Here is a 143222-nt window from a genome sequence, read left to right on the forward strand (position 1 = left end):
GGACTCTCCCAAGGGTTGTGAAGTGTGTGTTTGCTCACAAAGGGGTTTCAGTAGGAAGGATGTCTGCACCTTTCTGCTAGCAGCCATGGCTTCCTGCCTTTGTTAGGGGAAGCACGGCGGAGACAAGCAGCAAGTTTGCTGTCCGTCTGCCGCACAGATAACCTGCTCAGGGTGCACGGCGTCACTGCCCAGCCTGCAGCGCAGCTCGGGCTGCTGTGGCTTTGCCTGCGCTGTCTGTCACGGCAGCAATTGCCTGGCTACTTACAGCTGCAGTGTTTACAGAGGGCTGAATATAGCTCTCAAATACAGGGATTATCCAGAGAGAATATTAGGTGCTATAGTTTTTTTTCCTTTTCTCCTAGGCACAGAATGCGAGTGAGGAAATGTTGTGGGAAAAGCTGAGTTGCTAGGCAGTTGTTTTTGCTGGTAATGCAGGAACTAAGCCAATGCAGACCATGCCACATAGGCTATTCTTTTCAGGCCACAGAAGAGCCTCAACGTGTTCTCTGCACTCTAAGTTTTCCTCTGTGTATGAATGCTAGGAAGCCTCTGATGCCACATACCTCCACCCTTTGAGACTGATAAACCACCTGCAGGACTGTTCCCTCTGCTCACCCCAAAAGTATTAATTTCTTTAATGCATTTCTTATAACTTGCATTTAAGCAAAACTTTCGTTGTCACTTCCAGAAAAGTGTGAGCTAGAAAAGGCAGGGGAGCCTCTTTACTTTTGAAAAGTAACAAATGTAAGGAAAGGGGGGGAAAAAAAGGGGCAAAACAAAATTCTGGTTTAATGTGTAGAATGACTAATACAGAAAATAAATTATTTAGCTGTGTGCTCATCAGTGACACTTTGGCTGTCTTTGCATCATCACTTTAAAGATTCATTCTGCTTAAGGTCAAGCAAACTAGAATGTTCCTCTCTGCGCTTAAACTGACTTAAAGCTTTGCTAACTGGACCTGAGCTGACGTGTGAAGGCCCCATGAGTTCCCTGGAACTTTTAGAGCAGTAGGAATAATTGCAAGGTCCAGACTTATGATAGTAGCCTTAGTAATAGGGACTAATTTCTGGGATGAAGTAGGGGAAAAGGTACAGCAGATGAAGTAGAGAAAAATGTACAGCTCTTGGGCACTGCACTGCATTTCAGTGAACTGTGGAAGGCAGTCTTAGGTACTTCAGCTGCAGGCTTGGAAATTCAACACCAGACAGCAGGAAGCCAGAAAGCTGCTCTCTAGGAGCTGCTCTCACAGATACTGTACCAACACTGACTAGGATTTAAAGGAAAGAGAGGGTATTTTTCAGTGCAGCTATTCATCTTGCCTCTATTGTCTCCTGTGAGTCCACAAAAGGATTTGTGTCAGAGAGACTACCATTAGACATGATGCACCATTAGACATGGTGCCAGCAGGGTCTCGCGGCCAGAGAGCAGGATCTTGCCTTTCTGAGTCACCTTCCTGCTGTCTGATAGCAAATTTTCTTTTAAAGAACTACTGTGGCTGAGTGGTGGTGGGGCCAGCCCAAATCTCTGTCCGTGCCAAGCCTGCCAATGGTGTCAATGGTTGGTGTGAATGCCCAGGAGGTGGATGCAAAAGGGAGCTCTCGTTCCTGCTGCCTATAAGGCACAAGCCCTTTGGTGGCCTGAGAAACCAAAAGCTGGGTGTCACTTGTCACAGTTGCTATATGCTCCTTCTTTCATTGCTTTGGCATAGTTCAGTTCCACAAGTAGTGGCTAAGAACATGAAGGCATCTTTTTGGCTCATGCTTGTTAGTTTCAGTTCTAGCCAGCAGATTAGCTGAATAGAAAACCTTCCTTTCCCCACACACGAATTCAATTTCCTTCTTACAGCCCTTCATAAATAAGTCAATGTAGAGAATTGTATTACAGAAGCTCTGCTAAATAATAAATAATGCATTTGGTTTGCCATATGATTCTGTGCTTTTCTCTCTGTGCAATGCTTCTCTAATTCACAAAATGGTTTTATTATCATAGGGTATCGAAGTTTAGGTTTTCTGCTATACCTTTCATAAAACTCATGCCTGTTCTGAACTAAGGGCTTCTGCAAAGAGTTTGTACATAAAGGCTTTAGCTCTGTATAACATTGTTATGTATTTTATCATGCTTCTCAGAAGTTTTGAGTTAGGGAAAGTTGGAGTTGATAAGCAGAGAGTTCTCCTAAACCCCCATGAATGCCCTTCAGATTTTGGTTTTAAGACTTTCTGAATCATAGAACTGTCAGGGTTGGAAGGGACCTCAAGGATCATCCTTGCCATCCTTGCTATGGGCAGGGACACCTCACACTAGATCAGGTTGCTCAGACACATCCAGCCTGGCCTCAAAAACCTCCAGGGATGAGGCTTCTACCAGCTCCCTGGGCAACCTGTTCCACAGTCTCACCACCCTCATGGTAAAGAATTTCTGAAGGTGCTAGGGGAGCTCAGTGCTATCTCTTCTGTGTCTGTTGTGTAGCTCACGTGTCAAATCCATTCGTATTATCTGCATAAGTCCCATCAAATGGTTGTGTGTGATCAAGGCAGCTTGATTCCCCCAGGACAGCAGTTGTTTGAGGAAACTGTGAGGAATTGTGCAGCAGAGGTGGTCTTGGCTTAAGCAAGGTTTCTACAGAGGGAGAGAGAATAACTTTCAACCTGTGGTTTACAAGTCCCTGGAAATGTATGCACTATGTTCACGAAGCACCAAGCACTAAAGCAAGGTTTTCTGTCAGTGAACTTAGCATTTCTGAGTAGTGTTGAGAGGGGTGAGAGGAGGGTTAGTGAAAAGAACAGGAAGTGGCGTGTGTTACAATTTGCTTCCACCTACAAATGACTGAAACAGATCTGTTAAAGCCTGCAGCTTGCCCTGGCTCTGTAACTAAAGCTGCTCTGATAACACAGACCCAGATTTGCCTTGAATCCAAAATATTGCTACCAAATCTTTTCAAGAGAAGAGATTTTCCAGTGTGCATCATCAGTACCTAAATTGAAGCTGGACTACACAGTGCTTTCATCACCCTCTGAGTCACTTCAGGCATTGGTCATGTCTCCATCCCCTTCTCAACAGTCTGCCAGGAGGCTGAGGATCTTATCCCAGGAGTATTGCATCTCTTGCTGACTCTGGTGGAAATACAGTAGCTTTATCTTCAAAACACTGGTGAGTTCTGTGAGAGGATAACATTTGCCAACACATTCCTCTGCTATGGTTAATTAATTAGCATTGCTTAGTCTCTTCAGAGCTTTAATTTTTCCATCTGCTGCCTTAGATTTGTGGGCAACAGCATGGTGTCCCCTCTGAAAGAATGACTTGTGCAGCAATGTCTTGTGGGACACAAGGACTCACAGTGTTGAAATCTGATTAGCTCTCACATAAGCCAAAGCTCTTCCTGAGAGGTTCTTAAGAGCATGTCAATAAGATATCCATAAAGCAGACTGATAGGAGGAGCAAACACTGCAGTGAGATGCATGGGGGAGAAAAGGTTGGATGGCAAAGATCTCAGTACGAGTGCCAAGAAGTAGATGTAGTTACCTTTGGTTTAAGGTCTTTATTATCTCCTCTTGTGGTTTTGCCTACTTTGCTACTGTGTGCATGCAGAGCTGCTGGTTGGTTAATGGCACCATCCCATCCTTTTCCAAATGCTGATGACACACATGTGCAGAGCAGGAAATGAGAACAGAAAAGTAAGCCACACAGACACTGTGCACCCATGTTCTGTAGAATCCTCTGAGACAAAAATAATAGGAGCTACCCATGGGAAGAGATGAAGTCAATGACTCAGACTGGAGCCTAAAGGTTCTAACAACAGTAAGAATGAGGAAAGTGATGCTGTAGGGAAGTAAAGACATACTAGAAAATAAAGGACTGAGCCTTTACGTCTGACTGTGGCATTCAAAGCAAGAATGGTTTCCTTCCCTTACTCCTCCCACTCTATATGCACATCTTTCCCTCAAAATAGCAAATTATGATGACTCCAGTACTGAGGGAAAGCCAACAGATTTGCTAAGATGCATTCTACACAAGCCACTGCTGGCTATGTCATACAGAAAAAATGCATGGGACTTCCCCCCACATTTTTAACAATAACCAACAGAGTTCAGGGCATTTCCTGAAGTGTTGTTGACTGTCTGGAGTTCAAACAATTCACCTTACTCATGGACCATCATTTGCCCCCATCCAGCCATTAATCTGCAGAAAACACTCTGCACTATAGTTACCAGTTCCCACCTACCAGCAGTGCCAATCAGTGGAGATGGTGTTTGAGGAGTGGGGAGAAGTGCTACCCTGCACCTAAAATAGACACAATGTGCAACATAAGGGCATGAAACAGAAGCCCCTTGTGCACAGGACCAATCTGATTCCCATGGGACAGTGCTGTCCTTCTACTGGACACTCAGGGAGATAGGTTGACCTCTTCTGACCCTCTTTTACACAGTAGCATCATCACCCACAACCAAGTTCCAGCAGGAAATGTTACCTGGGACAGCAACGCCTCAAGATGTTATGGTGCAGGCACAGGGTCTTCTCTGTCACCCTTCTCTGGTACCACATGCTAAAGTAGCTAAATGTGTCTCCTTTAATGAGTGACATCTCTTCAAGCTTGCAGTTTGTTCAAGTCTGTGAATGAAATCACACTCCCTTCATCTCTGAGCATTTACAGGCTGAGAGTAAGTGCCGTGTACGGAGAATGGTCTTGGGGAAAGCACAGATGGAGCCTGACAGAGCAGAGCCATGGAAACTGCAGCAATAACAGCAGAATTGTTTATAAATATTTCCCCTTTTGGGTGTAGGTGTGAGCAACTGCATTATTTGAAGACACTTTTCTAACATGTTGGGTTTCTTTTTTGATTACCAGTGCTGCAGTGAGTTCCTGGGGAAATGCAAAGCAGGATGGCTGTGGGACCTGAGGGAGCATCCCTGGGGATCACAGCACAGTGAAGGAGTCCCCAAGCTGGCTCTGGAGCGGGAGCATGGGGCAGAGCTCTGCCTTGCTGTGAGCAGCAAAGCCAGGAGGCATGGGCAGTCCCTCCATTGATGTTACTTAGTTGCTTCCAGCAGCCAAAACAGTTCTCAAATTGCCTCCAGCTGACTTCGTAGCCAGTCCTGTCCTGTCACTCAAGTGGTTACAATTGGAGCTTTCAGCACATAATTCAAAGCTGATGTGATGAGGAGGGTATTATAGCTGCAGATAAGGAAATTTGGCTTCACTTTAATTTACAGAACATTATAAGCAATTAGGCACAAAACTTCCTTCCTCCCATGCTGAGGGGTGGCTTTACTCCTGCAGCACCTTTGATCCTGTGAAAATGCCTGTTTTCATCTTACATAGCTGCCTCACACCTCTCAAATTGACGCTGTCCATGCTCATTGATTCAGCTTCCCAAAGCTCCTGAGGTCAAAGATTAGGTGCAGCACCACGGAGAGGAGTAGAGGAGAGAGCAGAGGCTTCTGCTCTCAACAAACACCCAAGAAAAGCAGGTGGTGAGAAGGTGAAGGCATGACCCCAGAAGATGACATACAGGAAGGGTGAGGAGGAAGCTGTGAAGAAGCACAGGGGAATAACAGCCAGGCTCATGGGAGAACCCAGGCAGGAAACAAGTATCAGTAGAGAGTTACAAACAAACCAAACAACCCCCACAACCAAACAACAACAAAGGCAAACAAACAAAACCCAAACCATGGTCTAGTAGGCATGAGGTGTTGGGTGGCAGGTTGGACTTGATGATCTTTGAGGTCTTTTCTAACCTTGTTGATTCTATGATTTACAGAATCATAGGATGTTAGGGGTTGGAAAGCACCTTGAAAGATCCAACCCCTCTGCTGCTTTGGAAAAAGAAATTCAGGGCTTTTATTCTCCTTTTATTTCCTTGCTTTTAAGCCTGGGGAGCAGAGCAGATGTCATGAGGGCCATGCTTGCTGCATCAAGACACACAGACTGGCACAGGCGTTGAGGGGGCACGTGTCTGAGGCTGGAGGCCAAGCAGTGTGTAACACCCCCATGGGGCTCTGCAGCTCAGCCCAGGGCACCTGTCTCACCTGCCTCTCTCAGGGACAGGAACTGGTGGGATGCCATGGCTTGGGGAGGCAGAGAAAATTGCTTATCCTGAATTTCAGTCTGGGCAGGAATGGTGTTCTGAAAGCTCTGAGCTGTGTGTTCAAGCATGACAATGTTTTTCAGCACTCTCCTGGCTGGTGGCTCTGTCTGTGTCTCTGCCCAGGTCAAATGTCCACTCAGACTTTCCTCAGATTTAACTGATGATTTCCTGGAAATTCCCATTAGTTGCACCAGGAGGAAAAAAACATTTGACAAACCTTAATCAAAGATAATTAAGTTAATTAAACTGGAAATTCCTTGATTTGTTGTTTACGGGGCAGCTCAGGGGCAAGTCAGGAGGCTTGTAGGAAATGGGCTGCTCTGCTGGCTCATGGCTGGGGCTGTCCCTGAGCTGCAGTAAGCCTTGGAGAAGCATGAAAGTGAGTGACCAAACCAAGGAGCAGGGCAGGACACTGGGCAGAACAGAGGGGCTGGGCTGGAGAAGAGCTGAGTACTGGCCCTCACCATGAATTCCTGGGGTACAGGGCCCTCCTCTCCTGTTCCTACCTTAACTTATTACTGCTTCTGGTTTTAATTTTGCTGAAGCATAAAAGGAAACATGAGTTGCACCAGCTCCTATGGTCTCTAAGTTAGCTTGCATGTTGATGCATGGAAGAAATCAGTGCCAGGATGTGAGTAAATCATTTATTAGCTACTTTGTGCAATATTCTTTATGGTGTCCTTAGTATGCAATTAATATTACAGTAGCTTACTCTGCTTTCACAGTGCAAAAGTGCAAAAGCCTAATGCAGACTAGCTTGTGAGCTGTAAATTCACTCTGCCTACTGCACGTGGATTCACTGACTGTAGACAGACCTAAAGCAGCATCACTTCTCTCTCTAGATGAGGTTTATTTGTTTGTGCTTGGAGCTCCTATGTGATCAGGCATCAACTGCAGCTGGAGCCCCTAAGTGGTTTTGTAATAGAAGCAGAATAATAATAACTAATTGCAACGGAATAAATTGGCTGTGTCATTGCAAGCACGCTGTCAGATGAGGTAAGGAAAGCCCTTAGTTTGTAAGCAGTTCAATGGAGACACACAAAGGCCCAGTTCCAGTCTTCAAATTCCTAGCTGACATGCAAGTGAACAGGTGTGGCTATTTCTTTTACTTCCAAACTGTCACAGGTGAGGCACAGTTCTTTTGGCATCGTCCAAGCAGTAGGTTGTGGCTTGGCTGGAGGAATCTGCCATTTGTTTCCCAAGCCCTGCTTGCTTATCTGGGAGCTTTTGTCTCATGTTGCTGGGGCTTAAGGAAGTAACTGTGAAGCCAGGTGAGGAGAGGAGAGGAATCTTTCTTCGGTCTGTTCTCTTCAGCCCATACTCCTGTATTTGGAGGACTTGCAGAACTATTTGCAAGTCCAGGTGATGACAAGCCAGGAATGCTGCTGTGAAGACAGCCAATCCCTCTTTCCCCAAGCTATGAGAAAGCCATCATCACGTGGAGGCATTGTTCAGAAGGAGCAGGTTTAATGGGATAAACAAGCACCCCAGCCAGTTCCCTGTCTTGGACATAAAAGAGAGACAATGGCTAGCTTGTTGTAATTAATCAAAGCTATCAAAGATAATTAATTCCATGTTTAATTAGTAGACCATAGCTGTGAAAAGGGATGTTCCATGGGTTAATAGTTTCTGGCAGCATATAAACACCAAGACCACTTTAAATAGCTTGGTAAAGGCAAATGCTGAGGTGAGGGGGTAAAAACACACAGTAGGTAATGCATGTGGGCTTGATGTTATTTGATGGTAAAAGTCTGAAAGGCCTTGCATATCATCATCTGAGGTTGGTAAATGACACTTGATCACTCTCATCAATCAAGTGCCGTATTTTGAGTCCTTTTTCAAAAGGCCATTTATTTCTCTGAAGCCTTGCAATCACAAAAATCTCCTTTTTGATTTAAGAACCAGCTAGTTGTAAAAGAACTTCACTTGTAAATAATGCCAGCTCTGTAGCAGCCCAACAGACAGAACAACGCTGTTTAGTGTCACTGCAAAGTAACATCCAAGAAAGGGGTCCTTTCACAGGACAATGGTCACAGAATCAACCAGGTTGGAAAAGACCTCCAAAATCATCAAGTCCAACCGATCACCCAATCAACCAGACCATGGCACTAAGTGCCCCATCCAGGCTTTTCTTAAACACCTCTAGGGACACCGACCCCACCACCTCCCTGGGCAGCCCATTCCAATGGCCAATCTCTCGTTCTGTGAAGAACTTCTTTCTAAGATCAAGCTTAAACTTCTCTGTGCAGCTTGAGACTGTGTCCTCTTGTCAGAGCATTTCTGTGTCAGCAGAACATTTGTATGTTTATTCTGACACTTGTATGTGAAGGCAAAGGCAGCATGTTCCTGTTCACAGCAGATAACCAGATAATTTCTAGAGCAGTGTGTAACTGTGTGCAAGTCCTCATTTATACAAAGTCTTCTTCCTTCTTCTGAATGACCTCTGTGTAGATGAAGATGAGGCTTTTTGCACAGTAGCTGCTGGTGAACCTGTGGGTGGGTTCTTTTCTGTGCCATTACAAACCATCTGCATTCTGAATGATGCTCTTCTCCTTCCTTAGAACATTAATTTATCTGGAAAAAAGCAAGATGCTGTAGCACTCAAGAAGTGTTGCCTTACCTAATCCATCACTCTTTCCCTCTGACTTTCCTTGTCTGTATTGGCAACTGCTGAGGATAAGAGACTTGCAACTACCAGGTCTGCTTCTGTGGCAGCTGGGAGTGAAATGTTTGAACCTATGAAAGAAATCCTGCACTTCTGTGTAGTTGCTTATGAAGATCACTGCAAAAGGTGAGGCTTGAATAGAGATGAAATCAAACCCCAGCAGTGATACAATAGAAATCATATGTGGATTCACAAGGTTTATATGCAGGCTTAGGTCAAAACTTTCACACAAGTCTCTGGTTGTAGATCCTAAACTTGAGGTTGTTTCAGTACCCAGAGCAATGATGTAAAATAGAGAAGGAGGAAAAGACAATCGGAAAGCTAGTGGTGGAAGGTAGATGCAGCCCATGAAAATCAGTGTGGATTGCTCTATGTGGGACCTATAGAGACCTACCACTACTGAGCAGAGTGAACTACTGGCTGCTACAGGAGCCAGTGCACTTTCTGGAGCTGGGGCTCTCTTTCATTGATTTATGTACAAAAAGTGATCTGGAAGTAAAAGATAAAATGTCAGAAAAGCTCTGTTCAGTGTTTTCATTTGGGGGGGATGAGCAAAATTCAAAGGGGATGGGTTTTCCTGTTTCCTTTCTGCTCATGATTTTTACCTTGTGCAAATATGGGAGGTGCACATACCTGAAGTCATTTTTCCAGCAGAGGCATCATGGAGCAAAGAGATAAAGCAATGCAACTCATTAATGTAGGAGGGATATTTAAAGGTAAAGGGTTGAACAACACAAGTGGCTGTTGAATTCACTGCCAAATACCACAACCTCTGTGAGTGCCCTAGAAAAATAGTCACAAATAGGTTTGTGTAAAGCCTCTTCTGCTTGCCTGTCCTCCTGGGGGAATTTACTGTAATAATCACTTTTTGAGGCAGAAAGGTTCAGAAGACAAGGTGCAACTGTGTTGTCTCAAGAGGTAAGGACAGTGCTCCTGGGCATTCCCTGGCCCAGGAGTATGACCCCAATCAAAGATCCTGCTGCTCTGAGGGTAAATCTTGTGCTTCTCTTGATTGGACACCTTGCAGCTTCACAGTGGTTCTCTGCCAGGCTGCAGGAGCAGTGTTTGCATTCCTCCTTGCAGAAGATGGGTGGGTGTACTGGAATCGAGGGTTCTCACAGTAAAATGTCTGCTTAGCTGCAGCTTCAGCACAGAAGCAACTGGGGAGGCAGCCTGGCTCAGAGGTGACTGCACATGGGATGTGGCTTGCTGCCTGCCAGCTTCAGGCTGTCCCCAGAGAGATGAGCCTGGGGAGACAGCTGCAGAGAAGCTTTGGGACTGGGGACTTTGGCAGGCAAGCCCCTGTGGAGCCAGGCTTCCTGGGAGCCCGAGCAGGGAACAGGTTGTCTGGAGACCCAGGGGTCCATCTACGTCAGCTGAGAACAAGGCCACATGTAAACTGATCTTGATTTATTCCTCCTAGGGGAAAAAAACATTAAACTGTTATGCCACTGATGCTAGGCATCAATAAGGGGATTAATAATGCCAGTCTAGGAACTGGGGTGGGATGTTCATACCTCTCTTCTCTAAGCTTGGTCTAGTCCCATGCATGCAATGCTTTCAGTTACTTGATAACCCATCCTCCTGGACCACCCAGGGATTGGGTGATTTGGGAAGCATGCAGTGATTCCTCTGCTAAAGCAAGCCAAGAGAACTTGTATTTGACAGCGTGTTCCTGAGTAACTAGAGATGAAGTGTCAGCAGAGATGTGTTCAGATTGTGAAATGGGCAGATACATTTGGGGGAAAAAAAATCTGATTTTGCTGGGCTTAATACTGAACTGATGGATCCTGTGGAAATCAGTTTGCATTTCGTGTAGGTGTCTACGGGAGAGAACTGGTGATAGTGATTCTTTGTTTAATTACAAGAATGACAATCTCCAGAGTATGTGAAAGGTACTGAAAACAAAACAAAGTAGCAGAGCATCAGAGGCTTGAGTCTTGTCTGAGTGTTTTGATTGCAGTGTTGGGTACAGTGTGAAGAACATGACCAGAGCAGCTGGTTTCTGTCAAATGGCATCATGGTGGTACAAAAGAAGGTAAACTGGGCCCTGCTGGCTTTATCCTTTATGCTCTGCAGATCAGCTGATGTAATTTCCTCTGATGGCTCTGCCTCCATCTCTGTGGTGTCCTGGGGAGCTGCACTGCAGTTGCCTATTCATACTGCACTTGATGGATAGCTAAGTGAGTAGGAGTGCACCCCCCCCCAAAAAAAAGCAGCAGTGCCAGTTTCCTAACAATAATCATGTGTGTCCCTCTGGAGAGTTCTAGGAATAATAAACATCAGGTCTGGAATCTGTTACCTATTAAGCAGTTGTTACCTTACAGACATGGCAATGCTGACGTGGAACAATGGTTTTTGCAAACTGATGCCATCTGTCTGCTGGAAATCAGGCTAAGATTATGTGCATCTCTCTTAATAGACCAGTGACCATGTGTCAATGGCAACATCTTTTGCTCAGTGACCTGGAACCCGATTTGTAAATGCGTTTGTCTGGTTTTATGTTCCCGTGCATCCTTTGTGGTTTTTAATACACTAGGGCTGATCTGAATGTGCTCTGTGAAGGAAGCACCTTGATTAAATTGGGCTTGTGTGAACATTTTACTTTATCAACTCTGTTATTTCTTCCAGATAACTACATTTTCTTGCTTGTCCAGCGTTAAAACCTGCCAGGTGCCTCTCGCTGTGGTGCCCTGGTGCTAAATTACTCCAGCTCTAACTATCACAGAAGCATTTGTGTGCAGAAGGGGTTTTTTTGTGTGCATGTCTTAAAATTGCATTATGCAGTCAACACACTGTTCAGAGTCTACTAGAATCTGTGCAGTAAAAACATAATTAAAAGGGGGGGGGGGGGGGAAGGAAGGCAATATTAAACAATTATATTTCTTTTAAGAGCCACACCTCATCATGATTTACCAGAATAATTTTGCCTGGCAAAAAGCTTTTATGTAATGATAAACTGTCAGGGTGTCAGGAAAGAAAATGAGAAGTTTTCCTCTTTCCTAGAAGAAATACAGGGAGAATTTTTTGGGGAGTCAAATCCTTCATTGTCTTTGCTGAAGTTCAGTCTCCTTTAAGACTAAAAAGAACTCAAATGACTAAATCCCTCCCTCTCCTTCCCTAATTTCTTGCAAGCATGCAGGATATAGTACTTTTTTTTTAGATATGCTGTAGGATCATTTTTCTATAGCCCAATAATTGCATATTTTGTGGACTCTGCAAACAGCTGAAATGTGAATTCCTTTTTAATCTACACTGCCAGCAAGGATCAAGTTCGTTGCAAATGCTACAAGTAATATTGAAAATGGATAGTCCTGCAGAAAAAGAACAGAACTTTGGGTCTCACCCCAACTGGCTGGTTACATTCCCCCCCCCTTTTTTTTTTGGGGGGGGGGGGTGTGGTATGAAAAAGAGAAAATACAGGGCATAAATGCCCTACCACATCTTTCAGGCAGCAGCTTTCAATCTGCTCGCATGAAAAACAATGTACAAAAGATCATTACACAACACATCAGTCAGGAGAGTGTCATCCCCGCTGCATGGCTACAGGCAGGGAGATTACAACAACCTTCTTGTGCCTTGGCCAACCTCTTTCCTTTTATTTGCCCTCTGGCTTTCAAGAGGTATGAACTCTAGATTGGAAATCCAGCATGTTGAGTGCTTTTGTGAGCAATCCAGGTTAGATTTCAGTGCCTTGTGTTCTATGGCTGCTTCATATTCTGCATGATTGCCTCCAGGACCACTGCAAGCAAAAGAGCTGTGAGCCCCCTGCCTCTGCTTGTCAGATGGTTGAGGCAGCCTGCAGCAGGCAGAGTTTGGAGCGGAGTCCAGTCCCCACACGGTGCCAGGCTGCACACACAATGGCTGGGCACACACAGAGCATTTGGAAGTGGTCTCTGAAATCCTTTTTGGAAGGCTGCTGCAGCTGAGAAAGGCTGTGCAGCCTCTCTACAGAGGACACTGACCAAGATAGGCAGAAAAATATCTTCTGGTAAAATCTGTAACCGATACAAAACCTGATGAAATACTAAGTGAATGCAACACCTTATAGCTGTGCCTGCACAAAGGGCCTGTGTTGGCTCCTTGGGACCCAGTCAGTCATAGAGCATGGACACCATTCCCAAGGGAGGCTATGAAAACCTGGGGAACTTCTGCTGCAGGTGGCACTGTTTTCTGGCCTGTTGATTGTCTTCTTTCTGCAGGCTACACAGCTGCACCTAAATATAAATCCCTCAGAGCAATTAGCTTTCCCCACACAACCTCAAAACAAGCATCACTAGTTAGCTCCTACAGGGAAAACTGTATGTTTCCCAAATAAATCTCATCTGGTTTGCTGGGGCTTTGGTGTGCACTGAAAATCTGGAGCCTCTTGTACTCCATGTCCATACTCTGTTTTACAGCAGACCTCTAATTTCTTCAGCCAGAGCTGGGAACACTGACAGTCACCCAGCATGTTTCCTCTGTGCTGAATTCCTCTACGCTGAATGACTAACAAGAGCCCAAGGAACACTGTGAAGATATCTTTTCATTGCTAGTGCTCAGATTTTCCATTCACTGCCAAGAGCACAGCATCCATTTCCAGCAGTAAATGTCATGCACACAATAGCTCTGCTGTCGGTGTGGAAACCTAGCTTAACTAGAGGAGGAGGCACAAAAGATCAGAGCACATCTTCTGTGTGCAAAACTCTACAGTCCAAAATCCGTCTGTACTGGCAATTTGAAATGGATTGATGAGACAGGGCTGTCCCTAAGGCTTCACTGTCTGCCTGCATGCTACCTTTTTTAACTCAAACTATCTTTACATGTTTACAGTTCATTGTGGTCCTTCCTTGGCCAAAAAGGGGCATCTGAAGGAAGATTTGCAGCCTACAGACCTGACTACAAAAGGTCTTCACCTGAGTGAACAAGGTTTGGGTGCATGTTAGGAGATGCTGGGGCTGTTGGTCCTTATCCAGCTTGGAGCACGCAGCAGAGAGGTTGTGTTTAAGCCAGAATGAGCTGTGAGGGACAGCAACAGAAGATGGCACAGGACAAAGGAAAGCAGAGCCAGAAATGTCTCAGTGCTGGGCAGTGTTAAAAACAAATGCTAGGGAACGTGTTTGAGGTCACCCACTGAACCAGAGCAAGACTCGAATCAAAAACCTAAATCCTCTGCCTTGTAGTTTGACCTTCACTGCAGAGTCTGTAAATTGATTTAAAAGCAGTACAGTTCCTCAGTGCAGAAGTGCTTCATGTGTATGAGAGTGTTTCTGCAGCTTTATATAGTCAGGGACACACACAATCTGATTTGAAAAATAATATAGCCGGCAATGAATAAATGATATGCTCTGACATTTGGTGGTGTTTGTGAGATATAAGTCTATTTCTAGTGCAGTGTAGGCTTAAATAGCCAAGTGGTGTTTATAGGGGATGGGCTGCTGCATTCCTTTTCAATTTGCTAATATGCACTGGTCTACTGAAGTAAGCCAGCCCTGTACTGAATAAACACATGGGACTCTGTTCATCTATAGGACAATGTAAATAAACCATCACACCCTCACTGGAGGTCTGTGTACACATCATGTCTTAAATTGTGAAAGAAAGAGAGCTTAAACTAATTGACTACACCTTCTGGATACACTCTCAGCCTGCACGCCTTAGTTTACCTGGTTGAATCTTGCAAATCTTTGCTGGAAAAGTCTTTGTGATGGGCACAGTAAAATCCCAGCACGATGGTTGTGAAAGAGAGTTCATTCCTGTAAAAACCCTTTAGGATCTTTGTTTTAAATGTGCTTAAACCATAAATGCTGTCATTTGGGTTTACTGCTGTTGGGTACTTTCAGTGTTGCATCATCACATTAAGAAAGGAGGGCAAATTATTTTAACTGCATGTCTGTGGAAACTTTCTTCTCTACAGTTCTCCAGCTGGAGCACAAAATGTGAGTTCTCTTGTACTGGTGGACATACCAGAGAGATGGGGATACCAAGATGTGCGCTGCCACCACCAAGTCATAGAAACAGGGCCGGGAAAATATCCTCTTTTATGGCTGGACTGACAATCATATCACAGAATCACCAAGGTTGGAAGAGACCTCAAAGATCATCAAGTCCAACCTGGTGCCATGGTTTAGTCGTGAGGTCTATGGTGACAAGTGCCATGTCCAATCCCCTCTTGAACACCTTCAGGGTTGGTGACTCCACCACCACCCTGGGCAGCACATTCCAATGGCTAATGACTCTCTCTGTGAAGAACTTTCTCCTCACCTCGAACCAAAACTTCCCCTGGTGCAGCTTGAGATTGTGCCCTCTTGGTCTGGTGCTGGCTGCCTGGGAGAAGAAATCAACCCCTTCCTGGCTACAACCACCTTTCAGGTAGTTGTAGACAGCAATAAGTTCTCCCCTGAGCCTCCTTTTCTCCAGGCTAAGCAACCCCAGCTCCCTCAGCCTCTCCTCGTAGGGCTTGTGCTCGAGGCCTCTCCCCAACCTCGTTGCCCTTCTCTGGACATGTTCAAGTGTCTCAATGTCCTCCCTAAACTGATGGGGAAAAAAATAAAGCTAAGACAGTGGTTCAAATGTTAATGATTCTTCCTCTTCAGGGTAATTTTGGCTTGTTAAAAAGTGATTCTAAAGTACTTTGGGAGATCATGAGAAAGATTTGCATGTAGATTCTGCTCTCTGTTTTACAGTGGTTCCCTCTCTACACTGACCTGAACAACCCCCACAAAAACAATGTCTAACTTTTCAGGATGCAGGTGGTGCAGCTTTTATAGGAGGTATTAGGCTTATTCAGAATCCTGCTTTCAGTCTCCAAAAATTCAAGTCCTGTATAGTTTAGGAAGCTGCTGAGCCAAAGTCCCTGATCCTTTCTTCTTGGATCTTGCTTGGATAGTAATCTTCACCCAGTTCTCCCTCCCACCCTTTTGCAGAGAATCGTTTCAGCTGAGATTATTGCTGTGACCAGCTCAGTAAGCCAGAGGGAACATGCAGAGAGCTGAGGCATGCTCTGCTGTGTAGCAGCTAGGTCTAGAGCAGGACAATGTTAACCTGTGGAACTGTGCTGCCACTTGGAAATAAGTAATTGTGCTTCAACAGTTCCACTGCAGGGAGTGACTCTGAAAGTGGAATTGCAAACCTTCCTAATGGAAACAAGGACAGATCATGAGCAAACTAAAGTGGCTGCTTGACTGATTGTATTAATGCCCAGGAGGGAATATGTCCATTACTATTTTTTCAGTAGCTTTCTATTGTATCTTTCTCTCCTTTAACAATGATCCATATACAAGGAATGCTAAGGACAATGCAAGCTGGGGGAGGGAAATAGCTCTTTAAGCAATGTCCTTTTGCTTTTCAGACTAACTGGGATTGTTTTCACCCTCTCTTAGAAATCCCTATGTATAGCCAGTGAGCAGGGGCTGCTGCTTGGTTTGAATTTCTCTTTGTCTGTTTACAAGCTGAGGTCTTTTTAGTCACAGTAAGCAAACTGCAAAGCATTGCACAAGGATGTGTGTGAAGGACAGGAACAGCTGAGCCTTCTGGAGGCTCTACAGTATGCTGATCACTGTGGTCTCTAGGCTGATTTTGCTTACAATTGTATGCATGTGATTTATCTGCATACCCAACTGTACAAATTATTCCAAAGAGGAATCAGTATAATGCTACTCTCCACACTTCCCTCTCCAAGATGAAGAAATACTCTTCCAAACTGTGTTATCAGAGCTTTCCATTTTCTTTCCTTTCCTTCTTTCATTCTCTTTTCTTTCTTGCTTCCTGCCTTTCTCTTTTCTTCTGTCTTTCCTTCCCTGTCTCATTTTTTCCCTTCTTTTTTTTTTCCTCCTCTCTTCCTTCTCTTGTTCTGTCTCATCTTGTCTTTCTCTCTATCTTGTTCTTTCACTCATTCTGTGAATGCAATGGAGGGGATAGATGAACTTGTCTGGTGCTTTCTGAAATATTGTAGAAGACAGCTCATGATCTAAATGTCTATATTGCTAATGGTTCTTTTGACCCCATGTGAGTTTAGCAAATAACTCTTCAGTTTGTTCTGGCACAGGACTGGGCCCCCCGAGGTGGATTTCAGTTGTGACTGCTCAGTTTGCATGAAAGCAGGCAAGAAAAGAAAATCTCATCAATCTGCTTATTTGCTTGACTAAAGCTTTTACAACAAAGCAAGCTTGAAAGTTTCTGAACAGAAGAGTTTTTCAGGAGAACATACAAACTCTAGAAGCTGGCACTGACACATTTCTGAAGAGGTATTACTTCACAGTACAGAGAAATGTGTCTTTGTAGCATCCAGCAAATGGTATTTGACTGCTGCTCTTTAGTGAGAACTGACAGTGTGCCTCATGCTGTTCAAGAGGCAAATGAAAATTCAGGGCCTCCTACCAGGAGCCTGTTTCTTATTTCTGAAAAGCTAACTATGCTTTAATTGTGGTCTGGAAGTTAATGTTGGTTTGGAATTGTCTGCTTAATTCCCATCATTCCTCTTCTGCAGATGTGGAAAATCACCCTCTTTACTATATTGCCCATGACTCTTCATTACCATCTGCTAAAGGTCCAAAAGCTGTGATGAGCTCACTGCTAATTTCAGCTTCCTTTCCTTTTATTTTATATTTTTTTTACATTTTTTGGGAAAACCCCAAGCAAAACAACCCACAACAGAAACCAACCCATCTGTGTAGCTACTGAACAACTTACTCCGCTGTAATCAAGTACTCCTTTCGGAGACATAAGTCGGTCTTTCTGCTTAGGTCAGCCAAGAGGGATTGTCTTTTCTTGGGTACATCCTATACTCATCTCTTCTTTCCGAGGGAAAACAGCTTTCACCAGGCAAGCTGATACTCTGTCTGCCAGAAAAACCTGTGGGGTTTGAAAAATTAAAGCTGCCTTCAATGAGAACCTCTTTTCTAGTATAACTATTCTTTCTCTATTGACCAGCTAGGTACTATTATTATTATTATTTATTATTGGGTTTGGAGCACAGCCCTGTGAGGAGAGACTGAGGGAGCTGGGGTTGCTTAGCCTGGAGAAGAGGAGGCTCAGGGCAGACCTTATTGCTCTCTTCAACTACCTGAAGGGAGGTTGTAGCCAGGTGGGGGCAACCAGCACCAGGCAACCAGCACCAGAACAAGAGGACACAGTCTCAAGCTGCATCAGGGGAGGTTTAGGCTGGATGTTAGGAAGAAGTTCTTCATAGAAAGAGAGATTGGCCATTGGAATGTGCTGCCCAGGGAGGTGGTGGAATCACCATCACTGGAGGTGTTTAGGAAGAGACTGGATGGGGTGCTTGGTGCCATGCTTTAAACTGATGGGGAAAAAAATAAAGCTAAGACAGTGGTTCAGATGTTAATGATTCTTCCTCTTCATGTCCAATCCCCTCTTGAATACCTACATAAATGAAGTAACTGTGACTTTGGGATATGTGATTCCATTTAAAGATTTTAAAACTAGTTCTTGAGTTCTGTTCTTAATACAATGCAAAATAGATGATTTTCTTGTGGTTTTAATCCAGACTTCATGAGCTTATCCTGGCAGCAATTATCTTCAAACACAGAAGCAAAAGACAAGTAACATTTGCATTTAAAAATGCTTTATTATAGCTGTCTGCTTCCTTTTCACTTCTTTCTTGGTTGTCTGTTCTATCTTTTAACCACAGGGGCTGTTCTAAGTAAAGATCTTGTCATAGTGGCTTCTGGGGACAGGTTCCAGCTTCCAGAATGCTCACAGAATGTAAGCTCAGTGGTGTCTTCCAGCAAGGGCTTCCATGAATGAACTGACTTTCCTCGAGTAGTTTGGAGATGGGAGTCTTGTAAGGGTGCCATGGTTTAGTCATGAGGTCTGTGGTGACAGGTTGGACTTGATGATCTTTGAGGTCTCTTCCAACCTTGGTGATTCTGTAACTGCCTCTTGCACTTCTTAAGGTGTGTGTGTTTGCTGTTCATTTTAGCTTCCTGCACTGCTTGTCACATCCTGATTTAGTGCAGTTTTCTGCTCTTTGTAATTTTCACCCTGAGATCATGCACATAATGTTCTCTTGCGAGGATGCAGACAGTTCTGAAATTTAGGGAGGCTATTTATCTCTTCCCATTAATGCATTTCATTTGGGTGCTTCACACTACTCACCTTGTGAGTAGATGGCAATCAATCTTCCTTCTGAAGCTAAAGGGATGCTCCCCTGTACTGGAATGACCTTCTGATGCTTGGCTCAGAAGGCATCAATGCTGAGAAGTAAATGGTCCAAGGACAGAGCATGTTTGTACCTTACTGACCTACATTAAGCAGGAAGTCAGAATTATGATTCTTCAATTTAATTCTAATTGTCTTAACCAAATATTCTTATTTGAGGTATTAGAATAACACACAGGTGACCTACATGATGTGCAGTTCTGAAACCATGGGATTTGTAAATGAGTGGGACAGTCCACAGCAATTTAAGCAGCAGCACTTCAACTTCTATACTACTTTTATTTATGTAGACTTCAAGTCACACACTTGCTTAGGAGCTCAATTTCTTGTTTTCTCTGTGACCAAAGATCAGGTTGCATGTTTACCAAAACACCTCCCACATCAATCTGGTCACTCAAACAATGTGTTAAAAGCAGAATACTAGAGAAAGATCTTGCATCCAAGTCAGAGTTGCAAAGTTACTTTTAATAAACATTCTTGTCTGTGTTAATTTTATGTCAAAAGCAAAACACTCGAAAGATACTGGGGTGGATCATACGTGGGTCATGCACCAGCCCTGAGGTCCTGTGAAACAAATCTGCTGGGCACTGTGGTCAGTACAAACCAGTGCAGCCCACTTTCTGCATTTCAGACATCTTCTACCTTCTTGGGTGAACTGGGTTTGTCCACAAAATTGTGTGCTGATATGTATGTTTACTAATGTGAGAATGCCATTAAAGGGCCTCAAGTTGCACTGAGGGTGGTTTAGGCTGGATATTATGAAAACAATATTTACTGAAGGACTGATTAGGCATTGGAACAGGCTGCCCAGGAAGGTGGTAGAGTTACTGTCCTTGAAGTTCAAAGAATGTCTAGACATGTTCACTTCAGGACATGGATCAGCAGGCATGATGGTGTTGGGTATCAAAGACCTTTTTCCAACCTTAATGATTGTATGGTTCTATGAAAAAGACTGAGAGATGTGAAGCATGAGATACAATTTAATTGTACTCTGCAGCCTCAGTCATAACAAAACCAGAGTTTTGTAAGGCTGCCTGTCCTGCGCACCAGCAACTTCCCAGCAGTGCCAGAACTGATGGCTGCTGGCCCTTGTGCATTGTACTGGGCGAGGAGCTGGTTCTGAGGCATCTGCAGAGGGTCTGCTGATTGGCTCTAGAAGTGTCTTTTTAAACTGGATTTTATTCTACCAGCATAGAATACTCTGTGATTTTAGGCACCTCTCACTGCTGAGAGAAAACAATTCTAATACTGTTACATTATATAGAGCAGTGACTTATTGTAGAGTCAATGGTGGTGATGTTAGCAGAATAAGAGTGAATGGAGGAAAAACAAACCTGGGGTGGGGAGCTTCATAAAGTTAATTGTATTTATAGTTGCAGCATGAAATAATTTTTTCCATCTGACTTCTTCATATGGGCATATGACAGCAGTGAGCTGACTAAACTGAGCACTGGCATAACTCCATTGACTTTACTGAAATTTCATCCCTTTGCAGCAATACTGAGTTTGGCTCAAACACAAGTGACCAGATAATTTTCTGACTGGTAATGTTCATGAGCTGTATTTCTGACTTGGAGTAAACAAACTACATATTTCAGGCTATAAGCAGATAATGATGGGACTTTGAAAGAGATTTCCATTTTGAAGTATTCATATAGTGTTGTATCACTGGCTGGCTATGCTCTGCGTGTTGGGTCTGCCTGGATACAGTCACTTGTAGTTTTAAGCTCTGTGTTTCTCAGAAGTTGTGGAGTTCAGCAGGTTGTTTGTTGCAAAAGGAAAATGGGATTTATTCTTTTCTGTGCCAGGGTGTAGAACCTCAGCAGTTTCACTGATGATACCAAGCTGTGTGGTGTGGCTGACACAGTGGAGGGAAGGGATGCCATCCAGAGGGACCTTGACAGGCTGGAGAGGTGGGCCAATGCCAACCTCATGAAGTTCAAAAAACACCCAAGCACAAGGTCCTGTGCATGGGCCAGGATAATCCCAAGCACAAATACAGGCTGGGAGGAGACAGCAGTCCTGAGAAGGCCTTGGGAATGCTTCTTGAGGAGGGAAGCATTGTGTGCTTGCAGCCTAGAAAGCCAACTGTTTTCTAGGCTGCATCAATTGAAGAGTGGGCAGAAGGTTGAGGGAAGGGATTATCCCTCTCTAGACCCCACCTGAAGTAAGTACTGTGTCCAGTTCTGGAGCTGCCAGCACACAAACATGGAACTGTTGGAGTGTGTCCAGAGAAATGCCTGAAATTCTTCAGAAGCTGCTGGCTAGATGTCCCTGGATCCCACCCTCTGCATATGTGCTTTTTTCCTGCATGATCAGAGTTGATAACACAGAGGTGATTTAAAACCCCTTTGACTTATTTTAAATTCATGAGGCACACACAAAAAAAGTGTTTGACCTACCCAGTGATGAATCACGTGATCCCTGACTCCCAAGGGTCTTCTAGCAATGATGTAAATAACTTCTCAGGTGAAAATCTGCTTCTGAAACCTCCAACACTAAAAAGAATCTGAAATTTCAGGAGGCTGGTGATAAACCATAGCGATAGTAACAAGCAGCTGCACGGCTTTATTCTCCCATGGTGTAAGCTGTTAACTGAAGGGCAAAGCAGATCCAAATCTGTATCAATTTATGTTCCTTTGGTGGGGTGTGGGGTGTGTGTCTTTCACATTTACTTGCAGAAGAGGCAAAAATAAAAACATTATATACAGTGTGTTTCTTTCATGATGCCTGCTCTGCAGATATGGTTTGTTGTTTATGCTGTGCAGGGCATGTGATGTCCTTTTAGTGGAACGTTTCAGTCTTTTGTAAACCAACCAGCCCCTACCAGCAGGGGTGCAGATTAGGTAAGCCAATCTCTTCTTAATGATAGTGCCACTCAATACAGTTTAATGTCTTGCTTTGTAACATACATAGGTTTTTTGTTTGGTGGTTTTTATTTTGCAACACAGGAGGAATTGATCTAAGGCTTTTAAAGTGCTGCTTAGGCTCTGCTAGGATGCAGGATTCAGCCGGAAAAGTTGTGAGCGGGGGGAAAAAGGATTTCTGTGCTTAGTGAAGCAACTCAACTCAACTGAAAGTTTGGGATTTTAACATTAAGGTCATTTGCAATATAGGTGTGCTTGCAGAAATGCTGCTGGTGCTTTTTGACTGAATGCACACATGCCTCTTGTCTTAAGCAGATAGCACGAATAGTCTGCATTCCCTTGGAACAGTGTTTAGCTATTCAGCATTCAGGGTGTTTTTTTAATAAGCTTTAACATTTAATAGAATTAAAAGGAAGTGTGTACCATGAAGACTTGAACACACTTCTGGCTTTTAATCAAAGGGGGGAGGGGGGAAAAAGCTGCTTTGAGGGGCTATGCTTCAGCTTAATTCCATTTAGAGCATGATGTTTTAACTCAGGAAAGGGGAAAAACAAAAAAAAAGAAGGTAATTTCTGAACCTGGAAACAGATCACAAAGCCTTTGGTAAGACATGGCTGCAACTGACATTAATGAAACATCTGCCTAGTACCAATGTTTAAGCTGTTACTTTCTATTGCTCTTTTTCTTTGTTGATTCTGCCAAGAGGGTGGAGTTTGTGTCAGAAGAAAGAGGTGGCAAGAAGGCTTTTCAGACAATAAGAACTTGAGTCCGTTCATTGTCTGGAGCATCACATTTCACAATAATTATCTGGGGATACAGGCTGCTTCCTTTTACTATTGATTCCCGTGTACAGTTACATGACTTTCTTCTCCTATCACATCGACCTTTTCCATGAGTATTGAGACTTTGCATTCCAGTACTGCCAGTATGAGATTGGCAGGCTCTTAATTTTATCAACCCAAGAGAGGCAAGAGAGGATAAGCTAATGCAAATCATCCTACCGTAGGTAGGTTCCACCAAGTGCAGAGGGACAAACATAGGTAGAATGGACCAGAGCCAGTCCTACACACCACCTCCACATGGCTGAGCCTTGTAGGTGGGACAATAGACTTGTTAAAAAGAGGAGGGTCTGCTGCATCACCAAGCTGAGATCCCCAGGGAAGCAGGGGTTTGCTTTGGCAACATTGAACAGCACAAGCTCACCTCTGCTGGAGGTCCAAGCCCATTAGCACACTTTCTCAAGAGGACTTTGAAAATCTAAAACAAATAACCCCTCCTGGTCTAGCACTGTGTGCATAAGCCACCTGCAGATACAAAACGTTGCTGGATAATGAATAAAGTATTAACAAGCTAAATTTATTTATAAAGGAAAGCTACTGGCTTCAGTGTGGCCCAGTTTCCAAGAGATGCACTGTGGTTATTTGCAACAAAAAAAAAGAAAAAGCTTTACTGATTACATTCAGTTTCTATGAAAATAACTTAAAATCCAATCAAAAGGATGAAGGTGTCTCAGGTTGTGTTATCTGACTTGTTGAGTTCAAGCATGTGTGCTTTTTCCTCCTTACTCTGAGCAGTAGCACTGTCAAAGCACAGATGCCCCAGTGGGGGACACCTTGGGAGACATCAGAGGTGATGCAGCCAGACTACCTGGTTGTGTTCTGCCACCCTCATCATGACCTTTTTATCTGTTTGGGTTTGTTTGGTTTGTTTTGTTGTGTGTGGTGTTTGTTTTTTTTCCCCCCACTCCGTGGTGTTGTTCAGGAGATATATAGGAAACTGTAAAGCTTCCATGAACAGCAACACCAAAGTACATAAAAACACAGCAGTGACATTTACTAGGAGACAGAAGAGCTGTTCTCACACCTTTTCCAGGCTTCCAGCTTTCTGGGGTGCTGATATACCTCTGGATTCTTGTAGCTGCATTACATGACAGCATCACAAACTCCAGAGCTCAGCGATGAGGTAGATCTTCTCCTTGCCTGCTCCTGGGTACCTTCACCTTCTTGATATTGAGCTTCCTCACAGCTTACTGTGTCCCCTTGTAAATATGCTAAGTACACGTGCTCACCCAACAAATTATCATGCAACAAGTGTCAGGAGCAGACAAGTCCTTTAAAGAGGTCCTGAACTAAGCTGTTTACACATTTCTTGGTGTTGAGTGTTTTGCAAGATACTTTAGGTTTTATTCTTCCTTCTTATCTTTATGTTTACCTACCACACTGTTTTTCTGGACAATTTCATCTTGATGTTACTAAAAACAACTTCATTTCCTGCTTTGGACTTCTACTGACAGCTGGTATTCACGGCTCTTGAGAACATTTGTGACCTTTTTCATTCAGAGAACCTCAAGAAAGTTTCATGGCTTCGATGTGATCTCCTGGAGTTTTACTATTTGGGTTTTCTACACAGAATTTACTGTTTTTAAAGCTGGTGTTTCTCTCCCTTACTAAATACATTAGGAATACATAGCTAGGCATAAATAAAATATGCCTGGTGCTGCAATATAACAAATCATTTTCCAAAGAGATAAAAAGCTATTCTGTGATCATCAGCTACTAATTAAAAATGCATCAGGTCAGCAGGAAGTGTTTGAACACAATTTTATTTATTGATTGTATTTCCACATGAACACAGAACTGCTCCTCTTTCACCCCTCTTCCCTAAACTGTCATGCCCATCACACTCTGCAATGCTGTCCAAAGCATTGCACTTCTTGTCTGGATGGCTGTGGTAGTAATTTTGGGTTGGTTACACTGAAGCTGTCCAAGTATCTTCTCCTTATGTTTTTGTTTTACGATATGGATTGCTGATTGAGTCAGAAGGTAGTTTACAATGGGGACCACTTGTCTGCAGCTGCAGCCAATACCAACATAAAGACTGCTATTGCAGAATTATCTCTAAGTATTTGGAGCATCTTGAGGTGGGTGGAAAGCCTCTCACTGGGTTTCAATAACTGCTGCCATAAGCATTTCTTTTTCCAGTCTTGTGGCTTAAGCTTTATGATTACTGAGGATCTTTTAGTAGAAATGATTGTTCAAATGAATGTTCTGAATCTTGGAACCATAGAATTGTTTTGCTTGGAGAAGACCTTTAAGTCCCTCACAACTAACCATTACCCAACTGCCAGGGCTGGTGCTGAACCATGTCCCTTACCACCACATTGATGGGTATTTTAGACACCTCCAGGGATGGGGATTCAAATAATTCCCTGGGGTGTATGTTCCAGTGTTTGAGAACTTCTTCAGTGAAGAAGTTTCTTCCACTATCCAACCTCAATTTCCCCTGGTGCACTATGAGGCCACTTCCTCTCCTTCTATCACTTGCTGTTCATTCTTTTCACTTTGTTTCTTTATTGAAACAGAAAAGCAGAGGAAAAGGGTGACTTTTATTACAAACTCTACCACGAGTGCACATCCTGGCCTTGGGTCTTTCAAATACTGCTCTTCTGCAGTGAGGCATTATTTCACTTTTCTTTACCAATTATCTATATATCAAGCTAACTGCTCCCAGCTGAGCGATGTCCCTCGCTGACAGTTACACGCCGTTGGTAAGCGGCCCAGCCCCTCCCTGGAGCCCAGGTGAAACGGCGAGGAGCTGTAGGGCGCCGGTCCAGCCAAGCCTAGGAGCCTCAAGGGCAGGCGCATGAGTAAGAGAACTAACGGGAGCGCCTCAACCGCCTGCGCGGGGCCCGGCCTGGGCGTGGGGGCCGCGCAGTGCTGGGGCGGGGTGGCCACTGACCTGGGGGCCGGGCCGAGCTGGCCAGACTCACCCCTCGGGCTGTCTCCTCGCCTCCCCCCGGACCCCCGCCACCGCTCCCCCGGCGCCCCCTTGCCGTGGGCCGGGTTATGTAAGCGGCTCGGCCCCGAGCAGCAGTAGCATCCGCGGGGCTCCCGCCCCTGTCTCCGCCCCGCTCCCAGCGCCGGAGAGGCAGGCGGCGGCAGTAGGAGCAGCGCAATAAAGCAAGTTTTGTCTCCTGCGAGGGGGCGGCAAGGTCTCGCCGCCTTTAGCGGCCCCGGCACCATGGCTGCGGTGTTCCTGGGGCAGGCAGCAGCCCCTGCCGGGGCGACAACCCGCCGCTAACCTTCCTGGGGAGCCGGAGCGGCCGCCTCCGCCGGCCATCCGGGCCGCGGCCGACCGCCGAGGAGCGCGGAGTTCCGCGCCGCTGCCGGGGAGCGGCGGCGCCCCCGGGCCGGCACCATGTGGGGCGGGCTGCACCCCCAGCTCGGCTTGCGCGGCTACAAGGCGGGTAAGGAGCCCTGCGGCCCCGCCGCTGCCTGCGCGTTCCGGCGGGACGGGAAGGGATGAGGCTGGGCGGGGGAGGCACCGGGGCCCCATCGCGGTGGGGCAGCGGCGGTGGGGGGACTGGGCCGCGCCGTTTCCCGTCCTCCCGGCCCAGCTCCCTCCCGGGTCCCCACAGAAACGTCGGAGGAAGCAGCTTCCTCCCCACCCCGGGCGGAAAACGCTGCGGTTCCCCCTCCTCTCCTCCCCTTTCCCACTGCTTGAGGGGGGACGTGGCGGCGGGGCCTCCCGGAGGGTCGGCCTGCCGCCGGCTCGGCCCGTCCGTGCGGGGGGCTCGGTGATTACTTAGCTGGACCTTGCAGCGGATGGTAAAAGCTGAGCTTAACCTACATAATCCGCTTCCTTGTTTTGGGTCTAACCTCCCCCCCCTCCCCATTTTGTCAGTGTACCCTTAGGCGGAGGCTGGAAGCGTGCCTCCCTGTGTGCTTCTCGTGTTAAATGTAGGCTGCAACGAATTGGTCCAGCCTTTTTTATTTATTATGGGGTTGGGTTTTTTTTGCATCACTTTTCTGTCTTTGGTTAATTAGAGCCTAGTTTCTGCTGCAGGTTAGTGGGGATACGTTGAGATTTTATGCTTGGAGTTAGGCTGTTCTTGGGGGGATATCCGATCTGTAAGCCGGGGGCTAACTTTCCGCCAGCAAGGCTGGGAAATAGGTGAACTGACCGCAGAGCCGTGCGAGCATGACTTTTGGGCAGGTAAGACTAGGTACCGACTCACTTAAATGCCCTTTTCAGGATTTGAAAATGCTACCAGCTCTGTCACCTGCTTTTCTCTGGCAGAGTTCCTGCAAACATTTTGTGGTACTTTGATTTACTGAAGCAATCGGTCACCGTGAAGGTCTGTGGCTTGGCACTGCTGGTACAAGCGTTGGAATAATGTTGTAAGCTGTTAGAATAATAGAAACTCCCCCCCTCTACCATCCCCCCCCTTCGGATATTTTAATTCATGTTTTAATTTTAAGACTGCAAAATATGGCTGCATCATATGCATGCAGTTACTTGACACATTTAAATGGCAGGATTGTTTTGCGTTCGACTGGCAGGGCTTTTCTTGCAAATACAAGGGCTGCTAGGATGTTCTCAGCAGCAGCTGAATCTCTACAAGTAGGCTAATGTTCAGTCCCTATAATGAGAAAGAAGACCTTGTTGTTTTCTGTGTTATTATTATTAATTTCTATGTATAAAGTGTTTGCCTTGGTGAAGTGTTGTGTTTGTTTTGGTTTTGGTTGGGTTTTTTGTGTGTATGTTTTGTGGGAAGCATAAAAGAAAAGTGGGATTGCGTAATCTTTGTGTCATGGCTTGCAAAGGTATTGGGCATTCTCAGTTAATTTCAGTTAATTTGATGGAAATGGCAAGAGTTTAGGGTGTTTCAGTTCTTGATTATTTGTGTTTGGGGCAGGAATGGTAGAAGATTATATCATAAGTGCGCACTGACACTAACTTCAGACCATGTTAAGTTTTCAGTTCTTTCAGACTTTCAGTTGTGCCATTTGTTACAGTGTCTTCCTGAGGGGGTTTGTTTGAGTTTTCTTTGTAAAATAAAGTTTTTAGTCTTGACCTGATCGGCAATTCCGGTCAACCAATTGCTGCATGAGTATTTTGCTTGTCAGAATTAGTTTTAAGACTTGAGAACAGATTTTGTGTATGGCTTTTCTTTTCTCCCCTATCCTCTCTTCCCCTTAAGTACTCAGGGTTAATAAAAAGTTCAGTATGTACATTTGTCTATGAACAGGAGAAGTGTAAGGTAGCAGAACTTGTAGAAAAATCTCTAGTTTGACATCAAATGGACTAACAGAAGGTGGTGGTTAATTAGAAAGCAAGCAGAGAAAGGCTTAACCTTGAGATACGATCTGTGCATTATAATTTCCAACCTGGTTGTCCCTTCCTTCATCAGTCTTACTTTAAAAGAGTCGAGAAGCTGTTTCCAGAGGTTCCTAATCCCTCTCAAGAAGAGGAAGTTAATTAGCTCCATGCAGATATTGTAATGAGGAGTTGATGGCTTCTAAGGTCCTGTGCTATTATAGTCACGTTAGACTTCTTTTTGAGAAGGAAGCTGTCCGTGGGACAAGTGTTCTGTCACACAACAGTGGCCTCCTGCTAGGAAGCAGAAGTTTAAGCATTTATTTTTCAAGCTGAATGAATTTTTCCATTGCCCAAAAGGTGTTTAATTCTCTTATACAGCAATTCCTTGCTATGGATTCTGATTATCTTGTAAATACTAGCGTGGAAACATGACAGTTAATGGCTTGCTAGTTCTTGTTAGGCTGTGTTTCTTAGTGCAAAGCATTCTGTTCTTCTTGTATTTCAGTTAGGAATATGGGGTTTTAGAAGTCCTCTTTTTGTTGAAAGTCTTACAGTTCCCTTACAAAGCTAGGTGCCTACTGAGGCATTCTGTAACTCTTTACACGGGGGAATTAGCATTTTCAGTAATAGATGCAAATGAATTCTGATTTTTCCTAAAATGTAACAGGCAAGGACAGTTCTCGGGGAGCATTTAATGTGTGGCCTTCACTTGTGTTCCCTCTTGTCATTTCCAAGTTGTTCTTGCTGTTCAGTTCAATCAGAATGCATCCTCTGGAAAAAAAAATGTATGTTTGCTTGCTGCTGACATTTAGGGTGCTTTTTAGGTAGCTGCTTCTTGTTTAAGCAGCGAGTTTAATGACAGTGTTTGCTGCCTGTGCCAAATAAATTCATCTCCTTACAGTCTCAGTACCTGTCCTGAAAGATTAAATTACTGGGTTTGGAGTGTGTATTATTGATTTACAATCTTTCAGTCTTCTTGTACCCATTTAACTCTTTATGAAAGCCTTGCAGCGTAGTTTATGCCACTGGAAAGACAGCAGTTGCCTACTATGCTGCAGGGATTTCAATAACTGCAGTGAAGGGCATACTGCATTTCAAGCCCTTTGCTTATTCATCTGGACCATCTTTTTAAGTGCACAGTTGGTTAATAACTCTTTTAAGACCATGAAAGTGTTCATCTAGCTGTGTTGTTCCTCTGGGGCACACAGTCATTCATTTAGGCTGCGTGCACTGACAGATGCCTGTGTAAAGTGAAACACACCTCAGAGTGAAATAACAAGCATGCATTACTTTCAGTAAAGTGTACTACCTCTAGTCAAGCTCTAGTCTTCAATATTACCAATACTTGACCACTGCTGAAGTTTGGCTTTTTAGATAACAAAAGCAAGGAGTGGTGAAAATTAGAAGTAGGATGCTCAAAAGTATGTGTTTGACGTTCCCTAAACATAATAGCCTGTGCTCCTCTACTCTTAGAGGCCTGGCAATGTGATTTATTTGTGAGGCAAATCCCAAAGTAACCCACAATCTCATACTTAACCCCTGTTGGCAGCAAGTGTGACACACGTGGGCCCCAAAGATTATTCAATCATGTCACAATCAAAGCGTCAAGCAGCAGTAAGGTCACAACGCATTATAAGGCTCACGGGGCTCTGCCTCCTTCAGTTACCTGTGGACTTCACAGGCAGCTTTACAGACAGCCAAGGTAGGGAGGATGGGGCTGATGACAGTCTCTTTCATCCTTTGGGGTGGGGAGAGGGGCAGAAATCCGGTGGTTTCATTTCTGTAACAAGCTTTATTGGTGGGTTGGAGATAGGACAGCTCTGGGACATCTTGAGAAGGCAGATTTCATCATTGCAGGCTATGCAAGGCAATAAATGGTGAGTTAGTGATACCAAGAGTAGACTTCAAATTGTTTACTGGTTCTAGGGGTGTGTGTGTATATACACATGTGTATACAGTGCATTGTAAAGGTTGATTACCTGAGCTTAAAATGTAATGTAACTGCAGGGCTGGCTGCTAGGGCGGCCTTTGCTGCCTTTGACAGATTGCAGTGATGTGAAGTGACATTCTGTGTTTTGAGTGGTGATGAGCTGGAGTTACTTGCTTCTTTTCAAAAGCAGTGTGCTTTTTTTCCCCCCTCTCCCTCCAGGCAATTCACTTTTATGAACATAGTGTTCACTCCTCTAATGTCTACAAACCCATAAATATTTTAACTGCTTATCAAGAAAAGAGTGATAGCTGTAAGGGTGTATGATATTGTTGATCTTAGGGGTTGGCAATTGTTCTACACTCTTATATGTTAAACATTTACTGACTGAATATAGACTTGTGTTGTCAGTTAGTCTGTGCTTTTAAAACTTTAATTAAGGAAGTAATTAGTCAATTTTTGAGGAGATGCAATGACTTCAGAATGTACCAGGATAAGTATACAGTTAAAAGCAGCCTGAGCCATCATTCCTTCTAGGTGGGATAAGGAGCTGTAGTTGCACCAAAGAATGCCTAGTATTTGCATCCACCAACTGATGCTTGTTACAGCTGCAAATTACTTGTTAAGATTTTAGCCAGGCTATAGATACCTGTTGGCCCACGTATTTCAGAATGTGGAGAAGTTGCCAAATACAGTAACAGTGCACGGTAGTAAGAATAGCAGAAAGTTTCCTAAACCAAATACTTCTTGTGTGACTTGAGGTTGCAGCCAGAGGTGATCATCTGCCATTGTTGGAAGCAAAGCCTGTTTGTTGTAGATGTGTTAGCTAAGAAAAAAAGTCTTAGCACTACTTCAGTATCAATTGCTCTGTCTTCTGTACTCTTTGGATGCTTGTTTTTATCTCATAACTTGCCTGTGTTTGATAGTTGGAGGGTTAAACTAATTACCAGTTCCTGAGCTTGGTGTCCTTTGGCTGGAAAAGTGCTGACCTTTTGAGATCATCAAGTCCACCCTATCACTACTAAACCATGGCACTAAGTTCCTCATCCAGCCTTATTTTAAACACTTCCAGGGATGGTGACTCCACCACCTCCCTGGGCACCCCATTCCAATGGGCAATCACTCTTTGTGTGAAGAGACATTAGCACAAATAAAATAAGAGCAAGTGTTGCCTTTTTTATATTTTTTTTTTTTTTCTTTCAAGATCTGATCTGTCCCTGAAATGTGGGACAAGGTGACAGGTAGACTCCTTAAGCCTGAAGGGGAATGTGTGTGGGGATCGCAGGTTGTGGTTTCATTTTACATCTAAGATAATTTAGTGGGTAGTTGCTCCCACTCTTCTGGCCTCCTCCCCTCATGTCCCATGCACCTACTCTGGTACTTGTCCAACCCTATTGCAAACTAACCTGGGGAGATGGACCAGGAGACCACTGAAGTTAAATAAATACAGAAGCAGGGATTGATAGTTGCCTGATCCCCATGTGAGACATCACTGCAGGAAGCATCTGTGCTGGTGTCAGGTGGGTCAAGTGGGCTGGCTCTACAGTCAGCTGATGGATAGTGGGAAAATGTCTTAGCACAATCTTGTTCCAGCACTGCTGATGCCATCAGGAAGTGTATTAGTTAATCCTCAGACTTACTGCGTAGGCAAAGGAAGATTTAGAGAGAGGATCAGGAAAAAGTGACGTTAATTCCACAGGACAGTGTAGCTTCCACCAATTAGTGGACTTGCATACAGGTTGAAATGGGTCTGGAGTAAGGAATAATGACTAGAGAGGTAGTAGGAGACTGTCTCAGTCTTGCTGAGAGGCAGCATGAGTAGTGTCTAGGAAGATTCGCACTGCCTCCTCACTGGCTATAATATCTGAAGTAGACTTAGCAAATGCAAGCAGAAAAGCAAATGATGCCTTTCAAACTTTCAGCCTCCTAATATGTTAAGAGGCTGGTGGTGTAGATTTCAGGCAAGAAACATTCTTGAATCATCCTGGAGTCAGATCTGAGATTCCTTATAAGGTATGCTAGTGGTTTTTAATGTCTGCTTTGCTGCTTTTGTAGCACAGCTTCCAGATGGTGTGGAACACTGCAACTTTTTCAAATGTTTCAGAGTAAATAGGATAATTTTCTTTATCTCCCCCAGCTCTACATTTCTTTAAAAGATGGTAGCTTCTCTCCTGAGTGTCTACTCTACAGCAAAGCTCTTGATACCTTTTGGCAATTCTGAACCTTTGGAGGCATCCTTCTAAGTTAAGAATTAATGCTTCGTAGAAACGTTCAGCGACTAGCACTGATCAAACACCACATAGTTTGCTGTGTAGTAAGGAAATAAAGTGGGAATACAGTGACCCTGCTAGAAACACCAAAAGGCATTGAAAAGACCATTACTTAAAACTTAATCACTTTTGCTAGAGGCTGTATGGGAAACAAAGCTAACAGTTATGGTCTTACCCTCCTTCTGTTCGCTTAATCTGAAATACCAAAGTGATTTGATAAAGGCCTTTGTGCGATCAGTAGAATCACTGTAAAGTTTTGGTACTGTAAAGTTTTACATCAGAAGTGATTGTAGTTTTGAAGGTGGAAACAAAGAGTTTATGACTGGCAGTTTCCTGGGTGGGGTTGATGAAAATGGCCTCAAGTTGCACCAGGACAGGTTTAGGTTGGATGTTAGAAGAAATTTCTTCACTGAAAAGGTTCACCAACACTGGAGCAGGCTCCCCAGGGCATTGGATGAATCCCCATCCCTGGAGTTGTTTCAGTGATACAGAGATGTGGTGCTGCAGGACATGGCTTAGCACCAGACTTGGCAGAGTTAGTGCTTGGACTCAATGATCTTAAAGGTCTTTCTGATGGAAGTGATTCTATTCTATATAGGGCTTAAGTGAAGCCAGAATTTCATCCTTTTAATGCAGATGTACCAATGTAATCTTACATGACATGCATACTTCTGTTAGCACATACTAAAGCTATACAGTCTGAAGGCATGGTCTCTGGCGCATCCATCTTGCAGTAGTGTGGGTAGTGCACATTAGCCCTCTCTGGAAAATGATACCAGAAAATGCTGGCATTGTTACATCAGGATGAAATATTTCAGTGAAATTTGGGGGCTTTTTGTTTGTCTTCATTTTGTTTTAGTAGCAGGGATATTTTTAGATCTGATTACAATGAAGAGAGAAGTTCTGCTCTTTTTATGAGGGGAGGAGGAAAAAAAGACTGCTAGACTTACTTATTTGATCCTCTTTTGGTAAGTGTGGGAGCTGCTTAAAATCTGTAGTGCTTTTATTTTGGATTTGTTCTAGCAGCTGTGGTTACTTAACTTTTCCCCATCCATGGAGGAGATTTTGTGCTTAAGGAGTTAGTTCAGAGTGAGGACAAAGGTAATTCTGTAAGAAAAATGTTTGAGTGACTGTTTGGAGAAAAAGAAAAATTACCTGATGGTGGTTTTGAATACAAATAAAGCTAAGCTGCCAAAGAGGCTGAAATATAGTTAATAACCTGTGACTGTTAGCTAGCCTTTGACAGAAGGATTCAGCTGGTCGCCTAGGAGTGCGCAGCTCTTTAACACCCTCTAGGAGCTGACTGCCTGTCCTGAGGGTTTGCTGTTCAAAGTTTATATTAACTTGAAGTGTAACTTGATGTGTTTATTTTCCTGGATGTTCCTCTCTTCATACTGTAAGTGACAAACTTTCCAGGTTGGAAAGGTAGCCTTCTCTATAGTCACGGTACGGAAATGAATGGAAGCTAAGAATACGTGGGGTGAATAGTTCATTGAGTCCAAAGACAAAGAGGCAAGCCAGCATAGCAGGCATGAGGTAATACATGTGGTCTGAGTGCCAAATGTGAAATAAGAAACATCTGCAGTTTGTATTTTGAAGTTCTGTTTTAGGCATACTCTATCTGGAAGTAGAAAACTCACAGGAGTGCCATCAACAGTTGGACTGAATTCCTGCTCTTGCTCCTGTCAGTGATGAAAGCAAACCTCTTCCTTTCCTGACAGGGACTGATATTCAGTAACTACAGCGAAATGCTGTCTGTATAAAAAATTATCAAGTGTGTTAGGAATTAAAGTTCATGTTTTACATACTTTGAAAAGTAGATATCAGGGAGGTCTAGTCCATTATTACAGACTGTTCCAGTCTAAGGATTTTGCTACCTTTTAAGCTGGGTCGAACACAGCTTTCTGTTAGTTGGACAGATTTTGTTATCCACAGTGAAATCAACAGAGATTAATGCTTATCTTGCTCCAGTTTAGGATATGCCTTAATGTGCAGTTTGGCAGTAGGGCTGAGCCTAGTTACTAGCTGGTTGCTGCTAGGCACTAGAAGTGTGCCTGCACCTTCCCACTCCCTCCTTGGCACTGCTTTTAGTCTGACACTTTGCTGAATCAGCACAGGAAATCAAATTAGCAGATAACCTTTCTAGTAAGCAGGGACAGTTTGTTCCTGGACCACTTTCTGTGGTGTCTGGTGTGGCACAGCTGGTGCTGGGAAAGCACAAGCCAGGCTGTGGCTGGGAAAGGTGACCAGCTTTTGCATAGTAGCTGACCACTGGATCTGATTAGCTCTGGTGTCAAACAGCGTTCTCAGCTCAAACTCGGTTTAGCTGATGCCATAAGCTAGCCAGATGGACTCTTGGATGGAAGGACAGAGCTGGGCAACTTTTACTTTCTCCTCCACATGTGCTCTGATGTAGAGAGTTGAAAGAGTGAGCTGCTACCTGATTATGTCTTTGCCATGGCAAGAGTTTGTAAAGCTCGTCGTTCAGATTGACATGTTTATTCTTCTCAGTTCAGGGAGAAACTTTGTAACTTCTTGTTGTACAGCTATAAAGTCACACAGAAAGGTAACTCGTGGAAGTTGATGCTGAAATAATGCTTCGTGTAGAAGACAAAGATTTTAGAGTTGTAATTAGCTGTGACGAGGGATTGTCCACTCGGCCGTTCCAGGCTTAGCTTTTTATTAGGGAACTCCAGAGGCAAGAGTAGCTGGGGGTTTGGTGGCAAAATCTACTTAGAATCTGTCTCTCTTGAGAAATTGGAGCACAGGTTTGGATTTCTTAAAACATGACCCTAGTCAGGTTCTCCCTGTTGTTAATGCCAGTCACCTGTATGCTTAGAGGATTATATTCTGAAGATTATCTCTGGGTTTCTCTCATCTACTTTTCCTTTTTCCCTCCCCTCTGCTATTTTATGATGCTTATCTCTAGTAAGTGATTTATTTTTTTTGCACATGAATAGTCTGGAGCACAAACTTGGGCCTTTGTATGCCAGGCAGTGTGTTGTATCAGTCAGGGTGCACAAGTAAAAAGTATTCATCTCAATACTTTTCTGGGTAAACACTTCCCATTCCCATTTTTCTTTCATTGTTTCCCTCTATATCTGTACATTTTTATCTTTCTTCTTGCTTAGGGCTTACCTTATCAGTTCCCAACTGAAAAATGAGGAGAACTTAGTTAAATTGCTTGTAGGCCCTGTCAAGAAAGCACAGTAATAAAGGATGTGAGTCCTCAGGATGAATCACGCTGTAGCATTCTGACGTAATGTGCTTGTGAGAAACTGAAATGTAAAATTCAGTAGTTCAGGCTGTCGTTTCATCCCACTTTGCCTTGCTCCCTTTTTGCACTTAAACTGTCTCATCCACCTACTCTCAGATGCATTCATGTGAGAGGAGGGACTAGAGCCTTCTGGTAACTTCTGGTTCACGGCCAGCTGGTAGAGCTGCGAGTTTCTACCAGCTCCAGAGCATTTGTGAAACTCTCACCCTGCCACCTTCCCTGAAAGCACTAGAAACCCTCTCCCAGCAGCATGCTGCTCGTCTCAGAAGAGGTTTCTTTGGAGACCTGGCACTTGATTTGGACATTTTTATTGGAAGGATCACAGTGATGAAGTGCCCCTAGCAAATCCTTGTGTAAGTGTCAGGGCTGGGGTGCTAGTTTTTTAACATTATTTTCCAGAGTATTTATTTGTCCATGTCAGTTTTCTTATTTCCTGTGTCTGCAAGCAGCACTTAGGTGCCTGATTGTTTTTATTGTGCCAGATTGAATGACTCCATCATATCTTTTGCTTCCCTTTCGAATAAAGGAGGCTGCTCTTGCATCATGCTGTCAGCTGTCAGCATTTTGTTAAATAAAACCTATATAAATATGTTGAAGTATTGCATCTGCCCTTGTGTTTACTTTTTGGGAAGGGTTGATTTTGTTGGGTGGGGGTTTTTTTGTTTGGTTTGGTTCTTGTGTTTGGATTGGTTGGTTTTGTTTGGGGGGGTTTGTGTGTGTTGTTTGCCTTCTTTTTGGCTTTCCCTGTCTCCTCTTCTTACTCTGTGTCATCTTTCTAGCAGTTGGAGGAAAAAATGGTAAAAGTTATTGGCAAAGAATTGTTGTGAGCCAAAGTGAGTAATGGTCTTCCAGCTATGATGAATAAACATACCATTTTTCACATGAAGTGAGTTTATTCAGTGAGAAACCATTTGTGGGTTGGTTTGGAAGCTTTTCCTTTTGAAGGGATGTGTGTGGGACCAGGAGAAAGTGCAAAAGTGAGACTGTGAAACCTTGAAGGATTTCTTGAGCATGGAGAGAGAAGTTAGTTGCAGCTGGGATAAGTTGGTAAGTTTATAGATTTATAGAGTGGTTTGGGTTGGAAAGGAACTTAAAAATGATCTAGTTCCAAGCCCCCTGTCATGGGTAAGGACACCTTTCACTAGGCCAGGTTGCTCAAGGCCTCATCCAACCCCCGGGGGAAGGGACATGCACAGCCTCCCTGGACAACCTGTTTCAGTGTCTCAGGGGATTGTTGAGTAGGCAAGGTTGGGCTGAATTCAAGGTGGGTTGGCTTCTTTCAAAATACTATTTTTATGGTCTTCTAGCATAATTATCAAGGTTTTGGATGAAGTTGTTGCTAGGGAGGGTGAAATGAATACATTTGGGCTGAAATGGTGACTTGCATGCCTTGAGAGAGCTTCAGGCAGACTTCGGTGCCATCATGGTGTAAAATGTTGATTTACAACCTGGTCACATCCGTGATGACCAGGATGAGCTCTACATAGTTGTCAGCTTTGATAGTACTGTAGTGAGATGTCCCTCTCAGAATCTTTTGATTGTGTAAGTTTACACTGGCTGTCATGGGTGATTCATTTCTGGTCACAGTCTATGGCAGTGTCATGGAATAGAACAGGGAAATGGGTATCCTTAAGTTAGGATGTATCTGCTGTGAAACTCAGTGAAGTCTTTTGCTGTTGCTTTCCATTCAGTTTCTAAGTAAAATAATAGTATCATACCTGTCACTTAAAATAATTCAAGCATGTTAGAAGTGTTTTAGGAGCCAAATATAAAGCTGCTGGTGGTATTATTTTGTATATGTAGATCACATGGCACTTCTGCATGCCGCTGCAATTAGGAGTGGTAACCACCCAGAATTAACTAGGTGCCTTCTTGCCAGCAGTAGCTGACAGCATTCTGTTACAGACAGAAAAAGATAACATGTTTTAGTGGAGTGAAATTTCAACAACTGTTCCCTTTTAATAAATCTACTTCCTGCACTTCATATACGTCGTTGTTAGCTGATCTGTTTTAAATGCCCAGCCTGGAAATACAGCAGTGTGTTGGTATATTTAACTGGCCAAATCCAGGGATGGAGTCAACTGGTTATATGAACAAGGCTTCTTCTGAGATCTGTTTGGGGTCTTGAATATGTTTCATCATATGTGCCATCAGAAATTACAGCTAAGTAGAATGACATGGAGCAAGCTGAACTGAGAAGGTTTCTCCTTGTGTTTACAGTGAGAGTGCTGGAGCACAGGCTGCCAACAGGGTTTGTGGAGTCTCCTTCTCTGAAGACTTTAAAAACCCACCTGGATGTGTTCCTGTGTGATCCTGCTTCGGCAGGGGGGTTGGGCTCAATGATCTCTAGAAGCCCCTTCCAACCCCTAACATTCTGTGACACTACTTTTTGTTGTTGTTTTGTTCTTCCCTCTTCTATTTAGTCTTAGGAAAGGTAGATTTTGCAGACCCAGAAAGGAGTGTTCATAGTCAGGTGGTAATATGCAATTTAGCAGCGGAAATAACTACTGGAAATTTTCCCTTGCTTTTCTTGTCCCATTGTGTATTTTGGACAGATGGATGCTAACAGTAGATTGGCAGGTTCAAGACTACAGCAGCAGGGTAAAGCCCAGGTGTGCTGGGCAGCTTGGGGACTCCTGTGTATCTTTTCTCTCTCTTTTGAGTGTAGGCTGTTTGCTGCATGAAAGGTGATACAGAGAGCTGTGGAAAAGGAGATGGGGGGGGGGGGGGGGAACATAGATCAGGGTGTATAGCTGCAGATGATTCCTTAGGACATGGATTGGAAGGTCAGTTTCAAATAAAGAATAGAATAGAGTTAACCAGGTTGGAAAAGACCTTTCAGATCATCAAGCCCAACCTATTACCCAACACTATCTAATCAACTAGACCGTGGCACCAAGCGCTCCATCCAGTCTCTTCTTAAACATCTCAGGTGATGGTGACTCCACCACCTCCCTGGGCAGCACATTCCAATGGCCAATCTCTCTTTTTGGGAAGAATTTCTTCCTAACATCCAGCCTAAACCTCCCCAGGCACAGCTTGAGGCTGTGTCCTCTTGTTCTGGTGCTGGTTGCCTGGGAGAAGAGACCAACCCCTACTGGGCTACAACCTCCCTCCAGGCAGTTGTAGAGAGCAATAAGGCCTCCCCTGAGCCTCCTCTTCTCCAGGCTAAGCAACCCCAGCTCCCTCAGCCTCTCCTCACAGGGCTTGTGGATACTGTTGAGGCAATTGCCAAGTCCATTTCTACTGTCTTGCTGCTTTTATTTGGCTGTTTATGGGAGTGTGTTCAGTTAGCCTTGCAAAGCTCTTTTTCATGCAGGGGACTTACTTTTATAATGTTCTTCTGTTGTGCAGAGTCACCATTAGGTCAGCAAGGTAAAAGGCTGTGGCTGTGCCATGAAACCTTTAAGTGTAGACTCCTGGAATATCTTATTTAGTTATCTTTTTTTTCCAATGCAGCACATCTAATGTCAAGGCTTCTGTGGGAAGCAAAGAGAAAAGGTCTCTGGAAGTGATCACAAGCAGCCATTTCTGTTGCTGTGTCTAAAATAGGTTAAAAAGCACATCCTGCTTACCTATTCAAATTCTAACCCAGTTCCCTTTCTTGGGACACAGCTCTTTTAACATGCAGAGGCTGCTTCTGAGCAGCGGAAGGCCAGTGAGTGAGAAAATGAGACTGTTCCGCCCCATCCCTGCCCCCAACCCTGCCTCTCTGTACAGTACTGCTGAGCAGTCTTCAAAACAGTTCAAACTCTCCACCAGAACTCCAAGGTGACAGCTCTGCTGTCCTCACAGGTCCTTCTGGACCTTAGTTTCAGCACCACACATAGGGCTTGGTGTGTCCCCAAGCTGTGTTCATGTAGGTTATCATAGGGTGTTTTGTGATGCGTTTCATTTCCTCAGCATACAGTATCCATGGAGATCTTGATGGGAATGGGTGTCTGCCACCTCCGGTATGTTAACCTTTCAGTTTAGTTGCATCTTTTGGGATAAATTGCAACAATATGTTTGGAACATGAACAACTTTGATGAGATGTCAGGAAAGTCTTACTTGCATTGAGGGTGGTTAAATGCTGGACCAGGCTGCCCTGAGTGGACTCTGAGTTCTTGAACTTGTTCAAGGGCTGGACAGAGCCCTGAGCAGTCTGATCTAATTAGCCTTGCTTTGAGCTGTGTGTTACATGACCTCTGAATGTCCTTTCCTATCTAAGTTGCTCTGCTGTTCTGTGATATTTTTAGCTTTTATTCCTCAAAGGTCTACCAAAGTGAAAAGTATCTCTTCCCTTTTTAGGGGGGGGGGCTATGTATGGAAGGTTGTAGGTTCAACATGCTAACCTGTGTCTAACCAGGAGGTCTAAAGAGCTTAACACTTGATGCTGTGTTAATGTAATGTGCAGTAGTGGTAGCATTATCTGCTTCATTTCTTTTAACACTTGTTTAATGCCTTAAAAGGTGAAATACCACCACAGAATTGTATGGTGGAGAACAGCATAAGAGAGGGTAAATTAAACTCAATTTCTTATCTCTAAATGTACTTTGAATGTCTCCTAACCCAGAACAGTCTCTGATTTAATTAGTTGGGCTCCCATAAGTCAACTTTACTCTTACTGGAATAGCCAGATGTAGCTTCAGAAATATGAATTGGTACTTTTGTGGAAAGTAGATCTATTTAGAAAGAGAGACAGAGAAATCATCCCCAAAGCAGCCAGAGTGTTTAGTGAAAAATATGCAGGATGGCAGGAGAGGAAGAAACGTCCCAGGTGCCCACCAGCTGTGTGCCAAACTATTGCATTTCAGTACTTCAGATGATGACACAGAGGGGATGGTTTGAAGTGTGACACTTGGAGTGGTATTTGCTTAGGATCTTGGCTAGGACCTCCTTACAAGGTGTGACTGGTGAGCCACACAGTCATGTCTGACTCCTCAGTTCTACTGCCTCACCCTTGAGAGCTACTCAGTAATGAAGAGTTAAGAGACTTCTGTGGGGTGGGGGGGCAGAAAAGCAAAACCTTTAAGGAAGAGAAGGAAATACACTGAACAAGTATGACTAAAGTAGAATGAAGGGGAGAGAGAATTGTGGGTATTCTGAAGGCTGGCAAAAGACAGTACCCTCAAAGGAGAGTGAGTTTGAGACAAGTGAGATGGACAGGCATACCTAAGGTCCCCAGGAACCTACTTACAGAAAGTAGACTTGTCTCAGATGTTGTGCTAGAGTAGTAGTGCACACAGTAAGCAAGCATGTGCTGTATTCCTCAGTATACAAGAGGCTTGGTGGGCAGCTGGTACCACTCTGTCAAGTATTTGGCTCTGGCAAGGTGATTTGGCTCCTCTGTGGGGAGTGTGAATGTATTCATATGTATGGGGGGGGTTATATATATAAACACGTGCATTCATTTTTACAGCCTTTCTAAACTATTTAATTTCCTGGGAAACAAGTACAGCTGGAAATAGCCATGAGCTGCAGATGTCGTTGCAAAGGCAAATTGCTGTTACAACTTTGGATGGACCCTGCTGAAAATGTTTAAATGACCTAAAAATAGCCAGCTGTAGTAGAAGAGACACTGTACGTAAGCTGATATTTCTCCGTGAGTCATTTCCTGCTGAAAGTGTTATGCAAAGCTCACTGCTAGAGGGGGTGCATCTATGTATATGATTATATATGAAATCAAGAGCAGGCCAGGCATTTTTCCAGAGTTCTTTACATGGCTCTGCTGGTTTGGAGTGTGAAGGTGATGATCGGTGTGCTGCCTATAAACAGTGCTCGATACTGGCTGTTGGAAATGGGGATGGTCCTCTGGGATTGTGCTCTGTGGTGTGTTTTCCCTCAAGGCTGACTATAAAGTAGGCCATATATTCTCAGAAGTTCCTTGAACAGACTAAGTCTTTGCTGCTCTGAATTATGCTTTAAAATGTTAATATTTTGATGGTTGTTTAAATAATGAAACAACACAATGAAACAAAACGTTTGGCAGTTGTCCTCAGCAGGCGGGATGGACTCGAGTGTGTGACTTCATCCCTTGGTGCAAAAGGCAGCAGGGGGAGGGAGAGATGGGAGTTGCCATTCTGCTGCCTCAGGGGAGGCTTTGGGGAAAGGTGATGAGGGGACTGGAACATCTGTCTGATGAGGAAAGACCGAGAGAACTGGGTCTTCTGTAGTCTGGGAAAGAGCAGACTGAGAGGGGGATCTCATGAATGCCGGTCAATACATAAAGGGTGGGTGTCAGGAAGCTGAGTCCAGGCTTTTTGCAGTGGTACCCACTGACAGGTCAAGGCATAACAGGCACAAACTTGAGCATAAGAGGCTCAATCTAAAGATGAGCAGCAACTTCTTTAAGGGTGATGGAGCACTGAAACAGGCTACCCAGAGAGGTGCAGGAGTTTCCAGCGCTGCAGTCATTCAGAACCCACCTGGGTGTGTTCCTGTGTGCCCTTCTCTAGGTGAACCTACCTTAGCAGCGGGGCTGGACTGGATGATCTCCAGAGGTCCCTTCCAACCCATTCTGTGGTTTGATGGGCAGTGTGCAGCTGCTGTGTGCCTGCTTGGGTTGGTGATCTGTCCTTTGATAGTGAATTGCTTAATCAGTAGTTTTCACTTGTGTTTCACTCTTAGGTATCAGTGTTATCAGATTAATTTCTGGCTACATCACCTAGGACATGTCTATGTACAGTTGGAGATGTTGGTATTTCATTGGCCAAGTATTCACCTGATTTCTGTCCTAAAATTTGTTCATATCTGTATTTAAACTCATGTAATGCAAAGTTCTGCTGTGAGTGAGAATCAGGCCTGTGATTGATAGGAATCATATGATAAATGTCCTGTTAAAGTTAGTGCAAAACCAGTTTAAAATAGTAAAAATATATTTACTGGAACTTTTGGGGAAGATTCTACCTAGCAAAAGGATTTTAACAATAATAACCTCCAACCAAGCAGCCTCAAAACATTATCAGTCTCTGGCTCAAATCTGAGGTTTGAAACATAGGATACAGGTTTTTCATCTTGACTTTTTGTTGTTGACTTCAGTACTGTATTTGTAATGACAGACTTCTGTCTTCCTTCTTTACAGGCTCAGATTACTCTTCAGTGGGATGGTTACCTGGTGCTGAATCCCTGTGGCAGTCCACAACCATTTCATCAGGCAGTCAAAGCAATCCTGTCAGAAGGCACAGTATAGCTTCGGACAGTGGGGACACTGGGATTGGTACCTCCTGTTCTGATAGTGTGGAAGGTGAGTTGTCATTGTTGTGTTTTGGTTAGTTTCATGTTTCTGAGAGAGAAACAATCCCAAATGTTTTAAAGGTATGTTTCCCTAAATGATGGTACTACTCCAAAGCTGTGTAGTGCATGCAGTTCTTCATTTTCCTGGCTGGATCAAGTAATTGTTTTAGTGAGGTTTAATTAATTTACTTCTGCACGAGGTGTGTGCATTAGCTCACCTCTCTGCCACAAAGCCAGTACTTGTGTTAGACCTTTTGATGGCTGCAGTTACAAGAAGTGCCAGATTTATACAGACAAGTGATATCCTGTACTACAGCACTTGATAATCAAGTGGTAAAAGCAGGAGAGGTTCTGAGTGAGCTGATGAAAGGACAGTGCTTTGTAGTATTTATTGTGTGTGTCAGCAAAGAAACCTTACTCATTGAGGCTGGGATGACAATGGTGTGTGGTATCTTCTCAGTTCTTCTGGTGGGAAATGCATTTACATTTTATTGCTTGGCAGTTGACACAGTCAAACATCTTTAAGGAGAATTAACAGTATCTAAAGATTGTTAAAACTTAGTGTGGACTAAATCATGATTACTCAGAGCTGAGCTTATCAGGGAGGGGTTCAGCTTCTAAGGTAGCAGCATCTCTGGAATGTGCCACTGGAATTAAAGCTGAGAGAGGAAGATGGTAAGGACAGTAGGACTGTGATATGCTTTCCTCTAGCCCCTTCCTATGCCTGGTAAATTTTTCAGAAGGGGTAACTGAAATGAGGAAGAACAGGAAGAGCTGGGAGAAATGAAGTAAGGAATGCTGAAATCCCTATGGGGGGCTGAGCATTCCTGAGGAGCGGTCTGAATGCCTCTGAGTTAGGTCTGTCAGGCCTCTTTGCACATGGGGAAATCCTTTCCACCCTCTTCCTGCTGCATCTGTCAGTTGGAAAGGAACTCCACAGGAGAGTCCTTAACAGCTTGCTTTCTGCTTATTTTAATTCCTAACCCTTTATTTGCTTTGGCAAAATTAAGTTTTTACTCAAATTCTTTGGTGTAAAACTGAGGTAGTAAATGGTTATTAATACAAATCCCTTACTGTTGGTTGTTTTTCCCCCCTGTATTTTTTCAAGAGGTGTAAGGGGAATAAAGGTCTCTCATGGGGGGGTGTATATATGTATTTGTGTGCATGTGTGTATATATATGCATATATTTACAATCAGATTCACCCCTGTGTTGCACAATAGTATTTTAAGATGCAGCATTTGAATTCAACACATGCTCTTCCCTCCCCTCTTTCTGAGGGCTTCCCCATTTTGAGGGGTGGGAGGAAGGAGAGGAAATGAAACAGCACCTCCTCATCAGATGTTCTCCTGGCTAAAGAGGAGAACAGAACAACTGTTCTCGGGGGGTGGGGTGGAGGGATGGCACACTGATAGAATGACAACTTTAATAGGCATTTGTTGCCAGTTGACTAATAACAAATTTAACAGATCGTTGTTACAAGCTGCTGTAGGGGTTTCTCCAAGAGGGGAAAAGCTGCAGCAATAGACAGTTCATGAAGTTCATGCCTCTGGCAGTAGCTGACAGTGGTCAGTTCTGCTGTACCCTTAATGTAATCGATTTCCTGCCACCTTATTTGAAGAACTTTGAGGAGCAGAAAAGAAAATGTTAAAGAAAAAAGGAGGGAAACTGAAATGTAAAATGAGAGTTAATAGAAGGAGCCCATGCCAGGTTTGGAAATGGAATGTGTATGCACATTTTTAGTGGAAAGTACCTTTGCCTGTGCTCCCCAGTTGTCTGCATCTCAAGCTCTCCCTCCCCACATCCATGGGAAGAGTATCACTGTGAGCTGTGGGACTGCTGGGCCAGATTGGTAATAGCAGGCTTGATGCTGGCCATCTGCTCTCAATGTGGTGCTTGGGAAGAAGCCCATGGGGAATTTTCAGGGAGCAGTTTTTTTCACAGGTCAGCAGATCATTGCAATTTTAAACAATGCTCAGGGAACAAAATGTGGCCTTGCTATTTCCTTTCTATTACACCTAGTGAAAATCAAATTTATTTCAAAATTAACATCTGCTTTAATGCTGGAAGTTGCAGCTGAATTGATTAGTACAGATGTGCAGTTACTAGTAAGTACACTGGTGCAGGGAAGGGAGCTCAGATGCATTTAAAAATCTGTTTTTACTGGCTTTCCTTGCATCTTCACACAGTATCACACAGTATCACTAAGGCTGGAAGAGACCTCAAAGATCATCGAGTCCAACCTGTCACCACAGACCTCATGACTAGACCATGGCACCAAGTGCCACGTCCAATCCCCTCTTGAACACCTCCAGGGATGGGGACTCCACACCTCCCTGGGCAGCACATTCCAATGACAAATGACTCTCTTGGTGAAGAACTTTCTCCTCACCTCCAGCCTAAACTTCCCTTGGCGCAGCTTGAGACTGTGTCCCCTTGTTCTGGTGCTGGTTGCCTGGGAGAAGAGACCAACCCCTTCCTGGCTACAACCTCCTTTAAGGTAGTTGTAGACAGCAATGAGGTCTCCTCTGAGCTTCCTCTTCTCCAGGCTAAACAATCCCAGCTCCCTCAGCCTCTCCTCATAGGGCTTGTGCTCAAGGCCTCTCCCCAGCCTTGTTGCCTTTCTCTGGACACGTTCAAGTGTCTCGATTCCCTTCCTAAACTGAGGGGCCCAGAACTGGACACAGTACTCAAGGTGTGGCCTAACCAATGCAGAGTCCAGGGGCACAATGACTTCCCTGCTCCTGCTGGCCACACTATTCCTAATGCAGGCCAGGATGCTGTTGGCCTTCTTGGCCACCTGGGCACACTGCTGGCTCATGTTTAGGCAGCTGTCAATCAGCACCCCCAGGTCCCTCTCTGTTTGGGAGCTCTCCAGCCACTCTGACCCCAGCCTGTAGCTCTGCATGGGGTTGCTGTGGCCAAAGTGCAGCACCTGGCACTTGGACTTGAATGCTCCTTCAAATTCTTCTTACTCATACTTTGTATTGGGAACATTTACTCCTCCTGAAAGTGCAGGTTTTAAGGAGTGGTATGTACTAGCTCTAGTGCTTGGCTAAAATCCTCTGCTTTGTAGGGGACAAAGGCAAGAGGAAGAGAAATCTTTTCTGTTAAAATGTATTCAGCTGGTTTTCTGCTGTGTTGTGCAAAGGTAGAAAAATTAGGAACTGAAATTACTTGTGGAGATTCATTGTTGAAGTTGAGCTACGCTGATGTGCGGTGGGGGAAGCTGAGGGGAGAAATTTAGACTCTGTAAACGTGGGGATGCTAGTCTGGGTAGAATAGACCTAAAACTCTTGATTCAGAATGCTCTTAATTTAAGGATAAAAGTGCATTTTGTCTTTGTGTAAACTGCAGTTCATGTGGGTTGGGGTTTTTGTTTGTTTCCTGTTGGGAAGTGGTTCTGGATTTGGATCAGCTTTTGAGAGAGAGAGAAGCAGTTGCTATATTCTGTGTGGAGCAGGGAGAAGATTTTGTTAAGGTCTTCCCCAGAGTCTCTTCTTTTTAAACTTACCTCTGCTTGTAAATCAATTCTGTCATTACTGTTTTAAACTTAACCCTGTACAAATCTGACTGTAGTATACTCTTGCACTTTGATTGCAGCTGACTCTTCAGAAGTATCTCATATTCTCTGTTTAAAAATTACGGTGCAAGTGAGATGTGGAGCTCTATGGTAGAGTGAGGAGGTTGTATTCAGGGTAACTCATGAAAGAAAAGGTTTTAGTTGATGTCCAGCAGCTGATCAGCTGTCAGACTGCTTGAATGGACTTGATCTTCTCCTTCTCACTGGCAACTCCTAAATTGGCAGACGTAACATTTGTGGCTTATGCTTATAGGGGCATAAGAGCTCCTAACAGCAAACGGGTAACTGCTATGCTACGTGTAGGCCTTCAGACTTTGGCTGAAAAATTGTTGCTATTTCAGAAGTGAAGCTAAAAGAGGAAACAAGATTAAGGCAGGTGGGTGGCAGAGAAAAGCCTCCCTTGTAATGAAAAAGTGCAGGCATAAAGTTCTGAAAACTGTCAGTTGCAGGATCTTGTGTCTTACCGTTGTGCAACTCAGAAGCCTTTCAAATGGAAGCAGATGGTGATAAAGTTCTAACCTTTTATTTCTCTAATTATCTACTTTAAATGCATGATCTGGATTAAAGTGCTTCTCCTACAATTTGCCATGCCTATGAGGAAGAAGGTGTGGGTGGGATAGTATGTGGAAATGTAGATCACAGTGATGAAGCATGAGGTTTCCATCAGTGATAACAGCATTTGCAGGTTTTAATAACCATTGTGATGCCTATGCCAGCCAGCCTGCAGTCTCTGTAAACCCATTCTTTCACAAACATGAAGTCTCTATTGTAAGCCTTTTTGAGACTGTTTTTATTTGGGTTACCTAATTAGAGAATTGGGGTCTTATCAGAAATTAAATGAGCTGTAAACCCCAGCAGAGCTCTTTTCCTTTCTGCACATTCAGCATTTTGCCTTTTGAACAGGAGGGATCGGAGCTAGATGTTGGTGCGACAAGATACAGGGCCCATGGCTTTTATAGGCCAAAGTATTTTCCTCTGTCACAGGATGTTAGGGATGGACCCCCTGCCAGATCAGAAGGGCAGGTCACACAGGAACTCATCCAGGCAGGTTTTGACTGTCTCCAGAGAAGGAGATTCCACAGCCTCTTTAGGTGGAGCGTGCTCCAGTGTTTTGCCACCCTCACAGTGAAAAAGCTTTTCCCTTATGTTCATGTTGAACCTCCTCTGCTTTAGCTTGCACCCATTGCCCCTTGTCCTATCGCTGGACATCACTAAGCAGAGCCTGGCTGCATCCTCTCAACACTCACCCTTCACATCTTTATAAACACACATGAGGGCACTGCCCAGGCTCCTCTGCTCCAGGCTAGAGAGGCCTATCTCCTTCAGCCTTTCCTCATCAGGGAGATGTTCCACTCCTTTCATCATCTTTGTGACTCTCTGCTGGGCTTTCAAGCAGTTCCCTGAGGTCTTTCTTGAACTACGGGGCCCAGAACTGAACACAGTATTGCTGATGTGGCCTCACCAGGGCAGAGTAGGGGAAGAGGAGTCATTGTGTCTCTCTTCATGTAGGAATCTGAACAAGTGTGGTTTGTTACAATTGAAAATGCTGTTCCATGGCTATACATGGAGGTAGTCTTTGGGAGAGGAGTTTCACAAGTGGAGGTTGAGGGAGTATCATGGACTAGATGCAGTGTGCCTCATATATTGCCAATGCATTTTGTGTAGATCCTCTCTGGAACACTAAACTGATAGAATGGGAACTTCTTTTAATGTTAGGAGACCCAGAGGAGTCTCTTGTCTCTCATTTTGAACTGAATATGTTACCTTTTTAAAAGATGGGGGGGAAAAAAATCTAATTAGTTCAATTTAATTGTAGTGTTTCTTGATACACCAGGGAACATGCTACAGCCACCTCCAAAGGTACTGGGTTTTGCTATTTCCAGCACTCTTCTTCCATCAGGTTCTGAGCATGGTATTCTAACACTTTTTTTTCCCCCTTAGAAAAAAATTAAAATATAGATGTTAAATGTAGTGAAAAGCAGAACTGAAATTGGAGACAAAATCTAATTGTGAATATCTTGAGGGTGGTGTACTGGTCAGTACGCTGCTAAAGCTAATGGGATTGAGAATGTGCACAGGTCAGTTTTTGCACTATCAGTTTTGATGCCAGGAAGCTGCAATAGCACAAGGATCCTAAATCTTGAGAGCTGGCAGTGTACTTCATACTGACTGTCTGCTGTGGTCTGTAATTTTAGAAGATGATGGATTTTCAGAGAAGTCCCTGAACTTAATTGGGTTGAATTCAGTCTCCATGGCTTTGGATCCTGGCAAGTGCTGCCATAAATTTGGTGCAGTAGCTTAATGACTTCAAGGGTAGAAAATAATTGTTTGGGGCATTTTTCCTTGGTTTCCTTCCTCCCTGCTTGCCATATCTCATGTTGTGAAGCAGTGTCCTGCCCTCTGTGCGTCAGCCTTTCTGGGTTACTTGGATATTATCTATCCTGACATCAGAAATGTGTACTTCACTTGAGCTTGTGCTGGATGCTGTTCCTGGTAAAAGAGGGAAATACAAATATTAATGGACTTGAACAGATTTTAAAGGAGTTATTCAGAACCCTGGTAGTTCATTTCCAGGATTTAATGGGTAGGAAAAAAAGATGCTGATAAATTTCCACTAAAATAAGACATGGAAAAGTTGCTTCAGATGACAGTAGCATACTCCCTGTGTGAAGCTGTGTACTCTGAACTTGGAGTTGGCTTGAACTAAGCTGACGGCACTCGCTAGTTCCACAACTGAATGTTCTGCAGAGAGAAGTAGAAGCTGCTTGAAGTTCCTCCTTTCTTTTGTGTTGGTTTCTCCATAGAAACAAGCAGACAGTGTGCACATGCTCAGTTTGCCTCACATGAAAAAAACCATAGTGGCAGGATTTTTCTCCAGCTAGCGGGAGTGTTCTGCCCTGTGAACTTGGTGAGTTTTGCCATCAGCTAACGTCAGCCCTTGGTTTTTAGACAGATGACTCCTCTTTAACAAGAAGTGACTCAGTGAAAGTAAATTGTGCTTACTTAGGATTTGGCAGCACTCACTTTGATGCTCTGCAAAAAGTTACCTCTACCATATATTTTTTGGAGGCTGTATCACTGAGTTGCATCACAGTGAGTGTGTTTATGATGGTGCAGGGTTATCCCCTACTGGCATGTAAGCCCCCATGCAGCCTCACACTCGCTTGTGATACCCCAGTGGGATGGGAGGATCAGAAGGGCAAAAGCAAGGAATAAACAAGCCCCAATCTTGTGATTTGAGATGAAGATATTTTAATAAGGGAAAGGAAAAAAACAACCAAGCACTAATCAAGTGTTACAACAGCACAACCAGCAGACCCATGCCCAGCCAGTCTGTGGGCAACAAATACTTTGGATAAAACTGCCCCACCAGTTTCATTGCTGAGTGTGACATTATATAGCATGGAATTTCTTTTGGTATTTCAGGTCAGCTGTCCCAGCTGTGTCCTTTCCCAACCTCTTCTGCACCCCCTCAGTGGGGTGGCAGAGGCTTTGATGCTGTGAAAGTGCTGTTCAGCATTAGCCAAAGCATGAATATGTTACCAACACCAATTTTGGTCACCAGTGTAAAACAGAGCCCTGTAGGGGCTGCTATGAAGAAGTAACTGTTCCAGCCAAACCCAACGTGATCTCTGCCCCTTATTCCATATCATTTGCATTGTGCCCAGGTGAAATCTTGGGGAATTGTTTGCAATATGTCCTGTAATCTGTATCTTTTTGAGCCTGGTGGACATCTCATATTCTGATGGGAAAACTAAGGAGCATCATACTAACCTAAATATAGACAAGATCATTGTATCATGAGACCTGGGCATGCCAAGTATCATTCCTATTTGCTGAGAGATTTCTTGGAGGATTTTGCACTTTTCTTTGCTACTGTTGCATCAAATAAAACTTTGGCCTTTCTGTTTTTTTCCTTTCTTTCTTTCTTCCCCCTTTTTTTAAAGGGCTAACAGATAAGATTTTACTATGACAGAGTGTGCAGTAAACCATCTCATCTTGCTGTGGTGCAGAGGAAATTGCAGATGAAATCTGAGTCACTATGTACTACAGTATTAAATACTTTATTTGCTCCTTTTTTTTTTTTGTCCTTGGACACTTTTAAAGCTCCTGGAGATGCTGATCATGTTCTCACACCATCACTTTGCACTCTCACGTTGCTTGTGAAGGTTGCTCCTTGTTTATCTCCTCAGTACCTAGAATATGTGATCCTTTTTCACAGCCTCATACTGAGTGCTGCAGTGGACTTTTACTGACCTTAGAGATGTGGGGATTTCTGTCTAACTTTAGGTAGCCTTCCTTACCTGTGGTAGCTTGTTTACCTGGCTGTACAATTCCTTTTTATTTGCAGCTAAAAAATACAAATGTAGAAGTAGCAATTAATTAATTGTACATAAAAGTATTTGAGGACAACTGCTCAAGTAAATTCTTTGTTAACTTTCCTCTGTAGAGGTGTATAAGGGAATGTCATCTCTTTGACAGCTCATAATTTTGCTGTTCTTTGCCCTTACCAGTAGTGAGGTTTTAGGCATGTTGTGCAAGATGATTCTTAATTAAAAATCCACCTCTGCTTAAGAGAAATTGGACTGAAATGTATCAGGAGAATGGAGGTGAGATGCTTCTCCTTTTGAAATGTAGCTTTATAGCTGTGTACAAAAGAGAATATTGTAGATGCTATTTTGAAATAACCTGAAAGAAGTCTGTACATAGTCTGAGGAGTCTGGGTTATGCAAACCACAGAGACAAGGCATTCATGTCCATTTTTTTTGCCAGCACCATAGGAGTTATTTACTGCATTCATTTGGATGTGCCAGGTAGCACCAGGTGACCTCTTGCAAAGATTAGCAGTTGATAAATTGAGTTGAAAGCTGCACTGAATTCAGAACAGGGCTGAAATCAACTTGTTGCTTAAGTTTTGTTTGCTTGTGGCTCTGTTAAGATCTAGACAATATCAATAGCGTTGGCACTGCCAGGGGAAAAAAAAAAAGCCTAAAACTGGAGGCCCTGTGTTCCCTTCTGGCAGTGGGATGGTCATTGAAACAGAATAGTAAAGAGCTTTTTGATTGCAGGGTGAGTTTGGACCCTTGTTTGTTTCTGTTCCATTTGAGAGAAACTCTTTGCAGCTCTGTAGCTTAATAAAAAAAGTATCATGCTACAGATTGGACATCTGAAGATGTTGCAGTTTGAAGCCACTTGCTAAGAAAACCTTAGGATATATCTCAATTCAAAAAGGATTTAATTTTTTGGGGGCTTTGTTTTATGATGACTTTGCAGTGATGCTGAAAAAAGAATGTCTAAGTTTTGGAAGAGTGGGTTTTAAATGGAGGGGGTTTAAGTAGATTTTTGTTTGTATAGTAAGTCTTGCCTACTGCTCTTCAAATTTCTCTGTCTGTGATGCTCTCTTCATTTCACTTCAAATTTGGCTTCAAGGTAGATCTGATTTAGCTGCATATAGCTCCTGAACTTGCTTTTGTCCAGAATGGCATTTAGTTAAAAAGGCTGAATGGCAGAATATTGGCCCTTGTGACAGCAAACTTGTGTCTTGATTTGCTGTAGGGTTTTTTTGTTGTTTTGTTATGTTGGGGTTTTTTTTTTGTGTGCCTTGTTGGAGAGTTGTGGATTGGGTTATGGATGCTTCCTCCTTGGAGATGCTCAAGGCCAGGCTGGATGAGGCCTTGAGCAGCTGAGTCTAGTTGGTAGGCATCCCTGCCCATGGCAAGGGAGTTTTGAGTAGATGATCTCTGGGGTCCCTGCCAACCTAAGCCATTATAGGATTCTATGAAGTCCTTTAGCAGAGAAGCATAGAGATATTTTTTTTTCCTCTGAAACTTACTGATTTGTGAGGCTGGTTAAATCACTTAATTTATCTTTTATAAGTGCTTATATAGGTAGTTTCATGAATATGAATCAGACAGGAATTTGTACATGTGAATATATGTACAGCCCAGCTTCTTTATTCTAACATCATTAATCTTTTAGGCTTGTAATAAGTGAGAATACCAAATAAACTCTAAAAATAGTGTGGTGCAGAAAGACAGGAGGAAAACCATTTGGGATTTCTGTCAAGAAGCTGTTTTGCATTCAGTGTTTACTCCTACAGTTCTGTTTCCGCTGCTTCATCGTTGTATAGTTGTGCCTCAGCGGCCTCCAGATACTGGTCCAAGAGGCACAAGAGAATTCAGCAGTGCTTGATTGCTTAAACAAAAAGTGAAAATGTATGGACTGTGAAGCATGATGGTTTTGAGATACAAAAAAATCTTTGTGTCAACCTCTCTTCTGAAGCTGGAGTGCATTAATGGCCTTCTACCGCTTGAGTGATGATGTGAAGATCTCCGTGCAGCTCCTAAAGTCGCTCCCCTTTGCAGAGTCTCAGATTTCCTCCTGGTGGCTGGGCTGTGGGCTGAATGCCATTACAATTTGCTATGTTAGGGATTTACTGGCACTATTAAGTAACACTGGAGAACACATTAGGCACCGCATTGCGCAAAATCGCTCTCTGCTTTCTCTGGGGGTGAAGGAGGACTTCAATTATTAACATCATTAGACAGTGAAATGTATTTTTGAAGCATGCTTGTTGTAAGTAGACAATTCAGGCTCTCTGAGCTAGTGGCTTTGGAGCTGGCTTTATTTCGGAGCCAGAGAGCAGGTTCTGGTAAAGCTGTTTTCTCCCCTGTGACCTTTTATGATCTACTTTGTTTCCTGCTTGTTTTGAGCAAAGAAATTGCTCTCTGAAATTGAGTCCAGCTTTTCAAGAGTTCTATTTTTAATTTCTGGAACACATTGTGCTAGTAATGCCACAACTGAGGTGTTAGGGTAGAGGGCAGAGAAGAAACAATTTGATATTGTTCTGTGTGGGTCAAAGCACTGCTATGTGCTTGGATACCATAGTGATGAGTACTATAAATACCCAGAGAGGAGCCAACAACTGGATAAAAATTTAAAAACACTAAATTCTTTCTGTTATCAAAGGCAGCAATTGAAGCATTCTCTGCTCCCCCACCTCTGTGCTCACAACTGTGCACATCAGAAAACAAACTGGAGATACAAACCTCCTGTTTTCAGATCTTCGTGGGAAGCCAAGAGAAGTGATAACCAAACTCTTTGAAGAAAAGTGTTGTTCTGATCATGTTTCAGCTTTTTAGCTGTTTGTAAACAGTGAGGCCCTCTTCTGTTTTAGCCCTGTCTAGGAGGCAGTGCTTGGAAGACTGGCTGGCATTTTGGGTAGCAGCATGTAGAATAACTTTGCAATTCTTATGTCCTGTGATACACTTTGTTGAAATGTGAAGGCTGTGCTCAGTTCTGCTGGAGATGCAGATGTTACCAGGCACATTGGCCTTGTGCCATCATCCCATTTAGGTGCTAGGTGGTACTATTTGTCAGTTGAGAAGCCAAAGTGGTTTTTAGAACTATGGTGATCAAACCACTGAACTTTTACCAAGAAGGGATTTTGTGTGTGTTTGTGTGCTGCTGTCTTTCTTTTCTGAATGCTTTATCGTGTTCTAGCTCAAATGACTACAGAAATTATCTCAAATATGGGAGCTGCAGTTTGGTTGCAGTTCTGTACCCTGCAGCGGATCACATCTTTTAATCTGAGCCTCTGCCATTTGTAGCAAGTGTTGTTTTGTACCAGGGAGGATGGATTTGGTAACCAAATGACACCTGACATATTTACAAGTTGGCAAAAGAACTTTTTCATAGATTCATAGAATGGTTTGGGTTGGAAGGGAGTTTAAAGATCATCTAGTTCCAACCCCCTTGCTGTGGGAAGGGATGCCTCCCACTAGACCGTGTTGCTCAAGGCTTCATCCAACCTGCTCTTGAATACCTCCAGGGAGGGAGCATCAATGGCCTCCCTTGGCAACCTGGCTTTTCTGGCTGAGAAACATTCTTTTGAAGCACTTCTCATGATTAGTGACTTAACATTTTCTTGCTCTTATAGTTTAGCTGGATTTGTTACTTTGATCAGTGTGCTAATTCGTAATATTTTTCTACATCACAGTGTGATGTCAAGGTACTAAAGTCTTATCTTTTCTCTGTCAGTGGGGGGAGCAACAATAACTTTTTTTTTTTAGCAATGAATTGCCAGTGAAAGAATGGAGAAGTAATAAACTGTACTTATGTGCTTTTTTTTTTTTTTTTGGTGGTGGTTGTTAGAAATGATTTGCAAAGCTAAATATTTCCATCAGGGTAAGCTTGGATACTGGGCGTTACACATCTCTCTCCTAATTTGGAATCTGGGTAAACATGGGCTCCAGCTAAAATTAGCTCTTTCAGGCTAGCCTTTTCAAAGGCCACAAATGGCCTTCTATTTCCCAAAGATTTCTAAAGAAAAATGACTTGCAGGTTGAGCTGAATAGTGTATAACTGCCATTACAGACAGACTACTAACAGGTGAAATGGGGTTGGAACTAGATGATCCTTGTGGTCCCTTCCAACCCTGACTGATACTATGAAATGTGATAAGCATGAATATCTGCATATGCACTCCAGGAGATCTCCAGGGTAGTACTATTCAGATGGCAACATGCATGAGTTTTGTTTCTTTTTTTTCTCTCCAGCCTTTAAAGTTATACTTTGTGGCTTCTTTGATGGTGGAAATGTTGGTTTTTTTTACAATACAGAAATCCTTCTAAGTGTATGAGATTTAGTTCTAAATATAGCTTCTGAATGAACAGTGCTAATTTTACTAGAGTATTATTCACATTTGCTCAAACAATCAACTGTCCTCCAACATAAAAGCAAAATTAAGTCATGGAATGGCTTAGGTTGGAAGGGACCTTAGAGATCCTTTAGTCCAACCTCCCTGTCCTGAGGGGGTGTGTGTGGGAAGTGGGAGTCTTTGAAGGAGGCTTGTTTCTGAGCATTACAGGAATGTGAATCCCTCTCCTTTGTTTGGTGCTGTAGAGTTGTGTTAGAAATGCAGCAACGTCAGTTGCCAGTTGGCTATTATGGCTTCACAAGTGTGTCTGACAAAAAGAAAATGTTAGAAGCTAGAGTCAAAAAGTTGTAAGTTAGATGGTGCAGGAGAATGGAAGGGTTTCCACATCTGTTTACTATTTTCTAATCAGTTTGGCAGGATAGAATTCAGTAACTTTTCCATCCCTTGCTTTCAGAAAGGTCTCTGTTAGTACTCAGAATGTCAAATTCCTTTGGCAAGTAGCAAGCTTTTCCTTGCTACAGCACGATTCTGAGAGCTCCGGGTGGTTCTTACCCTCCTCTCCCCAGTCTTTATTCCTTTTTGTTGTTCTGCTTGAATTTGTGATGTTTAAAATATATACATTATGCATTCTATGTATTGCTCAGTGTAGAGAGCAGTGGAAGGAAGCAGGTGAACAACCAAAGGAACATCAGCGTAGTTGCAGGTAATACTTTGCCCTCTGTTCTTCATTCAGGAAATAAGGATAATGATGCATGAGTTTTGAAGTATAAGAAGTGACGACTTCTGTAGGATACAGAGCCATGCTCAAATCAAATTCAAGGTTAATCCCCTGAGCTGAGTTCCAGATGGTGACCTACATGTGGAGCAGGCTGCCCAGGAAACTTTAATGGAAGGAGAGAGTCCTGTGTAGTAAACGAAGGGCAGCTTCTTAACAAAGTTGAGAATTCAAAAGTTAGAAAAGAGTTAGTTTTACTTCTGCAATAAGGCATTTTGCTCTTTTGGGTGTTTGTTTCTGGTGGTTTTTTTTACAGTATGGTTTTGGTTTTATTAAAATACCTTTCTTTTTCCCAAGTCTCAGTAATTGCACAGACCGAGGCTGCTATCTCTTCAGCAGATGTATTCCAGTTGAGCATAAGCTACTGTTAACATACTACTCTTTAGCAGTTTGGGGATCAGGGTCTGAAGGGCAAAGACATCCCCAGTGAGCTGATTTATTCCTGAGGCAGCAGTTGAAGTTTTGGGATTCCTGGGGCTGATTCCTGGCCCTTGGAAGGGATTGCCATTGATGCAGGCGTTGCCAGAACGTAGGAAGCAAATCGCTTGTGGCGCATTAACCACTTCAAGCGGTTCACAGCAGTGGCAGTGCTGTGGCAAGCTGGCTCAGTTTAGAGACCTTGCCTGACCTTTGTCTGCAGCAGAAGGGAGGAGACTGACACAGTCTTGCTATGAAGCAGTGTGAAAGCTGTCAAGTAGTATCCTCCTGCCTCACTGGACCTATAGCAGCCTCACTGCTGGGGCTGCTCATTGCACCTGCTGCTGCCTGTGAAAGGATTTCTTCTCCTTGGGTAGCAGATCACACAGTAGTACAGAAGCCTATATGATACTTAGAAGGGTCACTCATTAAAGAGTCATCAAACACCAGAACAGGCTGCTTGGGGAAATGGTGGAGTCACCATCCCTGCAGGTATTTAAAAGACATGTTAGCTGTGGTGCTGAGGGACATGGTTTGGTGGTGGACCTGACAGTGCTGCATTAACTGTTGGGCTTCAGGGTCTTTTCCAGCCTAAGTGGTTTTAGTCTGTGATTTTAAATTTGAGCTGGGGTTCCCAAAATGAGAATGTAGAGGTAAAGCAGGAGCATGACTACTGTGTGTAAGGCCCTGCTGGGGGAGATCAGTAGAGGAAATAAGGTTGGAAGGGAAAATGAAGGTGTCTCTTTTCTGCCACACTTGCATAACCTGGAATAAAGCTGAAAACTGCTGCTCCTTTTAGAACTGTTCTTGGTGGCTTGTGAACCAAAGTAAGAGGTCCACTGCTTAGTGGAGATGGGAGCAGGTATCAGATGCATCTCAAAAAGATACTTCTAAACTGGAAGTGTCTTAAAATCCCTTATCAGGAGCAAGGATTAAACTTTCAATGCAGATAATGATCTCAAAAGTGTAGCCAGAAACTCTTGTCCTCTTAGAAGCTGAAAGTGGGATTTGACCTTGTAAACTTACTTGACATGAAACTGTAGGCTCAATTCCTGCCTGTACTTAGGAATAAAATGTAAGGGATTGTACATACCTTGCTCAGCAACAAAGTTTTAGCTGCATGGAATTAGTGCTCTGTGGGAAGCCTCAGATTTTTGTTCTGGCCCTTTAAGTTAGGGGAAGTCTCTCTTAAACTCTCCTTGTGTGAGTCTGTCCTCACATGCACCTCCTTTTCCCTTCATGTCTTAGATGAGGTGGCTTCACTGCTGAAAGACATCAGCCAATCTGGGAATGCTGGTTTAGGAGATGGGATAATACAGAGAAGTTTCTTTTAAAGCCTGAGAAAGTACTTCTGTTTTATCTTGGTGTAGGAAAGTGAAGGGGTAGGGGTGTTCCTGCTGCTGGATATCCTTAGCAGTTGATAAGAATAGATAGTTATTATTGATTTTATGAGTGCTTATAAATATCTAGAAGGTGGGGGCCAAGAGAATGGGGCCAGACTCATTTCAGTGGTGCCCAGCAACAGGACAAAGGGAAATGGACACAAACTGCAACCCACGAAGTTCCATCTGAGCATGATGAAAAGCTTCTGCACTTTGAGGGTGCTGGAGTTCTGGAGCAGGCTGCTCAGAGAGGCTGTCAAGTCTCCTTCTATGGAGACTTCCAAAACCCACCTGAATGCAATCCTGTGACAAACTTTATCAGAGTGGTTGGACTAGATCATCTGCAGGAGGTCCCTTCCAACACTTACCATTCTGTGATTCTCTTTACAGAGAACAAAAACACCTAGGATTTTCCCACTCTGGAGGGCATTTCTGATGGGTTTCTGTTGTGATGGTCCACGTTACTGTGCTTTTCTAAAGTCATTCCTAGCTGCTGAGTGAGATGGTACTTGTGATACGGGTATCTTGTAGCTTGAGAAAGAGAGGAGGACAGAGATACTAGAGACAGTGTGACGTCTGTAGCAGTCAAGTTTGTGGGTTTTTTTTTCCCTTTAGCCATTGCTTTTAATGAAGGTCCTAGGGGGATATTTGATTTCTGCACATCTTCACTCTTAAGTGCTTATTGTTGGAAAATGGAACTGGAAGCTGTAGATGGCTTGCATAAAGAGGCAAATACTCCTTTAGATGCAGACTTTAAAAGCAAAAAAGAAGAAGAAAAAGAAACCAACAACCAAACAAAAACCTCCAGCCACAATGGAAAAAGAACACCCCCTGTGGTGAGAGAAGTTTTCACTCCTACTTTTATTTCAGCAACATGAAGTTGCCTGGTTATGTGACTGCTGTCCTGGAATATTGCTGTATCGTCTTATCTAGGGGGGGGGTGGAAATAGAACCTGTTAATCCAGAAATCGTTCTACTTAGTTATGTAACTGTTCTTCAAACTAGCTCCAGGCTGCTGTTCAGTTTCTGTTCTCATGCACAGAGCATCCACTTCTTGCACATAACATTCTTTTCTCTGTGTGGTGCCCACTCGCATGTTACTCACACGTAACACGCAGCAGCTGATGAACACCTTGCAGCATGGTTTGCCATACACACACAGTATCTGATAGCAATAATAGCAGCAAAACTGAATGCTGGAGAGCTGGTAGGAAAAGAATAGAATAGAATTAACCAGGTTGGAAAAGACCTTTGAGATCATCGAGTCCAACCTATCACCCAACACTATCTAATCAACTAAACTATGGTACCAAGCATCCCATGTAGTCTCTGAGGCAGAGAAAGAAAGCTTTGAGGTTTGGGGTATCTCTTTGTGTGTGTGGCAGTTATTGCTGTGGAAGTTTAGCTTTGAAAATGCTCATTCAGAGCATCCCTTATTGTGTTGTGTTTCTGGAAATCACAATTCTGTTTCACTGTGGGGGTGTTATGTCCTTGGGAAAAGGAGACAGTGCAGAAATCAAAAGGTTTATTGTATTCTGGTAACACGAGTTCAGTCTTTTAAGATATGCTTCTATCTTAACATGCTCGATTTTCTCATTTAAAGAGATTTTATATGTTAGGTTAGCCTTTGTCTTTGCAGATTAATGTAGCAGATGGCCATTGCAAGCTTGGAATGATAGCAGTTATAAATAACTGGTTTCCAGTGACTGATACACAGTAAAAATGTGCTCTTATGCTTACCCGCTACTTACTTCAGAGTCTTTGATCAGGTACAGTCTGTGAAATCTTTTCTGCTTCAGTTCAGTACCCTGTAGTATTCTGTTAGCCTCATATGCTTTTAATGAATCTGCTTTCACATTTGTCTAACATTGGAATAATTGAGTACAGTAAGAGAAACAGAATCTTGCAGGGATTGACTGTGCTGTAATTTTTCTCAGCTGAATTGTCTTGCCCTGCAAAACATTTCACCTGCTGCCTTTTGTTAAAGCTGCCCTTGTTCCACAGGATTGATACCGGACTTCATTTGGGAGTGGCAGTGTCCTACCTCTATGCAGCACTGCTCTTCCTTAAAGCCCCTGTTAAATTATCTGAATATGGGCTTCCTGTTAGCAAGCTAATTTGACCCAGATTTAGCTCAGTAGTAGGAAGGTTTTGAATCTGTATGAAATGTTTCTCTTTTGGGTTGTGGAAATGGGTGAGATGTTGCAAATGCAAACCAGGAAAGGCATTAGCTGTAGAGGAGGGAGGAGGATAATGAGGATGATACCATTTGGCCAGTTCCTAGCGAGACCAATGGGATATGTTAGGCAACCTTCTGTTTTTTTGTGTTTTATATATGTGTAATATTCCTTTTGTCTATGAGGAAAAAGTTCTTCACAGAGAGAGTTGTTAGCCATTGGAATGTGTTGCCCAGGGAGGTGGTGGAGTCACCATCCCTGGAGGTGTTCAGGAGGGCATTGGACGTGGTACTTGGTGCCATGGTTTAGTAGTCATGAGGTGTTGGGCGACAGGTTGGACTTGATGATCTTTGAGGTCTTTTCCAACCTTATTGATTCTATGAAAAGCGGTTTACCATTTGCTGGAATTCAGTGTTGCCTCTGCATTTCTTTCTTTGGATGAGCGTGTGCTACCCAGGTGCTTCTGTGCACAGCTTTCACTCTTCCTAGCACTGCTTTCTTCTCTGATAGCTAAAAATCCTTCAGACTCCTCTTGTACTATTTGTGTAGGCTGTAGGAGACCATTTATTCCTCCTTCCATCTCTCTGAAATGAAATTGCCTAGGAGTAGTAGTAGCTTTCCAAGTATTTCATCACAAATCTTTCTCTGGTGATAATGTTTGGAAGGAAACAATAAAAGCAACAAAACTGCTTCCATTTTTGAAAATGGTTTCAGTTGGAACCTCTGAAGTTTGCATTTGTATCATTCAGAGTTGTACTGCTCATGCTCCTAGTGAATTATGGAGATTTTAAATTACTTTGACTTTTGAAACTAGCAAGTGTTTAGGTACAATTTGTGTTCATCCACTGTGCAATGCAGATTACAGAAATTTCTACAGGAATTAGTTTGAAGTAAAGTAGAACTGACTTGGAGTTTGTTAGCCACTTTTCATCATGTAAAAGAGCTCTGACCAGCACTGTCAGTACTGTAGCTGGTGGTGATGGGAGCCAGTGAATTTGTCTCTTTTTTCCAAATACCATTAATTCAACTTGCTTCTGGACACCACATGACTGGTTTTGCTTAGAAGGCATAGAATAGAACAGAATTAACCAGGTTGGAAAAGAACTTTGAGATCATTGAATCCAACCTATCATCCAACACTATCTAATCAACTAAACCATGGCACCAAGTGCCTCATCCAGTCTTTTCCTAAACACTTGCAGTGATGGGGACTCCACCACCTCCCTGGGCAGCACATTCCAATGGCCAATCTCTCTTTCTATGAAGAACTTCTTCCTAACATCCAGCTTAAACCTCCCCTGGTGCAGCTTGAGACTGTGTCCTCTTATTTGATGCTGCTTGCCTGGGAGAAGAGACCAACCCCCACCCTGCCTACAACCTCCCTTCAAGTAGTCGTAGAGAGCACTAAGGTCTCCCCTGAGCCTTCTCTACTCCAGGCTAAGCAACCCCTCAGCCTCTCCTCATAGGGCTTGTGTGGAGAGGCTGATGTGTAGATGCAGGACAGGAAACTGTTTATTGGCAGTAACTATTCTGGTATTTAATACAGTCTTGTTTTAAATTACTATTGATTAGTTAGCATTAAGTAAGATTTTGTTGTTGTTGGGGATTCTTCTGATTTATTTCCTTGCTGTTCAAACGCAGCACTTCATAAACCAGTAATATTTGGAACTGTATGAGGATTTTGGACCCACTTTCTCACACAGACCTTGTTGAACAAGAACAGTCTGCAGCATTTTCTGGCACAGCTTCATATGGTGTGTGCTTGAATTTATTTATTTCCATTCATTAACCTCATCTTTTGACGTACTAAACTTGAAGTAATAGGAACAGAGCTTGCAGAAATGTTGGAGGTTTATAGACAGTTAAAGCATTCAAACAAGCAAACACCCAACCAAAACAAACCAACCAACCCCTAACTCTTCCTGTGGCTGCTGCCCCACCCTGGTAAGGCATGCTTTTGCTTCTAGAGGTTGATGAGTCTGTTTCTTCAGGGCCTTTTTCCTAGGGCTGGACTTCTGCCTGTCCATGTGAGAAAGCTCAGTTGGCTCATCTGATTATCTCTGCTGCATTAAGGGTAGTCCAATTTGTAAGTAGGTAGGAAAGGGGAAACACAGGTAGCATAAATATTGCTGTCATGGCGCTTCATCCTGTGTCCAATTCCCTGGAGAGTTTGACACTTGTGTTGTTGAAAGCAGCTGTTTCGGAGAAGATTTCTGGGAGGCAGCCATGTGCTAGAGCTGAGACTCATGAACCCCTGTAGTAAATTGTGTGTTGGATGCTAAAATTCCTTGTGGCTTGTTGCTGGGGTCCATGCAGCAAAGTGTTACAGAAACTTCAGAGTATTCAGAAGAACCAACATTCTATGATGACTGTAAGAACTTTATGTACACTAAACTGCAGCCTGATTCAAGACCTTCAATTTGTATAATAGAGGCTTGACTTCCCCTGTTTATCTCTTGGTCAGTTATTAAGAGTAATTGTGTTTATTTTCCTGGATTGAGGTAATTTATGTCGGTATGTTGGAGGGGTGGGAGGGCAGAGCAGGAAGGGAAGGTCAGCAGTTTTCACTACTGGTGTTTTTCTTCGTGGTCAGGGCTTTTGAATTGTGCTCTGAATTACATATCAGATTTCAAAGGAAGGCTCTCATTTTTCAGTGCCATTAGATACACATGCATCCCATAAACATATACATCTTATGCATTTTGGTTTTGATTGGCATTGGGTAACTGCATTAGCTGATTGCTCTGCTGCTGTTTGGTAGCATCTTGGGAGCAGTGGAGAAATTGTCACACACAGAGGCATATCTTGTGGATGGAGGTTCTTACTGTGCTGGTTTCATTGTGCAGCTGAAGAGGCTTTTCAGGGTTTCAGTGAGCCTTCTCTTTTGTGTGCTGTGACTGACTGCTGGGCAACAGATAGGGGTTTTAAATAGCTGAATGATGGTGTTGGTGTACCTGGCCTGAGAAATGACTTCAGAGGTTTTCATCTAGTTATGACCTAGCATGGGAACATGTAAATGAGGAGGCAGTGTTCATTAACTTTATATTGGAGAGGTTTATTTTTCTCCTTCAGAAGGCATCTGCTGCGTTCTCCCTGTGATTAGATTTTTATTAAGACCAGAATTGATTCTGCTACATAATTTTCTGTGCCAGACATGCAGTAGTGAAAGAGTTCAGAAGAGTAACACAACTTAGTAGGAAAGCCATATGAAATGTTCTTCACTTTTTACTCCATCTGCTGCTACCACACAGTAGAAACCTTGCAGTGTGGTTTTTACTTCTCTTATTTCTGGGGATTAACTGATACTGGATCAGGTATTAGAATGCCATGCCTGTTAGAGAAGTACTCTAGGGAGCTTTGTGGTGGGACCCTGAAAAGACTTCATTAGGATAATTGAGAAGCAAAATTTGACATATAATTTGCTACTGTTCAAAGGCAAACCATCAGCAACTGGCTATCTTCTTTATTTTATCCCCCCCCCCCACCACCCCTGTTTTCTCCTCTCTCTTTAAATTTTCATTAACAAGAGCAATCTTAAGCATTAAAAGACTCTGGAGACACAAAAGCCATGATTAAGAGTGTTTGTAATCTTCAACTAAATGCTAGCTCAATGAAGTAAAAACTGAGTAATGCTGAGAAGAGAGCACTTTTAATTCTGAGCTAGGCTTTTGCTTATCCCTGACAGTATGGAAGGGCAAAATCTGCTGCTTGGAGAAAATAATCTTTGGCAGAATTTGGCCAGATGGAGCTTGTTCCTGTAACTACAGAAGCAGTATCTTTTGAGTTTGATGATGTTTTCTGGATTCTTTCCTACTTTCAATGAAATTTCTGAGTGTCTTGCTTTTTTGTCCTGTGAGGAGATGTTTCAGAGTACAGACTGGCTGCCTTTCCAGCTGAGCCTGCAGTCAGGGCAGACTGAAGCAATATGCTCCAAGAAGAAGTGTGAATTTTCTCTTATGTTTCAGTGAGTGCTAATGGCAAGATTAATTAGGACAACTTGAAGCCAAAATTGCTGTGTTTCACTTTGAAACAAATTATCAAAGACATTCATCAGCTGTAGGTGGATGTAAGTGACATTCCAAGTTTAAATCTGCTCCAAGAGTTTACAAAAACAAGAGAGAGAAAGTTTGAATCTAACTCATGGCTTTAAATTTAGAGTAGAACAAGAAAAAATGGAAACCTACCACACAAACAACTCTGTGTTCTAATAAAAACACATGAAGGAGATCATGTGCTTACTCTTTTTCATTCTAATTTGAACACCATGTGTAGGTGACATGAAGTCTGTCAGATTGAAAATGCTCTATTAAATACTACACATTCTTCTGGTATGGAGATGGTTTTAACTTTTGCAGCCATGTGCACACAGCATCTCTTCCCTTATATTTCTCTTGCAGGTAGGACATCTCTACTCACAGAAATTTGCATAGCCTAGAATGTAGGTCCCCACATTCAGTTCTTTCTGAATCCTAACATAATCTTACTTTGTTTGGATGTAAAAGCCTGTGGCCGCTTCCTTCACAGGCCTGACATTGTGCTGTGTCAGATTCAGCTTCTGGGTGAGGTACAGAACAAATGTGGGTTTGCTTGACTGTTACAAAGGCAGCAGCCTCTTGCAAAGGAGTACCTATACAAGAAGAGGTTCATTTCTTTTCTACTGTGTTTTTCCTTCTATGCTCTCCGTAGGAGAGTAGGAGGAGAGCAGGAATCTCTCCCTGCTCTTCTGCTGCTTGCTCCCAGAAAGCAGGGCTTGAGCCTTGTGTTTTTCATCTGATGTGTTTGAGACTCCAGCTCTCTCATGCCATGTATCTCTTGGACCTTCTTGTCACTGCTTTGATGTCTTCATTCAGTGATGACTGAGTACCTTCATTTCTGTTGCAGAGCAGGGCTACAAGTGCAAGGAGTGAGGAAGTCTAGCCCAAAATGGGGAGGAGTATTCAAGTTGTAAGTAAGGATATCTTTATTGGGATCCCCAGAAAAATCAGCGCTGCTGTCTTCAAAAGGTGTTGCACCCGTGGAAGATCTTTTTCCCTCTCTGTGGCATGGCAGACATCCTTTGAAAGTGTGCCAAATTAATGTGTTCTGCTTTCATCAAATCACATGAGCTCAGTGTAGCCATCAAACTGGGTATGCCAGTTGTACTAGAGTAATTTCTTTTTAGTTGTCCCACTATGAACTCTCACATTGGCTAACAAATCCAAACCCCCCAAAAAGTTCTTTCCAGGTGAGGGTGAAAGAAACAGTAAGTGTACCTACATTCATCTTGGCAAACAGGACCCAAAGAATGTTTTCATTAGAACAATGTCATTCTACCTGTCATAAACCTGAGAAGCAATGTGAGCTTGCTGTGGTGCAGCCATGTGACGTGGTGGGAGCTGATCCTCTAATGAGAGGATTAGGTGTTTATTTCTAGTTGTGCACAGCCTATGAATCTAAGCACATGTTGCTGGGCATGTGAGAGCTCTCAGCCAGTCCCCAGTAATCTCTCCTTTACCTCTCTCATCTTTCCTCTTCCATACCCTCCTGAATGTCATCTCACTGATTTCTCTGTTCTTGATATTTCAGCTTGGGTTAAGATTTCATAAACTAATGCTGCATGCAGTTTCTGTGTGGTGTGTTGTATTTGGGTCTATAAATAACACAAAGCTTAAATGGAACATGCAGTTTTAAAGAATCTTGGGTTTTAGCAGATCACCTTGGGAAATGTCGTGGTTTGACCCCAGCCAGCAGCTAAGCACCAAGCAGCTCCTCACTCACTCCTTTTCTGCCCATCCTCCCAGTGGGTTGGGGGAGAGAACTGGAAGTGTAAAAGTGAGAAAAATGCCGAGTTGAGATACAAAGTTTAATAATTGAAAGGGTTAAAAAAAAAAAAAAAGTAAGGAAAATAACAGAAATAAATCTCTAGGCCAGCAAGTGATGCAAATGAAAAACAAATTTGTCCCTGAGCAGTGGGCTCCCAGCCAGCCTTCCCTCTAGTATTGTTGCAGAGCATGACATCCCATTGGATGGAATATTCCTTTGGTCAGCTGGGACCTGCTGTCCCAACTGCATCCCCTCCCAGCTGCTCATGGATCCCCAACCTTCTTGCTGGCAGGGTGATGTGGAGAGCAGACAAGGCCCTAACTGTGTCAGCACTGCTCAGCAGTAACTGAAACATCCCAGATTTATCAGCACAAATCCAAAAGGTAGCCCCGTACCAGCTGCTGTGATGGAAATCAACTCTGTCCCAGCCAAAACCAGCGCAGGAAGCCATGTTTGAAATGAATGAGATGCAAAAAGGATTAATGGTTCTGTCCAAGAGGCCATCATTAAACTGGCTTGTCTCCAGCACTGCCATTTTACAGAGTGCATTTAGTGAATTGTTTTGCCTTGAAATGAGAGGAGGGATGATGAGAGAGGAGCTAGGCTTTGGGCTCCACCAGTTGTCACCATTTGTGACACAGAAGCTGCTTGGTATTATGTGGGGTGGGGGAGAAACCCAGCCTGCCAGCTTACAGCTGGGGCATGAGTGCTGGCTTCTGCTTGCACCCTGAGAATTGTACCTGGACTGCTGTTACCACTGCTCATTGCTGAGCACCATCCATTACAAAATCTCCCACTTCAGCAGGCTCTCATGAGCCTGACTGGTTGAAAAGACCCTGTTGTGTCAAGAAACCTGTTTCCTTCTGGTTTTGTATTTCACCTTGAATGTGCTGTTTTGCCCTCTGGGCACTGCTGTTGGTATGAGTTCTGTGTGGGCCTTACTTACCTGGCAAATCTCTCTCCCCAGATCATTCAACCTCAAGTGGTACGTCGTCGTTTAAGCCCAGCCGGTCCCTGGTTTCCATTCCCACCGCCCATGTGATGCCGTCTAATGCCAGCTCTTCGCTTCCCAAACACAGGGAAGCTTTCAAGTCTGACGGCTCCAAGTGGAGTACAAGCTTCATACGGTCAGGAGGAGGCCGAAATCAGGGTGGGCTGGACAGCTCTCTCGACATGAAAGATGTCAGGCCTGTCAGAAAATGGTCCTCCTTGTCGAAACTCAGCTCGCCCACTGCCTTCAGCCAGGATGGCAGTAGTCATTCGGTGGACTCCAGGGCTAGTGCAGACCAAGCCGTGTCACCACAACTGAGGACAAATGGGCCAGGTTGTTTGCATGATAGCATGGAATTGCTGAAAATTGAGGACAGAGAAGTGGGGAAAAAGAGATCTTCTCTACTGGACTGCAAATACAAATTTGAAACGTGCAGCAAAGACGATTTTGTTTCAGACTCCTCAAGTAGGAGACATGCCTTAGACATGACCTATAGTGCCTTACCTGAGAGCAAACCCATGGCAGCCAGTTGTGAGGCTTTTGGACAGAGATATGCAACTCTGGGCCAGCAGGCTGTGAGTGGAGCTCCCATCCAGCCAGCAGTGAGGACTCAGATGTGGCTGAAGGAGCAGCTACGGGCAAATCCCCTGGACTGCAGGACTGCCGAGGAGCCCTACGGCATGGCAGCGTGGCATGTGCAGCAGCTTGAAGATTTCAGAGGCGCCGGTGAACAGCCTGTGCAGGTAAGGCCAAAGCTTGGTGTTTGCTGCCACCGTGTGTTACACCTGAGGAATGTCAGCAGGCGGCTTTTGATGAAAGAGCAAGGGGAGCAGATCCCTTTAACCAAGTGCTGATGGTTTTAGGCTTTCACTGGGGATGCTCCTGCTGGTTTCTCAATATTACTGAAGTGCCACAGGGTGTTTTTTTCTGGTATGTGCTTGCAGTTTACTCTGATTCATTGTGCCTGTCTGCATGAGACTAGCATCTTTATCTGAAGCTAGGGGCAGGAAGGGGTTCATCAAGTAACATTTCCAGTAGCTTATAGTAGAGTTCTCAGTTGCAGTGTGGTGGGGAAATGTGAGTGGATTTTGATCTGAATGTGTTTATGCATTCAGCAAAATAAAAACGACTTCTGTGTACTGCAAGGATCAATATTCACCATCACTATGCACTTAAAACCTGAATTCAGTTTGATATTACTGCTTTTTACAACTAACTAGAATCAACTGATAGTAGGCAAATGAATCTGGTTTATTTCCACAAAATTGTGTAGGTTTTACATGTCAGACTTGAGGCATTTTCATACAGGGAAAAAAATAATGAGGTTTTAAACCCTTTCCTTTTCCTTTTGCTTCTAACATGGCAATTCACAATCTTTGTTTCCAGCCCTTCCCCTAATGTGAAAGCCTAGCTTGGGAAGGAAGGCAGTGATGATAATCTAAATGTTAAGATTTACCTGTGTAGGTAAATTTAGTTTGCCAAAAAAGAATTCCAAGCAGTTTAAAATATTGAAGTTTTCCTGAAAGGCATCTTGAGATGAGGCTAGGATAATATCAGAGCAGAGATCATCTGGCCCTATGTGCAGGTTACCTCTTTCCTTCAGCCTGGAGTTGTAGTAAGTAATTTACAAAGAGTTGTGTGTAATTGACAAAGTTTTATTCTTTCTTCCATTGTCTATTGAAGGAAAGACTGGCAATTCTAGATGTGCTCAAGATCCAGTTTTGCTCTTGGTGGTAATGTGGATCTTTTCTTATTAAAGTTAAAGCCAATTAACATGGCTAAATTAAAAGTAATCCCTAGGGGTCTCTCTAAAAACCTGTCATTGTCCTCTGTAAGTCACCCTTTATATTACCCCTGCTACTACAGAACCCCCCATCTTGCTCTGAGCTTTTTGATGTCTTAGATGTCAAGAAAGTACCCAGGTACAGAGGGGTCCTCTCAGGGCCAAAGTGGCAGGAGCTGGCTCACTACTGAGACTTGTCAGGGGCACTGCCATCCAGGCTGGCAGCTGTTGATGGGGTTGGGGAGCACATGAGGTGTTCAAGAAGTGACAGCAGGGTGCCGCAGAGGAATGTGCTCTATCCACTCCTTGAGGCCTTCCCAGACACCTGTTAGACGTTGCTGGCTGCAGCTGTCAGCAGCGCTGGCTGTGTGCAGAGAGCACTGTGTCTGCTCCTTATCCTTGTGGATGTAAATCTATATTTAGGGTAAGCTTATTTGGTTCTTCATTTAGGTGTACGCCTCTTCATCTTTCATGTACCTTTTACAGTGCTTAGTTTAGCATGGATGCTATAGAAACTCTTCTTTAGGTCAAAGCACCTCCCAGCTTTGGCTTTTTGTGGCTCACAAGTGTCTTCCACTCTGGTTGTGATTAAATAGTGTCTGCTTGTATGAAGATTTAAGTTTCATGTTTGGAACAGGTGAAACCCTGTATTTTTTGTTGTGGTGATTAAAAAACTTCTGTTGATGCTGAGCTGTGTTTTGAGGACAGAGCCAAGAGGGGGAGCACAAGCATTATCTTTGTGGCTGCATTCATGAAGCTGCACCTCTTCAGGTTTTGTGAGCCTTTGAGGTTATAGGATGATGATTTGTTTTGGTTTGTTTGTGGGTTGTGTTTTTCCTGTGTTTGGTGCTCTTTTTTTTGTTGTTGGGGGTTTGGGTTTGGTTGGGTTTCTTTCTTGCTCCTGTTATTTGTATCTCTGTATCAGTATCAATATGTATGTTACAGGATTCATCTAGCCCCTGGTTAAGGAAGCAACAATCAGCCCTGGAAGACAGGGGAAGTCATTGAAGCTGTGGCCTTTGCTCTGTTTACTTTGACTTGCAAGAGGGGCCACAAGGAGTCTGACAGTAATTAAGGGCATAAGGGGTGTGGAGGAGGTTCCTGGTGGCCTTAGCAAGGCTTTTATTGGTATGATTTGAGTTCTGTTGACGGGCCTTGCAATGTGAGCTGCTGCAATTCCTCAAGTGAGAAGCTGTGGTTGTGAAACAGGAGCCAGAGAAATAGAAAGTTATAGCACATGCAGGAATGATGAGCCTCTGGGCACTCAGAGGTGTCCTCTGCTGGCCCTCCTGCCTGCCCTCTCTTTCTGCCCAGAGGTTACAGCTGTAAGGATGGGAGATGCCAGAAGAGATGAAGAAAGGAGAATGATCCTTGTGGCTTGCCACCTGGTTTTTAAAGAAACCTCAGTATAGTTGTGGTGGTGGGGGGGCTGTTTTTGTTGCTGGTTTTGGTTTGTGGGTTCCCCTCCACCCCACCCCCAGAAATCACCATATGTGGATCTGGGAATAGATATGCTGTTAAATCTGAGAAACCAAGGAAATTGCAATCCTAAGAGGATTATATATGCTTTCTGCACTCTCTCCCTTTCCTGTGTTTCCAGGCTTCCTGGAGAGGCTGTGGTTCTCTGGAGACTTTCGAAGCCCGCCGAGACATGTTCCTGTGCAGCCTGCTTTAGAAAGGGGGAGCTAGACTAGCTGATCTCTAAAGGTCCCTTCCAACCCCCACCATGCCTACCTAAACATCTGTAAACAGTTGTACAACTCAGAGAGTGAGAACATTCTTCAGAGAATATTATTGCAAAGAAAACTTTATTTTTAAGTATCCAAGATAGTTTTCCTTATGCTCCTGACAGATCAGCAGACTACAAGTGATTAATACCAGCATTTTTCCTGTGTCACATTTTGATGAAAGCATATTTTTAGCAAGGTACAATTTTTCAACATGAGCAATTACCTCCTGTATTTGGCAGAATGAATCCCTTCACTGGCAGCCACAATTCAGCTTTTTTTGTCCTGTTCTTTTGCTGTGAAGTTGGTAGTCCAGCAACTGGGATTCCATTTGTGACAGTGCAATATGTGGGCTCAGTCTGAACTAAGTGCTAGCAGATGATGGGAAACCAAACTTGGATCATGCTTGATTTTAAAAAGAGACTTGGTATTGGTGACCTGACCAATTTTGTCTGTTTAGAATAGAATAGAATTAACCAGGTTGGAAAAGACCTTTGAGATCATCGACTCCCACCTAGCACCCAACACCATCTAATCAACTAAACCATGGCACCAAGTGCCTCATCCAGTCTCTTCTTAAACACTTCTAGCGATGGTGACTCCGCTACCTCCCTGGGCAGCACATTCCAATGGGCAATCACTTTCTGTGAAGAACTTCTTCCTAACATCCAGCCTAAACCTCCCCTGGCACAGCTTGACACTGTGTCCTCTTGTTCTGGTGCTGGTTGCCTGGGAGAAGAGACCAACCCCCACCTGGCTACAACCTCCCTTCAGGTAGTTGTAGACAGCACTAAGGTCTCCCCTGAGCCTCTTCTTCTCCAGGCATCCAGGCCTGCATCAAGAATAGTGTGGCCAGCAGGAGCAGGGAAGTCATTGTGTCCCTGTACTTAGTGCTGGTTAGGCCACACCTTGAGTCCTGTGTCCAGTTCTGGGCCCCTCAGTTTAAGAAGGACATTGAGACGCTTGAGTGTGTCCAGAGAAGGGCAACAAGGCTGGGGAGAGGCTTCGAGCACAAGCCCTGTGAGGAGCGGCTAAGGGAGCTGGGGTTGCTTAGCCTGGAGAAGAGGAGGCTCAGAGGAGACCTCATTGCTGTCTACAACTACCTGAAGGGAGGTTGTAGCCAGGAGCGTGTTGGTCACTTCTCCCAGGTAACCAGCACCAGAACAAGGGTACACAGTCTAAAGCTGTGCCAGGGGAATTTTAGGCTGAAGGTGAGGAGAAAGTTCTTCATGGAGGGAGTTGTTAGTCATTGGAATGTGCTGCCCAGGGAGGTGGTGGAGTCACCATCCCTGGAGGTATTCAAGAGGGGACTGGACATAGCACTTGGTGCCATGGTTTAGTCATAAGGTCTGTGGTGACAGGTTGGATTTGATGATCTTGATGATCTCTTCCAACCTTGGTGATTCTGTGATTCTGTGTGTTTCTGTAAATAATATATAACAACTGTTAAAAGTTATTCCTTGAATATAATCTTACAGATAGGTTTATTTATTTTTTCTGAAGCAGAGTATTTCGAGAGTATCAAAGTGATAAAGTGCTTACAGTGACATAGCTGTGCAGAGTTTCCTGCTTTAAATGCATAGACAGGAGTTGATATTACTGTATCCACATACAGATACTTAGTTTGCAGAAGCAAAATGTTTATGGCATGTATTTCAGAGCAGGTGAGAGGAAGAAAAGGTTTTATTTTAACTATCCATGGGGCTCTAGGTAGTGCAGCCTAAGCTTTGAAGCAGGTAGCAAAGTGTGGAACATGGATGGTTAAGGGTAGAAATCAATGCCTATTTCAGTAGGCATACTGCATTTTACTGGGAAAAGGCTTTTTGTAGGTCCAATTTAGATGGGTTTCTTCCAGAGAACTGAAGTACCCCACAACAACAGTAACTGTCTGGAAATTCTGCATGTAACATAGGCAGCATGGTGAGAAGTGCTGCATCAGTGTATGCTCAGTCAGGGATTTGCTGCTGGCAGTTTGGGCTTCTTCCACCCCATGAGCAACACCTGCCTTTTCTGCATGTGTGCAGAAGACTGTTAATATGCATATGCCTGGCATTGAGGTTAGTGTACAATGCATTTGTGGTGGTGTGTGTTGTTCCCATCTACTTTTGCAGAGAGACGCCAAGATCAAGCTGTTTGGCCCCAGTGTAGTGTAGGAAATCTGTTTCTGACCGCCTTTCTCAGTGTCTCTCATTTGTGTAAAGCTACCTTCTGGGCAAATAATTGCAGCAGAAGCCAGCTCCTTTTGGTCACTGTCCTTCCCAGAGACCTGTGAGGAAAGTGTATCATGGTGTAAGGGTCTGCAAGAAGTTTGTGTTGCCTGCTTGAAGTGAGGACAAGCTACGGACTGGATGATTGCAGTGGGAAGTAGCAAGTGGTGTGTCAAATACAGCTCGAGGGCTCCCACGCTGTACACTTGACCTGTGCATAAGTGGTAAATCTTTACTGAGGCTGCAGCATGCTGCTTGTCTTGGTGCAGAGGCACCTCCTGGTCCTGGATGTGTCGGTGGTAAGGTCTGCCTAGGCAGAGGTGCGATAGCTCTTGGCCGTAGTCGGCTGCTTTTCAGCTGTTTTGGCAGCTTCTTTTGATACTGATGGTTAACACTGATGGCTTCTGGCTTTTGAGATGTTTGTGTGAGCCATAGGTGGTCAAAAAAAGCGTAAGTGATAATTAGGTTTTCATATTTAAACTTATCTGCACCTTAGCTGCTGCAAGCTGCTTCTCATGGATATCCTTGTGTCTGCCTACAGCATCTGTGACTTTGCTTTCCACAGGTAATTTGATGCATGCTGTCCACCCACTGTAGGTGTTTTGTTCTGCCTTCCTGCTGTGGCTGTGTCATTCCCTGTGAAGTAGGTGTTCTGTGGCAATCCCATTTTGAAAATCTGTGTTCTGCTGTCCCCTTCAGCAGAAATCATGTTCCTTGAAGGCTGCAGGGCTTTGTGTGATCTTTCAATACATGTCAGCTGTATCAGTGAGACAACTGCACTACACACTGTCCCGTGCTTGCGTTTCTTCCCAGACTCAGCAAGGCTCTTTATTTAATGGCAGGTAACTAATTGTGCTCAGCTTTTGGGATTGAGTTCTGATTAAAATAGGTGTGACCACTAAATGTCAGGTATTTCAGCTCTGCAGTCTTTGCATATTTATACTGCCATTGTTTGAAGTGTCTCTTGCTGTGTCACAGCGGGGTTGAAGTAGATCTTCAGAGGTCCCTTGCAACCCCTACCATTCTGTGATTCCAAAACCCTCCAAGCAAGGTTTGAGAAGGAAGCAGAGACTTAGAGGTTCACATCAGCTTGACAAGGATAAATGCCAGCACCAGAACCAAGACAATAAGCAGGAAATTGAGTAGCAGGTTGAGACCTCTGTTGTTAGCAAGATCCATAATGTGGATCAGTCTGCCCTCCTGTGCTTGCAGTAGGCTCTTGATTGTAGGCTTTGGGCTGCTCCTTCAGTAGCGAGCACTGCAGTTACATCAATTTCATTGTGTCCTCTGCTTTTCACCTCGGTTTAGTTTCTGCCCCTTAAGAAAAGAAATGCTTGTTTACAACAAATTTTTAATCTTGTAGTTTTCAAAGAAATTAATCTGGATATTCCTAAAAGCCCCTTTCTTCCCCCCAAAAAATACCTTTAAAATAATTAAAAATCAATGATAGCTTTGATTTGGCTTCTGAGGAACTAATTAATGTTGAAAGGGCTTGAAGTTCATACAGTTTGGCTCTCTATTTACTTATGGTGCAGGGAACCATTCTCCAGATTTAATCTTCAGCCAAACTATTGAAAATTTACTTTCAAACACTCTCTGCAGGTGCCCAAACCAAAACAGACAGGAAGAAAACTTCTGGTCAAAATGGGTCTTTGCTAACAGGAGTATTTCCTACCCTTCTAGGGTTTGGCATGGTGCAGCGTGGTAGGGAGCTGTTTGCCAGCAGCATGCTGTGCAGGATTCATGGCAGCTTTGCAAATGCCTTATTAAGAATCTAGACTGGGCTGGCAGAGGATGTGTCCTTAGTGCTTATAATAGCACATATGCCAGAGCTTATTTTAAGATGGTCTTAATAACTTAGCAATTGTGGATTATATATAGAAATACATAAATGAAAGGAATAGAAACACTTAGCCCTAGCTCTGACATGTTGCCAAAACTTCCATTCAATAACCAGCTGGGTTCGTAGGGAGGCTCACAAGAGGGCAGTGTTTTCATAGTTTTGTACCAAAATGGAACTTCTGTCATTCTTTTGCCTTAAAAAAGAAAAAACAAAGCTGTAGTGAGTCCATAAAGCAATAAGCTTGACTGACCTGTCAGATACTGCAATAAATGTAGAGCCTGATTTGAATAATTCAACAAGGTTTTTACTGAGACGAGCATCAGTTTTTCAAGGAAGGCCACGAAAATATCAGGGGGCTGCAGTGCTTCTCTCTGAGGGCAGGGTGAGGGAGCTGAGGTGGTTCAGTCTGGAGAAGAGAAGGCTCCAGGGAGACCTTACAGCAACCTTTCAGTACCTGAAGGGGCCCTACGAGAAGGCTGCAGAGGGAGTGTTTACAAAGGCATGCAGTGATAGGATGAGGGGTGAGGGTTTGAAATTTGAGAAGAGTACATTTAGATCGGATGTTAGGAACAAATTCTTTACCATAAGGATGGTGCAACACTGGAACCCTTTGCCTAGGGAGGTAGTTACAGTATCAGAGTATCACTAAGGTTGGAAGAGACCTTGAGGATCATCGAGTCCAACCTGTCACCACAGACCTCATGACTAGACCATGGCACCAAGTGCCACGTCCTCGGTGACTCCACCACCTCCCCAGGCAGCCCATTCCAATGACAAATGACTCTCTCTGTGAAGAACTTTCTCCTCACCTTGAGCCTAAATTTCCCCTGGGGCAGCTTGAGACTGTGTCCCCTTGTTCTGGTGCTGGTTGCCTGGGAGAAGAGACCAGCCCCTTCCTGGCTACAACCACCTTTCAGGTAGTTGTAGAGGGCAATGGGTCAGCTTCAACAAGGCTCTGAGCAACCTGATCTAGTGGAGGATGTCCCTGCTCACTGCAGGGGTGTTGGACTAGATTACATTTGGAGGTCCCTTCCCACCCAAACCATTCCATGATTCTGTGAATCTTTCATAAATACACTGTTCTGGTTTTATTCCTTGCAGTGAACAAGAGGTGTTCACTCAAATCCTTTCATGGTGTTCACTCAAATCCTCTCATAACAAACCCAGATTTTTAGTTGGGGTGTTTCTTTTTCCCCCTAATTATTTCTCTCCCCCACAGATTAATGTGCTTATTACTCTGCTCCCATTTTGACCAGGTGAAGCACATCTCAGCTTGAATGTGTATGTCTGATGTGATTATAGTTCTGTGTGGAGTTGTGGCAAAACTTCCATGGTTTTGTGAAAATCTTTGTTTAAGCCTGCTTTGCACTTTGCACAGAGTGGTTCAGTGCTGCTAGGAAGGGCAGTTGCTGCAAAATTGATGCAGAAAAGTGAATAAAGAAATGCCAGTGCCTGCTGCCCTGTAGAGTGCCCTACTGACTAGTTTTAATGGCAGCTACATTTTGATTCTGAAATGGGTGAAGTCTTCCACCTGGAGAGAAATGGGGAGATACATTTTGCTGAAGAGCTGGCTGAAGGAGTCACAACTTTAAAACCAGCATATTATTTTAACTGATTCAGCTCTTTCTCTGTGTAAAAATTGCCATGGAAGTTTGTAATTTCTTTGGGGCTGGTGGGGTCTGGATCACTCTCAGGCTGGTGGGGTCTGGATCACTCTCAGGCTGGTGGATGTTTAGCTGTCTCTATTCACTATTAATGTGGAAGATGAACTTAGCAAGATGATGTAGCCTTGGGTGGAGTGAAACAGAGAACTGAAAACTTAATCCGAGCTACATGCTGTGCTTGGAGTTTTTATTACTGCTCATAAAAGTAGTGAACTTTTTGATTACACTGTCATAAAATTTGTTAGGGTTGCTTACATGGTGCAGTTCGTGCATATTAAGTAGTAAGTGTAAATTATCTGGACACTGCAAAACAGGCAAGAACATGGTTGAAAACCATACCAGAATAAATAGGAATCTACAGAACTAGAAAGCTGTGTGCTGACTAGTTTTGTTGTTGGGTTTTTCCCTTCACAGAACTTTAATAAGCAGCTGATAGAAGAGATGCTTTTTCCTCCACAGAATCACATTTAAGTGTCTTATTGTACACAACATATTTTTCAGGCAGTCAATAATAACAAAAAAAGAGAGCAGCTCTTCTTTTTAAAGCCCACAGATACAACAGTGATTATTTTTTTTGTTCTATCCAAAGTTTTGTCTTTTAATCTCTGGGTTCAGTTGACATTTCAGGAAGAGGGTAGCAGATTTTTCTCCTCAGCAGCATCCTAAGACACAAATGATCCCGACAGTACAAGCTGTAAAATGACAGTAGGACATCCAGTTTATTAATACTTCATTTTTGTGGCTGTTTGCTTTTTTTTTGTTTCAACTAAATGATGGCTTTTCAGGTCCATAAGGGGTAAGGGATGGGTTTGCTTTTATGAGGAGGGGAGGGAGGCTTTGGTGGTGTTTATTTGAACAATAATTCACTGTGACTTGTGTGCGTTTGTGAACCGTGTGAATGCAGCGTGTCCTCAGAGTGCATGTGCTGATAGTTTATTCTTGACATCTTTTTACTTCAGGAAGTTTTCAGTGCTGTAGAACTGCTGTCTGTTTCCAGTCCAAGTCAACCCTTCCAAAGCAAACTAAAACTGGCAACTCTATCCACCACAAAAATACAAATATGAAAGGAGAGGTCACCCACTTAAGATTTTACTGTTTCCTGCCCCATCCCATGCCTGATGTGCACTGTTTGTGGCTTTTCTTAAGAAGGAGATTCAGTAGGGGAAGGGCATTAGGTAGAATCTCATATGTTTGTGAGTGTGGTCAGAATGCATGCAGTGGAAATTGAGATTTACACCATCGGTTTGTTGCAAGTGGTGGTGGAGGTGTTGATGATCTCATCAATGCTTGCCTCACCCTAATCCTCATACAGCAACCAAATAATTTCCCTCGGTGATTAACCGTATTTCAGAGGCCTGCTCTCAGCATATCCGTTTGCCAGCTAGGTAGGGCATCACTTGCTTGTGTTCCATCAGCACAGAGTTTTTCCTCAAAGGTTTCTTTCCTTCCTGTGCAGCTGTTCACTGTCAGCTTCTTCCCATGGAATATTAAATCTTAAAGGTTGAACACAAGGTTAAGATAAACTTGTTTTGACTTTCCCTATACATCAGTAGGATTGCTTACATGGAGTGCTATAGGAAGATGCCTCTTTGAAAAATGGATGTTTTGCCTCTGGCCATTGATTCTTCAGTTTTCTTGAAATATGAAAAGTATAGAAAGTTCCTAGGAATTTAGCATAATACCAGCAACATGAAGGAGAGTTGGAAGTCTATTGCTCACTCTTGTTACTGGCAACTACTGGAGAGGCAACTTCAACTTTTGTCTGTTGAGACTGTGACTTGCATGTTAAAAAGGTGTTTCTGCAGTGCTTTCTCTCCTGTGCTTTATGGTTTGGAGGTTGTGGGTTTTTCTGTGTTGGGGGTGGGTTAGGGTGGTGTGTGTTTGTTAGAATAGGTTTGGGGGTTTTATGTTTTTAATTTTAGGAAAATACTTGCCTGTTCTCCAAAAGGCATTTGCAATTGAAGGTGGTGTTTGGTTTAGAATAGAATTAACCAGGTTGGAAAAGACTTCTGAGGTCATTGACTCCAACCTATCATCCAACGCCATCTAATCAACTAAACCATGGCACCAAGCACCCCATCCAGTTTCTTCCTAAACCCCTCCAGTGATGGTGACTCCACCACCTGCCTGGGCAGCACATTCCAATGGCAAATCACTTTTTCTATGAAGAACTTCTTCCTAACCTCCCTTGGCACAGCTTGAGACTGTGTCCTGTTTTACTTTTGTGTGATACCCTTCAATGCTAGCAGTAGGGGTGACCTAGACTTTTCTCTTTACATCAGATATAAGCCACCTTGTGTGACATTGCCACGTACCAACTCTTCTGTAGTTTTAAACCAAGGAAATTACTCCATAAAGCACAGCAGGCCATACTAAAGTAATCTGGAGCCAAATACTATTAACTGTGACTATTACTTCTGAGCTGTGCCAATTGTCAGTTAAATGAGTTTTGAAAACTAAAATGTTGATACAAGTGTGGTAATGACAGTTTTTGTCTGTGAAACAGAGTGAAAATGCTCTCTTGATGTCACTCAGTTCTGTAAGGGTGTACCTAGTGAAAAATACTGCAAGTTAATTTGCCTTTTTTGTGTGGGTGCACATACTTGTGAGTGTGTGTATGTGTATATAAAAGATCCCTTAAATAGGGAGAAAAGCATTAAATAGTTTTTATTTCAGGGTTGGAAGAGATTTTTAGTTTATTCTTGTTTTTCCCTTAAAAAACACTGAAACCATTTGAATGCCTTCAGCTGAGATGCAGCACCTTGAAGTAAGCAGAGCACAAACTTTCCTAGGACATGTTGAGGGCTGTGTGCCTGGTGGCTCTTCTTTGGGCAGACCCTGGCCAAATTTGGAAGCCCTCCAAGGGCTTAAGAATTGTCAGAGAAACCTAACAACGATCAGGCTCCTCGACAGTGAAGTTGCTCTTAGTGATGTAGCTAAAACATTTTGGATCTTACCAACTCCATGAAGAGCCAGTACTTTATACCCCATTCAGAAAAAAACCTTTCTTGATTCAGACAGACAAATAAGGTCATGCACAGCTTTGTAACAACAGGCTCTAAGCACTGTTGTGCACAGCCCAAGTGTTTATAATACGTGTAGCAGGTAGTAAGAGGGTAGTGCGATGGTTGGCATACAGCTCTAGTCCAAGGGCTAGCCTCTCTCACAAGAGGATCCTTGCATTGGGAGTTGCAGGTGTAGGTCTCTCTTCCCTCTGGGGTGACTTTCCTAGAGGATAGCGCAGAGAGGTGCTGGAACTTCAGAGGAGCATCACAATGATACAGATCAGCAAGAGGCAAATTAAAATAAGGCAGAAATTCACAAAGAGCTCTTGGAGCCTTTGGCGTGCTTGTGGGTTGACCTCAATAGTTGAGGCTCTCCTCAGAGCAGAGCGAGTTATGTGTTGGACCTTCTCCATGGCAGCAAGAAAGCAGAGGACACAAATCAGAGGTTTTAGGAGTACAGGAGAGAAGAGAAGTTGTCAGAAGCAGTGCAAGATGCCTATTATCTTCTCTTTTTGTCTTAGACAGCCTTTGTGGAGCTGGGAAAGCAGAAGAGTGAAGAATTAGAAATGCAGAAGTAAAGTGTTTTGAGTGCACACAGATTGTTTTAAAGGTCTAAAAAGCCTGAAGTGAGTAGATTGCCTTTACTGTGGTTTTACTTTGAAAGAAGGTTTTAAACATTCTGTTGTTCCAGGTTAGGTTTATGCTGTGTTGTGCTTCTCCTGAAGGCTTACAGAGCACCTGCTTCTGAGCTGTGTTGAGGAACTGCAAGATGGAACCTATGATATATTGGTTTGACCCAGATCATTGCTTTAAATTCTGATCTCTCTATCCTTTACAATCTGTGGAAAGGCCATGGCTGATTTCCCTCCCACCCCTTCCCCTCATGCTGTATTTGTTAAAGCACAAGTGGAAGCCTGATTATGTGATTGAAGTCACAGACCTTTCAGCCAGGAGATTTGGATGTTACTGCTGGCTGTTATTGACTAGGGCAGATAATCTGATTTACCAATTCTGGAAGGAAAGAAGGAAAAGAAATCCTGTTGAAGCATTCCCATTCCAAGTAAACATTCTTTGTGGGACTTCTGTGTTCTCAAAGAACAAAACAAAGTAAGGACTAATTTTTCTTCTTGATCTTTTTTTGGGTGTTTCGGGTTTGGTTTGGTTTGGTTTGTTTTCTGTTGTTGTGGGGGGTTGGTTGGTTTGTTTGTTTTCAATGTATGTTGGACAATGCCTTACAAAATGCAGGTGCAAAGGTAGAGGACTGCTCTGTGGAACAAAATAAAGCATGCATATAAGTTTGTCTCTTGAGTGTGTTTTATTTCAAGCCTATTTCCCCCCTTTTTAGTGGCAGATGGAAGCACAGTGTGTTGGTTGTCTTGAACTCCCAGTAAGTAGTTGCAGTGTAAAACCCTCCCATATGAGTCTTCAGTGACAGAGGCTGGCTTTGATATGTGCTTGCTTAGCTTATAATGATGTGGATTCTGTAGGTGCTATTGCAGTGTGAAAACTCATTTTTCAGGATGGTGATGATAATATATCCATCTTGCACATCTCTCAAACTTTGCTCCTAGAGCTGCATTTGCCCCTGAATGTTCTGTGAATGTATATTGTGATCATATCTTTCACAGCAGGCCTCTTCCTTGTCACATCTTTGAATACTTCTGGCAATAAATGAAATTCCTATCATATATGCCACATAAAGGGAAACCATTGCTTAGATAACTGCTGCCCAAATTACACAAGGATCCTGACTGAATCAGGGGCACTTTTATTTCCCCCCACAAATTTGACTTTAGATATGGCTAAAGTGGGGGGGGAAACCCCTAAAATGGAATGAGTGCCGTTCAGACTCTGTTTGCAGTCCCTCCGTGTTGGGATATAGAGTCCAACAGTACTATATGAGCAGAGTGTGTGCTGCCAGTGCCAGTGTTGGTATTTCAAAAGAGACTTTGAAAGAAGCCAGGTTACACATGGATATTGTAGTATCTTTAAAGGACTCTATGTGATGACATCTCTGAACTTCAGATTTTGTTATGATTTTTGGAGCTATAGTTGTTCTTCACTTTATTGCAAACAAAACACACACCAGGAACTTGCTTTCATAGTGACTCTCATTTTTCAGCTTTGTTTGACTTTATGGTGTACCTGCTTGTGTCTGTTTCAGCAGCTGAAGTGCTTGCCAAGTATATTTTGCTTGGCTCTTTGCTGGTCATTGTCTGCTCCAAGAGCAGTAAAAGCAAGACATGCACAGGAGTTCTCAAGGGACTCAGCTGAAAGAACATTTGTTCTCTCAGCCTTGGGATGCACTGGGCTGTTTATCCTTTTCTAGACAAGACAGAGTAGATGAACCACTAATGGATTTATGTTAGTACAGAGGAGGCTGTGTAACAAAGACTGCCCAGAGAACAGAATATCCTGGGGATGGCTACCTCTCAACTCCTGCTGCAGTTTCTTTAATGCAGGGTGTGTGCAGCCTATGGTATTGGGGCTGTGCGACACCTGCTACAGCAAGACATCTGTCTTCATCCTGGCTGCTGTTTTTCTTGGGGCCCTCAGAGGGACTGCAGAAGCTTGAGGTTTTCCCTGTGTTTGTGCACAAGGAGTCCATTTCTGTGTAAGATTTGACTACACGCATGCTGGCACCTGCACTGCTCTGCTGCTGCTTATGTTTCACTTGCATGACTCAAGGGGTAAGGACCTGAGGCTTTGAAGTGCTTCCATAAAAAACACTGTTATTAGCTGCTTGGGCATGACAGATGGAAGGCCAACATAGGTAAGGAGAGATGCCAAGATCTCTCCAGGAGGGAAAAAAATAAATACTATTCCTTTTGGAACGGGTGAGGGATGTTGCTGAGGGAGCAGAAAATAGATTGAAAGCCTCAGTCCAGCTGAGTCAGCATTAACTGCTTGAACATACATGACCAGACAGGATATTACAATAAACGTGGGGTAAGTTTTTGCAGCTAGAAAATGGTGTAGAGGAGGGGAGGGGAGAAGTCAAAATAGAATAATTAGATTTTCTCAATTTAAAATATCACATGGTTTTGGAAGGTTTTGAAATCCCTCCCTGTCCTTTTATCTGCTAGGCCTGCCCCTGGGAGAAGTTTTCTTGTAAGCAAAGGAAGCTAAGTCTGTATTTTAATGTTTGCCTTTACAAGTGCAGGGCTTTGACTAATAAACACATCACTTGCTTGTTAATCCTCTGTGGTGCTGTCACCCACCTAAAGTGTGTGTAAAGAGAAACAGATTCAGTAACACAGCTGCACACGGGTGGCTCTCAAGGTCAAAATGGACAGCCTGAAAAATAGTTCTGCTGAAATGAAGGCTGATCTGTGCCACAAATAGTAGCTGTTCTCTGCTGTTTAGTCTCCTGACTGTTTTATGTCAATATCAAGGAGGAATATTCATGCACACACAACACTTCTAGAAAGGAAGGTGCAGCAAAAGGGCAAACTGTATTTGACACTCTTTTTTTGAGTTGAAAAGTGCTGCTCAGGTGTGCTCTGAGCCCAAGCATTGCCCTAGACAAACTATTGGCTGCATTGCTCTGCAGCTCTGTATATGTATTATCCACTGTTGGTACTGGATGTGAAAGGCTTGGCTCATGCACAGCAGCAAGAGGTGTGTGCTTCATAGAGTGGTTTGGTTTGGAAGGAACCTTAAAGATTAGCTAGTTCAACCCCTCTGTCATGGGCAAGAACACCTTCCCCTAGACCTGGTTGCTCAAGGCCTCATCCAGCCTGGCCTTGAACATCTCCAGGGAGGGGGCATCCATAACCTCCTGGGGCAATGTGTTCTGGTGTCTCACCACCCTTACTGTAAAGAATTTCTTTCTAATACCCAGTCTAAATTTCCCCTCCTCAATCTTCATTCCCTCTGGTCCTATCACAGGGTTGACCCCTTATGTTCCTCTGTAGGGGATCCCATGTACCTGGTGCCTAGAATGAGTCACCAATCACAGTTCTTGCTTCCTTCTTCACTGACATGTGACTGTTGCCCTGATTTATCAGGTTATTTTTATCTTTGTTCCTGGGTGTCCTTCACAATGAGAGGAGGTATGTGACCAAAGTGAAAACTGTGGGCCATGCTCGTTCCTGGTGCAACTGCATGGACTCCATCGAAGTCACATGGGATAAATTTGGCTCCTTTGGAAATGCCGCAGCAATTTTAGACCCAGCATGTTTCCTGTCATATGTTTACTAAATGCAGCAGTGATATCAGTGGGATAGAAGAGGTTTGACATCTTTGATTTGTTGCTGTCCCACACGACCGAGTGAAGCCCTGAAAGGGCATTGTTAAAAAGTGGTGTTGTGTAACAGTCGATTGCAGAGATTGTTACAGTGAGGGGGTCCCCAAACCCCAGCCATTCAGTTTCATCCACTGAAATGAAATGTCCTAATAACCATAAACATTGTGATGCCAAAAGTACCACCAAGTTACGTGATCCTCGATCTACTACCTGTTTAGAACTGTTACCAAAAAGTACCTGACCTAAGAATTTCCTCTAGGTGTTTGTGTGAAGAGGCATCCTCAGAGGAGGTAAACTCAGATACATGTGCATAGTGCCAAAGCAAAGAACCCTGCTCACAGGACTGAGCCCTGAGAGTTGAGTTGAAGCTGGAGCCCCTTTGTCACCATTGTCAGTGGGTTGTTGGCCCCCAGAGGAGAAGACAGTGCAGCGCTGTGAAGCTCTGCGTGTGCAAGCAGCTGCGGCTGATGTGTAGCTGTAATTTCGCTGGCTGTCCTGTTAATGTGTGTGCCTTGTTCTGAGCTGCATTGCTTTGTTTTGAGCCCTGCTGTAAAATATCTCCTTGTTGGCAGTGTGGAGTCACTGCAGTTGAGAGTTCCAGATCTGAAATGTCTCCCTTTTTATGTGAGGAAGAGGTGAAGGGGGTGAATGTTGAAGCAGTCTGAATTTAACTCCAGGGGCTTCTAGAGGGCATCACTTCTGCTCAGTAAGTAAACATTTCCTATGACAAACCAGAAGCTGCTTACAGGTTGTCAAGTACAGAAGTGATTTATAAATGTATAGAATACATCAATTTTTAGTATTAAAAAAAAAAAAGGAGGTGATTTGCTAGAACTTGCCCCAGCAGCTGGAGTTTGTATTTGCCTGTGCTAGAAGTACAGAGTTTTGTTGCTTATTTTGATTGTAGGCTGAATTGCATTAGGCACTTGTATCATTGAAGAAGGCTGTTCAGGATATTAGCCAATTCAACAGCTTTACTACAAAGAAAGCACAGTTATTTTTTGCTTCCTAGTTTATTGTTGTGGGGGGTTTTGTTGTTTGGTTTGTTAAGAAAATGTAAAAGGGCAAAGAAAGGGCTAAAGGTCAAAATGAAAGATTGGGATAGATGAAGGCAAGAATATAGATTGCAGTGCAGGAGAGGACAGATTGAAGGAGGAAAGTAGAAGGAAAGGAGCGGTGGAAGAGTGGGAGCGTGGGAAAAAGCAAGGAACTGTGCAAGGGGAAAGAGAAAACTGCAGCTGGAGTACATTAAATCACTGGAGAGAGCTGGCCACTGACTTGTCACATAGAGTGTCATTTTGTTCAGTAACATGCAGAAAACAGTTCCTTGGGAGGAGGGGAAAAGCAACAATTCAGCTCATAGAGTTTGGGAAGTGCTGGTGACAGGAAAAGCAAACTCATTTTGTCCTTTTGTTTCACACCTTTTCAAACCTTTTGTTTCAAAGTCTGGTTTGTACTGCAGGGTCAGTGGTTTTCATTTGTTTGGGAAAGGAGAGAGCAAGGCTTGCACTTCAGATGATTGTTTTTTCTTTCCATCCCTCTCTTAATTCATTCCCCTTAAAATATTGCTTTTGTCTGGCTTTGTTCTCAGTGTTCTAGAAGCAAGATTCCCAGTAAGAGCCTTATCCTGTGTTACAAGTCCTTGAGAATCTGAAAGGTATTATCAAGAAATGACACTGGATAATAGCTGAATGCACCAGGCTTGGTATTTTGACTTTTGGAAGGTATCCATGTAGTTTGAGGATAACTGGAACTTTGATCTGTGTGCTGGTCCCTTAGGGTAGCCTGGGAGCTAATGCTTTGGGCTGGTTTGGAATTCTGGCTTAAATTCCTTGCAGCTCCTGCAGAACATTGCAGTGGGAGCTTGGGCAGGTGTTTCAGCCCCCATAATCAGTTCCCTTCATCATGTGGCATAAGATATGTCATAAGCATGTACTTTTTCCTGTCTGTTGGTATGATTTGCCTTTCATGTAGCAACTTTCAGGAAGCCAACTCCTTCCTCCACTTCACTTCTGCATGTTTTTCAGGCCAGGCTGGATGTGGCTCTGGGCCGCCTGATCTAGTAGAAGGTGTCCCTGCCCATGGCAGGGGGGCTGGAGCTAGATGATTTTTGAGATCCCTTCCAACCCTGGCAATTCTGTGATTCTGCACACACTGAGTACCTAACACTTTAAACTTTTAGGCTGGGTTTTAGGTTCTGGTGGTTCATGTGGTGCTGCTAATTAATAGGAAAAGAGGTGAGTGCAGTTTGAACGGCAGTAAAAATGGAAATACATCTAGCATGCAGAACAGAAGTGGAAGGGGGTGTTGCAAGTTGTTTAGCAACCTAGGGGACAATGGCATGGCATTGATTAGAAGAGGAATATAGTAGGTAAACTCAGATTCTGAGGAGTAACTTGAAGCCAGGAAAGTCCTCTTAAGCCATGTATCAGTCTCTAGAAAGCAAAAACAATTTTCCAGTGCTAAAGCATCCTGTAGTTTAGGGAACCTCACATTACTTTCCTGTGGGATTTTTTTCTTTCTCCAGCTGAGGTACTTTTCTGTTCTTAAGTCAAAATATTCTTAACACAAATGAGAAGTTACTCTTGTAGCTGTGTAGGTCTGTCCCTTACTCTTTTGTTTGCTAATGGTCTGGAAAAAAAGCATTGAAAATCACCTTTATGCTATCTGATTGCAAGCTGGTTGTAGTGAGTTGACTATTCTACAGTGATGATTTGTAACCTCCTCAGAGTCTGAGGACTAAGCTCAGCATTTTAAAATAGAAATGTGGTCCTCACATAAGTCTGAATCGCTCAAGACAACTCTGTTATTTATATTTAGACAAGTGGGTAGCAAAAAAGGCAGAAAATTATTTGCTGTAAATGAAACTCAGTGTTTCACATCTGATTTGTAACACTTCTGTCATCTGCTATGTAGCACGTGCTTCTGTCATGACTGTGGGCTGTTGTTACTCAGTTTGGATGTCTGACATGAGATATTATTGGTGTTAAATTTTGAGATTTAACTTAGCATGTGAGTCATGCTGTCATCTACTTTGAAGTACGGCTCTGTGACAGGATAGAATTCAGATGAAGGGGCATCTCACCTGCTGTAGCTATGGATGTGTTCCAGTAAAGAGTTGCCTACAGCAGTTAAGGCTCTGTGTGTGTTCAGTCTGGGTGTTTATGCACAAACTGTATTTTCAGAGGTACATGTATGCAGAGTTTGTGTTAGAAGGGTTCTCTGCATGGTAGAATAAACCCAGGCTTCCCTTTCACTTGACTCTTTACATAACTTCAGCACTGAGAAAAGAAGTCTGTCTCTCAGAATCATCTTGCTTATTGTAGGTATTGGTTTGAAGGCACTGGGAGGTCTGAAGTGCTGCTTCTGCCTACTGGAAACAGCTGCTAGAGAACTTCAGAACAGATTGTTTGCCTTAGGAGTAACAGGATGTCCAGGCACTTCCAGTACTTGTCTATTCAAAACTGGCACAAGGCAGTTGAGCACAAGCCCAAGCACCTGCATATATTTTTGCCTGATGCCTACCAGTTAGTAATGGGAAAAGAAATGGGGTGGCTGTTCAGTAACAGGGAAAACATGGCTCAGAAAACTAAGGTCTATATTAAGTCTGTCTTTTCAAAAACCGGAACCTTAGATAGATGAAGGTAGTAAGGTGTGAACTGATAGGAGGAGAGGAAAAATTCTTGAGAGACCTGCATACTCATGAATCTTATTCCTCTTAAAATAGATCTACACCTTTTCATGTCCTTTGTGATGTGTTTCTGCTGGAGATGCAGTCTGGTTTTGTTTGCAGTGGTTTCAGAGCTGGAGTTGCACTTTCTTGGCTTTACAGTCTGTATGCTCTTTCCTTAGTTGGAACAAAATTGATTATCTTCTGGGTTTGAAATTCAGTTCATGGCATCACAAATCCTAGCTAAATTATTTATCTGGAAATGGAAGCATTATAGGAACAAGCTTGGCAGTTACAGTGACCAGCAGCAGAAAACAAACCATTCAAGGAATTCACAAGAAAAATGCTATGTAAATTCTGGAGCTTGAACTGTACTTTGAGTACCATGATACAATTTCAGTTCTAGTCCTGCTATAAACAGCTGAAATGTTTAAGTTAAGGCTGCTACTTCATCATACAGCGAACAAAGATTTGCTTTCTCAAAATGCTTTTCTAAGTGTTTAAAAGAGTTTTCTGAGCTGACATTTTTAGTTAAGGCTACTTCTTCATCATACTGCAAAGAAAGATTTGCTGTCTCCAAATGCTTTTCTAAGTGCTTAAAGAGTTTTACCTTTTCTGAGCTGTGGGTAAGAAGGAGGAGTTTGAGTAGAAAGCTACAGCTTTTAATTCCTTGCTGTAGGAATTGGAAGCATAAAAGAAGAGAGAGGTTCCTTACCTGTGGTACAATGTCAGTGAAGCACAGAGGAGCCTCCTCAGGGCTGTGGGAAGCGTCTGTAGATCTCTGGGAACTTGTCTGAGTCTGTGACCAAGTTGTGGGAACAATTGAAGTAGGCTGAGGGGAAAAAAATAACAAAAGTTCAGAGGCAGGACTCCTGGTGTCATTCAGCAGCTCACAAGTTGTGATTGGCCCCATTTCTGCCTTCTGACACGGGCAGTTGCTTCTCTAAACTTGTTCACAGCAGTAACGGATTAAACATGGGCAACATCTTTCTTCTTGGGAAGGGAGCTGTGTGCCAGGGGACCACCTGCACAGCCACGGGCTGAAGGAAACTGGGAAGCAGCTAAGGGGGCTACCTGCTTCCCCTGTGCCTTTTCCTAACCAAGATCTTACAAGGAAATTTGTTCAGGCAGCTGTTTTGGATGTGTTACTTTTGTTGCAGCAGTGGTGGGTGGTTGTGGGGTTTGGGTTTGGTTTTTTTGCTGCTGTAGTTTGGTTGGGTTTTGTTGGGTTTGGTTTTTGGTTGTTTTCCACAATCTCTAGTGGGGCTGATCACATTCCATATGGATTTTTGAGTTTGAATGCTTTTCTTTTGTGAAAGGAATTTATTAAACTACACTTCCAGTATGTTTTGCTGATGCTGTTACACAGCCAGTATTCAGTTTACAGCATATGAAGTGTGTTGTTTTCCAATATCATCTTCTGACATTGCTTGAATTTTTCTGTATTTCAAGTCTCTTCAAACATTTAAGCTATTTTGTGGGTTAGAGGATATTTTTTTTCCCCCAATAACCCTCAGTATATCTGTCTACAGGCTTCTCTGAGATGTATCATTCCTATACAATTTAAATCCTATTAAAACACAGACACTCATTTTCTCCCCTGCTCTCATTTTGTGCCTGGAAACTATCCAAGTGATTTTTGGGAACCTGTTGTGTTTGTTTGGATAGGAGTAGCAGGTGGATGCTGCTTTGCAGGTGTATTATCCTGTGCTGGGAGGTGACAGTGGGAGCAGAGTGCATCTGTGGGACAGGTTTTGTTAATCTGGGAAGCAGCAGACTTACTGGATATGAAAGAACTGAATGGTTGAGTGGCTGAGCATCCAGCATTAGACTTCATTGTGGATCCAACTGCCAGCATGTATCTCTTCCTGATTTGGAAATTGCAGGCAGATCCACAGAGAAGCTCAGGCTGGCTGCACACTCAGTGATCCAGTTTTGACAGTGCTTGTTTAGCTTAGCACTTGGCTTTGCTCAGGAAACCAGACAGGGTGGGTGAGTTGGTCTGGCTTAAAAGTTAATGCTGGGGGGAAACTTCAACCCACCACAATGTGGATTTGTTTTGTTTTGTTTCTTGGGGATTTTTTTTCATTCCCTATAAGCTCTGTTTTGTAGCTAACCAGAGACAGGAAGACCTTGGAGGGAGATGTACCATCTCGTTTCAAATTGAGCTCCATTTTCATTCTTGGAAATCAAGTTTAGCCCTTCTGTAAAATCAGCTGTAACTTAGCTGAAGCTAGCAACTCAGTTTTAATGTAATAAATCTGCCTGCTCTCTGTTATCCTTTAATATCAAACCCAGGAAATTCAGGGTCACATATTTCAGTTCAAAGTTAATTGAATACCCCCACAGAGAGGGATAATAGTTCTTTACCGTTGCAGAGGGTTCCATAATTTACTTACAATGGCATTATTAAGATTATAAATCTCTCAAGTCAAGCAAATTGTGTTTGGCCTTCTTATGAGGAAAGCTTCATGTTTCTATTGTGTGTTATTATCTGGCACAAGTGCTGCTATTACTGCATTGTTTGCCTTTTGTAAGGTGTAATAGGAAACTTGTGCTGTTGAAGTTCACCTCTGGGCTTCGTTATTAAAGTACAACACCCAGCGCTGCGGTAGCTGCAGCGCCAGTTCCTCCCTTTCATCAACTCACTGTAAAATGATCATCTTATTTAGTTACTTCACCCCATGACTTATTTTTGTTAGCAGATTGGACCTGATCATCATTTTGGAACTTGTAAGAAACGAGATGCAATAAAAGAATGCTGATTTTTGTTTGAGCTGTTGGCACTGTCATAGCTCGGTCTTCCTTTTAAAGAACGGTCCTTAAATATGCAAGGTAAGACAGGAAGAAAAATAGTACTGTCTCATCAGAAATGCAATACCTGCCTTCTGCAAATGTCTAACTTGGGTAAGAAATGTTGAGATTGGAAAGATATTTATTAAATGATATTAACCTGCAACACCCATGTGGTCTGAGTTTGTGCAGCTCTTGTACTGATGATGAACAAGCTCGTTTAGCTACCCTCTCGCAAACACTTCTCTAGTTCAGTTTAGCATCACTCCCCGCAAGGGGATTTTGGTGGGGTTCCCAGGCAGGTGCCAAAGTGCTGCTCATGGGACAAGGCAGACTGACAGACAATATAAATGAGCAGACTGACAGACAGTACATGTGGTCAGGCTGACAGCATATACGAGCACGTTGTTGTGCTGTTTGATTCGCCCTGGGGGAACGGGTCCAGGCCCCATGGATATCAAGAAAGAAAAAGCTTTAAAAAAGGAATCTGTGTTGGAGGTTCTGGTCTGCTTTGGTTTGTTCTGGGGAACAAAAATGTGCAGCTGTTGCTTGCTTGACCTTAAATGGAGACGATCTGGGCTTTCTCCAGTGGGATTAGAAATCTACCACCAGAGCATGTTTCTTCTCATGAATTTATTTAGAGATCCGGTTGATGTTTAGGATAATGTCCAAAAGGAGATGTGTTATACTTCAGCATACCAATTCCTTTATTTATATAAGAATATTACTACCTTTATTCACATTGGCCATACCTTCCTGGACTATTTTTGCCTTTCTGTCTGCTAGTTTTAAAAATTCCAGCTGTAAACACTGGCCACCTGTATAACCTGTGAGGAATTTGAGATGTCAGTATCCAGTCCACTGATAAGCCACAACTGTATGAAAATGAACCCTAACCCAAGCCCTATTACTGTAACACACAAGTACAGAAGTTCAGCAGTGAAGCTGAGTACTTGGCGTAGTGCAGTATGTCATGGTGCTCCTGCAGTTTCCTCTCACACTGCAGGTGTACCTCCTGGGTACCACACTCCTGAGGTTCTTCTGTTGCACATCTGTAGTTTAAAAGTGACTAAAACCAGTGAGAAGCAGCAGATGTTCCTGTAGATGTGCACTGGCTTGAGTGGGACAGGATAGCAGGTTTGGGTGTTAGATGAAAATGAAGTCTTTCCTTTTTGTAATCAGTACTTTTCTGAACTGATTCTGAGATGCTTCCTGCATCTTGGAATTGCTTGTGGCCATTCAGGTACCAGCAAACGTGGGTTATGAGACAGTTTTTGCTGATCTCTGCTGAGGGAAAGGACCCAGCTAATTTATCCTTCAGTTACATTTGTACTACAAGTCTAGTACAACCTAAAAGGAGATGGGAGCTTCTTCCTTCTAAAAATGTAGGAAAAGCAAAGTTTTCAGCTGGTTTGAACAGCTTTCCAGCTTTCCACCAGATAAGGAGACAGTCTAACCAATTTAGAGACAACAACGTCCTTATTTTATCCCTTTGAAGGTTTTTTTTGCTTGAATTTGATAGCTTTATGGACCATATGTTTGTGTGCCTGATGCCTCCTGTAGTGCTTACGCGACTTCAATGATGGTCACTCACATCTGGAATGTCAATGTGTTTTGGATGTATGTGGACAAAGTTGCTTTTCTGAGGTTGCAGACATTGCTGCCTGTGTAGTGAGATTCAGTCCCTGCTGGCATTATATTAAAGAACTCTGCTGAGAAATCTAGGCTTGGTGTTGTGTTATTCTTCTCTGGGACAAGAAGTTACTTTTCCTAAGTAGAAGCAGTTTCATCTTCACATTTTGTTCTGCATGATTAAGAAGGTGAAGTTACTTTTTGAGGATGCAGTTTCTGAAGTGTCCCATTGCAGAGTGATTTAAAAAACCTGTACAAAATAAGTTAATAGAACACTGTAGAGCTTGGGCTGAAATATTTCTCGTTTTGGCAATGCTGAAGGCGCTGGCAGGAGTAACCATCTGACCTGTTGCTGCCCAAACACATTTTCAGAAGGTCAGCTTGAATGTTTTCATTTTAGTTGCTGTTACTGGCATGAACTTTTAACCCTTGAAGTGCATGGCAGGGCTCAGAAGTAACGCCTGTTTATTGTCTTTGACGATCTGACCCAGTGTCAGATGTAGGGAAGCAAGAAGTTTTGCCTGGCTCTCTGAAAATCCAGTGTCCTTCCTCTTCCATATCCCTTAGGGAGCTCTTTGTTCACTTGGAGGCAACGCAGTTAACACAGACTTGTCCCACTTAGCTTCTTTGTTTTCCAACAAGACACTGAAAGCACAGAAGGCTGTGTTCTTTCACATGGCTGGTTGCTTTCATACCAATCAAGTTTATTTTGCTAGATTAATGAAAGTTAAATAATGAAATAGTAGTTAATTATAGTAATGCAAAGTGTCTTCCAAATAGCAATGTGATACAGGAAATTCAGTGCTCTTCTTTGCAGTGGAAGTGTATTTTATCTCTGAGATGCCTGGGAGAGCTGTATTTTGGTATTGACTGCTGTTCTCAATTGGTTAAGCTGAACAATGTGCTTGAGGTGGTACCCTGAGATCCTTATACCTAAGAAACTGTGTTGAGTGTCTTTTGAGATAACTGTTCTAGGAAGCACAGATACTAGTTGTGTTGTTTGACATGCTGTGAGTGATGGATGAACAGCAAGGCAAAGGCATATGGAAGAGAGATAAAGTTGGAAAACCATGTTCATGTTGCCAAGGGGTGGTGCTGGATTGTCTCCACTGAAATGAAAACTGCAGAATGGAAGAGAAACAGCTGGGGTTTGGATTTTGCTGCTACCTGTCTGTAGCTGAAGGTTGTCCTAACAGAAATGCATAAACATTGCTTCTAAACGGTGCAAATACATTCACATTTGGACAAAGTACTGCACTGGCCACTCTCTTGTAGTGTGGAGGGGGAGCTTGTAGAGCAGTGGCCTCAATGTCTTGCCTCCCTGGGATCTTCATTCAGATCAACATGGTGATCATGCAGATCAGACATTGAAAGGGTTTTCATGCTAATTTTGAGTTGGTCCTACTTTGAGATATGCATATGGAAAATGTGAAGCAGAAACACTTGCCTTGCTCTATGCTGTTGTTGCAGAATGATATCATTCTTTGCTTCTCTTACTTCTTCTGCCCATTATCCTGCCTTTTTTTTTTTTTTCTTTTTTTTTTTCCCCTGTGAATTGACTATAAATAAGATTAACAGAATCCCCAGAGTGAATGTCAGCTGTCTATTGCTTCCTTTCTTCATTACATCCAATTCAGAGCAAAAACACTGAGGTAATTTTTGTTACCTCATAGGACCAGAAAGGCAAAGGTATAGAGGATTCCTCAGGTTCTACAGACCACCCTGAGCTGCCCATGGAGGTGGTGGAGTCACCATTCTGGGAGGTATTTAAAAGATGAGTGGATGTGGTGGGTTCAGAGGTAGTGGTTTGGTATTACTGGTGCACTGTGACAGTGTAGTAGGAAGAGTTTGCTGCAGACGCCACATTTTTAGCTCATCACAACACTGAGAATCATTTTCTTCCTCTCTTTCTCTCAGTAGTAGACACCAAAGGGAATCTCCAGCTGGAGCATCAGGACATCTGCCTCTGTATGTGACGTTTTCTAGCATGATGAAAACCAGATTCAGATCTTGTCAGAGTAGGCAGCTTCATCTCCAGTTTAGCTCCAAGAATGGTTTGGGTGGATTAGGACTTTGCTTTTCTTCCTAATTCCATTAAAAACTTAATTCAACACGTGTATTTTTCCTTAAGCAGGGATAGTCTCATTTGTATAGACTGGACTTGATCTGAAAGGTCTTCTCCAACCTGATTTTATTCTGTGATTCTGTACCTGTTAGAAACCATTTTGAAAGGAAAATACTGGTTTTACACCAGAGATTCTGCTGTGGTTTTGTGCTCCTTGGAGATCCTTGGTCGAATGGTCTTTGCTCTTGTCTCAGTTTCCTTTCTGCAGAGTAAGAATTCTGAGACTAGTTTCTTCTTCAGACATTTTGACACCTACAAATGACAAGTACTAATTGCTGGTGATGGAAGTGATACTTGTTTGGTTTTTTAGTGTGAATTTTTCTCTACTCTTCCTGCTTTTATTAAAAGAAGTGCTAGGGCTCCCCTCACCCCACAGTTTATCTCCTGAGGAGGGAAATCACCTTCACACACTGACACGGATGTTCAGATGCACCCTTACATCATCCTGCTGCTTTTGCTGGAGACAAGTGTGTTTCAAGTACCCCTCATAAACTCAAGTGGGAAAGGTTCATAATCTGGACTGAAGCCAAACAGTTTAAATATCTGTCACTTAACTCCACACACAAATTGTGGGCCTGTCTTCCATGCTTGTGTGGTTCCCTGTGTCACAGTCAGTCTGGTGTTAAACTGGCTGCAATTCTTCTGGCTGGCTGTGATGGAGAAGTTTCAGGCCACGATTTTGACAGCTGACTTTGGGTATTCCAGGACCTGATTTTTCTGTGCATTTCTGTAGTTTGCTCTGAAATTTAGTAAGTCACACAGCTACATGCTCTCTCCATGTATGTTGTTTTAAACAAAAGACCAGTGTATTACCTAATCATTCCTTCTCCGTGTGCTGTCAGTTATGACAAGTACAGAAGTCCCTGTGTGAAAATCTCAGTGCACAGGGTCCAGCAATTTGGCTGGACTCCATTCTTCTTGCAAGTGCCCACAGAGACCAGTTCTGGATTGTTGTTTTTAAACCAAGTGTGCTTTTGTGAACTTGTGTGAATACTTCAGCTTGTTGTCATATAAATATTTTGAATGTTTCTCCTTTATTTTTGTGGGAGGTTTTTATTTCTCTTTAGCTTCAGTTCAACATGGGGAGCGATACACTCATGGCTCATGTTTCTTTTAACTTCACAAAAAGCTAAACTAAACAGAAGACAGGAGAGAGGCTCAGGGCGTTTTGCTTCAGGGGCCAATGCCCTCTGTGGAATCTAAAGATCCTCCACTTGAGTAATTGGGACCCTTCATAAAGCAGTTGCAGAGCATCAGCTTCCCCTAAATATATACTCCTGCTTCACACGGAATTCAGAGTGACTTAGCTCCTTCCATATATTTACATGGTTTTGGTCATGCTACTTTCCAGGCCAGAACAGGAAACAAAACCCTGATAACAGTGAAGGCTTCACTAAAAGCTAAACATTTTCTCTGTGGATGCTTCCTTTCATCTCCACATTTTACTTCATTTTATTTTTTTTAGTAAGGAACATTTGAATTCACATATAATGGGAAGATAAAATGAACACTTAATAAAACAAGTGCTTCTATACTTAGGAAATACCCAATTGTTATCAGTGGAAAATTCCAGGCACTGTTGCTTTTAACGTCACATTAAGTGGCACCCAGAAGTGTTTTGTGTTCATAACATTCACCAGAATATAAATGGAAAGGATTTCTGACAAAAATAACATTGGCGGTGTGTGGACTATAAAGGAATGCCATAACAACACGTAAAAGCAGGAGAAGTGTAATTGTTCAGAGGAAGATAAGCAGAAGAAGGTATATAATCTAGCCTGCAGCTCTGGGAGTGCCAGTTTCACCCTTTCAGAGTGTAGTAGCTTAAGGTGGCAGAGATGAGAGTCACAGAGGAATGAGTGGCTGCAGCCTCTTGTAATGAGAGTGATCCACAGTAAAAACCTGCATCGTCTAGGGATCCTCCAGGGTCTTTTCAGAGTTAATGACTTCTGAGCTTGTTGTTTTGAGGATTCTGCACAATGCCATCAAGAATGCCAGAGGGAATGAAACCTTAATTAGTGGCCAGCATTCCAGATCACTTCCCTTGCTAATCCCCTGTGAAGATATCGGTTTTATTCAGGAACCTGGATGCAGATTCTGCACCCAGAGATCTTTTATCTTGCAGATTCTGCACATAGAGATCTCTGACTGTAGGCTGGGGCTGTGCTGCTGCTCCTCTGCGTGCTCTCACCATTCAGATGACCAGCACGGGCAGGGCTGTTCCAAAAGATAAGAAAAAGCAGGAGGTTTGGGGTTTATTCTGTTAAGTCTCCTTCATATGGAAGTTCCTTTCCTTGAACTGATTGCATGTCTAAACACCAGGTCTTGGTCAGTAACCTGACAGTGTCACAGCAGCTGCATGGTAGCTTGCTCTTTTTTTCAGAAGCTTAGAAAATACTCAGTCCACCAGCTGATATTTTTTGAGGGTTTGGCACAGCCTGGAGTTGAGAGAATTCATCTTGTGATTGTGTGTTTGTACCAGTCCAGCATGAAGCTGTGCCACTGCAAGAGCTTTGCTTGTACGTTGCTTCTCCGAGAGCAACGTGTGCCGGAGCTGGATTTCACATGGCCTTGTACACTGAGTCCGATAGAGCCTGACCTGGATGCAAATAACCTTCGTGGGCAGGGGGCAGGGGAGCATGTGGGGCCAGGGCTGTCAGGAGGGAGCTGAAAGGCATGAATGTTTGAAGTGGTGGGAAGGGGCAGGAGCAAAGGCCCCTCTCCCGTTGATAGCAATGCAAATTTAGGCCATGTTTAAGTGCCCATGTGGTTGCTATCAATCAAACTCCTGTAAGTATGCCTTCCATAGCAAATACCTGCTTCATTTTTTTGTTTCATTTTTCCCCCTCCATGGTGAATAGCATACCTGACCTTAGCATTTGTTTGTTCCCCATCACTCTTAGTATCCCAGCAACCATTCACTTGCTGCGCTTTGCTCTTAACTCCTTTGCAAGCTGTTGTGTTGAGGGATCTTGTCTCCCTCTTTTGCTGTGGCAATCAAACTTGACCTTGATACGAGTTCAGAAGCCTCAACTGCAGCATAAACAATGCTGGTGAAGAAATAACTGTACAAATAAGAGTAACTCCCAGGACAGACAAAATCCTGCCTGACTTACATGGGTCAGGTCTGTGAGATCTCTAATAAGCACGTAATGCCTTGTGTGCAGCAGGGATTTCATTGGTGAGGGAAGCTTCAGCTAACATTCTTGGAAGAAGTGGAACTGCTGGAAAAAGTGTTGCTTTGAGGAGGCCTTTTAATGCTGTTTAGTGCTTTCATTTTGAAAGCTTTCCACTTTCTGGAAGATACAGTGGTAGCAGGGTTGTCTGTAAACAGTTACAGCATTAACGTAGCTAACCTCTCTGCTATATGTCTGTATTTCTCAGTACCTCACAATGTGATGTTTCAATTCTAGTTTCAATTACGTCCTCCTCATAAAGGATTCCCCAGAGAGTGCCATGTGTACTGTGGCTGGAATCAAGGTGCAAGGGCGTGATGAGATGTCTTCTCACCGTGACTGCTAAGTAGTTGTAAAAGTATAGCAAATTGTGATAGAGCTTAGATCCTGTTGCCAAGAATTGTAATGATTCTATCCTGCTGAGCAAAATACTGGCTTCACTGGATGGCAAAGATGGAGCAGAGAGGAGTGGGAAGTAGGTGGTGGTCAGATATGGGTACCACAAGTCAGGATTTCTTGAATCAGTCCATAGCCTTGTTTCTGCCTATCTGAGAATCCTTTATAATGTTTCTTTCTGGCTGTTCTTTCTAGTGTTTCAGTAAGGCTCAGCTGCTTTCTGTAGAAATGATTCCTTTCTTCTAAAGGTATTTAAAATTAGGGCCTGATTCCGTGGTGGCAGCCTCCTCTTGCTTTTCCTGTACAAGAGCTACCAGCCCTGTTGTGCTTTGCTGGCAGGAAGAAGGTGGATGAGTCTCTGGGCTGCTTGAATTAAGGGAGGTTTTGTGAGCTGAAACACTCAGCCTGATGTTAGGAAGAAATCTGGGTGGGGAGGAAGGGATGGGTAAATTCTTCTTTCCTTGCCCAGGGCAGGGAGCAATTGCTGCTCTGCCTTTCCAGATCTGATTCTTTTCCCATCACAGTGGAGTGCTGATAGTGCATTTGGCATTGTTGCTGCCACATCCACCTCTTCTTCCTCCCTCATTGCCCGATGAGGTGGTAGGGCAACTGCCCTGTCACTGAACACAGCCACTGGAGGCTTGTATTTGTTGACTTCACTGTCAGTTGAACTAAAGGAATGTTTGTGCTCCCACTGGCATTGGTTGTGTGCTGGTTCTTTGCCTTAGATCAATTGTGGGTGCAAGGAATTCTTTCTCCTGAATAATGAACGCCTATAAAATGAAGTGAGAGAAGAATGCTACCAGCGGGGGGGGGGGGAGAGGGGGATTATGATAGCACAGGGCAGTGCAAGCAGTTGGCCAGAAGGGATCATTCACTTAGCATAACTTTTGACACCCTGCTAGCTGTTTAGTAATGGACTTTACAGTGGTAGTACAGGCAGTGCTGTATTATTTACACTGCAGCTATCAGAAAACAAACCCTTCAAAATGCACTGCTTTTTTGGGAAATTAGTTACCATTTTGACCTTTAAAATGGGAGCATGTTAGGTGGGATGCTGGGCTCCTCAGTGTGCTGAGACACCCAAATGCTTCAGGCAGAAACTACCAGTGTGTTTGGAGAAGATCATTTTAATTAGGACTATTGAAACCCCAGCCATTATTGGCCTTAGGTACCCAAATGTTGTTGTTCTTTAGTCCAGAGGAAAAAAAATGTTTTCCCACTGTTCAGAAACAGGATGGAATCAGTCAGCAATGTGTGTTCCAGCAATAAATATTTGCATATAGGCTGGTACAGCAAAGATTTATTATTTTTAATCTTTTTTTCCTAGCAGCTAGCTGTCCCTCAGCAGTGACTTGAAGGCTTGCCAGGTCATGAAAATCAAGGCCATGCCCTTGTCAAAAAACAAACTAGTGAGGACCTTTGGATGCCACTGTGCAAAGGATACTCTTTTAACCAAACAGATGTTCTCAGTGCAAAGCTCCTGTTGTTGAAAGAGGTGCCAGGTGACAACAGTGGTATTTTCTGGGGCAACTGGAGAAGAGTGCTGAAGGACATCTGAGACACTTGAACGTGTCCAGGGACTGCCAACGAGGCTGGGGAGAGGCCTTGAGCACAAACCCTATGAGGAGAGGCTGAGGGAGCTGGGATTGTTAAGCCTGGAGAGGAGGAGGCTCAGGGGAGACCTTATTGCTGTCTACAACTACCTGAAGGGTGGTTGTAGCCAGGAGGGGGTTGGTCTCTTCTCCCAGACAACCAGCACCAGAACAAGAGGACTCAGTCTCAAGCTGTGCCAGGGGAGGTTTAGGCTTGAGGTGAGGAGAAAGTTCTTCACTGAGAGAGTCGTTCACCATCGGAATGTGCTGCCCAGGGAGGTGGTGGAGTCACCGTCCCTGGAGGTGTTCAAGAGGGCATTGGACATGGTGCTTGGTGCTGTGGTCTAGTCATGAGGTCTGTGGTGACAGGTTGGACTTGATGATCTTTGAGGTCTCTTCCAACCTTGGTGATTTGGTGATTCTGTGTGATTCTGTTTTACAAGCTGGTATCTGAGTTTGTACTCATGGGGGATTCAAGTCAAGCACTAGGAGTTGGGGATGGAGAAAATGGTATCGGGGTCTTAAACGTGTATCTTGCACTCACTATTTGGTTTGATGTCCTCAAACAGACAGAATGTTCAAATGTAAGTGGACCACCTCTGTGTTTTGCCACACCTTTCAAAGCAGCTAGAAAGCCTTGGAGCAGTCAACACCTTGTGCTTATAAAGTGTGTTGTTATTCTGGGAAGTGCTGACACATATTTTTAGCATGTTCCTAATAAAAATAGATGAATGAATAAATAAATAAGAACTGGCTGAAACATGCTATCAAAACCAGAAATACACTTTGTTGTTTTCATCTGTTCAGAGCAACAGATTGAAGTACACAGTCATCATACAGAGTAACATTCTGTTAATTTATATGTATGTGTATGCTCCATGAGATTAGATGCATCCCAAAGGCAAAGCATCTCAGCCAGTCAGCAAAGGAGGCTTCTGTGTATGAGATCTTTATAATCCATCAACAGCCTTACACTGTCACTGGCATCTAATTGACAAAACATTACTTTGTTCTTAACTTTGCAAAACTCATTGCCTTGGTTTTCAGAACTAGGCTGAATAGGAAGAGAGACGTTTTCAAGTTACAGAAGAGACCACAGCTGTCAGGAGCTGGTTCCTGACTTCAGCATGTCATGATACAGGGTTTTAGGCAATGAATTCTCTCAGTGTTATAGTTCCTGGCAGAACTTTGACCAGCAGCATGGACTGCTTGACAATTTTTAGCCTGGGTTTTGTTCGTGATATGTCTTGGTCTTAATAGAGTTTATTGTACTCTCAGTTTACTGTTTTGGAGGTGATTATTAAAATACTTATTAATTCTACAATCATTTTATGCAGGTTCCAGCTGGCACAGCTCGTCAGAGTTACCCAGCTGCCACCTATCAGGACTTCAGCAACTGGGAGTCTCTAATGAAAATTAAAGAGGGGCTGTTAAGACAGAAGGAGATCGTGATCGATCGGTGAGTAGCCTGCTCTCTCTGCATTGATTGCGTTAGATGGTGTGAAAGCTATGATGTAGAAGCTGACTTTCAGGAGAGCTGCATACTCAGTAAAGTTAATAGGTTCCTGTCCAGCAAATATTTGTGCAGAAATATATGGGAGCTAATCCTTGCTAGGAGAGAAGACTGGCTGCGGGCTGCATCTTTTACAAAGCTGGAAATTCACTTAGGAGTTTAATGCCTCTGCAGTAGAACAGCAGCTTCCCCATCTCAGTTTGCCAGTCTAGGAGTCTGCATCAGACAGACACCCTTCTGCTTGTGGCTTGGCAGTGACTTGCAGGAGGAGAACTGGTAAACTGTCTTGCTCTGATTTTCTTGTAAATGACAAGTACAGAAGTGCAATATACTGAAACCAGTTGATAAAGCTTTGGGCAACTGGCCTTTGCAGTAACATTCAAAAGCTCATACAAATTAGTCAGGTAATAAAATATTAAATCCAGGATCCATATGTCAGTAAATATATCACTGCTCATTAAAATTGTTATTAATATGAAATGGGCCTTGGCAGCAGCTCACTGTTGTTAGGTTTCTAATACATCTGAAGTAATTTCTGGAGGTCTCAGTGTTTGGATGAAAGGAAGCCTTAATGAGGAAAATGCACTTTTAATAAAGGGCTTGAGCTTAATGAGGCTTACACTGAATTAGCAGATGTCATCAGGAGCTGCAGAGTTTGGATGCAGGACATACAAGAAGGGCATTTTTATATTGGACATAATTATCATTTGGCATAGTCTGGCTTTTAATAATAAACTCTTGGCTTGTGGCTGAAAGAGGAGTAGTTGTTCTGATCTTGAAGTAGTTGTGCCCTCTTACTGATAGTTGGCTCTACAGCATGGGGAGAACTGTGTAAAGCAGGTGTGGGTTGGATCACAGGAATGTCAGGCATCCTTTATGACTGTTTTCATATCTCAGCTAGCAGTTCCTCTTTTTTAATGGGTGGAGATAGACAGCTTGGCCATGATTTACTTTGGGACCAGGAATATTGTGCTTTTGCAAGATCTGTTCCTCCTTCTATTGTAACAGAGCAAGGAATTGCAGTGGTTTAAGGTGTTTCTGCCCCCTAGCAATCTGGCCAGTACCTCTGCTGACATTGCCCTGATGAGAGTGGGCATCAGCTTCCCCAGTTTGATGTGGCATCCATGTATCTTTGATTTTAATCCTGGAGAAAATGGTAAATAGCTGCAGTCCAAAATCCTAGAAATAGAACCCCATTATAAAGCACCAGTATGAGGTGCAGTATTAAGACTTAAGTTCGACTAATACCTTTCTTCAAGGCACTAAGCAAACACCTTATTGTCCATATTTACTACACAGGGACACGAGGCCTTGCACTGAGAGTCAGGATGGTGTTTGGAAGTAAATCCAGGTCTTCTGGCTGCTGGCCTTCCTGAGCTTACTGGGAACTTTCCAGAATTTTGGTTTATTTGGGAAGAATGAAAAGACAGTTTGCTGAAGTGTGGTTAATTTGGATTCAGGATGGTGGTAATCATGTTTCAGAACTTATTCTTCCAGGAGATGGAGGAGGAATTCTCTTGTTGACTGAGGTTTGGTAGGAGGTGTTTGCTGAGAAGGGCCTTTGTACCTGTGGTTCTCATGGAGTTCTAAAAGGTGTGGTCTCCTTAAGCCATGTCTTATGGTGAATTTATGAACTGGAAACTGGAGGGTGCCAGCAAGACTTGTTCAGTTCTGAGTGGGGAACAGATGCTTGGAAGAGATGGGTTAACCCCCTGCTGTCTGGAGGAGAGGAGCAGAATAGCACCTGCCATGGTGCTCTGGACCCAGATGTTTGCTGCTGATGGGTACAAGAAACAACTGGATGAAAAGAAGCACACATGGGAACACCTTCTCTTGCCCTTGTCACCAGCCTCACATCCACCCACAGGGTCATTACCCAGGGTTTTTTGTAAGGTTAAATCCTCTTCTGTCGAGAATTGCACTGGGACCCTGCTAATCCCGGAGGTGGGGGAGACTGACAGCACTTCACACCACACACCTTGTGCTGCATAGCAGGACTTGAATCTGTTGAGGTGTGGGAACTGGAGGGGTTTGTACAGGGCAGTATCCTTGAGCTGTTTTCTGCCCTTATCTTGTTAAAAAAGACAGGAGGAGGAAAGAGAAACCTGCTGCCTACTTCCCTTCTTTGCACACAATGATAAAACGACAACAAAAATCCAGCCCTTGCAGATTAGGTTATTAAACTTCCTTGTTTTGCATTGGAAAGCTAACAGTTTGGAATAGCTGCAAGCAAATCTCAACTAGTCATTAAGAATTATTCAGGGAACAATGCTTAGAATGTAAATCATCATACTTGAATGCTTTGGCGTACCAAAGCCATGAAGAGAACTTTTTAAAACCCAGACAGGCACTTAGATCTGTCAATAAAACAAGTGGCTTGCTTTGTGTTCTCTACACTGTGTTGAACAGCAGATTTATTAATAGATTAGTTAAAATGGTGTGGGTTTGTGCAGGCTGTTCAGCATAACCAAGGCATCACTTTTAAGTGTAAATGTACACAGCAGCATAAATGGTTGGGTTTAAAAGCGGGCTTTGCTTGCTTTTTGAAGCTGCTCTAAGGAATCACTGCCAATTTAATGAGCTTAAAAAATGGTTTGTAAGTCTGCTCGTAAAAAATGAGATGGAGATGGTGCTTTGAGGAAGTGAAAATGTGCCACGGGGAGGGGCACACAGAGTTGTGTATCGTGATCACAATGGCACTTTTTTAATGCGTGGCTTGTTTTCTGCATACCAGAGCTGTTGGTACAGGCTGTGAATAAGGACTTCAGGATTTCATCTGCAGTAGGAAATCTGCTGCTGTAACACTTATTACTAGAATGTCTGTCACCTACTGTACAAAATAATTGGATGATATCATTGCCTTCCTTCTCTGGAGGTTCAGTATGGAACAGTGTGTTATATTTAGCACCAGAGGGAGCCAGCAGTGTTTGTCATGATTGAGAAAATTACAGCATCACGTTTTAGTTCTTTGTGTTGCTCCTCCGTTCAGTACATTCACGACACTGAAACTGCAGGGTTTAGTTCAATTGCAAATGTCTCATGAGGCTGGCCAGCCACTGTAGGTGTTTGTAGTGTGGTCCTGGCACTGTTTGTTTGGCAGGGACTTGTTTTGACAAGAGGTATGTGAATAAATGCCAAATATCTGCACATATGACATAAGCTGCTGAGAATAACATTGTGCATGCACTGTTCTCTCTCTGGACAGTTTAAAGGCATTTGAACAGCTTTTTAAGGAAAGGTAGGTAGAGAAGTATAATTTTAGTGAATAGCTGTCATGCCTCAGGGTATAATAACATGACATTCTTAAAACAGTTGCTAAATCATTAGCTTTCCATCTCTAGCTGAGTTATGCTTAAATGTTTTCACTGGGACAAGAGGTTTGGATTTTCTTTGCCTTGTGTCAAACTGTCCTGACTTCACTAGTTGTCATCAAGCTGTTTGTGCTCTGATACTGCTGCTGGAGTAAAGCTGTAGTTCCCTAAACTTGGGGTGATCTGCTAAGATCTGCAGGATTAGGATGTCCACTTGAGTGATAATTTGATGTCATTTTTGAGGAAGCTTTCAAACTTTACACCACCCAGGGGCTGATCACTTGTATGTGGTAACTCTTGAGTCCTGTCCAGGGAGTGCAGCTGCCACAAATCCCCTCGCATGTCTAGCTGTGAAAAATGCTGTTTGCTTGCAATAATAGCCTTAAAAAGATGCTTTTATCTTTTTCCAATCACCAAGGTAACTTGAGGTTGAGATTTGCTGATCTTGGGCTGGTAAACTTTGAGGAAGATTTAGAGAGTATGATTGTAGAATAATTACTTTGATTTTCAAAGTTGACATTTTCAGAGGTATTTGGTAGTATGGATGAAATGGCATTTGGTAACATAAGTTTTCACATAATAACCTAAATACTGGTAATAACACAAGGATGTGGGACTAGAAAGGACCTAACCTATCTGCCAGGCCCTAGGGAGGGACAGGCTATAGTGGTGTCATTCCTGGTAGATGTCCAAGATGTTGCTATCTAAACCAGATGATGTTCTGCAGCCTTTCTGGGTTGGACAGTGTGGTGATTTATTAGCTGAACCATTAGAAAACTTTTCCTAATATGACTTAGTCTGTCCTCCTAGGTCATGTTTTCTAGACCTGTGGTAGCTTTCATTACTCCTTTGGATCTCTCCAGCTGATGTGTACATCTTCCCTGAGGGGTTCAGCCTGGCCAGTCATGGCCTGCCTTGGACCGAGCGCTCACCACTCTCGCTTGCATGTGTTTGCTTTTTGCAGTATGATGATCTGCAATCTCACATCCTATTCTGTGGAACTACTGCTGAGACATTTTCTCTTCTGCAGATTGAAATATTTTTAGGAAGTTGTAGTATTTGGCAGAGCAAAGAACAGCTGGGGAGGCACAAGGCTTGCTCCGTATTTGTCCTGTCAAGAGACTGCAGAAGTGCAGAAGTCAAAAACCTGCTGCTGTAGGAAGGAGGATGGAGTTCTCTGTGTAAGCAGGCAGTTGTGTTTGTGTCTCACTCAGGGCTCACACTCCCTTCACTAAGTAGCCCAGAGCATTTGAGAGTCAAATGCTGTTGCCTGCCCTGCCTCAGCATTAGCTTACCTCCCGTGGCGCAGGTTAAACCTCCATGGCATTCAGAAAAGTCACTTAAAACTATCTATCCACACAGAACAGGGATCACCTGTTGAATCACAGAATTAGTGTTTCTGTCTTCTAGATAAGTTCTGTGACTGGGGGAAAGGTAGTATTCACTGTGAACTGCAGGCTCTTAATTTCCCCAGTAAAACCAGACTTGATTGCATAGGAAGCTGGAGCTCATCTTTTCTCACGGCCTTTGCTGCTGTTGGAATTGTTTGGCATTATCTTCCAAGCCACGGAAAAATGTATCCACATTGTTTTTAGGACTTTGTTTACTCCTGATCTCTTTCCCTGTCAGTACTTTGCACGCTTGAACTTTGTGCTCCCAAGAGATCATGCCTTTAAGACAAAGGGATATGAAAATCAGTATCCTGCTTCTTAAGCAACAAAGCAGCAGACGGCCAGCTGCAGCGTGGAGTACATTACATTTGTAAGAGGAAGGATCCATATTCTCTTTGCATCCTGGTTCTGAGGAAATCTACTCAGGCATTTTTACCTAAAGCAGCTCTTTCTCCTTAACTCAAGACTTTGGAAGGTAAGCATCGATTGTCATTTGATCTGTTACGCATTACTAGTGTCCCTTCTGTGGTGGATGAAGCTCTGTTCTAAAGTCCCCAGTGAATATACTGGACCTGTACATTGAGGTGGAGTGTGGCACTTAAACTCATTTAAGGCTCTTAAAAGTGGAGGGATGGAAGTTACTCTGTTGCAGCTGTGGCAGCTTGGTTGAGTGATAGCCATGGTGTGCTGTGAAGGAGGAGGAGAGCTGGAGCAGTGCTGCATGGGTTCTTGACTCCAAGGCCTTCTCACCAGCTCTCCCTAGCCAGTCCCTTGCCTTCAGCATCATCCTAAGACCCCAGCTCCAGGAACTTTGTTCAGGGCCACCATTGTTCTATTACCACAAGGCTGTTTCTGTTTTTTGCCCTCTCACTCTGCTTTTTCCCTTCCAGCCCCACTAGGGCTTGGGAATCCTGGGGAGAATGATGGGGTGGGCTTGGGATGTGATCCTGTGAGTTGCTGAGAGCTGATGTCCAGGGCACAGAAGGGACACCAGCAGCCTCTCACCAAACAGATGAGGCAGCACAGTGCATTTTTCTTCTTGTCATCTGTATATACCAACTGAAAGAGAGTTGCTTATTTACAGACCTGGCTTTAAGCAAGCTACAGTTACTTGATACTAGGGCAAGCTAATGGTCACTACAAGAGAAGGGGATAGCTGATGGGCTGGTTTGCTCTTTGCAAGGGCTTAAAGCATGGTGGTTTTTTCCTCCTTAGATGCATAACTTATTAAAAGTATTTGAAGATTTACTTTTGTTCCCCATTCCCTTAGCATCAGAAAGACATTTGAACCAGATATAGTGACTCTTGGTGCTCAGAACTTACTGTCTGCCCAAACATAGGGGCATCCAGGATTACAGGCTTTCTTCTCCAGCAAAGGACACTGGCAGAGGGAGACTAGTCAGAACTATGCTGGTGTGTGACTCCTCATTGATTTCAGGCCTTTTGAGTGTGGGCTTTCAGCTTCTTGACTGAGGTGCTTCAGTTTGATGGAAATTGTTGGGCTCAACACAGCGGTAGCTGTGTGGGAATGGAAGTATCTGTGGCAGGCAGCAAGTGAGATAAGGAGAACTACTGTCCTTAAACATCATAAAAGTCATTACACAGAATCAAGTATTTCAGTCAGGTAGCCTAGTGTCTAGTGCCAGCAGTTCCTGTTGTTAGTAATTCTGGGAAAGGAAAGAGAATGGTGCAGTCTGGCACGACAGGTTTTCAACTTCTTCCTTACAAACTGTCATTGATCTGCAGTAGTGAAACACCACTGAAGTCTGTGGCAAAATAAAAGAGTTAATTGAGTCTGATTTTGTTTGTTTTTTGTTGTTTGGGTGGGCTGGTTGGTTTTGGGGTGTTTTGGGTTTTGGTGTTTCATTTATTTCTTTATATAAATATCTCCAACCCTTGTTTGCAACAGAGAATTTCAGTCTGTTCTGATCTGGCCCTCAGCAAACACAGAGGATGTGCAGGAGGTTATAAACATCGTGTGCATAAGTATACAAGTTGAGAGCAGCAGTGGTGCCTAAAAGACACAATCCCTCAGTTTCAGGATTGATATATTGGCTAGTGTGGCAGTTGCCATGGGTCTGAGCAGAATACTTGAAAGTACCTAAATCACAGAATCATCATAGAATGGCTTAGGCTGGAAGGGACCTTAAAGATCATCTGCTCCAGCCTCCCTGCCAAGGGTGGGGATGCCTCTCAGTCAAGGTTTGGGCTGTTTTGGGGTTTGATTTGGGATTTTTGGGTTTTTTGATTGATTGGTAATGGGGAAGCTTCTGGGGACAGTGTTCCTGCCGTCATACGTGACCTGTGTTTGTGAGAGCATCTGAACTTTCTACACTCCTTTAAATAAAGCTCACAGCCTGGGGTTATACAGTGGATTAATAGTAACAGCTGTGGGCTAACAGGGGATTAAAACTGTCTTAGCATATGAGAACATCAGTGATAAAATGCATCTGGCATGAAGTCTCCAAAGACTTCCAGGATTGTATGTAAATAGTAAATATGTTTCTATGGTGTGCGTCCTCTGACCTGCTTGTGACCGCTGGGCTGGTTTCAGAGCTTAGTTTCTGGGTGTCATGAGGTTAATGATATTTTCAGTCAGGCAGCTATGTGAAGAAGTTGTGCAGGATCTACACGGCCTTAAAGCATTTCTAGGGTGCAGTTTGTTGGCAGGGTTTGGCAATAGTGGAGAGTTTCATGCTTTGCAGAGTGAAAAGCAGCAAGCTGGTTACAGTCTGTGCTAGCGCAGCTCTGTTTCACCACGGATTAATTTGTCTCACCTTTTTTCCTGCGGGGATTTGGTAGGGTAGGGAAAGGATTATGAAAGGAAATATGGTAATTTGGCTGAAACTACACTGGAATTTTAAAAGCATTTAGTCCAGGCTGTAGTGTTTAGTTCAGGCTGTTGAATCCTGCCTGCAAAAGGTGGTGCTGCGAAGATCCGGTCAGGCGCAGACAGAAAATCCTGTAGCGCCTTCAAGGGCTAAGTGATGCATGGATAAATAATGTTAAAGCTCATCAAGCAAAGATACTTTAATTGATCTGTCTAGTAAGTAATAAGGTGATTACAAAATGAAAAATTACTTCTGTTCATAGTTGAGACAATTCATACTAAATTATTGTGATATCTGTGACCAAACTTGCACAGAAGTCGTAAAGGCTTTATATTGGCTCATGATTATACAAGCTCTTGGGCTCAGATAAGGTCTGTTACAGGTTAAGAGCATACTGCTTTGCTTAATCCTCAAATCTGCCTCTTCCACAATAAGTTCAAAGCTTTTTGTTTGGTTCTGGTTGGTGTCTGTACAATAGCACTACAAAGTCCTTCATTGGTACCTGCCCCTTTTATACTTGTACAAGAGTCGGCTCACGCCGAGCAGAAGTCCACATGAAATGAAGGTGCAAGTTTCATTTGTTTTCATTCTGCTTTCTGAAGACTTTTTTTCCTGCTTCTGGCCCTAGGAGCAAATGACAACAGAAACTTTCCTCAACTCCCCACAAAACCCACAGTGTTTTCAATTCTTAGTTCTGCAAGGTTTGCTTATTATTGCCAGCTGAGCACAGACTCTGGGATGTGCTTAAATGAAAGTTACGTGGCAAATGTAGTTTAATAGTTTATGTCCTGATGAGATTCTAGTTCTAGAAGTAAACTGGACTAGTGACAGTCTGGCTGTGGTGGGAGAAAGTCCCCAGCTACTGTAGATCCAGGATAGTTCAATAGCATTGTTAGAGTATTCTCAAGTATAACTCTTAAGATCTATGGTTTTAAAATCTCTCTTCCATTCCTTTTCAAATGAAATCTATTACAGGCAAAAGCAGCAAATTAATAATTTACATCAGAAGATAAGGGAGAATGAGTTACGAGCTCAACATGCAAGACTGAACCATCTTGTCAACTGTGAAGACCCTTACCTGACTAATTTGCAGGTAGGTTGGATGTTTTTCTTTCAGCAAAGCTTTCCATTGCCTGGTAACTGACACCTGAAAGCATCTTCAAAATTTACTGCAGGCCAGAGTGCAGAGCTGTTGTGATTACTGATGGTTGTGTAATTGTAGAGCCATAAATCATAGAGAGGAGAGTGCCCTGCAAGAGCACAAGCCCTATGAGGAGAGGCTGAGGGAGCTGGGGTTGCTTAGCCTGGAGAAGAAGAGGCTCAGGGGAGACCTTCTTGCTGTATACAACTACCTGAAGGGAGGTTGTAGCCAGGTGGGGTTGGTCTCTTCTCCCAGGCACCCAGCACCAGAACAAGAGGACACAGTCTCAAGCTGCACCAAGGGAGGTTTAGGCTGGATATTAGGAAGAAGTTCTTCTCAGAAAGAGAGATTGGCCATTGGAATGTGTTGCTTGGGAGCCAGTGGAGTCACCATCACTGGAGGTGTTTAGGAGGAGACTGGATGGGGTGCTTGGTGCTGTGGTTTAGTTGATGAGATGGTGTTGGGTGATAGGTTGGACTTGATGATCTCAAAGGTCTTTTCCAAGCTGGTTAATTCTATTCTAAGTGGTGTAGCTTACCTTAGCTTTGGAGAAATCCAAGTTATGTTAACATTTTGTACATACTTGCTCTGAAAGCTGATAAAAATGGGCTGGGGAGGAAGGATGGTGACACCCATAAGGGTTTGATAGTATGAATAATTTCTTGAAAGATACCAGTTTCTTTATTAAAGCATCTTGAAACTGAAAGCCTAATGGAGTGCATCTCTGTTGTCATCCCACATACAGCTGATGGCCATTTTGTGCTTGTCTGTCGGTGGGCAGGGGAAGCAGAAGAGTAATATTGAACTGCATAGAATGGAAAGGCAGGAGGGGTTTGGTATACACAACAGAAAGGGGGAAGCCTGCCTTCTGATTACAAGTGTAGTCTCAGGCTTGTCCCTGCACTATTCTGCACCCCAGGTGTGACAGCTCTGAGGTTTGACTAGTGCCGATGCTCTGCTTTGGAAGGATCCTGTTCTGCTGTAGAAGGATCTTGTCTTGTCTCTCACTTCAGTATATTGATGGCCATTTTATAGGGAGTTTTTCTTCCATGGGCATGGTGTAATCATGCAGTGGCAGTGATTTGTTTTGAAAACACTTTGTATTTGGATTTCCAGGCCTTCCTTTTGGAAGGAAAGTCACACCTCTTCCATAAATCTGAGGGAGAAAGTGGCCTCACAGTGCTCAGCTTCTTTATTTATCTTGCCTCAGATTCCTTAAGTACATGCTGTTACCATGTGTTTTAACGTTTGAAAGAATCAAACTCCACCCTTCCTGACGCTGGAAAAAATGCAGGGCCGTTTTCTGCCGTGCTGCTCAAGTGCATGGTGGCATGTGTGCATTCATTTCTGGGAAGATTTTCCTTTCTCTTCTCTTCTTTTTGTAAGCAGCCACAGTATGAGAGCACACCACTGCAGCCTCACCCTGCAGAAAGACCAACGTCCCACCTTGAGGAGCTCGAGCGAAAGATTGCAGCAGCTGAGAATAAGGGACTGCAACTCACTGAATTTATAAAACAAATTTCAAACAAATCCAGTGAGGAGAAAAAGAAGATGGAGGAGAAAGTAAGTGGCTTTCATGTCCCAAATTTCTTCTTGACAGTTACAGCAGCACATGTTTTGTTTGCTAGAAAGCAGCTTAGTACGTGGGTTGCTAAGCTCTTTTCGAAAGGTAGCTAAAACTATGATAGAAGAAATGATAGTTGGTGATTGCAGGTGTTGGTAATGGATAAATCTGAACTTGCAGTGAATACATCCTAAAAAGGGATAGGCAATGGCAATCATGGTGATGATTTTAACCAGGTTTATCAGTTAAACTTGCATCAAAGAAAAGCTGCTCAGCTCCAAGCATTCACGTAGCTCGAAGTGCTTATCACACTAAAAGCATCATTTCAAAACAGAGAACGAGTGTGACAGTAACGTCCCTCTTTATAGCATGGCATGTATGTGTGGCCTTCATGCTTTGAGCTGTGCTTAGGAGCCTGCATGTGCCTGTTTAGCAGGAGTGATTGATTCTCTTGTAGCTTTGCTAGCTGTGCAGGAGTCTTCAGCCTGAAACAAGGAAGGGGATTACATGGCTGTGTCCTTGGAACTGTCTCAACAAGTTTGGAGGCTGGATCAATACCCAGGAGTAGTTTTGAATGTCCTGACAGCCTTCTTTTATTGCAAGCAGGAACGTGCTATTGATCAGGTGGTTCCTTATTAATGTTGTGGGGATACATTGTCACTGGGCTTGCGTTTATATTAATGCAGATTCAGTGGGTAGGAGCAGTATGATACAGTGAAATGGCAGGTGGGAAGACAGAGAAGAAAGCATAATTCATCTTAAATTCTGCCTCACTAATTCTTCTGAACACTACTACTAACACTGTTACTCAGGAAGAATGGAAATTGAGTGCTGCTGCTTCCTCCTGTCTCAGCTTTTGCTGTATAGGAACTGCTGCTATGGGTGCTGGCAGTGGTGAGGAACTGTGCAGCAGTGCTTGTGCCAGCCAAGTGGTCTGTAGCTAGAAGCCTGATTCACTGCACAGTCTTGATTCACCCTCACTTTTGTGGCCCATATAGAAGGCTGCCTGTGGAAAAACTTCTCAGATATTATTGACTTGAGCTTTTCAGGAGGCTCTGTTACTATGCTCTGACTCTGGCAGTGTCACACAGTTATTGCTTAGTGAGATGGATGTTTGTAGCACCAAAGTATGTTCAGCACTTACTCTAGTGACAAGTGCTTGTTATCTATGAATTACTACACCTTAGTTTTCATTTCATTGGGCTGTGACTGGAAAATACTCTTTTCCATGTCTTCTTTCCTGCTTTTCTGTCCTAGTTAATAAGCTAAGTAAGTACCAGGAATATAAGCAAAGATTATACAGTATAAAAACCTTTTGCATGCTGATAGACACTTTAGGTGCCTGTAGAAAAGGCATTTTAGGAAGCCACAGTTCTGTTCTGGTGTCCTCTAATTGAATTTTCAGACTGCATCCAAGTCAGGTTTTTGGCTTCAGTTCATGCTGGGTTAAGTTCTTGGTCCCTGTGTTTTGTTTTCTTGGGCCAGAGGAAGAGGATGGCCTGAAATAGTTCCTGACATTTGTTGCATGTGAATATCTCCCTTGGTAAAAAACATTAAGAATATTTTAACTGTTGAACTGTTTATGTTCTCAGCTCACCAGGCACATGGAGTGTTCTGGGCAGAGGTGAAGCCTCCGTGGTTGGTGTGGGTCTGTGACTTGGAGCTGCTGGGCTTAATCATGCCTTGGTTTAGAGTGGGGTTTTTTTTGGCAGTAACCAACCCTTTCACGCAGCTGCTTCCAAAGCAGATTGATTTTTTTTTTCACTCTAATCATAATACCTGTACTCTTGCTTCCTTCCAGCTTAAGACCAGAGACCGATACATTAACAGCCTGAAAAAGAAATGCCAGAAAGAATCCGAGCAAAACAAAGAAAAACAAAGACGAATTGAAACCCTAGAAAAGTATCTGGCTGACCTACCAACACTGGATGATATAGAAGGGCAGACTAAACAGGTAAGGCAAAGGGACTTTAATTTACATTTAAAAAGTGCAAGTGAGCTCCCTAACATCTGTTGTCAAGTCTTTTACTGTTTCAACATAATTTTCCCCGCAGCCTGTTTTGGAAGAGATGTGTTTCAGTGTTTCAGTGCTGTAGCTATTAGGGATTCTCATACTCAGATAAGTGAAATAGGCTTAAGATTATACAGAAAGTAACTGCAAGGCTGTGGCCTGCTCCAAGGCTTTCTGCTCGTGTGGCATGGTGTCTGACTAATGTAACCTGTGTTAGCTGCAAATTCTAGAAGAGAAGAACAAGCAGCTTCAAGAAACTATGAGTGAGTTAGAGAAGAAGCTCGGAGAGGCCCGGTCGCAGTGCAGAGAGAGGGAATTGCAACTGGTGTGTCAGAAGAAAAAAGAAAAAGAGCTGGTCACAACAGTCCAGAGGTATGAACAGCTGCTTGGGCTGTGCCCTGAAATGGAGGTACTTTCCCATCTGATGTCAAAGCCCAATGTTATTTGCAGTCTTAATCTATTAGAATGCTGACAATTTTTCATGGCGTAAGTCTCTCACTGTGCAGAATGAGAGTGCAATGCAATAGACAGTCCAACAAGATTTTAGTGTGTGAAGCAGCAGATAATACCACAGAGATGAGTATGCCTAGGACCCTCTCCACTGTCTTTAAAGATGTGTGGCACTGCTGCAATGACTTAGCCTGCTGCCAGAGAGAGGATAGAATAAACATATGCAGCAGAGGGGCGTTGTATAGAAGCTGTCAGCATTCCTATCTGACAGCTAATCCTGTCACAAGCTGTGGAAAAGCTCCCTGGATAATGGCTGACAGGTATATCAGGCAAGGGTCAAAGATTTAAACAAATTATAGCTGTTCCTTACCATTTCACTGAGCGTGGAGGTGTTTACAGGGAGATGTAGCTGTAGCTGAACTGCTGTCATTGAACTTGCGTAGCTGAAAACACAAGCGGGACAGATATGCACGGGAAGAATCCAGATGAGACATGGAGACATTGTTGCTATGGTACCTTTTAGATCAGGGAAGCAGGGTTTTAACACAGATTTTTCAAAATAGGGGAGGGGGAATTACTTTAAAATAATTTATGTGGATGTTACTACAGTACACTGTCTCTCTATTGGGTAAAGGGGCATGCCACAGGAGTCTGAAAGTGTTTCCATGATGAAATGCAAGCTGGTTGGGACACCTTGCCAGCCAAATTGTTGGCACATTGTTTCCATGTTACTAGTGAAAGGCCTTTTTTCTGGTGCCCTCTTAATCTCAAAGGGAATAATTCTGTGGTTTCTGAAAACCAGCAAATAGTTGAAGAGGCCTCTGGTTTCTAAATTAGACATTAACACTCATAGAATGCCTTTCCTTTCTGAAAGAAGGTGAGGAGGCAAAGGCTCTAGCTACACCTAGAAGCCTGAGCTGAGCTACAGAGGGTCTGAAGGTCATGCCCTTATGTGGGAGCAGCTGGCAGGAGTAGATTTATGCTTTGCCTTAGAAGTCACAGAGGGCATGAAGGCTGGGCCACCAGGACTCAGTGCAGCTTCCTATTCCGGCCTCTGCTTCTGTGAGAGAGTTTGATTTTAAGTCTCCTGCAACTTTGAGAGGTTCAAAAACTCCTCTGACCTATGCTGCTGCTGGCTTTGCCTCCCAGCTTTGCCCCTTGGGATATGCAGCACAGAATCTGGCCTTTAAAACCATTCCTCCATTCATCTGTTCCTGTCTGTGCCGTGGTAACTTCACTGCTTTAGGATTTTTTGCGTCATCCATCCGCTGTTGGTTTGCTCATTCGTAAGGATGGATTCTACTAGGCATGGTTTTACTCTGCTTGTGGGAAGGTGGTGCAACTTTGTCATTTTTGAGTAGAACACACAGGCCTTCTGGTTTCTGTCAGCACACTTTAATTTTTCTTTCCTGTTGAATGGCAGTTTACAGCAGAAAGTGGAAAAGTGCCTGGAAGATGGCATCCGCCTTCCCATGCTGGACACAAAGCAGCTCCAGAGCGAGAATGAATGTCTTAGAGAAAAGAATGAGAAAGCCAGTAAGGTTAGTCTGCCAGGGACCTGTTGGTGGCATCTTTAACTTTGAGTCCTGCATTGCTTTTGTACTTTTTCCACTTTAGAAATAAATATCTCACTGCAGAATTGCACATTTGTTGCTACTCCAGATTTCTTTTCCATACCTGTTTCTGTTCAGTGCATTTAATTTGCATGAATTTCCTCTTCTGGCAGATGTAAAATCTCTTGTCTGGTAATTTCCATTTGTAAAGGTTCCATCTACACACCTATAAGCTGTATTAAAAAAATAAAAAACTAATAAAAAGGATCAGAAGAGATTCAAGCCTTTTAAATTACTCCATTTTATATTCTAGGTCATAGACAATCAACAAAATCAGATAGCTGGACTGATTTTAGACGTGCAGGTAAGGAAGAGTGTGCATTGTATACTCTCTACTTTTTTAGTTCATCAATATAATATTACTGAAGTTGAGTTTCATCCTTTTCCTCTTCCCAAATAGGAGGCAGAGGTAGAAATGCCAAGAACATCTTATGGCCTGTGGTTGACTTGTGTTCTCTTGCAGGCTTACAACATATTTGTTACTGATGTTTGTATGGTTTAGCACTTTGCTGGTACTCACCATAAAGTGGAAAACTATTGCTATGTAGCATCCTTACTCTGCTGCTCATCCTTATTCTGTTCCTGGTTCACATCAGAATTTCCTGTAAGGACTACCTCTGTAAGTAGTAGTGAAGCTTCCCATCCAGCTTTGAGGTTCATCTGAACCAAGTACATCCAAACTACTTGGATGCTGAGAGCCTTAGTAGACAGGTACCTTTCTGACCCATACTGCTTCACATTTCATGTCCTTTAGGCAGGTCCCTCTTCAGCTGCTTTCTGGTACATCGCTCCCTTGGGTATCTTAACTCTCTTGGGCATCTAACTTGGAGCCAAGGATTTTCTCAAGACAGCAGAGGTGATCAGCTAGGAATCAGTTGCAGCTCTGTGGATCAGATGAAGACATCCAGCTCCTGAGACTTAAGAATTACTTAGTGTCCAGTGTTTGTTGTGGCAAAAGGAAACCTTTTACAGGTTACAGAGACAGTATGTCTTGCTCTGGAAAAGGAGGAGCACTTACAAAACCAAATAAACATCTGTTTTGAGGAAATGTTGAAGCCAAATTCAATAAATCATAGTTTCTGCATTCTTCTTGATTGGCATTTGTCTCCACAATTTTTGCTGCCTTGTCCTCCATGAAGACTGAAGTTACAGGGTAGTTGCTTGAGAATGAAGAAGCTGCTGCTGCTTTGACTCTGTGTATGTTAGATTTAGAACAACAACAAAGAAATGTTGATTCAGACAGTAGTGTATGAGGCACTGCTAGCTTTTGTTTGCTCATGATCATGGTATAATGATTTTGATGGATGGTCTTGCTTGGTTGATAAGTTCTCCTGAGTGTGAGGGATTAGACTTCTGCTTGGTCTTGACAAGGTGTCATGCTGCATTTATAGTGCATCTCCAGAAAGAGGCACATTGTAGATGAGTGGTGTTTTAAAAATAAGTAAATCTCTATTTACATGATTAATGTAGACATCACAAAATCACCAAAAAAGACAGTCAGACTGTAGGATGTCAGTGTTACCCCAAGTACATCTGTCGATCCTGTCAATCACAATGAACTCAAACTGCTATGCTGGGAGTGATGCCACCAAACTGTGACTTTGGAAAGCATATGGGAAACTGAAAGGTGAAATATGGAGCACTCCTAGCACTCTGAGCAACTGGGGAACCACAGCACTGTGGGCTCAGCCAGGCTGGTAAGCACATGTGCTTTTTGTGAGCGTCAAGATGAGAGTGGCAGAGAATGGTAGATGTTAGGTGTGTCTTTTAGAAGTAAACACTGATTTCCACTTGCAGTGGAATCAGTCACAATCCAAGTCACAAGCTGACCATGCTCACATTACTGGGAATATTCCAGAAGTTGTTTGTGGAGTGGTTTGCAGTTATGTAAATTTAATAGCAGGTGTAGCCCTGAAAATACACCGGGAAAGGTAATATTTCTGAGTCTGTCTTCCCCACCGCTTGCCCACCCTCAGGCTGCACAGTCAAACCTGTAATGGCTGGTGTTGACACCAGCATGAAACCTGTAAGTCTTGATAGTGGTGCACGTTGTAAATGGAGCTCTAGGTGTCCCTGAACTTGCTCATCATCGAAGACTATTAAAATTTGAGATACTTGGAAGCTGGAAGGGTGTCTTAGCCATCTGCCATGTTCTCCTCTTCCTTCCTAAGCATCTTCTATTTGGTTGCTGCCATGGATGGAGCTAGAGGGATCTTCAGTCTGACCCAATATGACTATTTCTCTCAGTAGATGAAGTTGTTAAACTAAGGAGAGTTTTCCTCCTCTGCAAGCACAACAAAGGAAATGCCTGAAGCAGAGTTATTTCCTGCTGTCTCCTGGCTCAGGATGTTTCCTCTTTCTTCCTCCCTTTCCTCCCACTGGGATTTAGGCTGTGGTTTCTCTCACAGCTTATCTGTAGGATGCACATTGCTTCAGCACTTCCTTTGGAGGGGTACAGTGTGGGTGAGCCAAGGAGCAGGTCAAGTGTGTGAAAATGGTTTTAAAGCATAGTAGTTTCTGGGTTCTGCCTGCTCCTTCTTCTTACTTACATGAAAATAAAGTGTAGGAGGTTCTTTAGTCCATATCAAGTGTGTAAATTTTAGCACCACTGTTTCCCAGTTAATGCAGAGGGTGTGACAAAGTGCTGTCTTCTCCCACTTCTTCTGCAGGGTTGAGCTGAATGCATTGGAAAATTTTGTTAAGGCTGTGCCCCTCCTGGGAGTGACCAGGCCATTAGAGCTCTACCTAGTGTTGGCCCTGCCTTCCTTTCTGCCTCCTCCTCAGCTCTAGTAAATCTTAGAGCTGGCAAATCAATTAAATGCCTTCTTGCCCATGCTGAAGGCTACATACATGGTAGGGGGCAGTCCTGGATACACAGATATTGTCTTCCACGTGCTACAGTCAAGGTATATTGGTTGCCTGAAAGATGTGTTCTTCATACTTCTTAGGAGAAACTCTCACAAGAGAGTTTCCAAAGCCAAATTGTTTTAAGAACCCAACTCCAGCACAATTTGCTCTGATTCTGTCAGATGGGAGCTTGGGTTTTCCTCTGTCTTTGAGTAAGGTTACGGAGTCATAGTGCAGTGATGTAAACATTTGCTGTACTAAAGAATTACTTTGGTCTTTGGATAGCATTTTATTTAAGCTGCCCTATAGAATTCCCAGTGAAGGAGTTCTTGGCTTTGGAATAGCAGTGTTTAGGACTGTTCCTACAGAGATTCACAGAATCAACCAGGTTGGAAAAGACCTTTGAGATCACCAAGTCCAACCTCTCACCCAACACCATCTAATCAACTAAACCATGGCACTGAGGATCTCATCCAGTCTTTTTTTAAACACCTCCAGTGATGGTGACTCCACCACCTCCCTGGGCAGCACATTCCAATGGCCAATCACTCTTTCTGTGAAGAATTTCTTCCTAGCATCCAGCCTAAACTTCCTGTGGTACAGCTTGAGACTCTGTCCTCTTATTCTGTCACAGGTTGTCTGGGAGATGAGAATAAACCCCCAGCTGGCTACAACCTCCCTTCAGGTAGTTGTAGAGAGCCATAAGGTCTCCTCTGAGCCTCTTCTTCTCCAGGCTAAGGAAAAAAACCCACATTCTTCTGGAACTGTCTCATTCCATAAATTGAGAGACAATAGTTTGTGAAATGCTCCTTCTTTTGATAACTGAAATAAAAGAGAGGATGTGCTAATATAAAGTATGAACACTTAAAACCATTATCTGTGTTTTTGTTCCCTTTAGTCTATGCAAGAGAAGCTTTTGCAAGAAAAGCTGACCATTCAGAAGATGACAAGTGAGCTTGAAGAAAAAGAAAGGAATATAGAGCAGCTAAATAAAACTCTCTCTGAAGTAAGTAATAGCTCCAGGAGCACAACCCCTGACCACAGCAGCTGGGAGGAACCTTACAGAACGATTACAAGATCCCATGATTTTATGAGCTTAGTGACATACCTGCTTGTGCTGGCTGCTGTGCAGACATGTTAGAGCTGCCCCAAAGATGTAAGAACTTCAAAGTTCAAAGAACTTCAAAGCAATGCTTATGTGAAATAGACAACCATGTTGAAGTCCCTCCGCCATTCTTTGGAGGGTACGGAGATCCTGATTATGTGTACAGAAATTAATTACTTTTAATTACATTGGGGTTTGAAAAAACAAACCTTCTGCTACAGTGCATGCTGCAGACTAACTGTCCCCTTTTTCCCCTTTACTTTCCCCAAAGAACCAAAGACTGATGGAAGAGAATGCCTGCCTGAAGGAGCAGATGCGGCAGGTGGAGCAGTCCAGGCAGCCAGTATCTGAGAAGATGCCTGTAGCAGACCAGTTGTTCAAGGAGATGTCCCATTGCTTGTTTGACTTGAAAGCACTGTGCAGTATTCTTACCCAGAGAGCTCAGGGCAAGGAGCCTAATCTTTCCTTACTGCTGGGAATCAGATGTAAGTGATGATGTCATTCCAGTGATTGATAGTGTTCTGAGACAGGGGGATAAAGGTTAGCCAAGTGGAGCTGGACAAACCTGTGTCCCCTTTGCTATGCAACTGGAGCAGTTGTGCATGGGGCTCTCTGGAAGAGCTGGGCATTTAGTGCACCTGGGCCTCTAAGATGTTCTTGCCAAGTCAGGAGAGCAGGTAGCTGGCTGTTCATATGGACCTAATCATGGATATGCTCATCCCACTAGAAAATAAAGGTGTGTAGCCAGGTGTCCATCCCTCTGGAGATGTGTGGCAGTCACCCCGAGGGGAGACAGATGCTGTTCTATCAAAGGTGTTGTGCCTGCCTCATTATGAGGGCAGACATGGTGTGGCTACATCTCCTGTCTTTGTTTTAAAGCATTTGGAGTCAAGTAGTAGGGATATCCATCTACTGTTTGACTATTTATGTGTTGAGTTTGGAGGTGGGGAGTGGGGGTGTCTGTGGGTATCAGATAAGCCTGGTGCCAGGCAACTTCATCTTCAGTACTGTTAATGGCACTGCTGTTGAGATCCATCAGAGTTCAGCAAGTCCAAGACTTGGTGCAAACAGAAAAGCATCTCTTTCAGAGGAGCACTGGTGGGCTCTGAATTGGCTTTAAGTTCACATGGTACCACATTTTGTTGGCTTTGTCATCATACCAAAGCCTGATTTGTCTCAATGTGCAGTGAGCTGCCCCTATTTCAAAGGGGACTGACTAGTTGAAGCGTTCACAGACCACAGCTGCTGGAGCTTTAACCTTGGGTGTTGTTATTTTTACCTAGCACTGAGTGGCTCACCTGAAGAGAATGAAAACTTCCACAGCACAGAATCCCTTTCCAAGAAGCTCCTGGATGTCTGTCAGCTGCGGAAGGACATTGATGAGTTAAGGACTATGATGTCAGACCGCTACGCTCAGGACATGGGGGACAACTGCATTACTCAATGACAGCTTCTCATCTAGTCTTGAGTGACTTATTAAATGCTGCTGTGGCACAGGTCTTTGCATTTTTATTAAGGAGCCATATTGGAAGACTGCAACTATTCCCTGAGGACTCTGCATATTTAACCTCGGGAGTCTGGCAGGAAGGGGAGAGGCATCATCTGAACAGAGTGGTACAAACTACAGGAAGTCTTTTCTCCAAACTACTGAATGTAGGAACAAGCTGTGAAGACTGATTCAGTTGGATACTCTGCTTCCTTCTCTGGGGCTCATTTTCTCATCTGGTTTCTGGAATCGGAGCATCAAATCAGCCGTGCTGCTATTCCTCTCAGTCCCTTCCTTCGAGGCTTTGTGTTGTGACATTTAGAGCAGGGGGGTTAAAGGGCCTGTAGCTGTATGTGGTGAAGCCAGAGGTTTCTGCACCTGCACTGCACTCTAGGAACTGCAATTGGAGCAGGCTTGGAGCACTACAAAAAGTGGTTGCTCTTCAAGTTGCCTAAAATATTTCCTATGGGAAAGATCCTGGGTTTAGTAGTGATATCTAGCTTGCTTGCCCAGTATCAGGAGAAAACCATCTCACACTAAATCAAGTTGCTCACAGCCCCATCCCTGGAGGTTTTTAAGGCCAGGGTGGATGGGGCTCTGAGCAACCTGATCTAGTGTGAGGTGACCTGCCCATGGCAAAGGGGTTGGAACTAGATGATCTTTGAGGTCCCTTCCAACCCTGACAGTTCTGTGCTTCTGTTTACGCACATGAAGTCCATAAAATATCGAGCTGTCAAATTGTTTCAAGCACTCTCACATTGCTGTAAGAAGTTTCAGTGTTACCAAGTCTTGAGACAAGCCCAGGGAAGCTGGAAGGCATCAAACTGCGATGCAGTAAGTGGCTGTCAGGAAAAAAGGGAAAAGAAAGGAAAAACAATAGAAGGCCAACTGTATCTTAGTGTTTGTACCACACTTATTTTACCCTTAGGTTATCTCCTTTTGAGAATGTGGCTGGTCTGTGCTCCATCCCTGGAGGCATCTGAGGAGGTTCTGACCCACCTCGACCATGGTTTTACCACAGCTACAAAATGGGTGTTTGGCACTTGGCAAAATCAGGGCTCAGAACAGAATGTTTTCACTTAGCAGTATTAAGTGCTCAGCTATCTGAGGGCTGCAAAATATTCCACAGTGTTTGGAAATTCTTGATTTCTTTCTCTCTGTAGGAAGCAATTACATGTAAAAAAACATAAGGAAAAAAGATCATGTTCCATGGTTTATTCAGTGAGTGTCTCTTGGCAGTCCTGTTTCCCTCTCTCTCATGGGACAGAGGCCATACCAATGCTTCTGATTCCATGGAACATCACTGAAAGTTAGCTGCACAGTCCTGCATCCTGTGAAAGGGGATTGAACTGAAGGAAGCAAACTTGCAAAGAGCAAAGCCACTCTCAGATCACGCTGCTCAGAAAATGCATGAACATCAGTTCCGTATGTGGTGTTAGTTTCCAGGGACTAACAGTGCAAGTCTGCCAGCTGACCCAGAGTGTGGATAACAGCAGGAGTCTCTTAGCTGAATGGTTAGAAGCAAAGCATTTCTAGGGTAACATTTTCATGGCAAAAAGTGGTAGTACCTTCAATTTTCTGATTATGTTAATATAAGGGGGGGGAGGAAAAATGGTATAGCAGCATAGAATGGTTACCAGTTTTAACTGGGTGATGTTTTGCTTTCTGTTCATGGTTCCAACAGCTCATGTTTTAATGTTGCTTTTATGATTAAGTGATTTTTTGTTTGTTTGTTTGTTAAACTACATGGAATTATTTATTTGGCAGCTTTCTCTATCCTGAATCTACACATGGAGTAACTTGTGGGGAAAATGGTGTTGCTTATTTATATTCTTGCTACATGGGGTTTTCAGGTAGATGAATCTGAGTGGTTCAGCTCCTGTGAGCACTAAAACAGTGCCTAGATTCTAGCTGCAGTGGAGTTGCCTGGTGTCTCTACTTCAAGGCAAAAAAAAGCAAGGCCATTTCTATTTTAAATATCTGTGCTTTTCCTGGAGGCTTTCTTACTAGTGCAGAACTGAAAATAAGGGTCCTTGCACAAATGGGCTTGGACAGTTTCCCCTGGCCCTAACAGTGCTGGCTTTTGTGACTAGGGCCTCAGCGCAGTCTTTTGGCGTAGTTCATCAGTCTTGGCTCTGCACTGGAGCAAGTCTCCAGTTTCTGGCAGCTGTCTCCCCTTAGAATTCAACAACATTTCAGTTAATAAAATAGAAGTATTAAGGAGAGAGGAAACCCCTAAGTTGTGTGTTGCTGTGTCCTTAGATTATCGTACCTAATAAAAACTACCAAGCAACACATTCTTCTGAATGTGGTAGAAATGCCAAGGAGTTTAACAGAGCAGTGAGAGGAGTCACTAAGAACTATTGAGCTGCCCATTTGGCTGCTGTGCCTCTGCTCTCCCTCCTGTTCAACTCAACTGTGGAGCTGAGATCAGAAATTTATGTTTGCAGAGCACTTCAGGAGCTCTTGTGCTCCTCAAGCATTGGTTGAAAGTCCCTCAGGAAGGAGGTCCCATGCTCTTTGTAATACTTTGATTGCAGTGCGGTGGGCTTGCATTGTTAATGTTTTCCTTACACAAGCTGTACTATTTATGTTGACTCTAAAGCACTTGATTTTTAACACCCCCTCCTCCCCCCTGAGTTTATCTGCCTGTCAAATCAAAGTAGGGAGGTAAATGATGGATGTGTGAGCCAAAGATGCAGACCACCAATTGGCCATCTCCAGTGAGGCAGTGTTTTTGCTTTGGTTTCTTCAAATTTGGCCTGGTGTTGCAGTAGCAGTTACTATATATGCATCAGTTTATGGATGCCTCTAAATGGAATAAGCTTTGTCTCAGATATGCATGGTTGTTTAACTGGTTAAAATGTAGTGTGTGTGTGTGTGTGGTCTCCTTCAGCATATTTAATACAGAGCTGGGCAATGAATGTTAACCTTGGAATTGTAGAGATTTCGTCATGACAACTTTTTGCTGTAGCTGTTAGACAATCTCAAGGGCTGAAAAAACAACTGATAGTGAATGGGTCCTGTCCCATTCTGTTCTGGCTGTCAGCAAACTTGTACAGTGAATTTTGTTGTTGTATAGTTTCAGATGGAATATATCCACTGCTCTAGGAGATACTTACAGTATCTGCTGTATTCAAGAATGTATTTTGAAAACGACTGGGAAAGTAACTGTCCTTGGACGAGCTATAGACAATGCTATGTATTTGCTAATAGAAGTAATGCAGCTCCTTGGTGTAAATGTGATGTAGGCTGGTAGCCTCAGCTGTGCAGCTCCATAGCACCATCCTTGTGTGAAATTGCAGAGATGCTCTAACCACCCCCTTGGGCTCTGGCATTCAAAACTGCTGGTGGCCGTGAGGTCATTATGAGAGCTGAAATTCTGTCCTTTTCATTTCAACAGGTTTCCTCCTTCCTTTGCCCTCACTGCCTGCCTTTTGTTTCAGCCTCTTGGGTGGGCCTGTTTCTTGCAGGGTGAGAGCACAAGGACAGCAGGCAAGCACCTTCCTCCTCAGCCTGCTGCCTTAGCATGGGCAGCGACTGCACACTGCAGTCTCTCCACGTGGGCATAGTTTGCTCCATGTGTCCTTATCCTTACCAATGATGTGCTGCAGGTGGGGCTGGAGGTGTCACTGGACTCCTCTCATTGGTGTTGTGAGTGGGGAAGAGATCTTCTGAACTAATCTGCATTCTTAGACTGCAAACAAATCAATGGTTATTATCTAAAGGGATGATTTATTCTGGTAGCTCATTAGCAATATTAATTCCACAGCTGCATACCTTTGTGCCTTTTTTTTTTGGCTGAAGTGAGTGTGTATTCCCCTTGAACTGCAGGTAAGTTGTTAGGATGCTGCTCCTTGTTTTCCTCTTCACCTGCCAGTGTTTAGTTTTGCTAAGCCTTTGTAGGGAGGCCTGTGGCATGATGTCTGGAAGCAGAAGCATTCAGCTAGGCACTAGGCAGAGCGCTCCGGCCGCGGGCACGCAGCTTTTTGAACCACAAAGCCTGAGCAGGAAGCTCCTCACAATGTGTTTGTGTCTGTTAATTACACCCCATCATTAGTTTCAGCATGGGGGGGAGGAGTGTCTGGAGCTCTCTTGTAAAAGCACAGCTGCCACACGTTACTGGATCAGTCCCTGCAGAGACTGGTGGTTTTTGTAACCCGGGTTCCATTTTCGAACCGCTCCGAATACCTCAGATGTAAATAGAGTTGTCATGACCTAATCACAACGTGCTCATAGTTAAAAAGACAAAAAAAAATAGGCAAAAAAAAGAAAAAGGACAAAAAAAAAACCCCATCCCAAAAGGCAAAGGAGCCACTGGCTGGCTCAGCTTTAGGCTTGTTGTTCTCGCCTCTGTTTTGTAATTTTATCTCCTTCCCTGGTTGTTGGTTTTTTTTTTTTTTTAAAGTAGGGTTTACAGCTAGAATTTTGAATGCCAAAGTTCTATTTATTAAAGAATAATAAGAAGAAGAAGAAAAAGAAAATTTTCATTGTTGATGACTGGTATTTTTCCACTGGAATTTGTTTGTTGATGTTTGGGATTTGTATCCACAGAGGAAAACAAATAAACAACCAATAAATTTTGTTACAAAAGTGATTGATTTCTTTTTGTTTTTTTCTTCCTGTTTTTTCTTTCGTGGTTCTCATTTTGTTCAGGTAGCTGGCAGGTGATACAGTGATCAAAGCTGGACCAGGGGCAGGAGACAAGCAATTGTGAAAGATCAGCTCAACACCCACTCTGGGGTCAGAGTGGCCAGGCAGAAAGGGACCTGGGGGTGCTGGTTGATAGTAGGCTGAACATGAGCCTGCAGTGTGGCCAGGTAGCCAAGAAGGCCAATGGCATCCTGGCCTGCATCAGGAACAGTGTGGCCAGCAGGAGCAGGGAGGTCATTCTGCCTCTGTACTCAGCACTAGTTAGGCCACACCTTGAGTCCTGTGTCTAGTTCTGGGCCTCTCAGTTTAGGAAAGATGTTGAGTTGCTGGAAGGTGTCCAGAGAAGGGCAACAAAGCTGGGGAGGGGTTTGGAGCACAGCCCTGTGAGGAGAGGCTGAGGGAGCTGGGGTTGCTTAGCCTGGAAAAGAGGAGGCTCAGGAGAGACCTTCTTGCTGTCTACAGCTACCTGAAGGGAGGTTGTAGCCAGGTGGGGGCTGGTCTCTTCTCCCAGGCAAGCAGCACCAGAACAAGAGGACACAGTCTCAAGCTATGCCAGGGGAGGTTTAGGCTGGATGTTAGGAAGAAGTTCTTCACAGAGAGAGTTGTTGTCTGTAGGAATGTGTTGTCTGGGGAGGTGGTGGAGTCACTGTCACTGGAGGTGTTTAAGAGGAGCCTGGATGGGGGCTTGGTGCCATGGTTTAGTTGATGAGATGGTGTTGGGTGATTTCAGTTTAGTCAAAGGATTTTTAGAGCAGAGTTCCTTGTGGAGTCCCTGATGCATTTTTTGGCAGGGTTTCCTCTTGCACATCTTGAATGCTTTTTGGAGAGAGCCCAGGTAGGACTTCTAAAAGACTTAAGCTGGCACTAAGCTGAAGTGTAGTGATGGCTTGTTTCAAAGTTCCTGAAGGATTCATCAGCTTTGGAACACGTGGTTGTCCCCAAAGCCAGGCACACAGGGCAGGAAAGAAAATTGGATGGTGAAACAAAGCCAGCAGTGGGCCTGGTACTAAGGAGAAAACTGGTGATTAGAAGGGACCTGGTTTTAGGTCATGTTTTGGTGTTAGAAAGCACAAATAGGTGGCTGGTCAGACTGAGCAGCAGTCAAGGCAGTCAGAAATCCCTGCAGTGTCAAGCACTGCCAGTCAGTGTAGTCCAGCACCACAAAGCAATGTTGACTTCCCTTCCATGTCAAGTTCATGCAGTCTGAGGAAAAGTCAAAGCTTTAAGATTTTAATCAATGCCACTTCACAAGTGCCAAGGGAAGTGGGGTCTCCCACACAGAAATTGTCACTACCTCTTCTTTTCAAAGGCACTGGGAATGTCACTTTAATTAGCTAATGCTTTATATATGGTAGAGAGCACTTACTTTTCTCCAGCCTTGTGGCTGAGCGTTGAGTGATGGGCTTCTAACTCAATTAAAAACATTCTGTGCCCTGTGTAAACGTATGGAAAGGGCTGCACAGATGCCAACTTTCCGTAAGATTTCTGAGGGTGACCTTTTGTCAACTGTCCAAAGTCAGGTTTAGGTTTCAGAGTATCATGATTAAAGTACTGCTAACAATAGTAGTGGCAGAGTATGTCCTGTTGCCTTTATGCCACAAACAAACTACGACTCCAAATGTGGATCAAAATGAAACCTTGACCAGTGAGGCAGCACCCAGCACTGCAGCATCTTTGTAGATTCACAGATGGGCTTGGGTTGGAAGGGACACTTAAAGATCATCTAGTTTCAACCTCCCCTGCCATGGGCAGGGACGCCCTTCACTAGACCAGGTTGCTCAAGGCCTCATCCATCAGACCCTTTAAGACTTACAGGGAAGGGGCATCCATGACCTCCAAGGACAACCTGTTGCAGTGTCTCACCACCCTCCCTATAAAGAATGTCTACCTAATCTCCAATCTAAATTACCCTCTTCCAGCTTAAATCTATTCCCTCTCATCACCACAAGTCCTTGTAATAAGTCACTCCTCAGCTCTCCTGTAGCCCTTTTCAGGTACTGGAAAGCTGCTCTAAGGTCTTCCTGGAGCCTTCTCCAAGCTGAATAGCCTCAGCATTCTCAGCTGGTCCCCACAGGGAAGGTGCTCAAGCCTTCAGGGGGCCAACTTGCAGCAGCCACATCCTCAGTAGATCACCTCTACCAGGGCTGGGTGGTTTGGTTTGTAAAAGGGAGAATTTGTGTACTGAGAGAATTTCCAAGTGGAAAGGGAAAGCACATAGGATGAGCAAGGATAATTACAGCTTAGTATGTGCATATTTCTTTTCCTGCTTTGGGTGAGCTGCTCCCTCTTTGGTGGGGGCTGCTGCTTTTCTCCTCCCTTTCTTGTGTGGCAGGTGTGAATTCCAGGGAGGTAAAAGGCATGCCTCAAGTCAGGGAGCTGGAACCTGCTGTCTGTGGAGAACCTGATAGGTTCAGCTAATGCTCTGGGGCTCTTCTCTGAGCAGTTTGGCACCTCCCCCAAAGAATGCAACCCCTGGGTATTAATAGACCAGAAAACTGACTTACTGGTGTGACTACCTGTGGGAGCATTTGCCTGGAGGAAGGCAAAAAGAAACCAGTGTCAAGGTCTGCTTGAGAAAAGTGTTATCTTGCTGGGAGGGTGAATTGTAACAGCAAAGTTGGTGGTAAGAGAGTTTCCTCACTGAGAACTCCTCCCTGAGAGGGGAACCAACTAGAATTCAGTATGAAAAAAGGCCTCTTCCCTACATTAAGACTGAAAATGCAGGTAATCCCTGACTGCCAGGGAGATGCTGAAAGTCCCTCCCAGACCAAGTGGAGCTTGGAGCTTTGTGATGGCTCTGGGTGCCAAACCAGGGTATTTCTGACTGCACCAGGGTGAGGACCCAGTGCTGGTTCCCCATCACCCCAGCTCCCAGGGCTGAACATTGTCCTGGAGTGGCAGGAGCCAAGCCCCTGTGACCACAAAGCTGAGCCCAGTTCTCCGGTGTGGACTGAGCCAGAGGCCTGGTTTGTCAAGAAGCCAGCTTGCCCATTGTGGCACCAGCAAGACCAGCTCAGTAAGGGTTTTGGCTAGCTGTGGCACCAGCCTGCTGCCTGTTGCTTCACTCACAGAAAATCTAATCCTTATGCCTCCTGTTAGCCCATGGAGGAAGAGGCAGTGTGAGGCCTTTTACCTGTTCCCAGGCCTGTCATTCTGATACCACAGAGAAAGGCAGATCAAAAGCTCTGCTTCTGCTTTCTCTGATGAGGCAGCAATTCCTTTTGTTTCTCCGTGTCAGTGACACACTCATAGGGAGAAAAGCCTCTTCTGTTACTCCATTTGAATGGCTTAAACCATTCCTTTTTTGCTATTGGCTCTCTGATGACAAAGTAATTGCCATTCTTTTTTAATGAGTGGTATTTATGATGCCTGTGTTGTGGAGCAGGCATGTGCTAGAGCCCAGTTTGGCTGAGATCTTGAAACTAATGCAGTAATTGGAGCAAGGGCTCATTACACTCTGGGAAAGCATATCCACTTTCATTACTTTACCAAATCATTTTGTAGGGCTCTGCAACCACTTTCTGGTTTGTATTGCAAACTGTAGGCACCAAATATATTACATCTGGGCTTGAGGCTGAGGGAGGATAGGAAGGAAGCACCTCCCTGTCAGCTTGGAGGTGGCTGCTCACAGTAACAGCCTTTCTAAAGGCAGTTTGGGCAAGACAACTGCAATGGACTGAGTCATTTTCTAACTTCCTGCTCTTTCTGATCTCATCAGGGTTAAATCAGATGATGCCTAATTTACTATCATCCAGCACCAGGGAAGGAGCTCTGAAGCTCTGATCAGAGATTTTTCAGATGGTCTGTCTTCACCTAGTGCATGGACACTTGAGCTGGTCAAGAAGCTGGACTTGTGAGGATTCATTTGAGCCTAGTGTTTTAAGGTGGCCCAGAAGTGGGGGATGGCCATGCAGTAGGATGGGATGAGCCAATGAAGACCTTCTGTCCTGCTGCAAACAAATCCTATCTGTCAGCTAGGCTCTTAAACCTTGACACACACCCCACTCCAGCCTTTGAAAACCCCACTCAGGTGTCCTGGTAGTGGTCCTGTCTAGAACACAACCACCCAAGTCTTCATTCAGTTCAGCCACTTGAAAGCCCTCAGGGTTTTCAAATGGAGCTTTCCCCTCTGCAAGTTCATCTATGCCACAGAATGGTGCTGGCCCTCACCTTTCCATTAATCCAGACAAATCCCTGCTATCCTTTTTAATGCCAGAGCTGGGTGGCAGGACCTGGGTTTTGAGCTTTCCTTTGGCCAGTAACTCTGTCATGCTGAATAGGATTTACCAGCAGGTTAAAGCCACAAGACAGCCACCTCCTGGAGGAATCATCCCTGAAGCGTTAGGACAATGACCAGAAGATCAGCAGGCATGTGGCCAGCAGGAGCAGGGAGGTCATTCTGCCTCTGTACTCAGCACTGGTGAGGTCACACCTGGAGTACTGTGGCCAGTTCTGGGCCCCTCAGTTTAGGAAAGATGTTGAGTTGCTGGAAGGTGTCCAGAGAAGGGCAACAAAGCTGGGGAGGGGTTTGGAGCACAGCCCTGTGAGGAGAGGCTGAGGGAGCTGGGGTTGCTTGTGCTGCAGAAGAGGAGGCTCAGGAGAGACCTTATTGCTGTCTACAGCCACCTGAAGGGAGGTTGTAGGCAGGAGAGGGTTGGTCTCTTCTCCCAGGCACCCAGCACCAGAACAAGAAGACACAGTCTCAAGCTGTGCCAGGGGAGGATTAGACTGGAAGTTAGGAAGAAGTTCTTCATAGAAAGAGAGACTGCCCAGGGAGGTGGTGGAGTCACCATCACTGGAGATGTTTAGGAAGAGACTGGATGGGGGGCTTGGTGCCATGGTTTAGTTGATGAGATGGTGTTGGATGATAGGTTGGACTCGAGATCTCAAAGGTCTTTTCCAACTTGGTCTGGTCTGTTCTATTCTGTCATCAACCTGTAGCCAGCCATAGCCTCACTTTTTTCCTCTCTTATGGAAGCCATCACCTTGGAGGTTGCAAAGCAAGGATACAGTGCAGGTGTCCAGTGCCTTGCTGGGAGCTCAGTGGAAGGAGGGAGTGCTTCAAGGGGCTTTGATCGATGGCATCATCTGCTCAGCCCCCAGACACGCCTCATTATACAACTGGTGACAATCAGCTCATTAGTTCCATTATTGCCCTCTGCCTTAGTGCCTCTGAGACAGCCAAGATAAGTAATAGGGTATTTTTAGTTTAAATTATGGTTTGAAGATTTTAATTAAAAGCTGATTATAATCCATCTGTTTCTCACACCCTTTCCCTCACCCTGATTCCAAAAAATTAATTACCACTGCGAAGAGCCGGTGAGTAGAGCCTGCTCCCAGCCAGTGGCAGCTTCACAGCTTGGCTTTGCTGCTGCCCAAGTGCCTACATGGAACCATTTTGGTTGGAAAAAGACCTTTTAAGGTGATCAAGTCCATGCGTGGAGCCAGCCCAGATGTGTGGGCAGGCAGACCCAGTCACACAGGGCAGGTTAACAACCTCCCTGGCACTGGGCATGGCCCACCATGGGGGGTCTTGGAGGTCAAGGGGAGACCCTCACAGAATCACCAAGGTTGGAAGAGACCCCAAAGGTCATCAAGTCCAACCTGTCACCACAGACCTCATGACTAAACCATGGCACCAAGTGCCACATCCAATCCCCTCTCAAACACTGCCAGGGACGGTGACTCCACCACCTCCCTGGGCAGCACATTCCAATGGCAAACGACTCTCTCAGTGAAGAACTTTCTCCTCACCTCCAGCCTAAACTTCCCCTGGCACAGCTTGAGACTGTGTCCTCTTGTTCTGGTGCTGGTTGCCTGGGAGAAGAGACCAACCCCCACCTGGTTACAACCTCCCTTCAGGTAGCTGTAGAGAGCAAGAAGGTCTCCCCTGAGCCTCCTCTTCTCCAGCCTAAGCAACCCCAGCTCCCTCAGCCTCTCTTCATAGGGCTTGTACTTCAAACCCCTCCCCAGCTTTGTTGCCCTTCTCTGGACACCTTCCAGCAACTCAACATCTTTCCTAACCTGAGGGGCCCAGAACATTTCAGAGACATCAAGTCTGGGAAAATAGGCACAAAATGCCCAAATGTGGTGTTGCCTGCTGTGTTTGGACAGCTTTGGGGAAGTAGCTCTGTCATAGTGCTTGGGTGTATGTGTGTCAAGTAGAGATTGAGCAGGCCCCTTTGGAAAGCATCTTGGCACCTCCACACGTACTAAACAGCAAGCCCACTCTCCAGCATTTGTACATAAGACTGTGTATGTGAAATTAGATGCTAAAGAAACTAGTGGTTTTCAGTGGGATGCTGCATCTCCTGCCTTGGATTCCCTACCACCCCACGGCAATCAGTAAGCCAGGAAAACTGCCCTGCTCCCAGAACAGAGATTAGTTGAGCTGCACAAACCCAAATCCACTCCTCAGACAATGGGGGGAATTAGAAACCTTCTTACCTTGTACCTAAGGGGACAAATTCAGGCAGAAATTTGTAATTCCTTGTCTATGCATCATGGTTTCCCTGTATCCACAGGTACTGTAGGAAGACCTGAGCTGTCTGTCTTTGGTGCTGTAGAAGCAGCACAGAACACAAGTCCTCGCTCATCAGGTACCAGATCAGCCTGCTAAGGGTTGAATTCCCTGGGATGATTGTTCTCCCCATGCTGGGTCTGTTCAGGCATGGGTTGGAGATTGTCACCCTGTGCTTGTGCATTGCAGTGGAGCGTTCCTCTGCTGCCTCACGTGCTTGCAGAGGAACGACCCCGGGAGTGGAAAAAGCTAGCACATCACTCTGACATCTGCCTGGTTTGGGAAGCACTCCCCTGGGAAGTGAGCACCATGGGAGAGCATCATTCAGCATCGTGAGGCTGCGTGGTGCAGTTTTGCCTCCTGCCTGCCTTCACTGCTCTCCTTTCCATCCATCTGCCCAGGAATTTCCAGAGCAGCAACCCCCCCTGACTGGCCCCCAGTGCTTTCCTTCCCTGCCATGCAGCACCAGCAGCCCCTTCAGCACTGCCTGCTGCCACTCACCACAAAGGCACAGACACAGGCAGCGAGCACCACTGTGGCAGTGGCTGCTGTTCATGTCTGTGCCACTGTGCCATTTAATTCTAATTGAGAGGTCCCTGCTCATTTGTTCAGTGATCTGCTGGTGCTCCAGGCTGTGTGTGTGTGATACTAAATGGAAAATGAGCTAGAAAATATCATTAAAAACTTCAAAAGTCCAGACACAGCTGTTTGTTCCTTTGACAAACATCAGACAGCTCACACTCTCATTCCCAGCCAAGAGAAGGAACAGCAGGACTACAGATATCAAGTTGTTCCAGGAGGAAGGGTCCTGGCCAAGCCAGCAGACATTTGCAGCGCCGGTGAGGACAGGATGTGCAGAACAAAATGTTAAGTGCCTAGACCCCGACATCATGATGATCACAAGGGTGTTTTTCCAGCACTCCCCATTTCCTTCAGATCAAAAGGAACAAAGCAGATGGCTTTATCTCCCTGCCTCACGCCTGAGCACCAGCAGCGTGGGATCTTGGCCCCGATCCACAGGATCTTAATCTCACTGCCTTGGGAGCAGGCTGCCATCACGAGCTCCTCCTACCTGCATATCTCACTCCATTTTAGCAACTAGTCCTTATCAGATGAAGAATTCTCTGCCTTCTCTAAGGTACATGTCCTGCCCTCCCTGTGTGAGTGGCTGTGCTGCAGCAGCAAAGGCTCCCAGGTGCTGGCAGCCCTCACTGTGCACAGTGTGTGGAACTGGAGGGTGTCCCCAGCTAGGGGCAGGTGCCATTGTTCCTCTTAGCCCAACAGCTGCAGGAAAAATATTCTTCAGCCACAAGCCAGAGATTTTCCTTATCATTTAGCAAATCTTTTCCCAAGTATTAACAACCTTCCCTCTCTCATCACCCTTCCAGTGCAAGGGAGCACAGCAAAGCCTGAGAGCTCATCCAGTGTCTCACCTCCTGCACTGCAGAAGCTATGGGGAGAGGTGAAAGGATATCAGAGTTTGGCCTGAGCCAAATTGTGGAAAGCAGCTTGGGCAGCTCTTGCTGCCTGTACCTGACACAGACTAACTGGAAACAAGAGCTGAAGCCAATCCTGACTTGAATGCCTGTGCATCCTGCTCTCATGAATCTTCCTCTTGTACCATCACTCACTCTCCCATCCACTTGACACTTTGCTAGCTAATGAATAATGTGTCTGACCTTCTCTTAAGTAAGATTCAGCAGCACAACACAACTTTTCCCAACTACAGCATGCAGAGGCAAAAGGTGACTGTGTCACAATTAATTTCCAGAACCATTCCAGTGTCTCTGGTGAAAGCAACACAGGCTCCTTGCAAGAAATAGCTTCTCCTTTCTGGAGGGGCAGATTTGAGGACCACCACTACAGAAAGACTTCTTGGTTCATCTAGGGATGGGCTACATCTTCACAATAGACTACTGGGGGCTTTTTTTAATACCTTAGGCTCAGAATTCAGTGACAGCAATGTCACCAGGCCTCCCAGTGAGGAGTGTCCTCACCACAGGCTTCACTTCTGCCATTGCTTGTTAAAAGGGTAAGGGCATGTGGATACTGACCAGGAAGAAGAAACCTTACTCTGCAAGTGAAACAGCAAGTCATTGCAAAAGAAAAATTAGGGAAATAGGGCTTGGAGTAGATGGATTTAGAGCTTCTGTCCAGCCCAGTGTATTTTATGAGTCTGTGTAATGACTGTGAAGTCTCTAAGACTCTTACACAAGCATCTGTAACTACCAGGGTCATTATGAAGGGGAGAATGAAATAGGCAACTGTTGGTCCCTCCCTTCAAATCAGTATCACAAGCAGCTTCTTTAAAGCAAACCAAACAAAAGTTAGATAGGAGAAAACTGTCCATCAGCACAGCTAATAAAACCCTGTGGGAGTAAGTTAATTCACCTGAGGAACAGACTACCCACTCCTGCCAGGAAAATGCTCTGCAATACAGCTGCCTCACTCCAAGTACAGCCAATGTATGCCACCAAAGCCTTTCTAACAAGTACATCCTGAAGACTCCAAAGGGAGAAAGAGAAAAAGGCAAGAGAGGCTGCATCAAGCACCTCAGTAACACAGAGCTAACCCATTCAGTACATGGCAGGAGTGCTCATGCCTGGGTCCCTCACCATGGCTTAGGGAAAGCTTCAAAGCACAATGGCTGTCTTGATGTGGTCCAGGGAGTCATCACCTGCAAATGAGCATGCTGTGAAAGAGCAAAGGAGACAGAGAAAAGGGAAAGAAACCAAACCAAAACACCCAACTCAAAGGAAAACCCTGGCATTTAAAAACCCCTAACCCATCATGGATGCTTTGAAAACCCCAGGCTAAGGATGAACATGAGGGAATCCCCACATTGAGTGTGTCCTCTCTCACTGTTTCCCATCCTCATCTGAACAAGGCCCCATGCAGGCAAATGGAAATGCTCAGGATGGTTGCCAGATTAGCCCAGATACGATGTGATAAATCCAGTGAGTTCCCCACTGCACTATTTCCTGTGGTAGAAAGATGTCTGGGAGGGCTGGGGGTGCTACAAGGAGCCCCAAGCTTCCCCTACCAGCTCCAAAACCATTACAGCCCAGGGCTGCTGCTCTTTACCCACAGAGAGACTCTTCAGGTGCTTTTTCTTTCCTTAAAAACCAACCAGTATTCACACCTCCTGTTTCCTGACTCCTGGCTCTCAGCAGTTACTCTGATGGTGGGTAGCAGCAGGTAACAGCCCAGCCCTCAAAAGCAGAGCTTGATTCCTGGTCTCCTTTTAGTTAACTGCACAGACATGGCCACAGAGACATCTTTGGGAATAGCAATGAAAAAAAGAGATTCCTTCTGTGTAATTCTGCCTTGGTACTCAGCAAATCTGTTCAGATGCAGTCAGGAAGAAAAGGCTTGGAGTGCCATTTGTCTTGGATGAACATTTGTCTTGATTAGTGATTTATCACGTCACTGTTTAATCACCACCAACATTTACCCTAGCAATGGGCACATCACCTACATTATTCATGGGCTAAGGAGTTTGGTTCCTCCATTAGCTGTTCCATTTCTCTTGCAAAGACAAGAAAACAAAAAAATGAAAGGTGTTTGAAAGCAGCCTTTGGGCCTAAGTTATCTCCATGACAATGGCTGCAAGGATGTTTATCCTGACAGCACACAGGGGTGCAGCTGGGCAGGTTGGGCTGCCCTAGGCAGCTCCACCAGGGTCCTGCTGGTGTCCAGCACTGGCCAGTGGACAGGGGAGGGACACAAATAAAGCTCCTGCATGGTGATACAAGATCAGCACCTAAGGAAAACTGCTCAGTTCCTGGTGGGAATTTGTCATGGCTGGAGGAGACAGGAGAGGTTTGTACATATTTACCAAAACTTAGGCTATCACATGGAGGAGAAGGGGCACATCTCAGTTCTCCAGAAGAAAGTGCAGCAGCTTCTAGAGATGCTTAGCACTAACCACCACCCATCCCAAGCCTCTTTGCAGGGGTGCTCATGGATGGGATGGGATAGAATAGAATAGAATAAACCAGGTTGGAAAAGACCTTCGAGATCATCAAGTCCAACCTATCACCCAACACCATCTAATCAACTAAACCATGGCACCAAGTGCCTCATCCAGTCTCTTCTTAAACAACTCCAGTGATGGTGACTCCACCACCTCCCTCCCCTGTCATTTATCAGTGCTGAAAAATAACACTCTTAATTGCAGCTGTCTGTTTATAAACCTGCTCTTGCAAAGCAGGATGTGCAGGGAAGCAGATGGAATGGGTCACTGCTTGTGCCTATTAGCTCTCTTCCATCAAACTTCCCAAGACAGCTGAGTGCAGAGAGGCAGCCACACTGATGCCAGCTCCCCTTCCAGACCTGGCAAACTGTGTCTCCTGCACACCTAGAGCTCCCCCTGAGCTGATCTGATCACTGCAAGGTTTGCAAACTTGCCTGGTGAACTGGTGGCATCAAACCCACTCTGACTCCAGAGAAATTGAAACCCAGATTTTCCAGTTCTCACATCAGTGCCTGGGCACAGACTTCTAAGCTGTTAGAAGGGAAGAGGGAACAAAACAAAATGTGCAAACCCAGGTCCTTTGTACAGAGCTGCTGTGAAGGCACTTTAAGATTAATAGAGGTGCCCATTGTGAGGCCTTCATTCAGGGAACTGGTCAGATCTACTCCTGTGCCTAGGACAAGGTTAGCAGAAGGCAGCTGAGAAATCTGATTAAGTCTTGAGTTCATAGCACTCACTCCATCTATGTCCAGTGGAGAGTATTATGCTGCCAACATGAGGCTCTCCAGCACTCCTCAGAGCTTCCACAACCTCTTAGATGTCTCCATAGATTACACACACTACCTGGGCAGCACCCACATGTTTAACTCAGTGGGGAGAGGACCTTTGAACTGCTAAGTGTATCTTGACAGGTCTAAGCCCAGTCCCTCTGGGCCCTACACCCATAGTGAGGGAAAAAAAGGCCATCTAAAGATGCATTAAATGCAAATCTGCTTGCCTCAATGTAATTGAAAAGTAAATCTCAGCAATGCAGTCTGGCTGAAGGAAGGAGGTTCTCTTTCAGTTCCCACAACAAGGTTATTCTCACAGACCAATTTGTCTGTCACAAAGCACACAGCCTCTGGAGACCTCAGAGTCTCCCAGCACTTAAGCTTATGAATGACAAAATTGCCACATCAAAACATTAGAAATTAATTGCTGCTAACAGCAGGTCTTGTCTGATGTGCTCCATTTAAACAGTGCATCTTTCAGAAGAAGAGGAATTGCTCATTTAATGGGCTTTTACGTGGGGCACAACTGCAGCCACACCTTTAAGACCTCAAACATTTGCAAGAGGCTCAGAAATAAACCCCCACCCCAGAGCTGAGACAATGCTCAGGGCACCAGAGGCTCAGTGAGATGGACTCATTTTAAATGAGCTTTCCTGGACACATCCAGAAGAAGCAAATTGTTTTGTCCTTTTGCTCAGGACACCAAAAATTTGAAGTGTCTGAATCATTAAATGTCAGCATTTCCTAGAATCATTTAGGTTGGAAAAGACCTTCAAGATCATCAAGTCAGCCCTCAGGCCTACTTCTTAGAAGTCCACCACCAAGTCACATCCCCAAGCACCACATCTACACAGCTGTTAAACACATCCAGGGATGGCGACTCAGTCACCTCCCCGGGGCTCTTCCAACAAGCAACTCAACCTCCATCTACTTTTTCATCATCCTACTTTTTCTTTCTAAAGTTCCCTCAGACAGGAAGAGTCTTTGTATATACCTTGTGCCACAGTGAGCTCAAGAGGACACTTTCATTCATGGAGCTTCGAGTTCCTACAACAGCTTGAAGCTCAAAATTTCATAAAGCTCACTGCAAATAAGAATAAAATGATAGGGTAGGATAGGATAGGATAGGAAAGGAAGAATAGGATAGGGTAGGGTAGGAAAGGAAGAATAGGATAAGATAAACCAGGTTGGAAAAGAGCTTCGAGATCATCAAGTCCAACCTATCACCCAACACCATCTCATCAACTAAACCATGGCACCAAGTCCCCCATCCAGTCCCCTCTTAAACACCTCCAGGGATGGGGACTCCACCACCTCCCTGGACAGCACATTCCAATGGCCAATCTCTCTTTCTGTGAAGAGCTTCTTTCTCACCTCCAGCCTAAACCTCCCCTGGTGCCATTTGAGACTGTGTCCTCTTGTTCTGGTGCTTGCTGGTTGCCTGGGAGAAGAAACCAGCTCCCACCTGGCTACAACCTCCCTTCAGGTAGTTGTAGAGAGCAATAAGGTTTCCTCTGAGCCTCCTCTTCTCCAGGCTAAGCAAACCCAGCTCCCTCAGCCTCTCCTCACAGGGCTTGTGTTCCAAAAGAATCTGGCACATACAAAGCAAGTGTAACATGTTATGTATAAATCCATAATGTAAATACCTGTACATGTGCACATCCATAGTGGTAGTTATGCATGCATAGTAATGTTCAGTTAAAACAATCCAGACCAACAGCTAGGGACAGGAATCAGAGATTCTTGGCCAGAAAAAATTATAAATCACAGAATCATGGAATGGATCTCAGAGACCATCCACTCAAACCTCCTAGTTGAGAGGCAGGGATGCCTCTCAGCTAGACTCAGTTGCTCAATGGCTCATCCAAAGTGGCATTGAACACCCCCAGGGAGGAGCCATCCACAATCTCCCTGGGCAGCCTACTCCAGAGTCTCACCACTCTTGTACTGAAGAACTTCTTCCTAAGATCCAGTCTAACCCTGCTCTCCCTCAGCTTCAAACCATTCCCCTTTGTCCTGTCTCTGGACACCCTTATGAAAAGTCCCTCTCCAGCCTTCCTGCAGGATCCCTTCAGGTATTGGAAGACAGCTCTAAAGTCCCTCCGGAGTCTTCTCTTCTGCAGGCTGAACAACTCCAGGCTATCCTCATAGCAGAGGTGCTCCAGCCCTCCTCCAACAACTCTGTGTCCTCCTTCTGGTGGGGACACCAAAACTGGACGCAGTATTCGAGGTGGGATCTCACCAGAGCAGAGTAAAGGGGCAGGATCTCTGTTCTTGCCCTGCTGGCCACACTCCTCTTGCTGCAGCCCAGGATGTGATTTGCCTTCTGGGCTGCATGAGCACGCTGCGGGCTCAAATCAATCAATACACACAAGCCTCTTTCTTCAGGACAGCTGTCAATCTCCCACTGATGAGATGTTCCCATCTCACAGCGGAACTCTGATGGATTCTTCATGTTCTGCTTCAAAACTTGTGGCACTTTTCTTGGCTGTCTGAGAGGCAGGAAGTAGATCAGGGCAAATTCACCCGCGGTGTAAGCCTATTTATTTCGCTCGATTTAGATTAGATATGAACTGGGTTCCTACTGGGATTTTAAATGATGATTAAATTTGAAATGTCACTATCAGCCCTCAGAACAGGGAGAGCTCCAGCAGGCACACACTGCCCATGGAAGGAAGCGGCGCTGAGCCACCTGGAGAGCAGCCATCCATCTTCCTGAAAGAAAATCATTACGTTCTTCCATCAGAAGCTTAGCAAGTTACAAGGGGTTTAACAGAGCCACCTTCCAGAAACCTTCTTTCTCTCCCTGAGGGCGGTGGAAGCTGCCAAACTTCATTATGGCAGGGACAAGACGGTTGGCCCTTGTGTCCGAAGAGCTGTAGCATCTGTATGGTACCTGTCACAACTTCTGCCTTAAGAGGCACGCTGATTTCTCTCTTGAGTGCTGCAACCAGCTGACAGCTCTGTGACGCGGCTCCAGATGTTGGCAGACAGCTGTTCAGCGGTGCACCATGCACTGTAAAATATTCAGAGGTTCTCAAGGCTTGAATGCCTTCTGCCCTCGTGTCAGCCCTTGTCCAGCCTCAGCCAGGGGGCTCTCACACCTTTGGTGCTCAGCAGTGGCACGAGTGGGAAGAAAATGTGGGTTTGACTTTATTTAGGCAGTTCAGCATGATTGGGACTGGAGCAATCTCTTTTGCATTGCAATGAATCATTAACAGTGCGAGTCAAATGGACAGACCTAACACCTGCCTCTGTCCCCCAACCTTGGCTACAAACATGTCCTCCTTTAAGAGAAAATGAAAACAACAATAAATCTCCAAAATGATATAAACCTCCTACCTTTACAACCCCATTAATCCACCCCAAGCTCTTCTGACAGGCAGTTACTGGAAACTTGGTTTCAGCAACTCCCTTTCCAAAATCAAAATTAATTGCCTCTCTCGTGTCAGCAGACAGCTCTGTTTCCCTCCCACTGAAGATCAGAGGAGCTCTGGTGTGAACACATTTCTCCCAGGTGAGTGCACTGTGGATTTCATTCCAAGTGCAAACCAGAGAGTGCTCAGCAGTGACTCACCTCGCCTCTACCACGAAGCTGAAGCACGCATTGCAGGGTAGCTTAATGTGCTGTGCCTTAGGAGCTGACTTTACTCACAACTTGCCTGGGAGCAACAACAGAGAGGTTTTTCTCTCCTGAATGCTGTTTTCACCTTCCTCATTGCAGATCAACAGCAGCTTGGGTGCTTCCTCTCCAAATGCTGGCTTTCTGGTAATGAAGCCTTTTGTCACATGGGTTGTCTGGGAATGCAACAAGCAGATGGGAAGGCTGGGGAGATGGCAGTGGAAGGGGAGATGCTGGATCACAGGATGTGAGGGGTTGGAAAGGATCTCAGAAGATCACAGAATTATTAGGGTTGGAAGGGACCTCAAGGATCATCTAGATCATTGAGTCCAACAACCCTGCCAGACCAGGACCATAGAATCACACAGAGACACATCCAGAAGGGTCTTGAAAGCCTCCAGACAAGGAGCCTCCAGACAAGGAGCCTCCAGACCCCCTCTGCAACCAGCGCTCTGCAACCCTCACAGTGAAGAAGTTCCTCTGCTCCTACAAACCTCAGGTGAATACATTTTCAGAATGTATTGAGGGACTGACAGACAAGAGGATCAATATTTGCACTGGAGGCTTTCAGAAAATAGAATAGAATTAACCAGGTTGGAAAAGACTTTTGGGATCATCGAGTCCAACCTATCTCCCAACACTATCCAATCAACTAAACCATGGCACCAAGTGCCTCATCCAGTCTCTTCCTAAACACATTAGAATAGAATAGAATAGACCAGACCAGACCAGGTTGGAAGAGACCTTCAGTATCATTGCATCCAAAAATGCTTCAAAGATGTTTGTCCCCACAAATATGAGCGCTCCCCCATGAGGCATGATAGCAGTGAAGTGTGAAGCCAGTACTAAGTTCCTCTTGAAAAGGTCCAGCCTCAATGCCTGGTACACTGAAACAGCCTTACTGCACTCTGGCAGTGGTTTGAATCAGCTCCATTTTCATCTGCTGTTTCAGGGAGGGTGCTAATCACTGCAACCAGATACATGTGCTGAAAGAAGGCTGGAAGATGAGCTGTATTCGTTTTTTTTCCTCATTCCAGTGGCAACCTTATCCAGAAGATGTCACCAAAACACAAGCAGTGCTCAGAGTTCCTAGAGCAAGGAGCATAAATGGAAGGACTTCAGACTTGCATGAGAGCCACTGCAGTGTCAAGGCCAGGACTACAGTAAGAAGTTTTTAATGCCTTGAAGTCTGAAGGCATTTCAGCATGAAGTGCCACTCTCCTGAAGCCAGCTGTAGTCTAGACAGATTTTGGGTAATGTTTCTCTGTTTTCTATGCATGTGCTGATAGGAAGAGCTGATTTCTAGAAGTAGGCTCCAAATCTATCCAATGCAATAAGCAATTCTTCTGTAAAAATTGATGCTACTTTAAAGTCCATTACATTCCATCCATTAGCATCTACTAAACAAAAGAATGTTCCAATTTCTAACAATTAATAAAGCACTCTTTAGCCAGTGATGAGGTAGAATGAGAACTGCTTTAAAAGCAGAATTTGAGTTAAAAAAGCCCCACAAAACACTTTTTGCACTTCAATCAGGAGTTTCTGCCCCTGTATACTGCACTGGTTAAGCCACACCTTGAGTCCTGTGCCCAGTTCTGGGCCCCTCAGTTTAGGAAAGATGTTGACTTGCTGCAGTGTGTCCAGAGAAGGGCAACAAAGCTGGGGAGGGGTTTGGAACACAGCCCTGTGAGGAGAGGCTGAGGGAGCTGGGGTTGCTTAGCCTGGAGAAGAAGAGGCTCAGGGGAGACCTTCTTGCTGTCTACAACTACCTGAAGGGAGGCTGTAGACAGGCTGGGACTGGTCTCCTCTCCCAAGCAACCAGCACCAGAACAAGAGGACACAGTCTCAAGCTGTGCCAGGGGAGGTTCAGACTGGATGTTAGGAAGAAATTCTTCACAGAGAGTGATTACCCATTGGAATGTGCTGCCCAGGGAGGTGGTGGAGTCACCATCACTGGAGGTGTTTAGGAGGAGACTTGATGGGATGCTTGGTTGCATGGTTTAGTTGATTAGGTGGTGTTGGATGATGGGTTGGACTTGATGATCTTGAAGGTCTCTTCCAACCTGGTCTATTCTATTCCTTGGGGGCAGGCAGGTATCTTCTTTCCAGGTTCAGAGAGGAAAAAGAATTCTGAACAGCACAGTAACTCATTAGAGAAAATGAAAAAGAAACTTAACTGAGTTTCTGTGACCATTCAGATCCTAAGGACTTGCTAATTAAGAGGTTGAATAACTCACAGGATAACATGAAGTATATGACTGCATGAAAGCCTGTCTTGCCAGCCACTCCGCCACACTTGGAGCATCCTGGCACTTACAATCACAGAATCACCAAGGTTGGAAGAGACCTCAAAGATCATCAAGTCCAACCTGTCACCACAGACCTCATGACTAGACCATAATGTTCCATGGTGCAGAATCCTGTCTCCCAAACACATTGTCTGAGCCCTTAACCTATTTTATGAGCAAGCCAGTGAAGAAATGTAGATGTTAATCATCTGCTGTTAGCATGAGTATAGGATGGCTTTAAATAAACCCCAGTGAGTAGGAATGTATTAGACAACATATACACGTAGCTGTCTCAGCTTGCTCTTGCAAGGCTTGCTTGTTTGGGTTCTTTTTTTAAAGACCAGTGTGGAGATATGCAGAATGGTTTCTTTCTATTTAGTAAATGACAGCACCATTTCATGTAAAACAACAAGAAAATCATGCTGATCACCCACCCACACACTTTCTTTCTTTAAGGCTCTCATAAATTGGATCAGCATTTAGAAAGCGCAGCAAGCACTGGCATTTAAATAATACTATATACCCAGGCAAGCTGTGACAGTGAATGTGAGTCCTTCAGCTTCCCTCTGCACACACACAGTTAGCAGATGCTGCTCAGGAATCCAGGAACATGATTTTCATGGGAATTTCACAATCAAATCACTTCTCCCTTTACACAGATGAGCAATGCAGTTAAGCTCTCCCTCTCCCTAGCAGCAGCTATTCGCAGAGCTGCCCCCTCATCTGCCTCTGAGCACAGCCTCATGCTCTGAGCCCAGAATCTGCATCTCCCAACACAAGAGGTCAGCCACAAATTCCTGTGCACAGTCAGCTTCTTGGTCCTCCCACGCCTCAGATCAGACTAAATTGGATCCTGACATGCCTTGGGAACAGCTACAGCTATTGCTGTGTCATGTCCCAGCCTCGTTCAAAGTTCCTTGCTGTATCTGTGGTGTGCATCCTCTGCTTCCAAGGAAAGGCAAATTAAATATGATAAAGTGATTTTAGTATTTGCTCACTGCCAAAACACACAGCTGCCATTTCATCCTTGTTACTAGGGAGAAGAGACCAACACCCACCTCACTGCAGCCTCCCTTCAGGGAGCTGCAAAGAGCAATGAGGTCTCCCCTCAGCATCCTCTTCTCCAGACTGAACAACTCCAGTTCCCTCAGCAGCTGCTCCTCATGAGCCTTGTCATACATCTTGTGAAAGTTAAGGAATGGCTGTGGCCATGGCAGGTTCTCTTTGTAAAAAGAAGTGATGCTGTCTGCAGTGGGATGCTGGATCCTATCTATATTCAAGGCAACATCAACCCACCCACAACGTGGCCCAACAGTTTTGGTCTGCTTGAGCTAAGCAAGGACCATGCGATTCATTTCGCCCTGAAGTGGATTTTAAAGCAGAGTTTAAAACTGCAGACCCAGAAAATTGATGCTAAAAAACCCCAAACAACAAAAAGCCCCACAACTCAACTCTGTGAAGAGCTCCTAAACCTAAAATTAAAGCTTTAAGAGAAATTCAAAAGCTGTCATCTGCTGCATTATGTTTCTTGGTGCTACGAGTTTAAAAAGCTCACACTGAGATGATCTGAGTAGCCTAGCTCTGTGTCAGTAATAGCACCTACTCCAACACCCTGCAAGCACAGCAGCAAACCCTTTCAGGCAGGAGGCCAGGTGCCAGCACCAGCTACTGAACTAGAAATCATTTTTTTCCCTCTCAAGTGTAACTTTATTCCCATAGCCTGTGAATATCTCAGCTCTGTACAGGGACAGCTGTACACACATCTTACTGAGATAAGGAAGATGAGACCATTGCCTTAATAAATCCATTTCTCAGAGATGTGCAGCACTTCTCTGCAGCTGTGCAGCACAGGGTGGGAGTGAAGCAAATTAATGCAAAGCAGGAAGAAAGTAAAGAAAAGGAGACCTTTAAGATC

The 143222-nt window shown here is 44.0% G+C and overlaps 2 protein-coding genes across 3 annotated transcripts; one reads left to right on the forward strand and one right to left on the reverse strand.

Annotated features, from left to right (window-relative positions):
* Positions 1 to 25706: 25706 nt before the first annotated feature.
* CEP85L (centrosomal protein 85 like) lies at positions 25707 to 119708 on the forward strand. 2 transcript variants are annotated; one of them, XM_054173970.1, is made up of 13 exons: positions 25707 to 26019; positions 42414 to 42575; positions 66327 to 67093; positions 99553 to 99674; positions 108237 to 108354; positions 109789 to 109965; positions 111768 to 111920; positions 112195 to 112349; positions 113851 to 113968; positions 114294 to 114344; positions 117786 to 117893; positions 118264 to 118477; positions 119276 to 119708. In XM_054173970.1, the coding sequence occupies exons 1-13, from the start codon at positions 25971 to 25973 to the stop codon at positions 119437 to 119439; spliced, it is 2358 nt and encodes a 785-aa protein (XP_054029945.1). In that variant the 5' UTR covers positions 25707 to 25970; the 3' UTR covers positions 119440 to 119708. The 2 variants fall into 2 exon arrangements, with proteins under 2 accessions (XP_054029945.1, XP_054029946.1); XM_054173971.1 differs by having other exon boundaries at positions 109792 to 109965.
* On the reverse strand, positions 78069 to 79071 carry PLN (phospholamban). The gene has a single exon (XM_054173972.1). The coding sequence runs from the start codon at positions 78990 to 78992 to the stop codon at positions 78834 to 78836; it is 159 nt and encodes a 52-aa protein (XP_054029947.1). The 5' UTR covers positions 78993 to 79071; the 3' UTR covers positions 78069 to 78833.
* Positions 119709 to 143222: the final 23514 nt, after the last annotated feature.

The sequence above is a fragment of the Dryobates pubescens genome, chromosome 28, assembly GCF_014839835.1.
Source record: "Dryobates pubescens isolate bDryPub1 chromosome 28, bDryPub1.pri, whole genome shotgun sequence".
Lineage (NCBI taxonomy): Eukaryota > Metazoa > Chordata > Aves > Piciformes > Picidae > Dryobates > Dryobates pubescens.

Coding starts and splice junctions, on each gene's coding strand:
- CEP85L (XM_054173970.1), top strand. CDS start 25,971: ATGTGGGGCGGGCTGCACCCCCAGCTCGGCTTGCGCGGCTACAAGGCG. Junction 42,576..66,326: donor CTGTTCTGATAGTGTGGAAG/GTGAGTTGTCAT, acceptor CTCTCTCCCCAG/ATCATTCAACCTCAAGTGGT. Junction 113,969..114,293: donor AGAATGAGAAAGCCAGTAAG/GTTAGTCTGCCA, acceptor TTTATATTCTAG/GTCATAGACAATCAACAAAA.
- PLN (XM_054173972.1), bottom strand. CDS start 78,992: ATGGAGAAGGTCCAACACATAACTCGCTCTGCTCTGAGGAGAGCCTCA.